At 37.4% G+C, this 121,896-nt stretch overlaps 21 protein-coding genes, 2 non-coding genes and 2 pseudogenes across 30 annotated transcripts in view; 12 read left to right on the top strand and 13 right to left on the bottom strand.

Annotated features, from left to right (window-relative positions):
• The first annotated feature begins 922 nt into the window (after positions 1-922).
• On the top strand, positions 923-4,608 carry LOC137722788 (uncharacterized). Its single transcript, XM_068461876.2, has 4 exons — positions 923-1,062; positions 1,668-2,924; positions 3,027-4,008; positions 4,190-4,608. Exons 2-4 carry the CDS (start codon positions 1,668-1,670, stop codon positions 4,441-4,443), a joined length of 2,493 nt encoding a protein of 830 aa, XP_068317977.2. The 5' UTR covers positions 923-1,062; the 3' UTR covers positions 4,444-4,608.
• Positions 4,609-5,472: 864 nt separating this feature from the next.
• LOC137722687 (protein DEHYDRATION-INDUCED 19 homolog 3) lies at positions 5,473-9,164 on the bottom strand. Its single transcript, XM_068461748.2, has 5 exons — positions 8,543-9,164; positions 7,967-8,109; positions 7,027-7,104; positions 6,393-6,646; positions 5,473-5,834 (listed from the first exon to the last, which is right to left on the bottom strand). The coding sequence occupies exons 1-5, from the start codon at positions 8,616-8,618 to the stop codon at positions 5,726-5,728; spliced, it is 660 nt and encodes a 219-aa protein (XP_068317849.1). The 5' UTR covers positions 8,619-9,164; the 3' UTR covers positions 5,473-5,725.
• A 2,209-nt stretch (positions 9,165-11,373) lies between these two features.
• On the top strand, positions 11,374-14,881 carry LOC137722588 (syntaxin-43). Its single transcript, XM_068461629.2, has 8 exons — positions 11,374-11,851; positions 12,785-13,061; positions 13,221-13,310; positions 13,579-13,656; positions 13,830-13,907; positions 13,999-14,064; positions 14,140-14,220; positions 14,324-14,881. The coding sequence occupies exons 1-8, from the start codon at positions 11,658-11,660 to the stop codon at positions 14,429-14,431; spliced, it is 972 nt and encodes a 323-aa protein (XP_068317730.1). The 5' UTR covers positions 11,374-11,657; the 3' UTR covers positions 14,432-14,881.
• A 272-nt stretch (positions 14,882-15,153) lies between these two features.
• LOC137722587 (importin subunit alpha-2) lies at positions 15,154-19,341 on the bottom strand. The gene is made up of 11 exons (XM_068461628.2): positions 18,950-19,341; positions 18,103-18,199; positions 17,919-18,010; positions 17,699-17,830; positions 17,376-17,561; positions 17,027-17,190; positions 16,865-16,943; positions 16,483-16,611; positions 16,221-16,348; positions 15,760-16,137; positions 15,154-15,669 (listed from the first exon to the last, which is right to left on the bottom strand). The coding sequence occupies exons 1-10, from the start codon at positions 19,157-19,159 to the stop codon at positions 15,762-15,764; spliced, it is 1,593 nt and encodes a 530-aa protein (XP_068317729.1). The 5' UTR covers positions 19,160-19,341; the 3' UTR covers positions 15,154-15,669; positions 15,760-15,761.
• A 4,625-nt stretch (positions 19,342-23,966) lies between these two features.
• LOC137722586 (uncharacterized) lies at positions 23,967-25,870 on the bottom strand. Its single transcript, XM_068461627.2, has 5 exons — positions 25,476-25,870; positions 25,254-25,338; positions 25,078-25,148; positions 24,895-24,951; positions 23,967-24,376 (listed from the first exon to the last, which is right to left on the bottom strand). The coding sequence occupies exons 1-5, from the start codon at positions 25,584-25,586 to the stop codon at positions 24,209-24,211; spliced, it is 492 nt and encodes a 163-aa protein (XP_068317728.2). The 5' UTR covers positions 25,587-25,870; the 3' UTR covers positions 23,967-24,208.
• Positions 25,871-27,044: 1,174 nt separating this feature from the next.
• Positions 27,045-31,376, bottom strand: LOC137722585 (calmodulin-binding protein 60 B). 2 transcript variants are annotated; one of them, XM_088692978.1, is made up of 9 exons: positions 31,141-31,376; positions 30,267-30,373; positions 30,106-30,172; positions 29,482-29,534; positions 28,854-29,347; positions 28,586-28,746; positions 28,290-28,490; positions 27,972-28,143; positions 27,045-27,759 (listed from the first exon to the last, which is right to left on the bottom strand). In XM_088692978.1, exons 2-9 carry the CDS (start codon positions 30,329-30,331, stop codon positions 27,302-27,304), a joined length of 1,671 nt encoding a protein of 556 aa, XP_088549104.1. In that variant the 5' UTR covers positions 30,332-30,373; positions 31,141-31,376; the 3' UTR covers positions 27,045-27,301. The 2 variants fall into 2 exon arrangements, with proteins under 2 accessions (XP_088549104.1, XP_088549103.1); XM_088692977.1 differs by lacking the exon at positions 31,141-31,376 and having other exon boundaries at positions 30,267-30,671.
• A 524-nt stretch (positions 31,377-31,900) lies between these two features.
• On the top strand, positions 31,901-35,474 carry LOC137723117 (Ppx-GppA phosphatase). Of its 2 annotated transcripts, XM_068462286.2 has the most exons (8): positions 31,901-33,217; positions 33,423-33,590; positions 33,686-33,727; positions 33,811-33,891; positions 33,984-34,103; positions 34,643-34,747; positions 34,842-34,994; positions 35,117-35,474. In XM_068462286.2, the coding sequence occupies exons 1-7, from the start codon at positions 32,093-32,095 to the stop codon at positions 34,890-34,892; spliced, it is 1,692 nt and encodes a 563-aa protein (XP_068318387.2). In that variant the 5' UTR covers positions 31,901-32,092; the 3' UTR covers positions 34,893-34,994; positions 35,117-35,474. The 2 variants fall into 2 exon arrangements, with proteins under 2 accessions (XP_068318387.2, XP_088549102.1); XM_088692976.1 differs by lacking the exon at positions 35,117-35,474 and having other exon boundaries at positions 33,984-34,092; positions 34,842-35,063.
• A 4,018-nt stretch (positions 35,475-39,492) lies between these two features.
• On the top strand, positions 39,493-44,574 carry LOC137722737 (uncharacterized). 3 transcript variants are annotated; one of them, XM_068461813.2, is made up of 11 exons: positions 39,493-39,898; positions 40,771-40,934; positions 41,528-42,206; positions 42,351-42,435; positions 42,583-42,670; positions 42,876-43,060; positions 43,223-43,355; positions 43,460-43,596; positions 43,711-43,785; positions 44,005-44,112; positions 44,205-44,574. In XM_068461813.2, exons 2-11 carry the CDS (start codon positions 40,790-40,792, stop codon positions 44,295-44,297), a joined length of 1,728 nt encoding a protein of 575 aa, XP_068317914.2. In that variant the 5' UTR covers positions 39,493-39,898; positions 40,771-40,789; the 3' UTR covers positions 44,298-44,574. The 3 variants fall into 3 exon arrangements, with proteins under 3 accessions (XP_068317914.2, XP_068317915.2, XP_088549101.1); XM_068461814.2 differs by having other exon boundaries at positions 39,553-39,898; positions 40,589-40,934; XM_088692975.1 differs by lacking the exon at positions 39,493-39,898 and adding an exon at positions 40,421-40,448.
• Positions 44,575-50,207: 5,633 nt separating this feature from the next.
• LOC137723225 (uncharacterized) lies at positions 50,208-54,983 on the top strand. 2 transcript variants are annotated; one of them, XM_068462387.2, is made up of 7 exons: positions 50,208-50,666; positions 50,763-50,832; positions 51,163-51,292; positions 51,407-51,462; positions 51,576-53,333; positions 53,794-53,917; positions 54,229-54,983. In XM_068462387.2, exons 3-7 carry the CDS (start codon positions 51,190-51,192, stop codon positions 54,870-54,872), a joined length of 2,685 nt encoding a protein of 894 aa, XP_068318488.2. In that variant the 5' UTR covers positions 50,208-50,666; positions 50,763-50,832; positions 51,163-51,189; the 3' UTR covers positions 54,873-54,983. The 2 variants fall into 2 exon arrangements, with proteins under 2 accessions (XP_068318488.2, XP_088549100.1); XM_088692974.1 differs by having other exon boundaries at positions 50,531-50,666; positions 51,407-51,489.
• Positions 54,984-63,961: 8,978 nt separating this feature from the next.
• LOC137723422 (uncharacterized) lies at positions 63,962-65,625 on the top strand. Its single transcript, XM_068462615.2, has one exon. The coding sequence runs from the start codon at positions 64,080-64,082 to the stop codon at positions 65,334-65,336; it is 1,257 nt and encodes a 418-aa protein (XP_068318716.1). The 5' UTR covers positions 63,962-64,079; the 3' UTR covers positions 65,337-65,625.
• A 4,782-nt stretch (positions 65,626-70,407) lies between these two features.
• On the bottom strand, positions 70,408-74,088 carry LOC137722505 (putative protein disulfide-isomerase A6). The gene is made up of 11 exons (XM_068461520.2): positions 73,701-74,088; positions 73,048-73,132; positions 72,819-72,916; positions 72,583-72,638; positions 72,312-72,429; positions 72,075-72,102; positions 71,885-71,976; positions 71,535-71,691; positions 71,332-71,456; positions 71,073-71,172; positions 70,408-70,722 (listed from the first exon to the last, which is right to left on the bottom strand). Exons 1-11 carry the CDS (start codon positions 73,853-73,855, stop codon positions 70,648-70,650), a joined length of 1,089 nt encoding a protein of 362 aa, XP_068317621.2. The 5' UTR covers positions 73,856-74,088; the 3' UTR covers positions 70,408-70,647.
• Positions 74,089-75,348: 1,260 nt separating this feature from the next.
• Positions 75,349-75,420, bottom strand: TRNAP-CGG (transfer RNA proline (anticodon CGG)). The gene has a single exon. It is a non-coding gene; the product is annotated as a tRNA-Pro (tRNA).
• Positions 75,421-75,509: 89 nt separating this feature from the next.
• On the top strand, positions 75,510-78,442 carry LOC137723358 (uncharacterized). The gene is made up of 10 exons (XM_068462531.2): positions 75,510-75,670; positions 75,830-75,910; positions 76,012-76,042; positions 76,139-76,221; positions 76,855-76,887; positions 77,382-77,460; positions 77,578-77,630; positions 77,718-77,778; positions 77,894-77,976; positions 78,138-78,442. Exons 1-10 carry the CDS (start codon positions 75,656-75,658, stop codon positions 78,225-78,227), a joined length of 609 nt encoding a protein of 202 aa, XP_068318632.1. The 5' UTR covers positions 75,510-75,655; the 3' UTR covers positions 78,228-78,442.
• A 163-nt stretch (positions 78,443-78,605) lies between these two features.
• Positions 78,606-81,766, bottom strand: LOC137722151 (uncharacterized). The gene is made up of 4 exons (XM_068461125.2): positions 79,670-81,766; positions 79,517-79,581; positions 79,189-79,414; positions 78,606-78,934 (listed from the first exon to the last, which is right to left on the bottom strand). Exons 1-4 carry the CDS (start codon positions 79,746-79,748, stop codon positions 78,804-78,806), a joined length of 501 nt encoding a protein of 166 aa, XP_068317226.1. The 5' UTR covers positions 79,749-81,766; the 3' UTR covers positions 78,606-78,803.
• Positions 81,135-81,773, bottom strand: LOC148697625 (protein AGENET DOMAIN (AGD)-CONTAINING P1-like). The gene has a single exon (XM_088692973.1). It carries the CDS (start codon positions 81,771-81,773, stop codon positions 81,135-81,137), a length of 639 nt encoding a protein of 212 aa, XP_088549099.1.
• Positions 81,774-82,924: 1,151 nt separating this feature from the next.
• LOC137722735 (small COPII coat GTPase SAR1A) lies at positions 82,925-85,368 on the bottom strand. Its single transcript, XM_068461811.2, has 3 exons — positions 85,174-85,368; positions 84,513-84,644; positions 82,925-83,452 (listed from the first exon to the last, which is right to left on the bottom strand). The coding sequence occupies exons 1-3, from the start codon at positions 85,300-85,302 to the stop codon at positions 83,132-83,134; spliced, it is 582 nt and encodes a 193-aa protein (XP_068317912.1). The 5' UTR covers positions 85,303-85,368; the 3' UTR covers positions 82,925-83,131.
• LOC137724030 (small nucleolar RNA snoR83) lies at positions 84,098-84,217 on the bottom strand. Its single transcript, XR_011067152.1, has one exon. It is a non-coding gene; the product is annotated as a small nucleolar RNA snoR83 (small nucleolar RNA).
• A 1,286-nt stretch (positions 85,369-86,654) lies between the features above and the next one.
• On the top strand, positions 86,655-87,328 carry LOC137722150 (protein AGENET DOMAIN (AGD)-CONTAINING P1-like). Its single transcript, XM_068461124.2, has one exon. The coding sequence runs from the start codon at positions 86,662-86,664 to the stop codon at positions 87,292-87,294; it is 633 nt and encodes a 210-aa protein (XP_068317225.2). The 5' UTR covers positions 86,655-86,661; the 3' UTR covers positions 87,295-87,328.
• A 2,630-nt stretch (positions 87,329-89,958) lies between these two features.
• LOC137723726 (universal stress protein A-like protein) lies at positions 89,959-91,865 on the top strand. Its single transcript, XM_068462919.2, has 4 exons — positions 89,959-90,231; positions 90,336-90,445; positions 90,534-90,652; positions 91,596-91,865. The coding sequence occupies exons 1-4, from the start codon at positions 90,054-90,056 to the stop codon at positions 91,690-91,692; spliced, it is 504 nt and encodes a 167-aa protein (XP_068319020.1). The 5' UTR covers positions 89,959-90,053; the 3' UTR covers positions 91,693-91,865.
• A 137-nt stretch (positions 91,866-92,002) lies between these two features.
• On the top strand, positions 92,003-99,014 carry LOC137722149 (protein AGENET DOMAIN (AGD)-CONTAINING P1-like). Its single transcript, XM_088691966.1, has 3 exons — positions 92,003-93,573; positions 93,668-96,886; positions 98,421-99,014. Exons 2-3 carry the CDS (start codon positions 96,293-96,295, stop codon positions 99,012-99,014), a joined length of 1,188 nt encoding a protein of 395 aa, XP_088548092.1. The 5' UTR covers positions 92,003-93,573; positions 93,668-96,292.
• Positions 99,015-100,163: 1,149 nt separating this feature from the next.
• Positions 100,164-104,493, top strand: LOC137723802 (histidine kinase CKI1). Its single transcript, XM_068462994.2, has 7 exons — positions 100,164-100,259; positions 100,342-100,436; positions 100,559-100,780; positions 101,052-101,753; positions 101,873-102,811; positions 102,885-104,015; positions 104,101-104,493. The coding sequence occupies exons 2-7, from the start codon at positions 100,368-100,370 to the stop codon at positions 104,299-104,301; spliced, it is 3,264 nt and encodes a 1,087-aa protein (XP_068319095.2). The 5' UTR covers positions 100,164-100,259; positions 100,342-100,367; the 3' UTR covers positions 104,302-104,493.
• Positions 104,494-105,121: 628 nt separating this feature from the next.
• On the bottom strand, positions 105,122-108,664 carry LOC137721764 (calreticulin). The gene is made up of 13 exons (XM_068460784.2): positions 108,474-108,664; positions 107,494-107,601; positions 107,159-107,351; positions 106,798-107,056; positions 106,649-106,705; positions 106,512-106,559; positions 106,343-106,429; positions 106,137-106,262; positions 105,954-106,049; positions 105,833-105,877; positions 105,694-105,720; positions 105,503-105,607; positions 105,122-105,385 (listed from the first exon to the last, which is right to left on the bottom strand). Exons 1-13 carry the CDS (start codon positions 108,574-108,576, stop codon positions 105,374-105,376), a joined length of 1,266 nt encoding a protein of 421 aa, XP_068316885.1. The 5' UTR covers positions 108,577-108,664; the 3' UTR covers positions 105,122-105,373.
• Positions 108,665-111,715: 3,051 nt separating this feature from the next.
• LOC137723616 (pyrophosphate-energized vacuolar membrane proton pump 1) lies at positions 111,716-116,154 on the bottom strand. Its single transcript, XM_068462815.2, has 8 exons — positions 115,453-116,154; positions 114,251-114,825; positions 113,705-114,084; positions 113,443-113,529; positions 113,006-113,336; positions 112,430-112,840; positions 112,285-112,344; positions 111,716-112,198 (listed from the first exon to the last, which is right to left on the bottom strand). Exons 1-8 carry the CDS (start codon positions 115,679-115,681, stop codon positions 111,992-111,994), a joined length of 2,280 nt encoding a protein of 759 aa, XP_068318916.1. The 5' UTR covers positions 115,682-116,154; the 3' UTR covers positions 111,716-111,991.
• A 2,537-nt stretch (positions 116,155-118,691) lies between these two features.
• On the bottom strand, positions 118,692-120,134 carry LOC137722148 (RNA pseudouridine synthase 1-like; annotated as a pseudogene). Its single transcript, XR_015961834.1, has 2 exons — positions 119,857-120,134; positions 118,692-119,429 (listed from the first exon to the last, which is right to left on the bottom strand). The product of XR_015961834.1 is annotated as an RNA pseudouridine synthase 1-like (transcript).
• A 105-nt stretch (positions 120,135-120,239) lies between these two features.
• The window catches only part of LOC137723618 (peptide chain release factor PrfB2, chloroplastic-like), a 3,067-nt pseudogene continuing 1,410 nt past the window's right edge, over positions 120,240-121,896 (top strand). Inside the window, exons 1-3 of the transcript XR_015961833.1 lie at positions 120,240-120,835; positions 121,174-121,386; positions 121,760-121,861. The product of XR_015961833.1 is annotated as a peptide chain release factor PrfB2, chloroplastic-like (transcript). The remainder of the gene's footprint in view (positions 120,836-121,173; positions 121,387-121,759; positions 121,862-121,896) is intronic.

The raw sequence follows: 121,896 nt of genomic DNA, 5'->3' as shown, positions 1-121,896 counted from the left end.
ATACAATTTAATTTAAGAGCATGTTTATTGACGTAAAATGAAAAATAATTTGATTGTCGACTTTTTGCACTTTTACCCACCCGTATAGAACACACAAAAATGCGGGTTCTGATGGTGGAGCTTACCACACATTTTGGTGGAGTTAGTTGATTTTATAGAAAATCATTTCCACGATACTAGAGAGGATTAAATATTTCGAGTTTTTTATTCATCAAATATTTGGTAAAAATCATAAAATTTGTGACATAACAGTTAAAAGGTTCGGAGTATGAGATATTCTGGAGCACTATAGAACTTTTGTATAGAAAATCCTTCTTCGCATCCCTAATTTACTTTGCTCAATCTAAGCAAGTAAAACATCTCAATGTGATATTTGGATGTGTGTTTGTCACGTCATCAACTGACAACTGATTTGATAATAATTAACATGAATCTAACACGACAACAAAATAATAATTTTGCATATGACATTGCAATATTAAAAAAATGAGATACAAACGGGAATTTTATGACATAATTTATTTTAGTTTAAAAAGGAAAATTATTATTAGTACTCTAAAAATCTCATTTTACAACCTAAACTTTCCTCAATTAAAAAAAATATATACTTATAAATAGTGTAGAATGATAATTTTAAAATGATAATAACAATTTCCTAAAAAAGTCGAAATAAATATGATCCGAAAAAGTAAGTCGTATGGTCATTTTTGGGTTAAAAGCCAATCAAATCTTTAAAATCCGTCCCACGCAGTGAATCGAAATATACCAAACGCCTACAAAATCCATCCATGTCGGTACGAATGACGGCCCCGGAAAGCGCAAGGGTAATTCCGTCATTCCAGAAATGGAAACATCTAACTGGAACTCCAACTTGCGTACGCCGTAAGAAGCAACGTTTTTTTTTTTACTCTCCCTCTCTCTCTCTCCTCTCGAGAGCATTATAAAAACAAATAACGCGAAATTCATATAAAAAAGAAAAATATAAAAACGCAAACAAAAGAAAAAAAGAAGAAAAATTTCGGACCATTTTCCATTGTTTCTGGTTCTCGCTTTCTCTCTCAGGTACCCACCACGCACACCTCTCTCTCTCTCTCTCTCTCTCTCTCCTCTCTCTTTCTCTCTCTAGAATTTTTTTTTTCTTCTGTATTTTGTGTTTGTATATGTAGGTTTTTTTACCTGTGTATTTGTATTGGAATTTGATGTAAAAAAATATATTTTATCTGGCTCTTGTTTGAATTTGAATTTCTGGGTTTTTGGGGTGGGTTGTTGTTGATATTTTTTCTTGGGATTTGATTCTTGAATTGGGGATTTGTTATCTGTTTGGATTTTTATTGGTAATTTGGATAAAGTTAGCTGAAAAAATGGAAAATAGAAGGTGGAGAGGGGAGAGATTTTTTAAATGGAGATTCTTGGTGGGTTTTTTGTTGATGGATTTTGGTGTAATTGAATAAATTTGTGGGAAAGCGAATCCTGGTTTTTTTTTTTTTTTTTTTTTTTTTTTTTATATATTTATTTTTGGTTTTAATGCCGAAAACAGCAGATCCGTGATGGGAAATAGAAAAAATATTGAGGAAATATTGTAATTTGATTTGTTTGAGCTGGATTTGGGATTCTGAAATTTGGATTAATATGTGGATTTTATGGTTTCTTTTGGGTGCAAGGAACAGATGGTAAAGGGAGGGAAGGTTAGTTCCAAGCGAAAAATCAAGACAAGGGTTCCGTCAAAGTATCAGGGTTCCGATGATTCGGATGAGGATTATGTGATTTCGGGTGAAGAAAATGAAGTTTCTGAGGATTTAGAGGAGGATTACTGTTCTTCTTTGGACGGAGATGCGTCGGAAGAGAGCTTTGTGGATGAGGAGGAAGAGGAGGATGAAGTGAAAAAGGTGAGGAAGAAAACTCGATCAAGAGCAAAAGGGGGTGCTGGTGGTTTTATTGTGGATGAGGAGGAGGAGGAGGAGGAGGAGGAGGAGGAGGAGGAAGAAGATGAAGAGGAAGTGAAACCAGTTAGGAAGGGAATTAGGTCAAAGGTCCAAAATGGTTTTTCTAGCCGGCAGAAAAATGGGGTTAAACCGTCACGAAAGAGGAGAAAGATTACATATCGTGAGGTGGAGGATCAGGATTATAATGATGAAGATGATGATGACGATGAGGAATTCACACCAGATGAAGATGAATTTTCGGACGTGGAAGAAAAACCAGTGGTGAAAAAGAAGAAAACTGATGGGAAAGTGGGCAAGCGGTGCTTGAAGAAAAAGGGTCGTCCTGTAAGAGGTGTAAAAAGGAGAAAATCTTTGGCTTCAAAGAAGCCTTTGAGAAAGAAAGGTAGAACAAGTCAGTCGAGGAGGAAGGCAAGAAGTGACGATGATATTGAAAGTGATAGCGATTTCATGGATAGTATTGTGCCCGTGAGAGTAACGAATGAGAAAAAAACGGTTAGGAAAAGGAGGAGAATGTCTATACCGTCAGATTCAGATTTTGTGTCTTCTGGAGCATCTGATTATGACTACACCATCTCCGAGGAAGAGAGAGAGCAAGTACGAGAAGCCAAGGAGTTGTGTGAAAGATTGGAAACTAATTTGCGAAGTTCATTAGTGCCTACTAGCATTCAGGAGGATACACCTGTACAACAGCCAAGAAACCCTCCTAGAAGGAAGGGTAAAGAGAAGATTGAGCAAGTGAAGGTTGAGGTTGTAAAGCAGGTCTGTGGCATTTGTCTCTCCGAGGAAGATAAAAGAAGAGTGCGGGGAACACTAGACTGTTGCACTCATTATTTTTGTTTTGCCTGCATCATGGAATGGGGAAAAGTGGAATCTCGTTGCCCTTTGTGCAAGCAGAGATTTAAGACAATTAGTAAGCCTGCAAGATGTACGACAGGAATTGATTTGAGAGAAGTGGTGATACAGGTCTCTGAGCGTGATCAGGTACCTTATCATGTTACTTGTTATGTCATGCATTATCTTGCATTCTGTTTGCTGCTTCATTTTTTTGTTTGTTTGTTCAAATGGGTTTATTTCTTTATGCAGGTCTATCAGCCGACAGAAGAAGAACTCAGGAGTTATCTTGACCCTTATGAGAATGTGATATGTACAGAATGCCACGAAGGAGGGGAAGATGGCCTCATGTTACTGTGTGATCTATGTGATTCACCTGCTCACACCTTTTGTGTTGGTCTTGGCCGAGAAGTACCTGAAGGTAATTGGTACTGTGAGGGTTGTAGACCTGTGGCTATGGGATCCTCAAGTTCACAGGCTCAGGGTCGGTTGTCTGATCAAAGAACTACAAACAACATTTTGTCTAATAGACCATCACCTACTGTACATTTTGACGAAGGAATAGACCTTAATGTGGTGTCCTCACCTCGTCCACAATTTACTCAAGGATTTCCCCCTAGATTTCCTGTTGGAGGTTTTCAAGCACCTTCCCCGGTATCTGGGGCAGGAGCACCAACTCTATCAGGGAGACGCTTAATACAGCGTCATATTCAACAACTCCTTAATTCTAATAGGACGAGTTATATGGCCAGTATAAATGAGAGGAACTCATCTGATAATTTGAGAAATGATTTCTCTCACCCTCAAGCTGCTCAGACAAGGGAAATGACAGTCCAACATACCAGGACAGACGAGATGGAGGCATCTTACCACACATTCTTTGAGGAGAGATTACAAAACAATCCTTTAGCACTAGTGCCAGATAACTTGAGTACTGATTTCTTAAATACATCAGCATCAACCCCTCAGAGAAGGCAAGCAATTGGGGATCCGACTACAACATCTGCTGATAGATCTCAAAATGGAGCATTATGGCCTGTACTTACCGGAATGAATTCAGTACCAAATTCCGGACAATTCCATCACTTCAGCGGTAGACCAAATATTAGTGGATCTGATGCTGGTGTGTCCCCTAGTACTGCTACGGAACAGGATGTTTTTCACCTAGCAAAGGAACAACTGAAAGTGATGGTCAAAAAGCACTTGGATAATTTGTCCCGAGACGTTGATCTAGGTATGCGAAGCTTTCAACTTATTTTTATACTTGTATGGAAAACTATCACATTGTTCATTTTGGACTGATCCAGACTTGAGCATTTCTACATTGAATTATGATTCTGCCCGCTTATTCTTATGAATTATGATTCTACACTGCCAATTGGAATGTTCCAACTCCTTGTATCTTTGTGTTTCAGACAAAGACACTTTCAAGGACATTGCGAGGAGATCTACGCACACTGTCTTGGCTGCGTGTGGACGTGAGCACAGAAGCTGTGAAGTAGTTCCCGTGCCTCCTCCCTCAACCTGCGCCCACGTTGAATTAACGGTGGGTGGAATGACAAGTCTGATGAGAGGCCGATGTCCATCTTGTTTCGAATCTTTTGTAGGGGAAGTTGTAAAGAGGATCTTCGATACAAAACTCCCGCAGTGGTTGAGTTTACGTCTCTAGTTATCGAGTATCCTCGTTGCAACACACGTCTTTCCCCTCCCCCGTCGATCCTGTTTTTGTTAGGAATTTTAGACCATATTTTGTTTAGCTTATTTAATCCCATTTTTACATTAATTTGTTAGATTAGGCTAATTCAAATATATGAAAATTGCTACGTATTTATCACTTTCCATTTTTGCTCATTGGCTGTTATTATTCTGTCTGTCTCTGCTATTTTTTGATGTTTTCTTAACGGTTGTTTCTTTGGCCACCCTTTGTTTTTTGTACCGGAAGTTACTTATGCATTTACTATTTGGGGGAGAATGATGCTTGTGGTAAAGGACCAGGACCACTCACATACCACCAACCAGCCTTTTCTTTGCCTTTCTTTGTCATCCGACCCAGCCCCTCCACTACACCACCTTTCGAGTACAATAGCACATGTCAGTCCCACTAATCTTTTTACAATTTGAGTCGGTTGAAAATACTTGGCTCGTTACATGTGAAACTTTTCTTTTTGGGGCTAAGTTAATATTTACGATTGCCAAAGATGCTTGTCTCTTTTTGTGTAAGGAAATGTTTATCCTTACTGACGGAATACAGTTTGACGTGTTGTGAATAAACATGTGTTAAACTGTAATTTGTAGATAACGAGTGACAAACATAGCTCTCTCTCTCTGGAGTCCTTTTTCTTCAACAACTGTATGAAATATGAATACGGGGGAACTGGCTCCATATGTCATATCCTTCAATTATGCTTCACACCCACCCATGACCATTTCCCAATTCATAAATATTTAAAGGGCCATTTGTTTTCTAGTTGGTAGGTGGGTGGAGACCGACTAATTATGTTTCTGTGATTTAGTGTGGTCACATGTTAGATATATCGGACCTCCAACTTTTCTTACCATTCACTCAAAAGGGACTTTTCGGAATAAGAACTGGGTGCGAGCGGCGAGCACACTGTCTGAACCACCTGACCTAACAAACGAAGATTCGTACAAAGTGCTAAAGGGGTTAGAGGGAGAAGCATTGAATGAAAAGAAATTATTTTCTTTTCTTTTAAAAAGAACTAAATATCGACCTGAAAATAACAGATGATGACGAGAGTTTTGTTGAGGCCTATAACTAAAGTTCACATGCCACATAATTACACTCAGATTCCTACAACAACTTATTCCACACACTCCTCGTGCTCAATAACCATTGGGAATACTCTTAGCTACAAACCAACCACAGACTGCAAAGGGGTTCGCTCTTGGTTGTGCAAACTTTCACTCCTGCAGCGGCGCCGTTGGGAAATTCATAAACCGTCGTCAAGAATGGTGGACAACAACATCCCCTGAACAAACGCGCATCTTTTCGTCTTCTCTTCCTTATCCTTGATGGACAAAGGAGGCGACTGCACGTTTCTGTGACCAAATAAACGTGTCAGACCTAAGAAGCATACCGAGAGGAAAATAATAAAATTAAAGAACCTAGACCGGGTTTCATATGCAACGGAAGGCAAAATAGCATGCTCGTTTGTAGAAATTTGACAATATCGAGCGTCAACAATAACTGTATGGAGTTTTAAGCGTTCTTTCAGCCGTGTAGTTCAGCACGATATAGTATGCACGGAAAAAGATTGAGCATGTTTTCGCATGGAGCACAAACATATGAACACAACAAGAGTTGTGTGCAGTGCCCTCTCAAGTGATTAGTCAAAGTTCCTTTTTATTTGTTTCTGCAACATATTGCAGGCGCTCATGCATGACTAGTGTATGAAATTGCAAATGCGTCCATCGCAATTCGCAACCAACACTCATATTCCTTGTCCAAACTTCTTATACATAAAATGAGATTTAGCAAGAAATCATAACTGGTTAGGCACTCAGCTTGACCAAGGGTTACAAGGTCAGAATTAGAGCAAGCTAGAGAGATAGGTTTTAGGTGTCCCATCAAAAGGAGTTTAAGATTAAATAACGTACCGTTCTGATACTCTCTTATCTGAACTTTTCTTGGCCGAGCTTGCTTCAGTTGAGAAGGGCGGCATACTAACAAAATCATCCGCCATAGGCAAAATAAATTGTGACAACAATGGATCAGGCGCTGCATTGGATGAGGAAAGTAAACAGGAAGAGCCCCCAAAAAGAGAGTGCAAATTTCCTTCCCTTAGCTCTTTCCTCAACAAAGATAGAGTTGAATGAGCTCCACTTTTCCTCGTCTTCCTCTTGCGTTGCATGTAATTACTAGTTAAGGAACTCAAGCATTGGGAGAAATCTTCAATCTAATCAATCTTTGATAAAATGTATAATAAATCTCAGGGGTACGATGAACCAAAAGAAAACTGCCTTATGAGACGTTCAATCAGAATTGTGGGGATATGGAGTATGTTTTCATGCAACAAATGGTAATGGTAAGGAGGGTAAATTACTAGTTTAAAGCATTAAGGACGCAGATCATACCATTACAATATACGTCAGATCCCCATAGGTAAGTTTTTTAGAATGAGCTGGCACGTGGAATACTGATAAATTTGCATTGAACGACAAAGTTGATTATGACAGAAAAAAGATAACACATAACATCTGCACAGATGACAGATCAACAGAAAAAGGATATCTTGAATATACTTCCATGTTGTAGGGTAATGTGCGCAACCATATCAACCCCCACCCTCATTGCACAAACCGGACATACCTGCAGATAAACAACGTTCTTTTTTAGTAAGATTAACCTCCAATAACCCATGCTCATTAAAATAAGAGAAATCTAACATCTAACAAATGCAACATCTTAGCAAGTTCATATAACTTGACCAACTACCTAATTTCCACTTCTCCCACCACCACATTACAAGCTCGTATTTCAACAAGAAAGCATTGAAATCAATTCTTCAAAGGATAAAATATCTCAGCTGTTTAAGAAGCTGGGATCGATGAGATTCTCTTGATATTCCTAAACAAATGGCTTTGAATTTAAGCATTTTGTAAGATATGATTGACTAAAGGTTGTCTTGTCAGTATTCCCTACTAAATGATGCTTGGATATGAACATACTGAGAGTTTACTCCTAATGTGAGTGAGACCAAACTATATTTGGTGTATATGTGTTTTGATATGCAAGTAATTGGACAAATATATACACGTCTTTGGCCTCACTTCTCAAGTTAGCATGTTCAATATACGCTCATCCTATTGAGAGCAAGACCTGTAAGGAACTGAGAGAAGAGAAGATTGAAGTACGAAATCATTCAAGATGAGTACTTCTGCAGGTACGAACTCGTACCAATTAGGGTTAACTTCGGATTAGATGCTCGGACTAGTAGAACATGGTTTAATGGCTTTATTGGTTTCAATACTTGCACACTGGTGTCTAGGTGATGCTTTCACATATTTCTTTATAAAACAACGTATGCAATAGATTCTCATGAAAAGTTAAATACAAACATCAAGTCGCATAATAATTTCAATCTATATACACCAAACAATTAAAAAGTACTCGCTTTCAGGATGAAACTAAGAGAAATTAGGTACTGACAGATATGAAAAAGGATTCATACCCCATTCTTCGCCTCCACCGGGTGCTCTTCATCAATGTGGCAGCACAATCCTACAATGTCAAAGTATTCGGAGCAGAACGGGCATGGAAATTCCTCCCTTATATCATCATCCCCATCAATTTCTTCAAACCCCATGAGCATATCTACATTGCACAATCCCATGTTTCAATACGTGGAAAATCCATAAAATTGCAGAACTTTAATTAATTGGGGTTTCACCATTGAAAACCCAAAATTCTGATGTCAAAAAGTCTCGAGAAAGAAATAATGACACCCAAAGTAGTTGGATTCAGCTCAACTTGGTGAAATGTTATCATCACTAACTTTATTTTCGTGGGTCATAAAAATTTGGAAAAGAAAAAGAATCAAGCTTTCTAATTTCTCTCGTCTACCACTTACCACTTATATTCTTCAGATTAAAACCAAAACCCCAAACGAAAAATGATAAAAAATAAAAAATTCAGAGCAAAAAACACAAAATCAATTTCCTTTTTGTTTCCCTACCAAAAAAGGCATTACACAAAAATCAACAAAAAATTAATGATCAAAACGGAAAAGAAATGAATGTGAGCTAACCAGATCGAGAATGAAGGGCGGATTGATAACGCCGAGAGGCAGAAGATAGACGAGCGCTCCAGGAATCACCGTCCATAGCTAGCCACCCTTTACAAATTTAAACGAAAAGGTAAGGTCTTTGGGGTGCGATTCGCCTTTGGGTCCGATCTCTCAGATTCAGAAACCCGAAGAATTGGGAATGGGATTTTATCGAAACGGACAAAAAGGAATCGGCTTTTGGGGTCGGTTGAGCTGGAGGATCCGAGGGTGACGATGGTTGAAGAAGGCGGCGACGGTGGCGACGGCGGTGATTGTGTAGAAAGAGGAAGGAGGAAGAGGAGGAGAGGAGGAAGGAAGAGGAATTTAATCTCTCCTACCAGTTTATTATCTATATCTACCTCTCTCTACGCTGTATATTTTCTGTATTTTTAGTTTTTTTTTTTATAATTTATTTGTTGGGGAGGAATAAATGGAATTTATTCCAGGTAGAAGTGTGTGGTGAATATGACAAATGGCCAATAAAATGAAATAACAGTGACACACAGAGGAGAGACAAAGAGAGAGACAAAGCCTCTCTCTCTCCTCTTTCTCTTGGTGGCTGGCACACACCGTTTTACAGCTCGTTGTTTGTTGTGACTCTCCCTCTCTGACTCAACTCAACTGCGCTTTCATAGTCACTTTCACTTTGGTAGTTTTCATGATTTGACACGTGTCCTTATACCATAGACTCACGACAAATTTAATTACGAATTTGCCTTTGAATTTCTGTGGGTTGTTCAGCGCTCAAGACTCTTTCTTTTGTGTTTATACGAAATATCTTTTTCTAATTCTTGAAGTAAAATTTAAATTTTAAATTCTAAATTTATCCTAATTTGTTTTAATTCTTGAAGCAAATATGAGTTAAAACTTAAAACTCATTTATGGGCCAAATTTAGCCTAAGATTCCCCTCTGAGTTAGTGGGGCTGGTCTACCATATATGTATATTTTTTTTATAATTTTATATTTATAAATTTATTGAATCCAACTGTTAATATCTATTTTAATAAAATCCAACGGTAAAAAAAAATATATATCTAACTATCCAAATTTAAATTCAACGGCTAAAATCATTAAAAAAAAAATCTTTTATGTATTTCATATTCTTTCATAGTATTTCACGAGTTTCATAGTGTCGGTTAGTGATTTTTCAATATTTGTCAGAATCTAAATATTTTTAGGTTAAAATGTTCATAAAATTAAATTATGATAGTCTACATAATTTTTTTCTTTTAAAAAAGTTACTTTAAGAAATAAAATTAGCTTAAATTCATTCTTAATAATCTAGAGCTAAAATTTTAACCCATAAAGGTTGGAGCAAAAAAAGTTGTTTATGGTTAAAACCTAAATTTTATGGGCCAAAAATTTTATGTTTTAACCCAAATGTTGGAGATGGTCTAAGACCTACTCCAACATTTGGAGTAAAACTCAAATTTTAGGTTCTAAACTTACCTCAACTTGCTCCAACCGTTGGGACAAATATGAGTTAAAACGCAAAACTCATTTATGGGTCAAATTTAGCCCAGGATTCTCCCCTGGGTTAGTCGAATATATATTTTTTAGTTTTATATTTATAAAGTCATTGAATCCAACTGTTAAGATCTAATTTGATGAAATCTAACGGTTAAAAAAAAAATCTAACAGTCCAAATTTATAACCAATGGCTAAAGTAATTAAAAAAAAAATTTATGTGTTTCATACTCCTTCATTGTGTTTCACGAGTTTCATAGTGTCGGTTTGTGATTTTTCAATATTTGTCAGAATCTAAATATTTTTAGGTTAAAATGTTCATAAAATTAAATTAGGATAGTTTACATAATTTTTTCTTTTGAAAAGGTTACTTCAAGAAAAAAAATTAGCCTAAATTCATTCTTTAATAATCTAGGGCTAAAGTTTTAACCCATAAAGGTTAAAACAAAAAAACTGTTTCTAGGTTAAAACCTAAATTTTATAGGCTAAACAGGTTTTAACCCAAGGATTGGAAATAGTCTAAAACTCTCATGTGCCATGCATGTGGCAACTTTTTTTTTTTTTTTTTTTTTTTTAAGTTTTTAGCTAGACTGGTACTATCTACATATCTATTTTTACTTCTCACATGCTTCTCTTAATTTTCGACCGTCAAATAGAATAAATTGAACAAGATCAATAGACAAAAATTAACAAGGGTGTGTGTGAATAAAAAGCAATGTCTGAATAGCAATACTCTTTAGTTTTTTTTTTTTTTTTTTTTTTTTTTTTTTAAAGAAAAGGTGATGTATTTAATTTCAAACCTAGACATGCTAAATAGCATAAGGGATGGAGAGGTCCTCCTCAAGAAGATCACTAATAATAATAGGAGGTTCCTCACACCAAGTACAATCATCTCCCGAATGGAGGGTAAATCTAGCAAGTCTAATAACAGACATGAAACTTTAGCAATAATTTGCATCAAGAACTTTGCATCCTCTATAATTGGTCCAACAAAAAACAAATCCATGGAAAACACATTCGATACAGAAATAACCTAAAGTGAATCACTCTTCAAAATAATGCTTGACAACCCCCTTCAGCCACAAAACCCTTTAGCTATTGACTTCATTAAATAGGCTTTCTTGTTTAAGAACCTTTTAGATATTGACTTCATTACATAAGCTTTCATGTTTAAGAACCAAAGTGAAACATCTCAAAAGTGTAGGGGATAAATATGTAAATTGAATTTGACCAAATGGAAAAAACTCTTTAATTCCTCAGGCCCAATAGGCCCAAAAATCAAAAAGCCCGCACCGGAAGAAGACACCGCGGTCGTAAACAACACCGGCGAACTTTCAAACCAACTGACGAAGAAGCCTTATAAATTCCAAATTCTCAACCAAAAAATTATAAATTCCAAATTCACCGGGGCCACGTGACTCGCCGTCCCCGCCACCCTCCTCCCCGGATCTCCGATCACGTGACCCCCGTCTCAGCCACTACCGGAAGAAGAATAACCCTTCCAATTTACCACTTCATTTCCCTCATCATTTCGCATGACAAGGCGCGAAACCAAACTACCTGATTGTCCGTTGGATCCATAGATTTTGTGATTGTCCAGTGCGAATCTGAATCAGGAGCTCCGTTTCCATGGCGACGAGGAATCGGACCTTGGTTTACAGAAAGTATAGGGATGCGTTGAAGAGCGTCCGCGCTCCCACGAGCTCCTCCGCTTCGAGCTCCGGCGCCGGTGGCGGCCCGGTCATTGAATTGGTCAGCACTTCGCTTTTGAATCCCAATCGGAATTATGCTCCGCTCAGTACTGAAGATCCCGGTAATTCAAGGTCTCTCTCTCTCTCTCTCTCTCTCTCTCTCTCTCTCTCTCTCTCTCCCCTCTCTCCTCTTCTGTGTATGTTAATGGAAATTTTCTGTTTAATTTAAGCTTTAATTGAAGTGTTTAACATTTAATGAAGTTAAAGTTTAGAGGAAAAACATAGATCAATAGCAGAAAAGAAATGAAAGGTTCAGATAGTGGAGAAAGAAGTCTTTTACTGGAAGTGTGCTGAATGCAGATTAGGTCACACTGAATTGTGATATTTAGAATCTTAGATAGCAAAATTGGAGGCTGGATTGTTGTTTATTAGATCAGAGATATTGTAGTTTAGGCATTCGATATCGGGTGAATGATCACCAGGTGCAATGCAGATGTACAATTCAGAGCTTGCAGTGATGAACTTTTAGAATTTTAGAAGCAACGGTCCACGAAGATGATTCATTGGAGAAGAGCATTACGATTTGTGGGTTTTTTGTATATGATTTTTTTTTTTTTTGAATAGTATCTACACTAAAGGGGGTGGGGGAGTGGGCTAAGCCTTACAATAGGCTTGCCATGATAATGTGGTTCAACTTCTCCTTTGGCACGAATCGAACCTAAGACCTTCACTTACAAGTGAAGAGGAATACCACTAGACCTAGTATTAAGTTGCTCGTATTTGAATTAGTTCTAATATGTTTGCAATGTGAGTCCCTGAAATGGTTTGGTTCTCTTTGGACCCTGCTATGCTAGAAGGTTACTGAAAGCCTTTTAGTCAGTTTGAGACGTTCGTAATTACTGAAATTTGTTGCAAGAAATTGGGGGATTGGTTTGGTTTCAGGGGAACATTATCCTTGGTTCTTCTTATTAGTATGCACGGAAAAAGGCAATGAATCGGGTGCAAGTATGGATTTTTTAAATTTATTTCTGTAGTGTGAAAGTCATTGTGTTTTTATTGCTGCAGTCGGGGTGCACTTACTGTTGGTCTACCGCCAGCATGGGTTGATCTTTCAGAAGAGGTAGCAGCAAACGTGCAGCGTGCACGGGTAAAAATGGCTGAGCTGACTAAGGCTCACGCAAAGGCTTTAATGCCTTCTTTTGGAGATGGTAAAGAAGATCAACATTTGATTGAGAGTCTTACGCAAGAGATAACTAATTTGATAAGGAAATCTGAGAAGAGACTACAGAAGCTTTCTGCAGCTGGGCCTTCTGAAGATTCAAATGTTAGAAAAAATGTGCAGGTAAGAATTAGAAGCCACGAAATATTTTTGGCAGCGCAGTAAGTGATTAGGTTTTCCTTAGTCTTGTTTATTCCAGAGTGTTGCACTCTTGAGTGGGCGTTATCTATAATTCAAGTAATCCCAAAGAGCAGTGCTAATGTCTGCATGTTTCTTTTGCAGCGCTCTCTTGCCACTGACCTTCAGACCCTGTCAATGGACCTTCGCAAGAAACAGTCAACTTATTTGAAGCGACTCAGGCAGCAAACAGAGGTGCGAAAAGAATTTTACCTTTTAACCATTCAAGTCAGTGGATTGTTATACATCATACCTTTGTTTCAACATTCTGTTGTTACTCTGGCTTGATAATCTAGTTCATACGTAATCTTTCCATGTACTTTTTGGAACTTGGAATCGTGTTTCCGCGTTCAGTTTGTATACCGAGGGTAACTGTGTGATCTGACATGTAATTGGAAACTAGTTAAACTTACAGTTATATATTTTCAAACATTTCTTTTGTTTCTCATTTTTGGTGATACAGGGTCAAGATGGGGATGATTTAGAGATGAACCTAAATGGAAGTACATCGAGAATGGACGGTGATGATTTGGATGACATGGTAAGCTTTCTCCAGTTCATTACCATTTTCTCAAGATCTTGTCAATCACGACAAATATGAGTACACTAAATTCCCTATACAGTGTATTTATAGTGTTGTTGAGTGATCAAATTTTAAGACATTTTTTTACCATAGATGATCGTAATATGATGATAATTCACGCATCCTGTCAGATGTTTAATGAGCGTCAGATGGCCAAGATAAAGAAAAACGAGGCATTCACAGCAGAAAGGGAAAGAGAGATCCAACAGGCAAGTGAAGATCTTTTCGTTGTTTCTAAATTGACTGGTGTTGGATCATGCTTCTTCATAATTGACTAATACTCGTTTCTCTTCCCAATAGGTTGTGGAATCTGTGAATGAGCTTGCTCAGATTATGAAGGATTTGTCAGTACTAGTGATAGACCAGGTTAGTATTCATGTCCTCTCGATACATGAATTTCATCAGAAAATCAGCCATTAACTAAATATCGTTCTTAAACAGGGAACTATTGTTGATAGGATAGACTACAACATTCAGAATGTAGCAAGTACAGTCGATGAGGGCCTCAAGCAATTGCAAAAGGTACCTTTCTTACATCAATCATCGTACTTCATCTGTATGTTTTCAGATTCTTTTCCGTGTTTGTTCTTGCGGAATATTATGTTTAACGGATGGGGGCTTACAGGCTGAGAGAACACAGAAACAAGGGGGAATGGTGATGTGTGCTACCGTACTCGTTATCATGTGCTTTGTCATGTTGGTCCTCCTAATCCTCAAGGAGATATTCTTTTGATCTACAAGCGAAAGGTCAGTTGATTCCTGATTTTGGTTTCGTTCTAATTGTCCTAACCCTCCCTTCGGACTTCTAAGCGTGCAAAGATGCCATCCGTAGCAGAAGATTCGACGAAGTTTTGGAGTGCCCTAGTTACACATACTACTTCAAGTGACTATTTGTGAATTCCTACTAATTTCTGGGTATTACTGTATTAGTAGAAAGAGGGGAGGGGGAGGGGTGATGATTCATTGGGGAAGGACCGACCCGGAACCTGTATAGAGCTTAAGATCCACGTTCTCCTTGGGGAAGGGCGTTTTCATCGAAGGATCTACGTTGATTCTTCCGGTTTTCGTTGTCCAGGATTTTGTGCTTTCATTCCCCAGAACTCGTGTGTAAGACGCGGCGTTTATTTGTTCCATTACATGTTTTTGATCATTCAATATAGCGAAATACATCGATTTTAGCTTATATGTACGGGAATGATTTATGTCGCTTTAATTCTCTCTAGTTTTATTCAATTCAAAGGCGATGAATAATCAAGGGTGTGCAAGAGGTGAAAATAGCATGCGAAGACCAGTTCCTTGAAGTCGTTAATCAAGGAATTAAGGTTGGAAGCCGATAAGAAATCGCGCTAAGTAAGGTCAGCTATGTGATTACTACTGAAAAGATCTGCATATTTTCATGCAACAGATGAATGCCCAGAAGCTAACAAACATCGTCAATTCTAACGAGAAACGAAATAAGTAAAATTTCTCCATCATATAAATGTAACCAATAGAAATGGTATACCATCCGGCAATATGATTTGACTCCGACCCAACAACAAATCTTGAACCTGAAAACAGGACGACGAAGATTCAACAACAGACAACTGTAAGCAAGAACAGAAATCCTTCGACCGTCTGACTATAAAAACAAAGTTTGGGAGTTCCAAAACACCTCCGATCAAGTAGAGACATGTGAGACCAATATATGATATGACACCTAAAACAAATGAAGACGGACAATGACCCGACCACCGGAAATAACGACTCTCCAAGAAAACAACTCCGGTTCTTTCTTTTAATGTGTTGCTGATGTCCATATGATCAAACCCATGAGAGCCTGAACCGATTTAAACCAGCTGGTTCAAACACCTGAGCCAGCTACCCCCGACAACAATGAACCCTACAACAGGACTCGAACATAACATGACGCCTGACCTGACCTGGACCGGACCCGACTTGACTGGATTATTGCCTCGCTGAGGAATGCTTCTGCAATTGATAGAATAATACAATTCTAAGCATCAATAACACCGTCCACATTCCAAACATGAAATTATGGATTTGTGAAATGTGCATCACCTCTAGCCGAAGTTGAATCCACCAGATGGGACTGTTGGAACGTCATTCCCTACAAAGTTGAACGCAGCTGGAGCAGCGTCACCTGGTGGCATTGTCTCATCATCGTCCTCCAACCAATATGTCTCAAGCATCTTTACTGCCTTCTCATAAATCTCTGTGTTGTCATGACTCTGTAGACTTTCAATTTTCTCTAACCCATCAGCATCTTCAATCGCCTGAGCATAGAGATTCACACCCCCAGTAGTCCCCAGGTTCTTCTCGGCTTCACCAACCTTCAAAATGTTCTCCAGGCCCTCTAAACAGACTGTAACAATTCTAGGATCTGGGCAGACAAGAAGATCACAGAGTGGCTTGATACACCCTTGACTAACTAGAAACCTGTCAGCGAGAAGACAAATTCAATCAGCAGATAAGAAAGCTTCATGCCTTATATAGAAAAGTTAACAAGATTCTCTTCATACTTTATCTGTTCATGAGAACCGCCAGAAGTAGCATTTGAGATCGCCCATGCAGCCTCTTTCTTTATATCAAACTCAGCATTTTGAAGCAGATTAACAAGAGGACCGATTATATTTGCCTCAACTACAGCCTGTTTAATCCAAAAAGTAATTGGTAACATCAGTACCTCGGATGGAAAACTTAACAGAAACTCTAAATCAAGTTCTAAGTTTCATGATTCCACGAATGTAAATATATAAAGAAATTAGAAAAGCTTTGCATTACCCGGATCTGATCCTTGTTTCCGGCTGTGATGTTTGAAATAGTCCAGCAAGCTTCCTTCTTGATGCTCTTTTTGTAATTGTTAGTCAAAAGGTTCAGCAGGCAAGGAAGAGCTTGATGTTGGATGATAACCTAGGAAGAAACAACAGCTCATTAATTCCAAATGCAGAAGCAGAAATGTTACAACGGCAAATGGAAAATCTGTCTGTTATTCAAGTACAACTGTTCTCTCTTTAGCTCCATTTCATTTGTCTAGAGAGCAAAGATGTTCACCATTCTCTATAGGGGCAACCAAAAATAAGGGATTATATGCTGTTCCACATATCATCTAAAAACATCTACATGGGAAAACAAGGCAACTAAAAAGCCAAAGAGCAAACAATACCTGAGTTTGCATATCATCTCCAGTAACAATATTTCCAACCGTGCGGAGAGCAGGAATGAGAACAGAAGGGGATGGGTGCCTGGAACAATGCTTAGGAAGGTCAGAATTTTCAGAACATAACAATAAGGGAAGAAATACGAACAGGGAACTGTAAGCACCCACATTAAAAGCTCAACAAGCCGGGGGCACACTCCAGATTCAATAACAGCTTGGATTTTGTCATTTGTACCATCAGAAAGATAAGAAAGAGCCCAACAAGCATCAGTCAAGACTTCTTCATCGTTTGAATGAATCAAACGCGCAAGAGCTGGAAGGGCAGGCTTAACCTGAAACAAAAATAAAAATTGAAAAACTCAAACAGCCATTCTTGGTATGGACACAACCTGAATTGACTTCCCTACAATATGACCTATGTTGCCAACATATTACAATAGACTGTACCAAAGCCATATAACACCTAAGTGACTAAGTTCAGAATCTTTCAAGTTAAACATAACTAAGAAACCTTAACCTGATCAAATGGAGGCTGTGGTTTGCCCCTGCAAAAATTTGACAGTGTCCAAGTTGCATTTCTCAGCATAGAGAGCTTTGCATTCTCATTAAGCTGCGAAAGCAATGGAAGCAAAGCCCCATTACCAAGTACAAGATCACGGCATCTAGGGGAATCACCAGCAACATTTCCCAATGCCCAAACAGCCTGCAAGTTAAAGAAGGCAAAGGAAGTGAATAAATGACGGTCAACATCTACAGTAAATAAATATAAACTAGAAAAGAGCAACAAAATAAACCTAACAACTTGGAGCAAACCCTCAACTGATCTTCCCAATGTTTTACCTGCTCACGAACATCATCACTCGGAGAACTAAGCAGTTTCACAAATATCGGAACAGCTCCATGATCAATTACCACCTTTGTATTATCAGATGTCCCAGAAGCAATGTTTGTAAGAGCCCAAGCAGCCTCAAACTGCAGAAAATTGTATGCAAAATTTTTTAGCATAGACATAAATAAGACGGTAATCAATAACTGAAACATTAACTAGCAAGTAACATACCTGAAGTTGTGGAAAATCCTCCCTCATTAGAAACTCAACAAAGCGAGGAACGACACCCGCTTGTATGACTTCCTCAATCGGAGGGCTACGTTCTAGCGTGTAGGGGAATATAACAATCAATAGGTACGCACAGTCTAATGTATGAAAGAAAGAAAAAATTGTACAGCCACAAACGTCTACTAACCAATTGAAAGCAACTTCCTAAACTGAGTTGTTGCCTCAAGCTGCAAACTGCCCTCATCACCCCAAACACCAGAAACCATGGATGGTAAATGCTCTAGCTGTATCAAAAAATATTCAACCACTATTAGTATTATCTCCAACAAGACGTCAAACCTACCAAAAGTTAAACCATAATTAACATGTTCTACAGGAACAAAAATAGGAGCATAGATTTTCCTTTCATTTGAAACTCTAGAACGTACCATAAAGTTTTTGTGTGGAATTGCATGAATCATTAATCAGCAACAAACACGACAAATAACCTCAACACAGTTCAGTAACTTCAAAATCTAAACATCTTGGAACCCTAAACAATATCTAAAACTAAGGCAAGGCTTAACTAAACAGCAACAAGTCGTGCTGCTAAAGTCTACTAAATAGAAAACACTCCATCCTCGAATGAAAAAAAACAACTACAGTAAAGCGAGTAATCAGCATGCATCTAACAACCGCTCAAAGGATTAAAACTATTTCCGCACCGATCACGAGCTCAATGATCTCATGATCGCCTACCCACAACTCCTAAGTCTGATGAACTCTCCAAAGAATCAAACCTAAAACCGACAGTTACTCGGCAATAAATTTCAATCGTATGCACTAAAATTAGCTTCCATTTCAGCTAAACGCCTGAATTAAAATTGAATGTATTTGATAAACACAGTAACCAATTAATCAATCCAAATCCAATAGAACACAAAGTGACCAAAAGCGTTCATTCATCTTAATCAGTAAAATCCCAATTTAACAAACCCTACAAATCAATTCGATCAAACCCCCAAATCAGCCAAAAATCAAACATTAGGTTTCACCTTCTTATCCAGACCGGAGGAGTGAAGACTGGAGGGAAACTGCTGAGGTTGAAGCCCCTCGCGGCGCTTCTTCTGGAGGCTCTCTTCTCTACGGTTCTTCCTGATCTCCACCATATTGTCCTCCCTCCGACGCCGTCCCTCCTCCGCGTCCACAGCCACCTTGTACCTGTTCCGGCGGACCTCCGCCCTCGCGTTCGGCCTCAACGACATCGTTTCAATTCAAATCAAGAATCGGAAACCCTAGGAGAGAGAGATAGGGTTTTAGCGAACAGAGGAGAGAGAGAGAGAGAGAGAGAGAGAGAGAGAGAGAGAGCGTGGGAGTGGGTTTGCGTTTGTGTGGTTTTTTTGAAGTGAGAGAATGATGGGGAAATAGAGACCATTTTTATAGCGTTAGTGGAAGAGTGCGAGGGTGTTGGGATTTTAGGCTCGGATCGGCACGTAATTACGGAGATTGCCACTCTGTTTGAATTTGAAGATGAGGGAAAAAGTGTTACTTTCTTTGGTCTTGGTTCGATTGTCCGATGATGGCCAATTGTGGTTTTTTACTTTCAAAACTGGACCCAAACCGGTTCATTGAGAGCTTTATTGTTTGACCCAACCCTAGTAAAGTGTCTCGAAATTGTCTGTCGGCTGGTTATTAAAGTCGATTGATCACGGATGTTACACCACGTGTTTTTATATAAGTTGTAAAAAAAATTATTTTTTAAGTTATTAACTTTTTAACACACATATCTCACCATTTGTATAATGACACGTGATGTATCATCCTATATACCGATCACAATGAAAAATTTCTCGTTAATGTGAATCAGTCGGATTGATGATGCTGGTTGATTGGCCAGTGATACGAACTGATTTATAGGTGTAAAGTCAAGTTGATCGGTTCTTGTTCGTCATGAAAGTTTTAGTGACTTTTGAGTTATTGATAAACGGCTGCACATGTCTTTTATGATTCCCTTAAACTTATTTCAAATGTACATACGCTGCGACAAGTATGAGTAAAACAATGACAGTAATATAATGCAAAAATGTATGCGCTCACTAAATTTACGTGACAGCAAAATGTAATCCAAAGTATATAGAAAAAAATTAATTATTGAAGATAATTTTAGAAACCCAAAATGAGTATGACAAACTGAGGTGTTTGACTTTCCTTGAAATTTCTTATAAGGTCAGAATTGTTTTATAGGAAAAAAGATTTAATATTTTAAAAATAATAAAAATCACTTCTTTTTTTCTTAATAGGAAGAAAAATAGACTTCATGGGCTTCTCTAAACCGAAGTTTATCGGTCCCGCCAACATGCCCAGTAAAAAAGAAGGCCCTAAAGAAGCCCATAGGATTATAAAGTAAACAGTGCGGTAATTAAACGATTGATAAACTTCGCTATTGTTAAATTTCACTATATTGTGCTTTTTTTTAATGGGAGTTTTATCGAAAAGCCAACGGTACTATTTATTTTAACGAAAAATTATATTTTTACACTAAAAGGTCAATACTGGTACTATTTACTTTACCCTTTATTTTGTCCTTATCATTAAAACTCAAAATTTTCAGGAATTTTCTTTTTTTTTAATTTCACTGTGTCGTGCTTCTCCAAAACTCTACTCAAGCTTTCAGATTTATTGTGATAGCTTTCAGACTACATGGATTGAAGCTCTAGTTATAATTTTTTTAATGATATTGTTGTGCTTGTTCTTCAAAGAAATATGAGCGTTTAGAAACGAAATTTAACTGTACACAAAACCACTCTTATGAAATTATGAGCCTAATAAATATACTTCTTCACAATGGCCTCGCACAAGATTTCCTTCTAAATTTTTTATCATTTGATTTTTTTTTTTTTAAATGTCTTTCTGTTCTTGATGAAATTTTACTGGTTGATTTATGCTCACTCTTGATATCAACTCATTCCGATTCTAAGAAAAGGTGAAGATTTGCAAAGAGCTTGTAACTCAAATAGTTAAACAGTATTACTCATGCATCTGAATTCTAGGTCGATTTCTCTTTTCCCCAGTATTGTTTGTATCAACAAAAAAGAAATGAGATATAGGACAAGTAATAAAATATGTCAGCCATAACGATTGCTCTCGAACTCGTCAAACCTAAAATCACTCAATTATAATTGGAGGAAAATATCACGAGTGAATCTAGCACCACTAGATTTTGTAGAGTCTAATAGGATCATAACATTTGAGGTTGGTGCAAATAGGGACATGATAACGAATGTAAGACACGAGTTGGGGATTGGAAGGGGGGGTCCAAGTAAAGCAACTTTGCCAAAATTAAGAGAATTGTTGATTGAAATCCAGTGTTTGTCCCACCTCTATCTCGAATCCAAACACACCAAAATACAACCACCCCACCAGATGATTCCATTTATATGGTTTTCATAGAACCAAATGCAACCTCACAACAACACCACACTTGTTCCAAACAAATACCGCTATTGGATTGAACCGTTCAAGAGACAGAGATGGGTGTTGGAGAAAGAGATTGTGTGTGTGGTTGGCTAGTGGAATAGGCTAATGGAAACCGCATGATTTAAATTGAATGATCCAAATTGCTGAATCTATGAGCTTCAGAATATAAGATCCGGAGAGGATCTTAATCTGCCTAACTACTGTGGGACTTGGAATTTTAGTCTTTTAGACAAATAAAATCCCTAGAATTTCGTCTAAAAGTAAAGATACCTTGTTGAATGATAGAATTTAGAGTAAAGTACAAAAAACTACCTCAACTATTTATGTCATGACACTTTCATACCTTATCTTTTAAAATTGACAATGTCATACCTCATCTTACGAATTTGTGCCAATGTCAGACCTCCGTCAGTTTTTCTGTTAAATGCTGACATGGGCAGAGATGGGAACCATTTTTTATTAAAAAATTAAAAAATAAAATAAAAAACAAAAAAAGAAAACAAAAAACCCATCAACCCGTGTCCCTTTTCCCCAAAAACCCAAATCCCCTTATCTGAGTTATCTCCCACCCAACCCTTTCTCTCTCCCATCTTTTTCTCTCTATCTCTCTCTCTCGCCTCTCTCTTTATTTTCTCTCCTTGCAACCTGCATCCCTAAAATCACAAAACCCAGAAATCCTTCCCACCCGTCCCCCCAACCTTCTTCTCTGATCCCACCGACGACAACCCTACCTCTGTCGTCGACTCTAGTGATGACATCCATGACCCCCAATCGCCCCCAAACCCTAACTCTAGCCACAACCTCCACAACAACATTCCCTTCTCCTCCTTGCCCTCGAAGTCTGCCCCTCCGGCGATTTGCGAGAGAAAAACAAAACAATAACAACAACAATAATCCCAATAGAAAAACTCTTCGTTTTTCCCAGAAAATTCTGATATTTTTAGAGAAAATCAGAGGAGGCGCGAGAAACAGAGAGAGAGTTATGATCTGAGAGTCGCTCTCTTTGGTCTGAGTTTCCGATAAATTGTTTATATAGGCGGGTCGGATGAGGAGGAGAGAGTGGAGGTGAAGTCCATGGTGATGGGTTATAAGAGGGCGAAACCTCTGCACAATTTCAACTTGTTGTGGTATTTGAAATGGGGGAACCAGAAGCACCTGTGGTGCTAGAAGGAGAGCTATGACGCCAGCGGGAGTGGCAGGGAAGGGTCTGGGGTTAATCGGCCATCGTCGGCTTAGAGGATTGAGAGCTCGCCGGCGGTGATGACTCGGGTGGGAATGGTTTCTGGGTTTTGGGATTTTAGGGATGCAGGTTGCAAGGAGAGAAAAGAGAGAGAGACGAGAGAGAGAGGAGAGAGAGGGTTGGGTTGGGGACTCAGAGAAGGGGATCTGGCTTTTTGGGGAGGGGGGACACGGGTTGATGGGTTTTTTTTGGTTTATTGTTTATTGTTTTTTTTGGTTATTTTTTTAATTTTTTTAATATTTAATTATTTAATTATTTTTTAATAAAAAATGGGTCCCGTTTCTGGCCACGTCAATATTTAATAGAAAAAGTAACAGAAAAACTGACGGATGTCTGAAATTGGCACAAATTCGTAAGATGAGGTATGACATTGTCAATTTTAAAAGATGAGGTATGAAAGTGTCATGACACTAATAGTTGAGGTAGTTTTTTGTACTTTACCCTAGAATTTAAATGCAACACAATCTTGCCCTATGTGTCCGTCACTCTCCTCGCATGTCCAATCCCTATCCTTGCACAATGTTGACCTATGTGTCCATCACTCACACGTCCAATCCCTATCCTCACGCGACCAACTATTATGTACGGATGCAAGGGAATGACGTTGTATACACTTGGCTCTTGTAAGCAAATTTATTTCCCTTATGTTTTTTTTTATGAACAGTAGCTTGTTTAATTATCAATCTATTTCAAATGACCTGACATAGAAAACCACAAGCTGGTGCCTTAGTGGTAAATGATGGATCCTTTGACCTAAAAACTAGAGGTCTCAGGTTCGAAACCAGCTGCTGGTGTGGAAGCTATACTTGTGGCTAGGAAAAGGCTGAAATGTCTTTGTAAGTCTTCCCGAACCCCGAAAATAATAGATAATTGTAACTTGCCACCAATTGTTTCCCCTTAAAGAAAAAATGACCTAACATGCAAGTTGACAAGTCATTTTTCACATGGATGTAAGGTCTTGATGTCAATCTTTGCGATAGCCTTATGCCCAGACGTCTGTATCGAATTCCAAACACAACATAACAAGACCAAAGAGGCAAACGTAGTAGTAAAGCCCCTTATGCGTATGGTCATACAATGTATGTTGTGCGTATGACATCGCATTGTGCGTGTGATTGGACAACCATGAGTCCAAAATGCCGCACGAAAAAAATTACTTGTCATTCTTTTGTAGATTACCTCCTTGATGAAAATGAAATGGCCATAAGGGCTTTGACAATTGTAAACGTCTAAAATCATCGCATTATTTAGTGCGTATCAAATTGTAGATTGTCAGAAGAAGAGTAATCGATAAAATTTGATCCGCATCAAAATGCATAAACAATAAATTAAATTAGAAAAAGAGACCAACAAAAGAAACAAAAGCAAATAAAAATTATTACTAAGAGCACCAACAAACAAACACGTCACCACCAACAAACTGGATTTAACCTACACCAGCCTAATCAAATCACCCCCAATCACATCTTAATCTGGGAAATTAAGGAATAAAAAATGTTCAAATTCAAGTCCAGATTGAAAACGAAAATTAAAATAAAATACAATTGGGTGAGATATTTTAAACAACACGTTACTTCACATGATCGGGTACATCGCGCTAGCAGCGAGACGTGCTGCGCTTGGCTGTGCTAGCGTTACCTCTCGAAGAGCCGACACGTTGCTTCTTGTTCGCCGTTGGATTCATGTTGCTGAAGTCGAATCCCATCATCCCATATCCACCGACCATATCGTTGAACATCCCCTGGAGATCTTCGAAAATGTTCCCCTAAAATAATCAAAATCGTAATTTTTTTTGTCAGATGATTGATTTGTTAAATTAAATATTAGATTAACGAGTTGACGGAATTCGAATTCAAGCAATGGTGCAAGGACAACACACCCCTCTTCATCACTCCACCACCCCTAGGTATAACTTGTTTGGATGTATTTTTAAAATGACTGAAAGCGTTTTTAATAAAAATATTTTCAAAATAAATCTTTAATAAAAATAAAAATAAATCTTGAAATATTACTTAAAAAGTATTTCCTGAAATACGTACATAACTATTGCTTCTTCTAAAAAAAACACTTACAGTACTTTTAAAATCCAAAAACATTTTTTCAAAAAACACATTCTAACAATTTTAAAAACATATACAAATGATCATCTTTGAGAGCCACTTGCATCAAAATTGTAATTAAACACCCCGAAATTTTTGTTTTCAATCAACTGACATTACCATAATACCCCTTGACAAATGCGTAAAGGATAGTTTATTCCTAAAATTACAACATTATCCTTACCTCGTCTTTCACATTGTTCATCATGGACAGCATTTCGTCCATGAAATCGCAAAATTCCTGCCAACAAATTCACATAAATTCAGGGACATAAAAGGAAACCAAAAAAAAGTGACGTAATTTTTTTCTTTTTCTTTTCTTTTCTTTTTACCGCGCATTCCGTACGGTGAAATATTTTTAACGCACCTGGTCTTCCTCTTCAAGGGGGTCGTAGAACCCGGCGTCGTACATTGATCGCTTCGTCTGATCTGAGAGAACTGCGGACAACCAAAACGGCATCGTTAGCGCGAAAAAAGAGCAATTCAAAGGTTACTAGGCTTTTAACTAACGACGTCGTTACGAACGAAAAGTGGCAAAGTTACCGGAGTAGGCCTCTTGGATTTGCTGAAACCGCCGGTTGGCTTCTCCCGCCGCCGTCTGGTTTCGCGCCCTATCCGGATGCCATTTCTTCAAATTAAAAAAAACCAAAAAATTCATAAAATTACCATGATTTCACAAAAATTCAGCTTTTCTAATAAAGAGAAACGACGTCGTATGGATTTGCAGAAAACAGAGAACGATGCATTTTGAGGAGGGGGAATTACCAGAGCGAGCTTGCGATAGGCGGCGCGGATATCAGAGAAGGAGGCGTCCCTGCGAATCCCAAGGACGGCGTAGTAGGAAGATCCGCCGTTGGATCCTCCTTCCTTATCCATCGCTCCACAAACCCAACAACAATAAATAATCAAAAATCGAAAAATAGAAAGTAAAATTCAAAAAAAAAAAAAAAACAGAGCCTGCGAAGGAGCTTCGAGAACAGCAAGCTTCTCTCTCAGACCATGGCGGCAAAAGGAGAATTGTGTGTGTGTGTGTGTGTGTGAGAGCCTTTCGGAGAGAGGAAGAAGAAGAGGAGGCTCTCTGCGTTTCTCTCGGTTTTTTTTAGTGGCGACTTTTGTTTGGAGACGGACAAAATATCTTGGTTACAGATACGGCGGGGAACGTTCGAGAATTTCTTTCCGTACCTGCAAACTGGCTCCGTTTGCCAGGTGGCTAGATATTTTCTTTTGGAATATTCATAAGGGCCTGAAGTTAAGTTGAATTACGGCCCTCTGCCATTGGGCTTTTTTAATAAAAACGCATAACAAATAAAGATACGATTAATTCTTAGATTTTTCGGTAATCGGTAGACGGAAGAGTACATCACGTGTTAATATGTAAATAGTGAGATATGTGTGTTAAAAAATTAATAATTTGAAAAATAAAATTTTCTACCATTCATATTAAAACACGTAATATACCATTTGTATTCCTGTCGCAATGAAAAATTTCTCGTTCAACAGACTATTTGCACATCACGTGACGTCGTTAGTCTGATTCACTTATTGTCTGTTTGCTTTTACATTTCTCTTGGGCATCTACTTGTGCTAGCATCTAAAATCCACTTACATTGATTCTATAATAAGCTATTGACATTGTGCACCACGTGGCGCTGTAGCTCGGTTTATTAATGTCTGTTTGCTTTTGCGCCTTACTTCTGCATTTACATAGTTGGCATCTTGAATTAGGAAAACATTTTTGCTTATTACCATTTAATATGATATATGCTTACTATTCTATTTATCATCATTAGATGAGTTTAAATTTTAAAATTTGTGTAGTGGATAAGCACAAATCTTAAAATTCAAACTTATCTAATGTTGATAAATAGGATGGTGAACATACACCATATAAATGATGGTGAGCAAAAATGCACTCTTGAATTAGTGTCGTCCCGCTTACTTTAACAAACTAGCATGCACCACGTGGCGTTGCAACCATCAAAGTAACAACTAAGTAAGATACATAGAAGTAGTAATTTTTATACTGTATTTCTTTTCAGAAGCCAAATTTTCATTTCGATACTAAGTACAATATATGTACAATATGATCAATTAACTGCAGGAAAGTAACATGTACAATATGATCAATATGATCAATTAACTGCAGGAAAGTAACATGTACAATATGATCAATTATTAACTGCAGGAAAGTAACATGTACAATATGATCAACCAACTGCAGGAAAGTAAAACCAGTGAATTACTTATGACTTGTTTGAAAAGTGCTTTTAGACAATTGAAATCGCTTTTAGGGAAAATGTTTTTAAACTAATCTTTAGTAAAAATGCAAGTTAATTATGAAAAAACACTTGAAGTGCACTAGTTATATACTTCTTGCAGGAGGCACTTCAAGTGCTTTTAAAATCCAAAAATATTTTTTTAAAAAGTGTTTTCAGTCGTTTAAAAGCACTTGTCAAACGAGCCCTAAGCTTAACACATCCAGGACTAGGAGAAGATTTTTACCCCTTTTACTTCTAGGTACTTGCCTTGATTATCCAGCTAGCAAATAGTAATTAACAAACTAAACCAGAGAAGATGAAACTGCATGTCTTCTAGTAGTTCAGATACACAGGAGGACGCCTTGCCATTCTTTTAGCAGCCACATCCCTCCTAACCGAAACCGACCCCTTAATGGCGGCACGAAGCTTGCGCCAGCTTGCCCTGGGTTTCCGTCTAGTCCCTGCGCTACCGAAGCAGAAGCCGCCTGCTTGTCCCCATGTTGGGTTTGTAGGGGAACAAGTTGCTGCTTGAAATTGGAAAGGGTTTTCTGTGCCTAAAAGTCCAGTTGGGACAATTGGCGCCTCAAAACCACCGAGAGGCGACCAACTGCTTTCTCCGTTGCACATAATGTAGTTAAGATCCTCCATCGAAAAGCTGCTGCTTCGGAGTTGTATTGGCTGGCTAGGTTGTTCCACAGAAACCATTAGCTGATTGCTGCTACCTTCTGCTTGGTAGGGACATGAGGTTGAAGTTGATGCATGGTTGGAACCTAGTTGTTTCGGGAGTTCATCTGTGAAAAAATACTTGGTTTTTAGTTACTTGGAAAAGCACAATAGTAAGGCAAAACATGCTATAATGTTAAGATTTCAAAGAGACGACCAACAGACAATACTAATCAACAACGATATTGTCCCTGCGTCTGGATTTTATCTTATCTGGTTTCCGATGTGGGATGTTACATTCTTCATCATATAATACCATTTACATAACGTAACATTTTACCTTGATGTGTTAACTGAAATTCACTTTGCCGCAGGTCAGGGTTTGGACAAGTGAATGAATCAGCTTGTAGAACTGGCAAAGGCTTCGAAAGGCCAAACATAGTCGAAGCATCAACGGGCTCCAAATCTCTTACATTTCGATAAGCCTGCTGCTTCAAAGCTTCCACCAGCATCTGCAAACAGGATTGGGGAGCTCATCATTTTCTTAGCACTAATGAATATTTTAAATTTTGATGATTTAATCTATCAGTCACGCATCAACTCTTTGTCTTCGGAACCAAGCAACTGACAAATGAAGGAAGATCAAGAATACGCGTACCTTCTGATGCGCGTCGAGTTCATCCAAAGAACAGAACTGGCCATTGAGTATTGCCCCTTCAAGCCCGTGGATGGAATTGAACAGGAGACTTTCGTCCTGCTCAGCTCTGTGGTAGGCATAGAACTTATGATCATCCAACTTACAGGCCATAGCATGCTGTACGATTCTTTCCCATATCTTGTTCGAGATCCCACGCAAAACCTACATTTCCGCAGCAGAAAATTAGACATACATATTAAACTACGGGTATAAACTACTCTAGGCACCCAACTTGGCAGACGAAATGATTTTCTTACATTTCGTAGCGAGGATGCATCTTTCATGTACGACTGCAGGAAGTCCTCCACGGTGCTGATTCCATTCTCGTGGAGTCTCTTATGAAGGGCACCGTCTTTTGATATCTTTTCCAGGCGCCATATTTCGTCCTTTGGGTGTGGGGGGTGGTGTTTCTTATACACTGAATCATCATTTTCTATGTCAGTTCCATTTAGTTCAATGCCAAAACAGTTCACAATTTAGGAAAGATCAAGATTAGTGAGTTAAGGATTGTCTTTATAAACTTACATTCTCCGCGGTGATCTTTAACCACAAACGGTTCACTTGTAGCTTCCCTAATCCGAACTTCACTCCGAGCTTTGGCAACAACTCGAGCTGCTAGTCTGAACTTTCGGCATCTTATCCAGCTTGAGTTGTCGGTAAACATGACATCACCGAGAGAACCAACTCCCTCTTTCAGTGTAACATGTCTGTCACCCGTCACCAATGGCCTTTTGCCTTCCCTTTCGCGCACAATGTATGTGTTGAGTTCTTTTTCGGTCCAATCGTCTTGATCATCTGACCCAAACTCACCATTCAGCACAAAAAGTTCAACCTTTAGTGAAGATAGGGGACCGGAATGGACTATAGCACCAGTACTGGCATCAACCAGTTCAATTTGAAGAGGCTCGCGGTTCTCTGCTTCCACTCTACTGCCTGTGAATATGGTAGTTGGCAGCTTGTTGATAAAACGCAACTGCAAGCCGCTTCCTCCAGATGTACTCCCACTTTCGTTTGAGGGCCTGTGACAAAATTAACAACAAATCCAATATGAATCTTACAAGAAACAATTTGTGCAGTATGAATGTAGCATCGATACGCTGCGTGTTCATCGGAATATATCAGTAATTGGAAGCTTTGGTGACTAAAAGCTAACCTTGGAGATGCCATGAAGAAGGGAAGAATATGGCCCTCCAACTCATCTCGCACCTATATACGACAAAGATACATGAACAATGAACTCAAGAGACCTCACAAAAAAAAGATTTCGAACAAATTTGCGTAACATATGCTCCTGCATAAGTTCTAAATGGCAAAAACCTCGTTTAAACGGTCAAACATATGTTTTTGTTTTCTATTACAAGAGGGCTAATGAAAAAACCTAACCTAACAGTCAATCCTAGCTTTTTTGCAGCAGTTACTTAAACCGTCGTCCTAATCGAAGGCAATAAACTTCCGAAAACAAAGCACAGTAAGCCTAATAAAACATGGTAACCATGATTACTGCAAACGGTTCAATATTTAACTTCTGAGTACAAACTAAATGATGTGTCACCAATAGGAATAAGCACGCTTATCAATGTTTACATAATAAACGAATTATCAACTTCCATATTCTTTAATTTTCAAAACTTTATCTCCAAATTTAGTTATCCTAGCATTAACCCTTAACTTCTATATTGCTGCGTAACACACAAAAACTATCACTATAAAGATTTCTTAAGTCTCAAGCTTAAGCTTAGATTCATTCGTATGGACAAGAACGGAGATTCGAACTTACTATTCTTCGAAAGAAGCGCTCCAACTCGCCATTCAGTCTGGCATCCCTCATCGCATCCCTAACAACACTGCACAACAAACATCATAAAACCCTAAAGTCGAAAAAACCAACTCAATCAACCGGAAAAGCACTAAACTTATACTCAAAACTGAACTACCTACTTGGCAAAAGTAGGTCTCCTTTTCGATTCGTCACCCTCGCCACGAAAGTGCCTGTTGAAGTTCATCACGCCCGAAAACAGCAGCTAGCAGCAAGTTGGGTTTAGTTTCTAAAAAAGCACGTAAGATTTCGAATTAAACGCAAGGAATCAACAAACTGCTCAGTGGTCCTTTAAATACAAAATCTTGGATTCACCTATCGAAGACAGAAGGTACAAGGAAGGTTCGTAGTACTAAAGACAGACACGCTATACCTTGAAAGTCAAGCTACGATTAGCTCATGCTTTAAACTAACAAAATCCCAAAATTTGGATTAAGTTATTAATACTTTTAGATTATAACAACGTTGCATTAGCTTTTATAGGATTGAACGATGACTGTCTGTAGTTTTTTTGTCTCACTTTTTATGAAAAGCAGAAAAGAACACATATTTTCAAGATTTTCAGGCGTTGGAATTTCAGATGGATAACTAATCGGACGCGTCATGATTGAAAAGTACTGAAAAATACACAGTATATTCCAAGAGATACGGGACAGAGAGTGAGAGCGCTATGTTTGTTGTGTGTGACTGGATTAAGAGAGAGAGAGAGAGAGAGAGAGAGAGAGAGACCACGTGGATAGAGACTAAACAAATTAAGAACAAAGCGTGTGAACTGTAGATGATATGAAGGGTGCTAGAAGATGCAGAAATACAAATTTTTCCATGAATACGCGTTCCCATTTCTCTGAAATTTGACCTGAACTTAAATTTCAATTTCCATGCAAAACCCAGTGGCAAGAATTACACTGATCTAATAACATGTCAATACGCTACGTTATTCAAATATATTTGACTGACTTCTCAAAACCATATCTAATAACTTGAAAATATAATTACCTGCAGGCCTGCAGCTTCCACTAAATTTAGTGTGTCACGATCTTAGCTGTCCACCTGTAAAGGGTTGACTTGTATTGTGAATATAAAGGGGTTCTCTCTCCTCGTTCCACAAATTTTTTTCTTCTTTCTCGCTACAAAGATGAAATCTTAAACGTTTAAACGGGGAAAAAAAGAGGAGAAAAATCTTTGTCCAAGTAAGAGACCGTTGAACTTGAAACTTGAAAGTTTGTTCACTTGATTGACTTGTAGTTGGTGGAGATTGCATAATGCAGGTTCTGCGAAATTTTCTGGGAATCCAATTTTCCGGGAAAATTCTAGGAACCTCTATGGAGGTGGAGCTGGAGACTTGCGATTCCCCAAGTCGTCCCCGGACCCAGGAAGATTTTTTTATCTAGTGTTCTGAGTTCTGATGCAATCAAAGCATCAATTTTGACCAACCATATTTTAATCTACATGTTTAAGCTCCTAATCACAAAATGTTACACTGATTTAATACTTGAAGAATCAAATTTATAATTAAGTTCGTCAAATATAACAACAAATATGAGTTTAATTAAGTTAGTTAGAACAATGTGATTGTACCATCTGCACTTGTTTTTAAATTTATCTTGTCATAATTAGATGAATATCGTTATTGTTTGTCAAAAAAAGAAATCAAATACGACGAAGATTAGTATAGGGTTTATCATTTAATTATCAAAATTAATCAATGTTGTTAGCCAAAACTCAAAAAAAAAAAGGATACTGAAGAAAATAAGAAAATCATATCCCACTAAATTCATGCACAAAACACATCACGTAGATGCCTTAAAAATCCCAAATCGACATAAATAGCTTTAAAAAAAGGGATTTTGCAACCAAATTAAAAAAAGGAAGAAGCTTTTCTCGATTCGTACCAGTGCGAATTTTCCCACCAAATCAAAAACCCAGATACCAATTGCTACCAACAGCAATGGCGTCTCCTACGCCGTACGCACCAACCCTTTCGACCCTCTTGGCAGCCATTGACATGGGGACCAACTCCTTCAAGCTGCTCATAGTCCGAGCATACCCAGACGGCAAATTCTTCACCGTCGATCAATTTAAAGAGCCGGTGGTTCTCGGCCGCGACACCACATCATCATCAAACCCAACCCCTTTTGTCCTCTCCCATCATTCCCACCTCCTTGCTTTCGAATCCCTAAAAAAGTTTCAGAAAATCCTGAAATCCTACAAAATCGAAAAAACCAACGTCCGTTGCGTCGCCACCTCCGCCGTGCGCGAAGCCGTGAACAAAGCCGAGTTCTTGGAACGCGTGAGGGAGGAGGTGGGTTTGGAGGTTGATGTGCTGCCGGGTGAGGAGGAAGCTCGGCTGGTTTATCTGGGTATGCTGCAGTTTCTACCGATATATGAGAAATCGGTGCTGGGTGTGGATATCGGAGGTGGGTCTACTGAGTTCGTGATTGGGAAGGAAGGAAATGTCGTTTTTGGGGCTTCGTTGAAGCTGGGGCATGTGAATTTGACCCAAAAGTTTGGGGCCAGTGAAGGGAATGCTGAAATTATGAGGCAGCATATCAGGTCGGTGATTCAGGAATTTGGGCTGGTTGAAAAGATTCAATCTTGCGGCTTTGATGTGGTTGTGGGATCTTCCGGTACGATCAAGGCCGTTGAAAAGGCGGTCCGTTTCGGGTATGCCAATATGAGCAATATGCTGCAGGTAGGCAATTTGGTTTCTTTTGGGGATGGAAAGAGGGACTGGAAGTTGAGTAGAGGAGAGGTGAAGGGTGTTGTGGGGAGTTTGTGCAGCGGAGGAGAGGCGGAGAGGATTAGGAGGGAGAAGTTCTTTGAAAGGCGGTCGGAGTTTATGGTTGCTGGGGCAGTGCTTTTGGAGGAGATATTTGAGATGATTGGAATCGAGGAGATGGAGGTTTCTGGGTATGCATTAGCAGAAGGTGTTATTGCAGAGAGTTTGGCTAAGGGTAATGAGGGTTATGATTTGAATGCCAATCGAAAATGGTCTTCGATTGCGAGGCTTGCTATGAGGTTTAATGGCAAGAAGAGGATGCAAACTGCTGCACAATGTGCTGGTATTGCTAAGGTAATCAAAGTGAATTGAATTACTTGTTTTTTATTCCTTTCTAAAGTGCTTGTGAGATAAGCAGAAGCTGGTTCTGGATAATAGAGATCAGTTGAATGTAGAACTCAGTTATTTTTTTCGTATTGTAGAGATCATTCGAATGTAGTTGGAGATGAATTGTATTGCAATATCCAGTGTTTTGACTTTTGAGTTGATGTTTTTGCAGGAAATTTTTGAAGGTTTGAGAAAATGTGACGACCTTACTAACAATCAAGTTGCTGTCTCCCTAGATGACAAGGATCTTGAATATCTTGAAGCTGCATGCTTGCTTCACAACATTGGGATTTCCGTCGGGAAAAAGGGTTACCATAAGCATTCTTATTCTATTATCATGGTAATACTGTTCTCCAATTAATAATTCAATCAATACGCATTGAGAAAGTTTTATTTGCTATTATATAATCTTGATGAGCTACATCGCTTGTGTAGAATGGCGATCATCTTCATGGTTATAGTACCGAAGAGGTCAAGGTATGTCAAGTGTTTATTTGTGTGCTATGTCATGGTGCATACTCTGTATTCTGTATAGTGATGACCAATTGGTGAATCTGCAGCTGATAGCACTACTTGCAAAACACCACCGGAAGAAATTACCAAACGTTGATCATGTTTCCTTCAAGGAGTTGCCAGAGGAGGTATCATCTTATCTAAATATATAAAATATTGCGGGAACTTTAATTGTTTGTGCCATTATGTTTATTTGTGGATACTTCTAATTTGTCATCAGGGAAAAAAGAAATTCAAATTTCTGTGTGCAATTATCCGTACTTCTGTTGCACTCCAACAACATCAACGCATAGATTTCCAGCAACTGGAATTTTCACATTTTCACGAAGGTTTTAGACTGGTATTCTCCTCTCTGGTTTTCAGTTGAACTTTTTCTCATAAAGTAGGGTTCTTCTTCTTTGCATTTGTGGAATTTCGTTATAAAACAACATGCCTGGAGCATATCCTGTTCTATAAACATAGAAGTAGTATTTGTGTTTACTCTTGCAAATAAATATACCCATATTTGTATCTGCTTCAACTTCTTGTGGCCAAGGGAGAAAATAAAACATTAGGTGCCGTTATTGGATTCTTTCAATTGATGGTATGAAGCGCAATATTGATTTAAGAAGACAATTAGACTGGTGTGAATATTGTAATGGTAGGGACATCAAGATATCAATGCGTTCTAACTATCACATCCGCTTGCTCAGTCTGTAAGCTTTTCATTGGCTTTGTAATTTTCCTTGTAAAACAGAATGTGCGGAGAAGCTGGAAAATGTGATAGAGATTTTCATCGATCATAGATTATTGACTAGCTTAAACCTTGATGCTGGTTTAACAAAACCAATTATTTCTGGAGTCTGGCTAACTGTAGCATTGATCTTGCGGTTTTTCCAGACATGCAGTGGCGTAAAAGATCAAAATTCTCCACCTGACATAGTACGGAGTTTAGCTGAGGATATTGGAGATGAACTAAGGCAGGAGCTAGCACACTTTAAAATGGTAATTTTCTTAATCTTCCATTTATATTTAAAAATTTCTTATGGAACTGCATTGTCATCAAATTAATGATATGGACTTATTTTGTTGTCTTCAGGTCTTCCACAAAGAACTGTTCATTGTCGCTCCTTCAAGTGCTTCAGGATGATCTGAGAGAGAAAGATATATGCATTAGATCAAGAACCATGCTGTCTTTAGATCCATATAATCCATAGTTCAGCCTACACAAGGGCCATGCTGTCTCTAAACCGTAAAACCTCTTAATCCTTTTGCAATTGAGATTTAAACTTGATTAGTGATATGAACAGTTTATGCTGTAGAATTTTAGTGATCCGGTAGTAAACCACAGTTTTTGATTGAGGGAATGTACAGGCATTCAAGCCATGGAGGGAGGAAGGACAGTTATGTTGCCCAAGCGGAAGGATTGCTCTTATGAACCATCGCCAATTTGCCACATAGCTCGTGGGCTGAAATTTGGTGTCGATGCAGACTCAGTTTGGTGTCGTTCAACTGAAATTTGGTGTCAACCAAGTTACCTACTAACTCATTAAGCAATCTCATGAGTCATGAGTCAGTTTTGGCTTTCTGTTGTTTCCTCAAGCACAACAGTGTGATGAAAATTTTTGAGTGAATCTTTCTGATGTTGTAGTTCTGGAGGTCATTCAGATGTGATATATGTTGGGGATTTGGAATCGGGAACCATATCAGAGATCTAAAGCTGGCTTAAATATATGATATCTGTTTCTAAGACTAAAATTTATGCATTTAGCCGTCTCGGTGGAGAAATTCTTGAGTCCGGCTATGACCCCATCCATCCACCTAGTGTCACACACAAGAGTGGGACTCTCTTATATTTTGGTCTCACATGCCCTTGTGTTGGAGACTAACTTGTATAGCACGAATACGTCACCACAATAACATCCTGTGCCAATAATACAAAAATATGTATTAGTTTTTTTTTACATGTCATTGTATTGTTGGGACGTGATGCTACCATAATAAACTAGTGCATGGGATCCCCCATAATATGATTTATCATGGGCATCGAGTACTAAGTAGGGTCACTGATGGGCAATGTCCGACATTTTAAAGGGAATAATATTTGGCTACTCAAAGAAGGAGTAGGAGTTTCTACTCAAAATTGTTCGTTGTCAATTTATAGAATTCCGTTTTTATAATTAGAACCGTTCATATTATAAATCACTCTATAAAGATTCTCTCTTCGAAAAATCAATTAAAATTAAGGTCATTTAGTCAACAAACCGTCTATATATTTGCTAAAATAGATTAATTAAACGATCTTAGTTTTAATCATTTTTTACAGAGATAATTTTTACAGTGTGATTCATAATATGAATGGTTATGATCATGTAATTCGAAATTTCGAACATGAAAATTTTTGAGTAAGAGTTTCTGCTCATCTTTAAGTAATTAAGCATTGTTCTTTTTAAGGTCCTTTGTGTTGTTCCAAAGGCCGAACGTCATTAAATAGGGAAGTGAATAGCAAACCATAGTGGGTGAAATTAATAGGAACATGCCCATCCCACCCAAGTTCCAACCCAATTTGTGACAATAATCCATGAATTGGGTGAGGACGCAATAGGAGACATCTAGACATTAGGTACCTTTCAAGCTGAGTCCATGACATAATGTGGGACTTCAAGAGTTTCAATTCGGGATACTTTTTCGTTAAAATTGTAAATTTCACATTTGAAAATGGAAGTATCGCCTAATAATTTAAATCTCTCTTATTATCAATTGATTTTAGAATGAATGTTTGCAATCTAATATGGTATCAAAACAGATTATCTATGTGTTGAACTCAACGAGTCATGTCTAACATCATTTAAACCTAACACGTAAAAAAATATTACATACATCTAGTGACGTGGAGGAGTAAGTGTTGTTCTATCCATAGACTTTTAATAATTGAGCTCCGAACCAGACGAAATCTTAAAACCAGTGATAGACAAGTTTTTCTCTTGTGTATGTTATATTCTCTCTCCAATCCCACCTAAGTTGAAGGTATTCGATCGGATTATAATCCATCCATTTGCGTCCTTGTCCTTAGGTTATGGTGGCACTTTTGTTTTCTAATCTCCAATCATGAAACAATATACAATGCAGATTGAGTAGCAGGAAGTAGGAAGTAGTAGGGTTCATCACTATACATGAAATCCTTAGCATATATATTCCTAGTGCCTTTTATCTTTTCCCAGATTAAAAATAAAAACTAAAATTTTATGAACTGGTTTGGAAGTGCTTTTTTTTTTTTTTTTGGACAAAAGATATTATCTACATTAAAAGAAAGGGGTTGGACTTAACTTTACAATGGGCTATCAATAATGTGGTTCGAATTTGCCTTTGGCGAAAATCGAATATAAGATCTCTCCCTTACAAGTGAAAAGAATATCATTATTAAGTGACAGAAGTACTTTTAAAATAACTAAGAATATTTTTTATGAAAGTCTTTTTGAAATGAATTCTTAATATAAAATGCAAGTGAATTCTAAAAGCACATAAGAAACATTTCAAGCGCTTTTAAAACTCAAAAACAATTTTATTTAAAACACTTTTAGTCAGTTAAAAAACACTTTAAACGAGCTCTTATTCATTTTGTATTGAAATTAACGTATATATGTGGATAGTGACTAAGGTAGGGTACAACCCAACAAGATCATATTCGGATCCTTTTGGTAAGGATCTTAGAAATTCGTAAATCGTGTTCATTCATCGTATATTATGCGGTTAGTTTTTGTTAAATATTATTTATATTTATTTTTAAATAAAAATATTTAAAATAATTTTTAACCTATGAACGAACAAGATTCATGAATCTCTAAAATCCTCACAAGAGAAACCGGACTTGTGCACAACAACGGATGTAAATATGGTAAAATGGAAGGAGGCAGATTCTCTGCTTTCCCACTTCTCGTGCCCTTTTGTTTTGTGTGGTCACGGTTAAGCTACGTAAGTATTTTATATTTTTTTTATAGAGATAATAAGATAAAAAATAATAATAATATAAAATATTAACGTGACTTAACTATCATCACATAAACAGAAAACTATAGAAGGACACACGAAATAAGAGGGCAGAGAATCTGCCACTAAAATGAAATCGACATGTACAAAGTGACAGGTCATGTAAAATGCATTCGTACGTGAACACTGTACATGACCTGTCAACTTGTGAAGTATGGTCCAACAACTCTTTAACGCTTGTGCCCTCATTACGATACGTGTCAGCATATGCCCTCAGAGGTCTCGGGGCCGAAAAGGTCAAAAATGGGTTGTCAATTGATTTTTTATTTTTATAGAAAAGTCAATTTGATTTTTTAGATTGAAATAAAAAAAATTGAGAATCTCTCCGCCTCCGTTGGATTTAAATTATATAGTTTTCATTAGCTCATTTTATTAGTATTTGGTAGACTACAAATGCATCGTTATGATTTGTAAAATTGAATTTTCAGAATCATCACTAAAGGCCTAATTAAAGTCATACCGTAAAAAGTATACATTCATTTGAGTAATGAATAAGGTTATATCAGTACATCATGTTATGTTAAAGTTCCGTTACACTAATCAACAACTCTAGTTGATCGTGTGAGAGTTAGCAATTGTTTTCTTGGGAATTCATAAATCATTTTACAGAGATACTTCAATGATTGTGTTGATTAAACCAACCTAAAGAAGGTACTATTTAGTATCAAAGACAATACAAATACGTGTCTTTACTTTCATGTGAGTCAAACTTGAACTCACAAAATATTTTGGGAATTGTTATTGGTAATTAAAAAAATGTCCTTTTGCACTTCAAACTTTCTATAATTAAAAAGAAAAATACACTTGTGAGAAGTGTAGAATAAAATTTTGAAGTACTAATAACAGTTATCAATATTTTAGTGAATAGAAGATTCAAAGTTCTTTCTAAGTACAAACGATAAACAATACTAACTTGTAACTTCTCTCACAATGTAGTGAACTGAAAAGAAAGATTATACCATTAGAGCAATCCACTATCTGCAAAAGATTCCAAATTCTAAACACTTGTAATTGTGTTTTAATATATACGTAAAAGTAATTATTTGGCGTCTTAAGAACCAATATCGTGATATCGAATTGTCTATGTTATAATATGGGGTGTGCTATCCACACACCCCTTTTTACTTCTCACACATCCTCTAAATTTTTGACCGTCGGATCGAATGAATTGAAGAAGATCAAATAACAGAAATCAATAAGGGATGTGTGAGAAGTTAAAAAGAATGTGTGGATATCACACCTCTATAATATTCTAACCAACCAATGTTTTATTTTCTTGGATTTTATGTTGAATATCACTTGGCTACTTATGTGTAGGAGTTCTTATTCAAAACTATTTGCTGTTGTTTCACTGAATTTCATGTTTATGATTAAAACCATTCATTTTATAAATGACTTTCTCATCTCTGCAAAAAATCAATTAAACTAAGGTCGTTTAGTTATCAAATTGTATAAAACATATGAACATATTTGGTAAAAGCATTACAAACCATCTATCGATTTAAGACAGTTGATTAACTAGACAATCTTAATTTTAATTATTTTTTTTTTTAAAAGATAACATTTACAAAGTAATTTACGATATGTGTATCAGTCATAATCACAAGTTCTAAAAATTCAACGCAACAAATTTTGAATATGAATTCTTACTCGTAGCAAAGGATTATTCTATTATATATCTAGTTTGCCAATAGTTGAAGTTTATTTGAGTCAATTCCAACCCCCACTTTATAAAATAAGCGAGGATCTAGTCCGACGCGACTACGTGACCTCTCATGCAACCCCGTCAAAAACAATTTGTAACAATCCCAAAAGTCTAAAATGCCCTTGGTTCTGATCTCGTTTCGTTCCCTGCCAAGGAGAGCAGTGCCCACCGAACCCGCCGGTGCATTTTAGCATCCGCCGCCAGCAGCTCACCCGCCTTTTAGAGAGAGAAAAGATCCGTTTTCGGAGAATAAATCCGGTGGGGCCACCCCGTACTGTATCAGTTCCTTCTGATTTTTAATTTTCTTTTAAATATTTCACCTTTTTATTTATTTATTTATTTACATTTTGGGAGGAAAAACGAGGAATCTCCGCGGCAGAGTTTGCAGAGAGATTGAAAAACCGGTAAGTTTCTCCCGGCACTGTTTGGTTGCTGGGAAAATTGAACAAAGCATAAGAAAATTCCGAGTTTAAATTTTTGTTTTTTGTTCTTTTGTTGTTAGAAAACTAAACATTTGAGCTGATTAAATTAGTTTGTATCTCTTTTATGCAAGGAAACAGAGTTTTTTTTTTGGGTTTTTTTCCTGCCCGTATATGGTCAATGCTTAATGTTTATGTTCATGATTTGTGTGGTTTTTACAAAATATAACGCATGTATGTTTAGCGCAAAACCGAGCGCAGTAGCATTCTAGGGTTCATGCAGCTGGCACCACTTGGTAGGATAAGACTTGGTTGTTGTTGTTGGTGGTGGTGGATGCTTAATGCTAGCTCAGATGCACTTTGTTGTAATTCTTTGTTGATGTTGTTCAATTTAATTGCTGTTTATCTGACTAATTTCGAGTGTTTTTCGAAGAGATATTTGGCGTTTTCTTCGATTATTTATGCCTCATGTATGAATGTATGTTTTACTGTTATTGTTCCTGATCCTTGGTGTGAGAAGTGATAGGTCTAATATGTAAGATGCCCTTCCTTACTTGTAAATGTGCATGCTTTATTGCAAAGAGATTGAATTAAACTGCATAGTTGATAGAGTGCAGACTGTTATTTCTTAACTGGGTTCGATTACTGACTATCCAACTGCTACTTCATCGCAAGGTTCGAGTACTGCCTCATTCGGTAGCATTGGATTTGTTACTTGCAATTGAATGATCCGTACTCGACTAAGGGAGGAAGTTGTTGGATCTCAGATGCTAGATTGTATCTATTGAATTGTAGCAGCGTCGAAAATGATACGTGTTCAGTAATTCACTTACTAGTTCAAATTAATTTTGGTTCAGTTTCTGAGGACCATCAGGCATGAGCTTGGAGGAAAGAGTTGACATACATAACAAGCAAGGCAAAGTTAATCAGACATCAACTATTTGCAAGCATGCTTTTTCTGACCTGAAGCATATTACTCCGTTGGTATTCATATACCTCTTGAAAGAGTGCTATTTCCATGGTAAGGGTATTTTGCTCTCGATCATTAATTTCACTGTCTTTAAGCATGATTATGTTGTGATGAGGAATTTGATCCTAGCTTGTTGTGCCTTTTGTGTTAGTGGTGTACCACACTGTGGTCAATTACTCAATCATTAATTTTCCCCAAATTAATCCTTCATGTAGTGTATTAAACCGTTTTAGTTCAAAATCATGATGCGTGTTTTAAAATTGACATTTATTCAGTCATCTAGCTGTTTAACAAAGCTTATGCCCCAAGGCATTTCCTTACAGAGGCAAGATAAAACCTGTCTTAGTATTGATAGAACCAACTGTTCACTCGTACCATCTACTCTGTCTGCCTTTCCAAATAACTTGAAAGGCATTTAGCCCTCACGAGTGAGGCATACTTCTGTTGTGTGTTTCGATTACCATTAGAGATCCAGGATGAATTTATACCAATATGCTGTAGTCCAATCCTGTAGAAGTTTACTCGTATGCTATGCTACTTGTTTTTTTTGGTTGCAAATTGAACTGAGTTTGAATATAAGATCTTGTTTTCTCAGCTTTTCTGCATGTACTGTGGAAGTAATGTTTCTTTTCTACATGTAATAGGCACATTTAAGGCAACTAAGAAGTTCCGAGTTCTTCAAGAACAGGTTCATCTAGTACTACGCAATGATCCCCAACCTGGACCAGCTACTTTTTTTATTCAGTGCCTCTATGTCTTGCCTATATTTGATTTATACTGTGAAGGGTTCAGTCATTTGATTATATCTAGTCTTCGCCGTTTCCTAAAATTGGAAACATGCTCGGGGGACTCTATGGAAGCAAAGGACCTCGCTGCTCAGTTGTTTCTCGATATTGTTGGGGGCTCTGTCAACCATGATGAGAGGATAGTTGAGAAGATACTTGAAGTTTATGATGTTCAGTTGGCAAACATTGATAAAGTAATGTGCCTAAATGCAAAGAATAATTGCAGATTTGACAATGCAAAAGAGTTTGTTGAGCAATATATATTTGGACTGATAGAGTCTCAATCATATATGGCTGCGGTTACTTTATTAGAGCACTTCTCTATCCACCAGACTGGCCAATCGTTTCTCCATCGTATGATAGAAAGCAGACAGTTGAAAGCAGCAGATAAATGGGCAACATTCATGGGAAAGCCAATGTTATGTATTCTTGTCCAGGAGTACTTTGGCAGGAACATGCTAAAAAATGCTTATGACATTATACAAAAAAACAATCTCCGACATGAATTTCCCGATGTTTACCACAAGTATAAAGAGAGGTAATTTTTTTATATTCATATTTATGCCTGGTTGTCAAATTTATTTCTTTTTTCCACTTACTTTCCCTTCAATCATTCTATTTGTTAGTCTTGAATACCTTTTCTTGCTATTTAAAATAATAAGAGTTAATCATATACTTTCAGCACTATAAAGAAACTAGCAGAAAAAGGTTGCTGGGAAGTTGCAGAAGCAAGGACAAAGAGTAATAGACAGCTTCTTGAATATTTGGTACGTAGCTTTTGGAATAGATTGCATTTCTAAAATGCATATATGTATGCATGTATGTCTGAATGTATGCTTGGTTGCATTCTTTTCATATTAAGTTAATTGTACTCTTTTGGTATTGCTAAATTTTTTTTCTTGTTACTTTTGAAGGTTTACTTAGCAATGGAAGCTGGTTACTCAGAGAAGGTTGATGAGCTATGCGACCGATACTCGCTTGAAGGTTTCTTAAATGGAAAAGGTATAACAAACGTTAATTAAACCTCGCTTATCGTTATGAAATTATTTTTCTGGAGTTAATGCAGTGAAGCTGTCAATCTTGGCAATCTAAGTTTGTTCTTTAGCACAACTAGTAGTTTTCCTTTTTCTACTATTTAAAGACAACGTATGAAGATAGCAACTCGAAGTTGTACATTTAATATAACTTGTTTATCTTTTTTATATAGTTCCTGAGGCAAGCCTTCTTGAAAATCATTATTTGCATCTCAATGAGTTGGTAGTAGAAGGTGTTGTTTGGGTTGATGAAGTTGATGCCTTGCGCGATGCAACCTCTCACTTTGAGGGATGCAAAGTTGTGGGTCTTGATTGCGAATGGAAACCGAACTATGTAAAAGGCAGCAAACCAAGCAAGGTAATAAGGCATATTGAATTTCATTCTTTGTTAGACTTCAGTTGTTTTTTCCCTACGTTTCCAAATACATGTTCACTCTGAATGATACTCTCATAGTCAGCTAACAAGTTTCCTTCCGTTTACAAATCTTTGTTTTGTTGAAGTGTTTTCTCCATGTTTCAGGTTTCCATCATGCAAATCGCATCTGAAAAAATGGTTTTCATCTTAGACTTGATCAAGTTATTCAATGACGTTCCTGACATCCTGGATGATTGCGTAACTCGCATTCTGCAATCTCCTAGGATTTTGAAACTCGGTATGAGAAATTGTAATACAGTGGATGAAATAGAGCCTCCTGACGATGTACATAAATGAAATAAACTGGAAATTAAACATGCCTGTGAATTATGCTCCTTGTAGGCTATAATTTTCAATGTGATATGAAGCAGTTGGCTCATTCGTATGGAGAGTTAGAGTGTTTCAAACACTATGAGATGTTACTGGATGTCCAGAATGTTTTCAAAGAAGCTCGCGGTGGTCTCTCTGGGCTTGCAAAGGTACCAGAAGCACAGAATTGAACACACAACAATCTTTTCTTTATGTCTCTGTCGTTCTATCTATTTGCATTCTAATGCTCATACAATGCAAATTTACTTTGTGTACTGCATCAGAAAATACTGGGAGTTGGTTTGAATAAGACAAGAAGGAATAGCAATTGGGAGCAACGACCTTTGACGCCCAATCAGGTAGTTTTTATACATATACATTTCACGTTTCTTTCCACTCCAATGACTTATGAAATTGATTTCTCCCTAACCCTCGCAAAGCGGGGAGCCTTGTTGGCTTGTGGTCGCCCTTTAGATTTCTCAACTACGGTTAAAGTTTTAGGATCTGACATGACGTGATGTTTGAGTTCGACATCCAATTGTGTAGTTCAAATAAACTTGAGGCATATTCTTGTGCAGCTAGAGTATGCAGCTATCGATGCAGCTGTTCTAGTTCACATATTTCGCCATGTTCGGAATCATTCCCAGACTGCCGAGGGGGAAAAACTCGAGTGGAAATCCTGCATCGTAAGTACAGATACTAAAACTTTTCCGATGAATTGTCATCGTGCATGAACATTTCTTCATTGAACCATTGAATGTGTTGGGTTAATATACAGGTTTCCCACATGGATAATAAGAAGACCAAAAAGGGGAGTCGAAAGCAGTCATCAGAAGCTGAGACAAAGGAAGAGCAGCAGCAACTTAGTTAGCCACGTCGCATTTTCCCTTTGCCGTTGGATTAGGATGTAAACACCTGTAAATTTTTCCATTTGGTTAAAAAAGGACGGTGTTTAACCAAGATGATGGTCTAGATTTCTAAATATTTCTGCATTTGCCTAGTTTTCAAAATTTAATCTCCCTTGGTCCATGTGGCATAGCTTGGGACAAAGCCTAAAAATTTTAGCCATAACTCATAAACAACTTTTGTCTTCTAATGGTTATGGTTAAAATTTTAGCCGAGATTATTAAAGAATATTTTTAGTATGATTTTTTTTGGTAACTTTTGAAAAAATAAATTTATGTGGACTATTCAAATTTATTTTATGAACATTTTAATCTAAAAATGTTTAAATTCGGATAAATAATGGAGAATCATGCAACTTAGGTATTTATAGAGTTTTTCGGGTGAAATTGAGTTAAATAATGTTTTTAATTGTTTTATCTGTTAGATATGTATTTGGGCTGTCAAATAATTTTTTTACTGTTAAATTTGATCTCATTTGATTATAGTCGTTAAATTATAAATAAAAATAAAAAATAGTTTAAAATATTATTGTTGGATCAACCATTAGTCATGTTATGAGCCGTTGATTAGCCAAAGAGTCGTTAGCTCTATTATGTAGTGGAAGCTTATGGGCCCAGCCATGCTTCCGTGTGGCATGTGGCGAGTTTGTTTGGGCCGTGGGGCTTCAGTCGCGCAGCCTACGTGCATTGGTTGATTCAGAACGAATTAAGCTAGACTTTATTCTTGGGAGAAATCTAACCCAAATATTTTTTTTTCCCAAAGCTTATTTTAGTGCTATGATTAAAAATAATTGGAGGGTGGGGAGGGGGGGGTGTTTAAAGCTTAAATTTTAGGAAACTTTAATGAAAAACTCCTGGTACTGTTTACTTTAACGAAAAACCAAATTTTTATACTAAAAAGTCAATCATTGTATTATTCATTTTACCCTTTATTTTGTCCTTATCGTTAAAACTCAAAATTTTCAAACCATTTTCATTAGTTTTCCTTGAATTTTAAGCTTTATCCCAAACCATTGCAAATGGTCTTACCTTTTTTTTTTTTTTTTTTTGAAAACTTGCAAAATGGTCTTACTATGTAATATGGTAAGAGACTCGTTGCTTTGCCTTCAACCAGAAAATTAAAAATCGAAAACGGCCCCCGGCGCCCTTGGGTCCATCTCCTGTTCAGTTGTGCACAAGGATACGAGCACATGATTTTTTTACCTTTTCTTATTCTGCACTCTCGTATTTATGTTTTTATATTATCTTTTGATTTATTTAATTTAAAAATCGAAAATAAACGCAGATGCAAGGTGAGAAAAAAGGCGCCCGAAAATCACTTTTCTTGTGCACACTGCATACCCTCCTAACAACGAGAAATTTTTGGGTCCGTCAAGTGGATTACATCACCCATTCGGCCACACACATAGTTGAGACCATCCTATGTATTTTGGTTTCCCTCGCCTATATGATGATGTCATCTCATATTTGAGCGTTTCTGTCATTGTGGAGATAGATTTAGAATTTTAGATGGACCAAGGACATTTTGATGGTAAAAAATGAGATTAACATGTGAGTCTGTGACATTATTAGACCGGATTACTACCGTAAAGGTCTACTCAGTCCATCTAAATTGTTCTTCTCATTGTGCGACCGCGTGGTAACGCTGGCCGGACCAATGAATTTCTCATTAACAATTCAAAACAAAGCAACGATTTTTCAACCGATTGGGAGTTTAATGTGAAGGAAGTGGGGTGTGTAAACTATTTGTATCACTGATCTTGTTTAATATAACAAATACATATTACACTCCCGGGGCAGGACAGTAATAACCTTCAACTATCTAAATTTACTTAGGTTGACATGGCACTCAGAACTGTGTACAAAACCAACCTTCGGCCAACAAAAATCCAACCCGAAATTCTTGGTGTCTCTCTCTCCTCTCTGTCTTCCACCCAACAAAGAACACCAACTAATCACTTCTTAACCACCATTTAATATGTAAAAAGGCAAAAATAAATCCTAATAATGCACATAATTAACATGTCTCGGAGTCTCTAAACTCTCTCCCTCTCCATCGCGAAAACGTTCAAAGAGAAATCTTTCCAGAACAGGAGAGAGAGAGAGAGAGAGAATATCAATGGAGGAGATTCGATACCGTTCATATGCAACTGCTGGTTGCCGGAACGACCTAGAGATGGTGAACATGAGGAGATTAAGCAAAAACCACACAATGTATATAGGGAGGCCACATTTTCATCCATCATGGGATCCAAATCCCTCTATGAAAACAGGACAACACAATGATCTTCAACTGCGCATCGGGGGGATGAAGGCGAGGACAAAGAGAGCGCCGTCGACGAAGTCAAAGTCGATGAAATTGTGGTGGAAAGATCCGGAGATTAAGAGAAGAGGCCGAGTGGCTAGGTATAAGTTGTATGGTGCTGAGGGGAAGGTGAAGAGGTCTTTGAAGAAAGGATACCGTTGGTTCAAGAGGAAATGTCTCGAGATTGTACGTACCATTTGAAATACTTTGATCGATTTGAAGACATTGAAAGCTCAAATGTCCAAGTTTCCCATTCAATTCGTGTGTATGAACGTACGAGCGTATATTCTACGTATGTGTGTACGAGGCTTTTATGATTGCAATTTGCATGCATGCATGCAAAGGAAAAGTGATCGTTGGTTCTAACTTCTGAATTTTAGAAGTTTTTTTTCTCACTTGTGGGATTTGGGAAGGTGAATGTTCCTCAAATGTTGTTTCAATTAGGTGATCTTTTTATATTTTTTTTCATTTATTCCCAAAAGAAAGAAAAAACAAAATAATGGTTCCCCATTTGAGTTTTCAACCTTCTAATTTATGACAAAAAAATATCTTCTTATATGAACATGCATGCAAGAATGCATCCAATCCTTGTGATAACTGTCTCAAGGCTTGCTCTCAAAGATAAATGCTTGCTTTCACATGATAATTGAGATAAAAGATTGGGAGAGCAAAAATTATCTCGAGTGTATATAATTTATTTTCCAAAAACAATGCTATATAATTTGACATCGGGCAAGTCAATTATTACTCTGCCAACCATTTGTCTTGTCATATCGACGTGGTTCTGTGGTCAAAAGGAAAAGGAAAAATGAATTATGATTTTGATTTTTTTTTTAAACAAAAAACCAAAGATCTATGATTAAGACCAAGATCTAAGAAACCATAAAGAATTAGTTGACAAATGGCACATGCAATCATAGCGATTAACATATTGTTTAAGTGTTGCAAAATAGCAAGCAGACCTCATTAGATTCTACTAGACTATGACATAGTAACAACCCTAAATAATGTGTTTCTTGTGGGCTCATTCTGTCTGCAAATCATTTATGTATGAGCTCTTTTAATCACTTGCAATTTGAATTATTTTCGGATTTACTGTCCAGAGTTTAAAGATCAATAAATTTAAACTTTTGATTTGTGAGAAAGTAGATTAAAGCTTTTGTATGAGGTAGGTCAGTGCAATGAGTAAATGAGGGCCATCGAATTCAATTTGAGTGGTTCCGATTGCCTAATCTTTGGACTCTGGACAATAAGATAAAAAAAATATCTCTTTCCAATCATTTGTTCTCTTTGTAGGTATCATTGTTCCAAACCAACATGCAACGTTGTATAAGTAAAACACATAATGACAGATGATATATTTAGAATGTTGTTATCTTAATATGCTCTATTTCACGTATGTTTTTTCGTAAGAATGGTTTGAAACATCGTCATCGTCCCTTCAGCGCCGGGTGTGAAGAAAGTTTCTCCCATGTGAAAGGGATTAAAGTGAGAATATCAATATCATCCTCATATGTAATGACGCCGGTGATATGAAGAGGACAAAGGAAAACAAACTTGTTTGGCCAAATGTTGTGTTTTATTATTTTTAAAAAAGGAGACTTTTTATCTATAAGAAAAGGATAGTGGACCTTTTGCATGGAATCTTAACAAGCAGCAAAAAAAAACTTCGAAGATGGCAACACCCTTAAGTTGTGAAAAGTAATGTCACCATCCAAAAAATATAAATGTAAATGTATACATATAAATACAGAGTCTTTATCCAAATGAATCTTTATTTTTTGGAAAAAATACATTGCGAGGTCAATTATACATCGAATTTCAACGATCTGAACCAGATATTTTTTTATGTTTTCGTTCATAGATCATCATTGCAAAAAATAATTAAATCTGAAACCATTTACTCATTTTATTATCATAATGAAATTTTGATATTTTTTAAAACATAGTGTTCATCGATGTGGAGTGAACCCCACAACTATGCCCCATTTTAACCAAAAAAATAGGAATCGCTTTGAATAAAGGGCTTGTACACACACACACACATAAAGGGTAATTGCATTTTACACTTCTTAAGTTTGAGGTGATTTTTAAAATGGATCATGAAGTTTTAATTTTCTAACGTTGCACTCTAAGGTTTTGAAATTGTACCAATTTACACATTTTTATCTCTTTGAACGTCTAATAAATTAAATTTATGAGTCTTTTTGTCAGTATAGTGCAAATGTAATTTAAACGTTAACTCGTATAAGAGTCTCAAGCTTAATACGTCACGTACTAAACAAATGGTACAATTTCAATACCCTTTAATGCAATATGAAAAAATTAGAACTTCATAACCTATTTTAAAAATCACCCCAAGAACTGGTAGCTACTACTTGTGTGAAGTTGTATAGTATTGTAGACCAATAATGAACCATGATTATATTTTTCCCTTTTAAAGACAAAAGAACTATGTTTTTTTCTGAATTTAAATTTTATTGGTAAAAAACATGTCATTAATGCATTTTGTTGCATTTGCCTAAGGGTTAATTATTGTAGTGTCCTTGAATGCATTGTCAAATCTCACATTACTACCAAACTTCACAATTATTTATAGAGTATGATTCTCTCTTTCGAACATTTTCTCTCTTTATATTTGAGCGGTTACGATTAAGTTAAATCAACATCACAAATAGGAAGAAAGGAAGAGGAGAGGAGATAATCCTACTCCTTTATTTGCATTGGCATGTTGACTAATATCTAATCTCACTTTACCACCTATTGTCAAAATCCTTAGAAATTTCGTCAAAATCACCAACATTGCACGCAGAAAACTATAAGGGCGAGTAGGAGCCATGCCATCCATCTTGCTAAAGTCATCGACAGACGAATGAACGGACTCGATGTTGGGAAAAAAGTAAGGAGAAATTCTTGTGTACGCGATCCATTTCTAAATGTGTGTGATCAACACGAATCCTAAGTATATAAAGTCTCATTTTTTATGAGTAGGTGATTAAAGAGAGCTAAATAAATCATTATAACTTCATAAAACGTGAAATTTGACCATAATTTATAGACCACTAAAACCCTTAAACAAGACACATTGATTCACATTCATGAAAATTTATGCGACAAAAGAAAGCAAGTCATATGATTTTCAACTCTCTAGGCAATCCCCAAAATAGGATCGAAACCGACGATTTTAATTCGAGTGAATTGAACCTTCGATTGATCTTGGCATTAAAGATAGGGCTCAAAACTATCAATTTAGGAGAATGTGTTATATGAAATGAATTTACAGTCATCAATGTTTGAAACGGATTTATTGTCTGTGGCGTTCCTTGTTAAATACTGTATTCTTATGTGCAAGTTTTTTTTTTTTCCTTTTCAAATGACAATGTATTATTGCACTGAAACAACACGGGATGGTGAGTTCTTTTCATATATGTTGATTTCTCAATTTACAGTCCACGTGGCAGGGCGGTATACGCTGTGGCACATGATCTACCTGAAAAAAAATTAAATAAAAAAAGGAGGCAGGGTGGTAGAGTGGTCCAGAAAATAAATAAGTAATAAAATAAAATAAGAAAAAGGTTGGCATTTCTCAAGCTTCACAGAACTCATCAGCCACTCAGCAGCTCTCCTTCACAGCGATGCGTTTTCTTCTTTTTTTCATCCAATTCCTTGCTCGGTGCTAAGTTCTAATGTCTCTTCTTTCTTCCATTTCAAATTCTCTCTCTCTCTCTCTCTCTCTCTCTCTCTCTCGTTTCTGCAAATTTCCCTCTGATTTCTCTCAAGTTTGACATTTTTCCCCTGTTGCATTCCCAAAGACTTTCTCTCTCTCGCTGATATTTAAAGACTGTTTTCTTTACTTTCAAAACCCAAATGATTCTGCTGCTCTACGCTTTCAGATCTTCAATCATTTCCTCCACACCCGATTGTTCTTGTTTTTCAGCACAAAATTTAGTCCAAAAATAGAAAGAAAGACCTGGCGTTTTTGTAAATGTGGGTTCTTGGGTGAAGAGAATGTGGTTCAAATTGACTGAAGGTTTACTCATTTGACTGAATGTCCTTCTGCGTATTTGAATCTTAGTTGCTGAGTTCGGAAAAAGCGTGGGATTTGAGTGATTTTCTGTGTGTACAGAAGGGAAAGAAGATAGAGGAGTGAACTTTCTAGTGTGGAAAAATGGGGTTCTGCAGATGAAGGATTTGAGGTGAGATTTTGATTGAAAAGATTATAGATTTGTGCTTTCTATTGATTTTAGAGGGTACCCATTTGCTTCTCTTCATATGTATAATTAATGGTTTAATCCGATTTGTGGTGTTGATTTGAAAAATGATGTACATTTTAAGCAAATGTTGAAACTTTAGGAGTGTAGTTTTGTTTTGTTATTTTAATTGGTCAATAAGCAATGTAGGTAAATTTTAGGTCTTAATTCATGCTGATTGGTTGGCAGTGTTGTTATATTTTGAATACCTTTGCACATTTAGTACAAATTGCCACATGGGTTCTGTTGAAGTGGTCCTTTTTGTTTGAATCCCAGGCTCCTATAGGTCTGTGGAAGACAAAAATGGAGGTTGAGAAGAAACGTTCAAAAGGGGGCTTTCTTAACTTGTTTGACTGGAATGGAAAATCTCGGAAGAAGCTCTTCTCGGCCAGTTCTGAATCATCGGGTAGTTTTCTTTTCTATTTTACTTCATTTTTTGTTGTATATCTGGCTTATTTATCTGTAAGTGGTGGTTCTTAGTTAAGCATTGTGTTTAACTTTTGGCATTTTGACTGTAAAGGATTAAAGCATGGGAAAGAATATATGGAGAGTTTCTCAAAGCCAGGGCTCTATAGGGTAGGCAAAGATCCTCTACCCTCTGATGTTAGTCATACTCTTGTTTCTTTTTCATGTGATGGAAGTATCGAGAATATGCGTTTTTACTTTTTATACTGTTGGGATATTTGCAGGTAGAGGTGGATGAGAGTGGAACTGCAACCACTTCAAGTAATAAAGGAAGTAATGACTGGAATTGTGCTTCATCAGTGACCAGTGATGAGGGATGTGGGGTTAGAGCCCCTGGTGTAGTTGCTAGATTAATGGGTCTGGATTCACTGCCTGCTTCAACTGCCCCGGAGCCATCTTCTGCCCTACTCTTTGACTCCCAGTCGCTTAAAGCATCTCAACATGAGAGGAGTGGTCGTAATTTGTGCAGTGATTTTTATGCCACCGAGTACATAAATGTGCCAAAGAAGCTGGATAGGTTTTCTTGGAATCTTGTAGAGCCTAGGACACAGGGGGTACCATGCCACCCAATTAAGAGATTTCAAACAGAAGCTTTGCCTCCAAAATCAGCCAAGTCAATTCCAGTTCCTCAACATAAGCTTTTGTCACCTGTCAAGAGTCCTGGCTTCATTCCACCAAAAAATGCGGCTTATGTAATGGAGGCAGCCTCAAAGATCATTGAGGCAAGTCCTCGACCATCTGCCAGGAGCAAAGTGTCATCTGTGGGGCCTTCTTCAATTCCCTTGAGAATTCGGGATTTGAAAGAGAAGATGGAAGCTGTGCATAAAGCATCAAGACCTGAAGGACCCAAGGAAGCTAGTGACTTGAGGTATGTGAAAGGACTGCCGAGTGACAGGCGCCAGAACGGGTCAGGTAATGTACCAGTATCCATGGCTTCTGTGGATTCAGAAAAACAACGTTACAGGGATATGAGGAATAAGGGCAAATCACCATCACTTGCAGAACAAGCAAAGGTCAATGTTCAGAGAAGGGAGGGGTCAACTTCTTCTAGTAATAAAAGTTTTATGAACCAGAAGGAACAAAATGAGGTCAAACAAAATCAGTTTTCCAAGAGCAGGTCAACTACACAAAGACCTATGCATAAGAGAACTTCCGTTGACAACACAAGAACTGCGCTCAAGCAGAATAACCAGAAGCAGAATTGTGTATCTAACAGAGAGAAAATGACTTCAAAAGGTATGGTTCCTAATCAGCCTACTAGAAGAATGCGGCCACCTGATGGCTCTAGTGGGCCAAGCAAAACTGTGAATAAGACTATTCTAAGCCCTGAAATTGGTTCCAGAAAGATGGGCTCAAGGGCAACTGCTACTGGAAAAGAGTTTTCATTATCCACAAGAAAGAATGTTTGTGGAAACTTAAGGTCTGTTCATCAGGATGTTCGCTCAGAAGAAACTGTTTCCGATGAAGCATATATTGGGGAGGATGAAAGATCAGTGAAATGTAATGTTTCAAGGAATGGGTGCACCAATTTGGGCGCAGATAATAGGAACCAAGGCATGGATGTTATTTCATTTACATTCACGTCTCCCCTGAAAAGATCATTCTCTGAATTGCAGTCACCTCAAGTCACAAGTATAAATAACAGCTATTGTATTGATTCTTTTGGTAACAATGATGAGCAGTTCTATCCAGAGAATTTCACATTATCTTCTCCTGGGTTGAACGTGATTGGTGGTGATGCTTTGAGTGTCCTTTTGGAACAAAAGCTTCAAGAACTGTCATTTAAAGTTGAGTCATCTCAGCGTAATCAATCCAGTGAAGTGACTTCTGGTAGTTCTACGTCTTGCTTGCAAGATATGGTTTCCAGTGTGGCTAGCACTACATCAAGAGGCAAGGGGTTCAAATTTGGTTTAACCAAACATAAAACTCACAGCACATACGACAATGGTTGCTTGTCAGTTGAGGTTAACCAGCAGTGGCAGGTTTGTTTCCTTTGTATATACATTTTTCCTTATGCAGATTCTGTTTTATTCTTAATGTTCTTGACTCATGATTTTTTGCTGTTGGTTTTTCCTTTTTCTTTTGTATAAACATTTTCACTCTTAGTTTGTTCTATAGGTACCTAGAATTATAGGTCTTTTCTTAAGATACCAATCCGTGCTTCAAAGTCAAGGGTCTGTGTTAAAAATAAAATTCAAATTCCACTACAGCTGGGTGAAAATATTTGAGAGATAACTTGACAAATTAAGCAATCAGCTGTACTAGTCTGTATTTGATCCATATTTGTGAAAAAGATTTAGATTTTATTGATATTTGAAATTTTGGATAAAATTCTTTCACTTTGGTCCCATTAATCTTGTCAAGAGCTGTGTTATTTTGATTCTTAGTTTACGTCATGAAGATATACTCACATGCTAATCAAATTCTCTTAAAACATTTCAGGGATCAGAAGGCGTAGAAGAGTGTATCAGTAGCATCAGAAACAGTGCAACTGGAAAAGAATTTGATCGACGTCTTAGTCCAGTTTCAGTTTTTGAACACTCATTTGAGAGTCGAAGCACCAATGGTACAACTAAACTTTTCTATATCTTCCTTTTCCAGTACATACATTCCGTAACAATTTCTTAGATCTAAGTGTCAGATTAAGAGTTTTTGCACTGTGATTAGCTTCACATTTACTCATTACTATTAAAGAATAGCCAAGAACCTAGTGGACCAGAGAAAATATTAAAAGATCTATTAGGCGTGGACGAGTTTTATGTATATGCAAGAACGTGAATTACACAGCTTTGAGAATGTCTATGCTAGTAGATAGTCTTGCAAGTAGTAAAAATTAGAAAAATGATTTAACATGCATGCTATACTCTCCATTTACAGGCAGTGACACTGAGAGATGTTCGTTGGCTCAAGTTCAAGATCAAGGTAGTTCATTCTCTTCATATGGTGTTTCAGAGTTCCTCGACTCAGCCTCTTCAGCTTCCACAGGGGATGCCAGCGGAAAGAGTACGACTATAATCTCAGGTTCCTATTATTTTAATCAAACAAACGATTGGGAACTGGAATATGTAAGATACATCCTAAGTAATGTAGATTTAGAGATGGAAGAGTTCGCATTGGGTGATGCTCAACACGTCATCACCCCCAGTCTCTTTGACCATTTGGATAATCAAGAACAAGAAGAGTATCTGAAGCTCGAGCAGAAGATCTTGTTTGACTGCGTAAACGAAACCCTGCAGTTCAGATGCAAGCAAATTTTTGTGGGAAGCCGCAAAGCGTGGGATAGATTGACCACATTGTCTCAGAGGAAGGGACGGCTAGCTGAGGAGTTGTACAAAGAGATTTTGGGTTGTAAAAACATGGTAGAACTGATTGGGGATGAGCTTGTGGACAAGGACATGAGCACTCAGCGTGGGAAATGGCTTGACTTCGAAGTCGAAGCATTTGAGGAGGGTCTGGAGATTGAGAAGGGGATACTGAATTGTCTGGTGGATGAGTTGGTGTCTGATTTTTTTAACTTCTAGTCCCTCTTTGAGTTTGCCTTGTATTAAGAACTTCTAGCCCCTCTTTAAATATTTTCTTCCAGATGATAATTTCCTCAACATTAGAATCTACTGCTAGTAAACCATTTTTCATTTCCCGTGCGAAGTCCTTGGTGTCTAGGATTGAATTCGATTAGGAGGTAGGATTTGATCTCATCGGACTAGACTGGATTGGAATGGATAACTTAAGCATTCCGGGCCTTTGGTTCGGTTTTTAGGTTTTGGGTCATGGGGTTGTAGTGAGATTAATTACTCCATATTTTCTGACGATTAGTTCTCCTGCAGGAGGGAATTAACATTTTATCCAATTCTTTATTCACTTTTGGTGATTGGATTAATCTATTCTAATCTTACAACTCTCCTCCGAAATTGTACATTGGTTCGGTGTATGACATGCACCGAAATAACCGATGGTTGAATGTGTGGTTAAAGTTCTAATAGATGAGGAACACTGGTGCTGCAAACTAGAAATCCCCTTGCTACAAACCCGATCCACCAAATGGAGAGAGATTTACGTGGAACTTCTAACGTTAAGGTAGTATTGTCCTAAACTTACCACGTGTCATGTCTTTTAACTCTCAAATTTCTCATACGACATCGCATGCTTGGTTTAAGAAATTGTCACGTTATCATCTTGGCTTCATTCACGCAATTCATTCCCCGCCAAAAGAGGTACCACACTCTTAAGTTCTTCTCCTATTGCAAGCTGCAAAATGTACAATTTTAATTGCACTAACATAGCAATGTTTTATCCAGGATGAAGCTGTGTAAAGTTACTACACGATGGATTATAAGTTTAACCGCTCAGATTCCATTCAAATCTGAATAACCAGAGATCTTGGCTTGGTGCGAAGTTTGGTTCTGGTACTAGCTTTTGCCGTGGTACCAATCTGACTTCTAGTACAGGTCTAATCAACCCTATTGGAATTGGAGGAGAAAAACTTACGTAGGGGCATTCCGTCATTTAGAGCACGTCATTTTTAGTTGGAGAGATTTCATTGTTACTAATGCATTACTTGACTAATGTTTATTGGACGGATGATGTATCATGTACTTTTTGAATATGTGACAAATATTTATTGAACATCTAATGACACTAAAACAATCTTTTGGTTGCAAGCGAAAATCTTTCGACAAACTGACAAAAGTATACAACCTTCTGTATTCTGATCTCACCTGACCCTCAGTGGTTAATACGTGAGAACTTCCATGGTCAGACAACACTAACAAAAAAATTTCTCCTACCCAAGGGCTAGGCTTCTAAACGGGTTAGTTTCTTGGCAAATGTGAGCTGAAATTATTATAAAGTAGGAGAAAATATGTTGCGTCATTGGAGAATATCCTATACGTGACAAGTGTTATAGACACAATCATGACCTACCTCACACAAAGGCAGTTGAAGACAGATCAGGGTTGTATGCCCTACGACTTCCGGTGCCCTCCCGTACCCTTCTACTTTGTGTGATCACGGTTAAGTTATGTCAACATTTTATATTTTTTTTTTATAGAGATAGTAAGACAAAAATGAATAGTAATATAAAATGTTGACGTGGTTTAATCGTGACCACACAAACTGGAAGGCACTGAAGCGCACTAGAAGTGGAAGGATAGACAATCCTTGTCCGTTGAAGACCAAGAGTAGTGGTAAACAAATGGGGCAAATTGAATAAACTTGTTCCCTTTTCTTATTTAACCACAAACAGAAATAGAGTAAATGTAAAACAGTAAAAATTGAGTGAAGGACTTTCAACCATGGCAAACCAACTGTCGACTCCTACCTTTCAAGCAATTGTATTATAACACTTGTTGTACTGATCTATGTTTCTGGTACACTAAAAAATTCTACTTTAAGTGCATTTCTTACCTCCATTCAGGGAGACAAGAGTAACTGTGTAATTCAATAGCCATAACATGTTCCTAAAACTTCATCACATTGAATTCTATAATTTTTTTCACCATTTACTTCAAAATCTAAAAGAACAACTCTTCATGTTTAGGGTTCGGCCAAAGCTATATAGGTTAAACTATGTTTAACTTAAAATACATTTAGCATATCAAATGCAACACGAGAGAAATGGTAACTTTTCTTTCCAATACGAACGATGTTGGGGGAGGAAGATTCGTACACAGGATTTCGAATGCATAAATAAATGCTCTTAGTTACTTAAACTGTAAGTCACTTATCACCGCAAATGATAACTGTAGATATTATTCGGATGAGATTTCTTACCATGGTCACTCATAAAAAGTATACAACAATACAAACACTAGTTTCCTTGTACCAAACTGTTGGTGGAATCTGCCATCCTGATAAATCATGTGCCACCAAGTGGGCCTTTTTGTGCTCCGGACAAGCTTTGATCAAAACAAAAGAGCTTATATCAAAGTATTGTTTCATTGAGGGACACCCTACCTAACTTAACCTAAGCAGAGCCACATAAAAAACCAAAAGCCATAAACTGTTATTATCTTTTGGCAACACAATTCATGGCTCTCAAAACTTTGTATTAATCAGTATAAACTGTAATCCCATATTATCGAAAGGTTACGGGTTCAAGTTTTGGAATTAACCTCTTTACAAAGTAAGGTTAAGGCTGCGTACTGCAGATGTTCTCCCGTCGCCCGGCCCTCACAATAATGAGAGTCTTGTTAGCTTGGGGTCGCCATACTAGTGTAGTTTAGCTCAATACAAGTCAAATGAACAATGTGAGAGTTGTACACCGGAGAAGTACAACAATAATCTACAGTTTAAAAGTAGTTCACTGTAATCACAACTATATCTTAATCTTTGTGGATGGGAAAAAAACCAGATTTATGATCAATAACCTAAGATTTACATTGTGCAAACAAAAGAAAAGAAAAAACAGAGCATGTGATGGTATGGCAAATTGCACATGGAGGTATCAATTGCTTTGTCTAATTTAGATTGGATTTTGCCAAAATCTATCAAAACACATATTAGCCTCAGCTTGGTGGACAAGTAAGTGGACAAGCAATGACTTCTACTTGTTTATTCTGGGTTTCTAATGTGGGCTTATAATATTTCCCATGCTAGATAAGCATGGTGACTACTTACTCTCTCTCTCTCTCTCTCTCTCTCTCTCTCTCTCTCCCTCCCTCCCTCTCCCTAGGGACGAAGTCAGAATTTTTTTCTAATAGGAGCAACCGAAAACAACTAAGAAAACCTTATTATAGTATGGTTATACGCAATATGATATTAATGATGGTTTCAAATAATGATGTATCATAATTTCAATGTTAAAAAAATGGAAAAATTAGGTTCACATCCTTCTTTTTGTTACTCTATTGATCAAAATCCTATTCATTTTGAATTTTTGATTAAGGTCATTGGGTATTAATAACATCATTAATTATTTGAATAATAAAATATTTTTATTTTTAATTATATTCCTTTAGTGTTAAAAATGTTACAATTAGTATATTTATATTTATGGCTAAATTTTTTATCATATATTTTTATTTGTAGTTTGTACCTATTTTTAATTTGCAAATATTTTTTTAATTTGTACCAATTTTCTTTTCATTTTTAATTTGTACCCATATATTAGTTTCTTTTTGTGCCCCTATTTTTTAAAGTTTTATTTGTGTTTGTACCCATGTGTATACCGTCACATGACATTGTATATTTAATCAATGATAGAAAAATTACATATGGTATATTTATGTTTTATGCCTAAACTTGTTATCATATATTTATATTTTTAGTTTGTACCCACTTTTAATTTGCAACATTTTTTTTTAATTTGTAGTGACACACCCCGATCGAGATCAGGGCATGCTGGCCGTCACTTGGAAGTGACGTAACCATGTGCACAGTGCGGAAGCTAATAAAATAAAAACCAAGTTTACACAAAGTAAGAGCATACATGTGCAAGCTTAAGTGTGAAAACAAAGTTCAGAGCACGAAGACCTAATGCAGTCCGGGAGAAAACGACACTACAAAAGCACACCCGAAGGTGGTCCTACACTGGTAATAGTCTGTCAGATATGCCGAGGAAATCCTCAGGGAAGCCACCAAAAGTGCTAGCCAACTAGAACCTGGAGGGGCGCAAAACAAAAGCGTGAGTGGGCAAAAACAAAGCTTTTCAAAAACCATTTCATAAATAAGTTCTAACCCCTCGCCGTAAAACTTGTATACTTCCCAGAAAATAGAATATATATATATATATATATATAAGTCATGCTCAGAAATATGCCATGCCAAATGCCTTGAAGTAAAATGCAAGTGCGCAGGTAAAATCACATCAATGCCGTATAATCTGTCAGCCGGAGTCACTTAACGTGACCTGTACGGCTGAATCTAAAGCTCAAATTTCCATCTCACTAACTATACCTGCACACGAGTCGGAACCACCTAAAGTGGTATGTACGACAAGCCTGGGTGTAATATAAGTACGCTCAAGTGCTACGATCACGTGAAGGCTGGACGAATAATCGCGGGTTACCTACGAGTCGGAACCACCTAAAGTGGTCTGTACGACAGGATTGTGCACCTAACTTGGATCCAAGATGAGCGTGTGGTGCGGGAGGTGAACATCACGTGAAGAACTGTGCCCTACTCTGGGCGGGAGCACTAACACCGGGGGTGCAGGTTATGAGCTCTCTATGCATCTCAAATCACTACTGAATGTAAACATAAATCATAACTCACCTGGCACTTACCTGTGCGTCCGCAGCACCAAACATATATATAAATATATGCAACTAACAATGCATAAACAAACGGCAACATTATGCATGGCATATAAACGAATAAACGTTTCATTTCACTTTCTGGAAAAAGTATAAGTATATAGGTATATACGGAAAACCAAAAGCCCACTCACTGGTATGTAGAAGGGTCGTAACCCCCTCGCCCCGAGTGACCGTGCTCGTCCTCGGGATAGGTCTCACCTATATGCGAAACAACTATAAAAACGTTAATTTTAAAACACATAACCAACCTTATGAAATAACTTCTCATACAATGCTCAAATGGGGTGTATGAATACACCAACGTGATCTACTCAACCTCAGGAACATCCCCATATTTTCAGAAAAAAATTTCACCGTCGTACGCGCCCCCACGCGCCGGCCAAGGCACGTGCCTGGCACGCTAACGACATCAGTTAATGCCGTCAGGAATATTCCGTTAACGCCGTTAGGAATATTCTGCCCAAACTGACAGAATATTCCGTCGTCTTCTCGGGCGAGGTTCCGGCGCCGTCGCCGGCGCCAGAAAATCGTAAAAACTTCAAACCTTTGTAACTTCTTCGTTTTTCAACCAAATTTCACAAAATTGGTACCAAAATGAAGCTTACAACGAGAGGAACAAATTCATACCACTTTCAAGTGCTAAAACACACGGGATCTCACCGGGAAAACATCACCAACTCCCGCCAACCTCGAAACTCACGATCCCGACGTCCAAAACCTTCAAACGAACCACCCCGAGCCTCCTAAGAACCTCACCAAGCTTCCTACAAGCTTGAAATTCCCAAAAACACAACAATTAACGTGTGCATGAACAATGACAAAAATCGGGTATCCCGAGTTCGACGTGAAAACGAAGGTATCCTTACCTGAAATGGGTATGGTTGAACTTCTACGGACCTCACGAACATGAATATGTACTTTGTGTCTTCGATCTGTGAAGATTTGGAGGGTTTCTAGGTATGTCCGTACAAATGAAGGTGAAAATGGGAGAGAGAGGGCTCGGGACAGTGGGGTGCAGGGCAAGAAAAGGTGAGGGTGTGTGTGGGGAAATGTGTGTGGTCCACAACCAGCCCAAACCAAGCTCAAAAACAACCACACAACGAAAATTCATACTAGGGGCAAAATCGTCCTTTCACACTTACGGTTTGAAAATTCCGGAACGGGCTGTCACATGTAGTATTTTCTTTTTAGTTTTATTTTGTACCCATGTATTAATTTCTTTTAGCGCCTATATTTTTAAAAATTCATTTGTACTCATAATTTTTAATCTTTTATATCTACCCTAATTTATTTATAATGTACCCATTCTTCTTTATTAATGTACCACTTTGTTATATGTGAAATGTATCAATTTTTTTGTAAAATGTACCATTTTTTTTTTAATTTGCCATTTATTATTTCTTATTTTTACATAGTTTTTATGCATTTATTCAATCAAAATGTTTGAATTTTTTTATTGTAACTGTTTCTAATAGTATTATAATAAGGAATTTTAAATTTATAGGATTATAAATCTCATAAAATATCACACAATTAATGTCAAAACTATAAAAATATTAATATTAATAGTAATATAATGAGGTGTACAAAGTCAAGGGACCTTGATGAAACTTTGAATACTATTAAGGTTTTAATCAAATAATGTTAAAGATTAGGGACCGCATCCAAAGTATCCCTAAAAAAATTTCAATATAGTAGTGGAAAATGCAAAATGATGAGAAAAATATAAGTACATGATAGGCGGGAGAGGGTTTTTTTTTGGGTTGAATAATAGAACAAGAACACTATTGCTCATATAATATTTGATATGAAGTATAAGTAGAATGAATGTATGTTGGATATTAGATACGTACATTTTCTTTAAAGATAACCCGTGTATATTATATAATTGTAGTATGCAACTAAACAAACGAATTACTTGAGTGGGGGCATCTGCCCCCAGTGAGCCTTCATTGGCTCCGTCCATGTCTCTCTCAAACCAATATTCTTATAATTTTCTTGGGTACAGGGAAATAAGAGATCCGGAGAAGATCCCTTTCCCACAAAGTATGCAGATTACAAGATTAATTAGTAATATTGTTATCTTTATTATGGATTAAACTATGGTTTTACTTAAGATAGTTTGGGGTTTTATGGATTTGGATCCTCTCCGAGTCAACTGGTCGGGATCCTCCTGACCAGTGTTAGTGGACCCTTGGATTTTTATCCAACGGCTACAAACAAGGGGGCCCTCTAAAAGTTATAATAATTGTAGCATTTGGATAAAAATTCAACGGTCCACTAACACTTGTCAGGAGGATCCCGACCAGTTGCCTCGGAGAGGATCCAAATCTGGGTTTTATAATGATTAGTTATTAATTAGAAACTTAGCCTTGGGATAGCTGCCCAAAGGTTACGATCCTATGAACTATGAAGAGAGCTATGACATTGTGCATTCTAAGAACGCTATGAACTCTTTGCTACCTTATTTTTCCGTGCGAATCATATAAATATAACATGAGATAGCAGAGATTTTCACGTTGGAAAAAGTCTTCTTATCATTTATCCCCATCAAAATCACAAGGATAAATGCAGATTATCAAAGTGTGATTTGTGGTATGAGAAATGTTTATTCTAGAAGGAGTAAAGCTAAGAAGACCAAATTTTTTAATCAAATTTTGTAAACTAAATAACGTGGATATTGATAATTGAATTATTGCTTAAGTTTTAATTAACGCATTTTTATTTTTTTATTAGTAACACATTATTTAGTCTATAAATTTAATTTAAAGTTTTGATCTCCCTGAAATTAAAGAATATGCGGAGATGGGGACAAATCCTTGATTTTTGTTTAATCCGAGTAATCAAAAAATATAGTGACATGGATTCTCTCCGGATTCAGTGGTCCTAATCCACCAAGTCCAATCATCCGGGCTGTTGAAATTTAATTCAAAAGCTAAAGTTATTATAATTTTTAAAGTGAATCTCTATTTGTAGTCGTTAGATTAAATTTTAACTATCATAATGACTGAACTTGATAGATTAGGACCACCAGATTCGAAGAGGATCCAATATAGAGAGATGCATGCATTCACTACATGTCCAAAAGGAGAGGAAGAATAATTGGAGCACTTATGCAGGACTGTTGGTGTTGGGCATGAAGAAGATGGATGGGACAATGAAGAACGCATCTCAATGACATCGTACCGCCATGGCAGAAGCGCTGCATGCAACTCCTCAAGACTATACATACATACAAGAGGGATGAGAGAGAAACACTATCCTTCTCTTCTGTGTGTGTAGGTGGAGAGAGAGTGGGGCAAATCAACCAGAATTAATAGGGAGATTAATATTTGAGGGCGATGTGCAGCCCACTTGCCTCCCTCAACGCTTTACTTTCTCATTTTCCAAAGCCGATCCCTTCTCTTCTCTCAATGTTTCGCCTTTTTCAGTCTTTTTATGTTGTAGTAATTGTTAATTGTTGTTGTTCACGGAGGCGGAGGGATTTTTTCCTATCTATTCTTATTTTGTGCGATCATAATTAAATCACGTTAATATTTTATATTGATTTTATTTTATACAGATAATAATACGAAAAAATAATAAGAATATAAAATATTGACATGGTTTAACCGTGATCGTACAAATATAGGCATAAGACGGACATTCAAACAAGATGACAGACAATCTACCTCAACACAATACATTTCTTTTCCCTCATCATACAGGATTGAGATATTACATTTTGAATTAAATGATGGGCAAATTAATCTTTTTATCGTTAATTTTAACGTGTTATTTATATTCATCAGTAAAATTATGATAAATGGACATATAATTATAGATAAAGACAATGTAAAATGGTTCCTTATGCAAAAATTTGATTTTTTTTTTTTTTATGTTTCTTATTATGCTATCAATTTTTTAATTATATTGTGTCCACGTGCTATTATGTTATTGGTGGTTATAATTGACAAGTTAAAATTAATGATAAAAATATTAATTTGCCTTAGAATTTGACAAAATCTAACGACAGAATGTTAATTGGCTTATTTTAAATAGTTCAAAATATTAATTAACAAAAAAAAAAAAAAAAATTCATGAAGTCAATTTCAACTAGAGTAATAATTTAAGGAGTCAAACCGTAGTTTATCCTATTTTCTTTGACGTTCAGCTGACGTAGACATCACTCCCAATTTTTACATAAAACAAGCTGGTTTAATGGTCCTCATCAATTAACAAAAATGATTTCTTTCTAATTTTTTAACCCAAATTAACAAGGCCAGAAAGTTGATTAGTTTAATTGTTTAAGTTAATTAATACAAATTAATGTTTTAAATAAAAAACTTAGACCTCTAGTACGGACGACGGGAGGACCGTGGCAAAAATGTAATAAATGCAATGTCAAGGGGTGAAAATTAGTACGCACTCTGCGTACTATATTTTCTGACGCTCTGCTCCTCTTTCCGCTAAACAAAGCTGCTCAGAATAATAATGGAGCTCAAAACTTCACCCGGCAATGGCACCCAACCCCCAAACCCTGAACCGAAACCCGACCCGTCAAACCCCGGTAATGCCGAAACCCAGCAAACCCAGCTCGAAAACCAGCTCTTCTTTGAAGACTACGACAGCACATGCTCCACACCTTACGTCAGCGCGCCGTCGAGCCCCGGACGGAGTGGGCCAGTCGGTGGGTTTTTCTATAGTGCTCCGGCGAGCCCAATGCACTTCGCGTTGACCACAAAGTCGAACTCTTCTTCGTTTGAGAAGAATGGCGGGAATGGCAGCGGCTCTGTTTCTATGGGTTTTGAGTTCGAGTTCTCTGCGCGGTTCGGGTCGAGCGGGTCCGGCCCGACCGGTCCGATGAGCTCGGCCGACGAGTTGTTCTTGAACGGGAAGATCCGACCCATGAAGCTCTCGACCCACCTGGAAAAGCCCCAGACTTTGGCTCCGTTGCTGGATCTCGAGCCGGAAACTGGGGAAGACGAAGCGGATCGGGTGGGGTTCGAACCCGTGAGAGGCAGAGATCTGAGGTTCCGCGACAAGTCCCTGCGGCGGAGGACGAGATCATTGTCCCCTCTGAGAAATGAACCATTCGAGTGGGGACAGAACAACGAGATTATTGAAGCTGATGAGAAAGACTGCAACTTTGCTGAAGATCCGAAAGGGACGGCGAAAAATGGGGAAGAAGACGAAGAGGGAGTGGAGGAGAGCAGCACCACAACTACTACTCCTTCGGTTTCAGCTTCGTCGTCGCGGTCGTCGTCGGTGGGGAGGAACTCGAAAAGGTGGGTTTTTTTGAAGGAGTTTCTTCACCGGAGTAAGAGTGAAGGGCGGAGCAGCAACCACAAGTTCTGGTCGTCGATTTCGTTCTCCGCCGCGAAAGAGAAGAAACCCATGAAACAGGGCGGTCAGAATGCTCAGGGCTCTGTTTCAAAAGACCCCAAATGCAGCAACCCCTTGAGCTTGGGCTCAGAAGGGCAAAAATTGAAGGGAAGTGGGAGCGGTGGTTCGGGGAAGAAGTCGGCAGCCGGAAAACCCACCAACGGGGTCGGGAAGCGGCGTCATCCGCCGTCGCTTCATGAGCTGCATTACACTGCAAACAGGGCTCAGGCTGAGGAAATGAGGAAAAAGACTTACTTGCCTTACAGGCAAGGGTTGCTCGGATGCTTAGGGTTTAGTTCAAAGGGTTATGGAGCTGCCATGAATTCTGGGTTTGCTAGGGCTTTGAATCCAGTTTCTTCAAGGTAAGGTAAAAGAAATTAAGGTCTCCAATGGCAATCTCCATGAACCTTTGATAGTTTGATGTGGTGGATTCAGAAGGAAGTGTATAGATTTTTTTTTTTTTTTTCCTTTTGAGTATTTTATGTGATCATCTGTGTAATCATTGAAGACTGGCTGGCCAGCCAATTTAGATCTCTGTTTTTCTTGTGAAAAAAGAGGAGCTGCAGCAGTCTTTCTGTATTTTCATGGGGTTTTATGATGATGAAAAATGATGGGGAAAATCTTTTATTCCCGCATCTACTTTGCCACTGTTAAATTTATTCTCTGCTGTCACTACCAGTGCCGGTATGATGGAGTCAATCAATTATTTATGATTTTATTCCATGGTTTTTCATACTTTGAACTTCTCATGGATCCTTGTTGAGAACCTCTGAGACCCAAAGATGAAGATCCATCTGCTCCATTTAAGTTGAACAATGCTTACGATGCTAAAAAATGAGTAGGAATTTTTACTTAAAACGTATTTGAATCATAGGGTTTTTTTGGTTTATAATCAAAATTATTCATATTATGAACCATTATATAAAGATTATTTCTAAACAAATAAATTGAAAATAAGGTTGTTTAGTCAATCTATTGTAGCAAATACATAGAAGGTTGATAATGCATTTATCAATTTTATCAATTTTATTAATATATTTTTATACAGTTTGATGAGTGAAAGTTATAGTTTTAATTAATTTTTTGCAAATCGATATTTATAAAGTGATTTATAATCTAAATGATTTTTACCCTAAATATGAAGTGTTATAAATAGGCTACGAACAGTTTTGAGTAGGAACTCTTGTTCATCATTTGAGTAGCCAAATATTATTCTTTAAGGATATTCTTGGTCCTCGAGATATTAATGATATGAATGTGTTTTGGTTATTCCCTTAATTACCATCATAAGAAAACATAATCCGAATATGGGAAAATTTTAATAGAAGTGCTTAATGCATATGAATCGTCGAAGTGATTCTAACCAAAAATCAAATACATTTTCAATTAGTATCTCTCTTGTCACGTGACATGTTTCGCCTTATCTTGTCTAAAGCTTTTGGTGTTACAAACAAATGCACATTCTGCATGAGATGGTGGTTGGGATGTTTGGTAGAGATGATGAGGTGACCCCAATTTGCCTTATGTGATATTGCCTGTTTTGGGACCCTAAAGAATCTACTTGTCTGATATAATTACTTGCTTTTTATGTTAATATGTTATTACACCATTAAACTATCAAGTCGGTAGATTTTATATGGAGTTTTGCTAAGGTGTAATTGAGATCTTAATTTGCAAGGGACATGGTGGCTCCTAGTCCTACACATGGTGGACATAAAAGGAGGACTTTGAGATTATGAGACATTCCCTCAACTTTTTGTGTTTAGATTCCACTCAAAACAGTCAAAATCCATCGTATTGCATCTCTTTTGGGATTCTTTTTTGCTCTTTATTTGTTATTGGAGTTTGAGATTTGAACCAAGTCTGATGGTAAGTCAACTATAATTAAGCGTTGAACTCGTTATATATGAAAGTCGTATTTGAAATTCACATTTACAAATAGAGATAAATACTATTAAATTGCAATACTAATAACTAATAAAGATGATTTTTAAACAACGGTAATTATCTAGAGGAGATTCAAATTTAAGGTGTAAAGGACCTGCACTATCTCAATAAATTGACCTAACCCACGATAAGAAATTAAATAGTAATGTTCGACCACATCATTCATAAAACACATTTCACAAAAACACAAGTACCATATGATTTGATCCTATTCAACGTCACATTAAGACCTGGTTTGGTACTGAGGTGATTCTGAAAAAAGCTGGGAGCTGTTTTTGTGTTTGGTAAACATTCAGGTTCAGCTTTTTTTCACAGTTTTGGGTGAAAAAAAGCCAAAAACAAAAAGCTGCAAAACTCAGCTTTGAAAAATCGATTTTTTTTCACATCTGTTTTACATAAAAGTTTACCAAACACTATAATACTGTTTTTTTTTTTCAAAAGCACTTTTACAAAAAAGTTTACCAAACACTCTGCTGCTTTATTTCACAGCCACTTATTCTCACAACACAGCAGAATCAACTTTTTTTTCAAAGCACAACAATGTCAAACCAGCCCTAATCCCACTCAGTGGTAATAGACAGCTCGACCGAAGTTTTTCTCTTTGCCACACATTTGCAACAAGGCTTCTTGGAAATTTTCTGGAGGAGCCACCAACAACGAGATCTGATCTGATGCCCTCAAAGTCCACTATTATGCTGGGGACATGTAATTTTTATTTATTTTATATTAGGCTGCAAAAAACAGCAGCAAAATCCCATCATCATGATGGTCCCCTCCCCTCCATTATTGTTCATGGCAAGGGCTTATTTATCCAGATATCTATTTAGGAGGGGGTTTGTCTGCCCTCTTATTTTTATACTTTTTCTATATTCTCTAGTGATATATAATTATGGTTAAACCACGTTAATATTTTATATTAATTTTTTATAAAAATAATAAAATAAAAAAATAATAGGAATATAAAATGTTGACGTGATTTAACTGTGACTACACAAACAGAAGGGCATGAAAATAGTATGAAAATGAAGGGGCAGATAATTCACCTCCAACTATTTAACCCAACAATCAATTATGACATCATAAAGTCTTGAAATCTTTTTCTTTTGGTCAACAAAGTTTTGAAATCTAACTAGTACAAAACGGAAAGATAAGAAAGGAATCATTTTCAGATTTCTTCCACCAAGTTCATCAAGTTCGTTCATTCGGACTATTGAAATTTGATTAAACAACTAAAATTATTATAACTTTTAAAAAGTCACCTATTTGTAGTTGTTGAATCAAATTTCAATGACTCGGATAAGTAAACTTGATGGATTTGATGAAATGGATCTTCAGAAAGATATATGTTTGATGGAATTGGATCCTCTCCGAGGCAATGCCTCCGGATCCTACTAACTAGACAACATGAGCCTTTAAATTTTGATTCAACGGTTACAATTAATATAATTTTAAAAGAATCCTCCTGTTTGTAGCCGTTGGATCAAAATCTAATGACGCATGTTGTCTGATCAGTAAGATTATGTTTGATAAACAACTTCACACGTATTGATCAATCACATTGCTCTCTCTCTCTCTCTGCGCATCAACTTTGTCACTTCAAAAACATCTGGTTCTTACTACAAACGGTCCCATCTCCTAATTAATTTCCATTGTTCATCATAACTGGCGGATTTAAACTTTAAATATGAGGAATCCCAATATTAACGTGACGTATATTGTCTGCCCTTCTGTTTGAGTGTTATTCTTATCATTTTCTATTTGTGCGGTTACGGTTAAGTCACGTCAATATTTTATATTTTTATTTCTTTTTGTCTTATTATCTTTATAAAAAAATCAATATAAAATGTTGACGTGGCTTAACCGTGATCGCACAAAATAAGAAAGGATGGGAAGGGCACCAAACAGGAGGGCATACAATCTGCCTCCATATTAAAGGTATAAGTTTTTAAATGGGAACAGAGAGCGAAGAGCGTAAAAAACTTTCAGTTTATTCACTCAGACATTTTGTCGAACACTTGGTGGACTTGTTGTCGTCAATCGAATCGTGTTGTGTAGATATCGGCATATGCTGAAACAATCTAATGAGTGCATTGCGATAATTTGTCATGTGTTCTCGAACCAACATGCCGAGTGCTGCTGAGATACACCTAACAAACATTACATAAAATACTTAGTAGAAGCAAACAAAAAACCCATACCAAACATTTGAAGGGTCCTTTACTTGTATATTTCCTAGACTCCAGGTGGTCCTAGGCCCCCTTGGTTTCATTGCTCATCATGTCGATATATTTGCTATTTTGCCCTAGATCCTATGGCTATTTTAACTTCTTCTACTTATCAAAGTTGTCCCATTTAGTGAAAAAAGATTTGGGTGTCACTTTAGGACATAGAGTTGCATTTGAGTTTGTATGCAAGAATACGTTGAAGAATACAAGAATCTCACATCCGACTAAGTTTAAATTGAGTATTTACCTTGTCTTGTCTACGAGGAGGTATGTTAAAGGAATATAGAATCCCACGTCAAAAGATTTGACAAAACTAAATCATTTATATTAGACCAACTAGCTAGAAATGTGCATCTACCATCTCTTTCACTTAAGTTCGAATTATCCTTGTCACGTAACTTAGAGTGGTCTACAGTATGTATCATATAGTCACGAAAAAAAAAAAAGTCATGATTTCTGCTGCCTTAGGTTCCTAAATTATTGCGAGCGCAATGATCCTTTGGTACGATGGTTTCCTCTTCTAGTTAACCTCTCCCCAACAAACAGAAAAATGAAAAGCAAGAGCTACAACATAAGATAAAGACTTCCAACAAGCCAAAGCAGTATGCAAAAGAGGTTGATGTTACTAATACTTCCAAGCTTTGGATGGGACATGACATTACCTCTTTGTTTTTATCCGCTTCCAAATAATGCCTTGCATCGCATGAACTCATTTTTCTTTCGGACCACGATTCATTCCCCTCCTAATCTCTCTCATTCTCTCCCCTTCGTTAAAGTTTATAGAGAAAGAAAGACCCAAAAAAAAAAAAAAAACTATGAGAGGAAGGAAAGGGAATGAGCATTAAGGGGGAGAGAATAGAACTCTTTGTTTCTCTATCACTCAAGAAAAGACCGAAACTTTGCGTTTTACAGTCAACTTTTGGGTCTTCAGAGATTGGGACAAGGGAGTTTTCGGAGGCTTTCGATTTCAACGGATCGAAGCAATTCCCAATTTCAACCACGCCAGATTTGAATTGCTGCGATTTGGTCGTGGGTGTGGTGTCGAGGTGGCTAGGGGGGGGGGGTGGTTATGGAGGAAAGAAGCGGACATGTTGGTGGCTCTGCGGAGGTAAAAGGGCAGGGGAAGTGGTGGTGGTGGTGGTGGTGCAGGGACCGTCCGATCAAAACCACAAATCTGACGTCCCATCGTCCAATCACCGACGAAGTATGGAAGTTCAATCACATAATAAGTTCCCAATGGTATGGTTTTAACCCAACACATAATGTTGAAGACGAAACAAAACTAATCGGGTGCATAAAAAACACTAGATTATTGTTAATAGCATGCCGGCTATCCTTCACTACTACAAATGATAAATTAAAAGCGCAAAAATGTCAAGTAAAAGATGTGTGCCGATAGTACACTGAGAAACCTATCTCTTCCCAAGATCCGGAGAAATTGGGAGACGACTTCACCAAAATTAGGTTACCGATTCCTCCCTGCGTGCTGCGTCAGAAGTGCCTCTTCATGAAGATGAAGCAAAGGTGTATAGAATGTTCTTCTTGAGAGTGAACTCATCGGCCTTTGTTGGGTTGACAGACTGCACCAACGAAAACAAAATGAAAAGGTAAGGCCAATGTAGATCAGTAACCAGCTTCGAGAGGGGTCTGAAAAGAATAAGAAAGATCGTATAGGGTTTTTTTAATTCACTTCGATTTTTCAGCATATGAATTCATTTTTCCCGTTCGAAGTTTTGGAACTTTATTGATATATAGTTCCTAGTGTTGGATTCATCAAAGTTTCATATCCAGTTTAATCTAATCCTGTGCCGCATAGTAGACAATCCTATAACATATGAAGTCTCAGTCGAATCATGTAAGCTTACCCTTTTCGCCAAACAAGGCCTATGTATCTTGCTAGTAATGGAAAGAGTATAATATAAGATCTAACCTTTTCGAGTATGCGCTCAAGCCGCTGAATTTCGTTCTTCGCATAATCAGCACCTTTCTCCAAAGACTTCTTGGCAGCTTTCAAGTAGATGTTACCGTATCTGAAATTTAAACATAACGAGAAGTTAAATTGCGAATCAGACGATCAACTGCAAAAGGACGGATCTAAAGGATCTAGCTAAGATCATCACTGAAAGATTCCAAATTCGTTTTAAGTAGGTGCAAGTATCATCTGATCAAAATAGGGAGGGTGTATTAACCTTGCAGCCGAACCCTCAAGTTTCCCAACTTCCTCTTCTATCTTGGAAAATATTGCCTTCTTCTCATCGTTGCTAGATTTCACAAACTTCTTTACTAATTCGTCCAAATTTTCAACAATGCCAGCCTACATAAAAGAAGATCATTGAGAAGCAATGGACAAGATTTTGATCAGGTGCATTCATGACGAATTGAAGGTACTGACTTTGGAAGTAAGTTGTCCTTTTGCGTCTCTGCTGGTGCCAGATTTCTCATTAATGAAATCTACAAAATCCTCCAAATCTCTGCCGCCACCATACTCTTCACCCTCCTTCTTGTTCTTTGGGAAGAATTTCAATGTGGGATATCCACTAACACCGTACCTGAATAGGGAGCCTTGTATTAGGTCCATTTATTATTATTATTTTTTATGATATGTTTTACTCCGAAAATGTTTCATCTGAGTCATTAAAATATGCTACTAATAAAAAACAAAATATAGATTCAGTAGAGTACAACACACAATACTAAAATAAGGACCAGAAGTTCGTCGATACTATTAAACCACTAACTCACTTTTCAGCTAAATCCTTGTATTTGTCAGCATCAAGATTAGCAATCACTACGCCGTCCTCCAACTTAAATGCTGAGGCAACCTTCTCATAAGTCTGGATAGAACACAAAATAAATAATCAAGATCAACTGTTGTTCAAGCACCAGACAAAGGGTTCCAATAACGGATTTGAAGGAGCAGAAATACACTTACAGGAGCAAGGGATTTGCAATGTCCACACCTTCCATGAAAAGAAAAAGGGGGAAAACAGATTTAGAGTTGCAAAAGTACCAATCAAATTCTACTGCAATTTATTGCAAACACAACAGGATGATAATTGTATAAACCCCCCTCCCTCTTGTACACCAATTTAACTTCATTGACTCAACAACCGACGATACAGAATTCAAAATTAAGCATTAAAAAGGAAAATTGAAGACATAATCTTACCATGGTGCATAGAACTCCACCAGCACATCTTTTGTTTCATCCAGGACAACCTCATTAAAGTTATCCTGTGTAAGTACCACAACATGGGATGGGTCTGCAGCAATCTTCACATTGGTCCCTGCTTGCAAAGAAGAGCTTCATGATCAATCATAAGCCTAGGATTATTACGTAAATGAATGTGTGTATTAGAATTGAACTAACTCAAACAACCAAGAAATATCAACATATTTATTCAGTTCATTTTCAATTGAATAACATTACAAAATAATACCTCCTTCCTTATTCACAAACTCAGCAAGAGCTTCAGCAGTACGGGCACCTTCATACCTAAATCATGTAAAATTCAATCAGAAAGGTAGACCAAAATTACTAATACAAACAAGGATGGTGAAAAATGTTACATCGTCTGAAATTTGGTTAGAGGGTTCGGTGGCAAGAGTATCAAATCAAAACTAAAACAAATGCTTTCATGTAAACTGAGCAGGGCATAGGGGAAAACACACTCACTTTTTGGGTTCTAGGGACCCTTTAGGAAACCATTGAATTGTGGGGTAGCCGGAAACTCCAAACTTGCCACAAACGCCCTTGTGCTCATCACAATCAATCTATTGAGAATTGGCAAATAAAGCAAAAACAGTCAATCACTGGTAGTTGTCTGCAAGACACAAATTCAATAGTATGGTAGTAACTCAATCATCAGACAGTCTAACGAGGACATCAGGAATAGAAAACCTACCTTTGCGATTAAAATCGATTTTGCTTTCTTAAAACTTGAACCTAGCTTCTCATACTCCGGTGCAAGCTTCTTACAGTGACCACACCTGCAACAGGAAGTACGAACCGTATACAATTAAAAGAAGCGAAATTAAAACTAAAGAAACATATCCACTATACGCTTCCTGAAATATGGATACGAAACAACATAACGCATTCGGAGAAACGATGTTAGTCCAATACTATTCGGACGAAAATTCAACATAGATACATTATAACTCGCATTCTGATTACCAAAAATTCCAATTCCATATGTAAGAAAAAAGTTCAAACACTTCATCTGGCCTCGATCATTTATTCACCTGTAGATCTAGAATCCTGGATTGCCTATTCGCAGATCTCCAATCAATCAGTCTCAGCATCGCCATATCCGATACAATTAACCGATTCATATCCGTGTTTGGCATCCGAAAAACTAAATTAATCGATTCAATTCAAATCATTTTCAATCCTACGCTTGAGTAAACTAATCTCACACTAATTTGCATTCATTTCGTTCACAATTAACAACAAATAAGATCATCACAAAACCTCACAAAACCTCATCAGCTAAAATTAGGGTCTTCCGAATCAAATCTCGGAACCAAACAGCTGAAATTATAAGTCTAAGAGTACCAGGGAGCGTAGAACTCGACGAGAGCGGCGCGATCTTGACCGACCTCCTTCTCGAAGTTGTCCTCCGTGAGCACAACGACGTCGTCTGCGAAGGCCGACGAGGCAAAGAGCTGGGCTAGGGCTCCGAAAGCGATCAGAGTCTTCGAGCTCGCCATCGTTTCAAACTTTCTGAAGAGAGTCGGTTGCTTTGAGGAAAGTCCAGCTGCTCCTCAGTTTTTATACCCGCCTTTGTTGAACTCGTATTTTGCATTTTTTTTTTTAAAAAAAAAAAAAAAAATTATTTCTCGACGGTCAAAAATAATTTTAAGACGTAAATTGGAAGCTACTCCACGTAATTCTCAGTGTTTACGCGAGGCGCTCTGAGTACTGGACACTGCTTTTTTTAATCTGGCAAATCATGTCTCGCCATGCGTACAAATGTAATCATCAGTCCACTGAAACAAAGACACGTGTCAAATACTATTTTAGCAAAAGTTAAACGAATTCTTACATATGAAGAACCAAATAGTTTTCCTTCGTATGCTTATTAATTTTGAGTATTTTTTTAATTTTAAATTTCAGTTTTTTTGTTTGTAAGTAAGATTTTGTTAGATTAATCACTGACAAAGTTCGAACTCATGCATGTTTGTATGCTTATTAATTTTGAATATTTTTTTAAATTCTAAAATTCAGTTTTTTTTTTTAATTATTATTTTTTTTATCAATGATGAATTTTGTTAGATTAGTCACTGATAAAATTCGAACACACGTCGTCATGCAAGACTCAAGACCTTTCCGCCATTGTAGTAAAAGACATTTATTTCAATTGACTTAACTAATCTTGCCATAAACCTTTCTTGGTTTTGATTGAGTTTTGCACAGGATGTTAGTGAAATGATTATTAAGAAACCAAACATTTCTAAATGTGACATGTATACGATGAAAATAATGCTAATTATTGTTGGATGATTATAAATAACATAGATGCATGTTTATATATCTTTTGCAATTGCAAAAGTTTAGATAGCGACATGCTCCTATGAACACCACCAATTCTACAATGCTCACAAACCAATGCGGAGAACCACTTGCACATATAGGAAGTTGAAGGCCTTCGGGTTGGTTGTGGCATATAAAGTTATCCTTTTAGTTTATGACTCCGAAGACCTAGAGACCTAACTAGAAAACGTGAACTAATGAAACCTTTGTTTTTCTCTATATTTTCCTTTTCTGAGAGCCCTCCTTATTGGAAGAATGAATGATTTGCTTGTGAAAATTCCGAAAAAAATTATTAAATAATTTGCCGTTTGATTACAATTTCACTTTTAGTTTAAAAAAAACGTGTGAACTAATGAAACCTTTGTTTTTCTCTATATTTTCCTTTTCTGAGAGCCCTCCTTATTGGAAGAATGAATGATTTGCTTGTGAAAATTCCGAAAAAAATTATTAAATAATTTGCCGTTTGATTACAATTTCACTTTTAGTTTAAAAAAAACAAAAAATAAAAACTTCATGTCAAATTTTGAAAATTCACAAAAAATATATTTTATTTTTTTTAAATTAACGGTACCAAACAAGAATAGTTCAAAAAAAGCTTAAAAAACCTGAACAAGAAAAGCGTTCACAGAGAAAGAAACAGCGGCGGAAAAAAATAGAAAGCAAAAGGAGAGGGGCGTTGCGAGAATCGAACTCACGACCTCTCGCACCCGAAGCGAGAATCATACCACTAGACCAAACGCCCAATTTGGCAATACTCTGGAAATTAACCAATTTTTTATTTAAAATCCATAAACTTTTGAATAGTATTCCTCACGCCTTTCTTCGCTTCTTCTTCCCCTTTTCTTTGAACGTTGAGGATTCGGACACTCTCTGGTTAGCCCTCTCTCCAATCTCCATCTCTCAGAGATTCCCGGAATTTCAATTGCATCCTTCAAGGACCGGACTGCAAATTAGCTCAAAGGTTGAATTCCGCAGCCATGGCCAGCAGTAATGTAAGTTCAATTTCCCAAAATCCTCACTTTCCGTCACTGAGAATTTATCAATTGGCCTAATTAGGTTAAGTTCTTGATTCCAAAAATACAAATTACATGATAAATATTTCATTTTTGTATGATTTAATTAATTCAGTAGTTGTTATTATTTTGGTATAGGCTGCCGGAGTGGATAATACTTTCAGAAGGAAATTCGATCGAGATGAGTTCTTGGAGCGAGCTCGTGAGCGCGAAAGACAGGTTTGAACCCGAAAAGTCTCGTTCTTGTTGTTGGTTTGTAAATTTGTAATATGTTTTTTAGTTTTTTTTTCCTAATCTGGGTGTTTTGCAATGTGCTTTAGGAGGAAGAGGGAGGACCGCATAAATCCAAATGTTGGTTTTGTTTAATCTTGTATTTCGGTCTCTTTGCGTTATTCGAGTTGTTTTCTTTAGTATAAACTAAAAGTATGGTTTGCTATATGTGTGTAGCGAAAGGTCCGCCAGTGCAAAGGAAGCCATTGAAGCACAGGGATTATGAAGTGGATCTCGAGTCTCGCTTGGGGAAAACACAGGTGAGCTTTTTATTGTTTGGAGTGCATATGCATTTTTCCCCGTTTGTTTGAAAGTTGAGATTTTTTTGAATTCGTGGAATACTATAAAGCCTATCATGATGCGACTACTTCTCAACCTAGGAGTTAGTTTTTAAGAAGATTCCAATGCCATGTGTAATTGGATGCATTTGATCGTCATGGTTAATCAGCATCCTCGATGTATCTGTTTTAATTGAGCATAAAGTTTTGATGTAAAATCTTCACCGTAATGCAGTATGTTCAAAAAATTATATATATACTGTCATAGTTGGTTTGGTTTTCTGATTTCATGAAAATGTTGTGGTCCTTAGAAGATTATAGATTTGGATTAAGGAAGCTTGGTAGGAGATGGGGGGTTTGTTATTCCTATGTTGCTTTACTCTGAAGAAAATTATATTGAGACGTTTGCCTCTTTCAAATGGGAATATCTCACGTCCTGCCTGCTCAGTTGAGTTGCATTAGAACCATGAATATTTTGTTGGATCCTGATGTGTCTAAATAAGATCCTTTATTGGATATTTTGTTGCTTACATCTTTGTTAATTGCTAAGCAAGTTTTACAAGTTTCTTACCACTTTTTTTTCATTAACCTTGTTATTCCCTGTATGTTTTGCAGGTTGTTACTCCGATAGCACCCTTAAGCCAGCAGGTAAATACTTATCATTGAATATTCGTAACTGAATTTTATGATTTGCATTTTAGTAACAATATTACTTTATTTTAATTAAATAAAATATGGCCAGCCATCACATTGACTATGCCCATCAAAGGCTTTGCATTTCTTATCTCTCTCTTTCCCCTCCCCCCTCCCCCTTCTCTTCCCTCCTCTTTGAAGGATATTCCCTCAGTGGTTAGGCTGTGTAGCTTTCCTACTGAATCCTTATCTAGTGTAGTCTGAATTACCGCACTTGAAGCCAAGATTTGAGTGCAATAATTAACCCCTTGGTTACGGTCTACCACTCACCTTTCTAGCATTATGTTGATATAAATTTCATTTTGTGAAAAGAACGTTAGCATATATAGTACTTTCTCTATATGGTTATGGTATCTTGTACTTGATCTGATATGATTTGTCATTTTCTAGTCTTGTCTTCTCAATATTGTTTCCCCTGCTACAATATGATTAATTCTGTTCTTTTTCAGGCTGGATACTACTGTTCGGTTTGTGAGTGTGTTGTAAAAGATTCTGCAAACTACTTGGATCATATCAATGGCAAGAAACGTATGTAACTCTATCGATATTGTTATGACATGAGTTCATCTATAGATATGTTTCTATTGTCATTACAATTATTTTCTTTTGGTTTTGTTATTCTTTGAATGTTTCTTTTCTTTATAGATCAAAGAGCTTTGGGTATGTCTATGCGGGTAGAGCGGGCATCACTCCAACAGGTGGAATTTGAAAAATAACTTTTGTTTGTGATCAAATTGGAAATTCCTTGTTAAAATCGTGACCATATTTACGTTGAATTCATGCAGGTTCAGGAGCGATTTGAAAAGCTCAAGAAGCGGAAAACTGATGGAACTTTCACAGAGCAAGGTAAGATATTGAGTTGTAGTAAATGAATCCTTCAGAGACTTTGATCACTTATTTAAGGTGCATTGTGTTCTGATTACTGATAAAAAAGTTGATCACTCTTCCTTTTCCCTCTCAGATCTTGATGAGCGGATCCTGAAGCAGCAGCAAGAAGAGGAAGAGCGGAAGCGCCAGCGTCGGGAAAGGAAGAAAGAGAAGAAGGTTGGTAGAATTGATTCACTTAATATTAATGTTTGTAAGGCAGAGATTGGAATCTTCAAATTCGGACGTTTGTTATCTGCCTTGCTATAATATTTTGCAGCTGAATTTTTTAATTTTATTTATGTCAACTGATTCTTTTAAATCTTCTTTCCTGGGTTCAGAAAGAGAAGGCAGTCGAAGAGGAAACGGAAATTGATCCCGACGTTGCAGCTATGATGGGATTTGGTGGATTTGGTTCAACCAAGAAGTGATCATTTCATGCCAGTTCAACTTTCACAGCTTTTTTTTTGTTAATCTGAGTTGTTTCTTATGTATCTGATTGTGTTCTTTAGCGACCGTATCGTACGAATTTAGGCGTTCGTTTTTGTACAAAATGTAGGTTCGTGTACCTTCAAAATGTTGGTGGAATTTGAGAAAATGGAAGAGATTTTACGCCCAGATTCATAATGCATCCGGGTTTGATTCATCTTTGTTCTGGTATGGCATTCGAAGCTTGTCAATTTTGTTTTGTTTTAATTTTACAAAGAAATTGAGAATGATTGATGATATGAATATGGCATAGCCGAGGGACGTTTGAGGTTGGTAATTCTAAAACCCGAACCGAGGCAATCACCGGTCATCTTACAAAATATCGAAAGAAAAATAACTTGTTACAAACCACAACATACAAGATCTTTCGTCGTAGGAGTAATCTATGATTGTTCATGTAACACTAGATTGCAGTACGTTATGGCAGTCGAGTATAAATGGTGTATATGGTGCGGTTTTAAGTTTAGGAGATGTGCTGGTGTCGGTCGCGCGCGTGAAGTTTTGACGTTATCACATGGTCAGTGTAGGATGAAGAGACAGAACCCGGTAACAATTAAGAACGTGAAAAAACTGACGAACTTTGGTAGCTTCTGTGCACTGCTTGTTTCACCTTGGTACTGACCAAAGGGCCCAAAACCATTGAACCTCCCTGCACAGACAAAATTTTATTATCACGAGAGATTCTCGGTCTTGTCTCTCTTAATAACAATACGTGTTTAGAGAACCCCGCTACTACTCAGTATTTTAACTTTGATCCTCAAAAATCAACCATGTCAATAAACAGAATCAAAGTCGAAAAAAGTTGATCAGACCTGAGGTTTTCTCAAGACGTGTCATAAAGACAAGACGTCCTACACAGAGCCGGACTGCTACTCATAAGTTTTTGTGATTCTTTTCGCTTACCTATTTGATTTGTGTAGCTGCAGCCAGCGCGAAGTGCACTTCTCAGCTCTGGCAGTGTTGCTCTATTGCCGAAAACGAAGTTTGAAAACATTCTATCGATGCAGTTCAGAACTTGTTGCGTCTCTTCAAAACATGGTCCATGGCAGAACGAATTAGTTGCTTCAGGAGGCACGTTAAATTCTCCACTCTCATTCAATCTGTATGCTTCATTACAACCAGCATAAATCTGATCACTCCAAATCAAAACAAAATCAGTAAGAAACAAAATCGAGGACCTAATGATGTTTGTATAACATGAAATCAAGTTATGAGCATGGTTTGCACTCACAAACTTGTTGCTGAAACATGCCAAGGCTGTCACAAACGTCTGCGCTGGGTTGTCCTCTGCGTATCCTGCAACATATTGAGACAATCGTATGAACACAATCAGCTAGGAAACAGAAAGAAAGCGCAAGAGGGCATCATGAACGCGAAGTATTACCTGAGTAGGAGCAACAAGCTGCAATGAGAAGAAGAGTAAGGCAGAAGAACTTGTGTTTTGGGAGGATAATAGAAGCCATTGTAACTTTGTAAGAGATGATTTGTATATGAAATTGATATTAGTAGTAGTGACTGGGGTATTATATGGGTTTTTGATCTTTTTAACGAGGCATGAGAGAGAGAGAGAGAGAGAGAGAGAGAGGATCTTGCCTCACAATTGGTAAACCAAAAAGGAGAGAGATTGAGGTGGTGGTTTTAGATAGTTATAGCGAGAAAATGGATGAGGAAAATGGGACTTGTAGATGAGTGAATTTGGTAAGTAAGCCACCAACTTTGTACTTGTTCTTGAGTTTTATTTTATTTTTTTATTTTATTGAGTTTTTATCAATTTGAGTGCAAGAATTGAGTACTAAATTTGTCATTAGAAAACAAATGTTTAGATTAATATTCAAAGACCATTGGGATTGCATGATGTATTAAGTCCAAGTGCCACCCCCTAGAGATGTTTTAGACGGTTGATGTACAGTTTTTTTAATAAAAAAAAATGGATACAAATTATGCATACAAACGGCATCAATATAATGCACTGGCATTGGATTTGAGTAGTAGGAGGCCCAAAGTATCTAACACATGACTTTCAAGTGTCAGAGTGAATGCTTTTAAACGGATGGAGTTGCATCAGTGAAATTATTGTTTATCCTTTGCCATAACAGAACGAGTAGAATTGCTATGGCACCCTTAAGCTTATAATAGACATAAGTCATATCATTATGTGAAAACCTGCATGTATTAGAGAGTTTCGTCAAATATATTAGCTTAATGTACCTAAAAGTGTTATCCTTGTAACAAACACACCCACCATTAAGAATAGTGTAAAGGCTATATTAATTATTAGTAAAAAGCGAAAGTCTACTACTAGTTGGAGAGATTTTTTAGTGTGTCGGAACACGAACACATACGTCATATATCATTATACAAGTGGACGGACAATTAAAGGGAAAACTTTCTTCCACTTGTATAGTCACATAGGACATACTGTCTTGTATTCCAAGCACATTGAAAAATCTTTATGCTAGCTGAAAGTATTAGTTAGCTACGCCAGGCGTTGCAAGTTTAATTTCACCCCCAAACAAATGATAAAACAAGAGCAGTTGCTAGCTAAAAGTTGAATGTTTTGGAGGAGGTAACTAGAAGTAGAAGAAAAAGGCATGTAATTAGATTTCGGACTTAATATATATACATTTGATTGGAAAATTAACCATATATCAAGTCCAATCTAAATACGAAAATCAACTATATCCTGTGATTTTTAACTTCAATATTTGATGCTGATATTCAAATTAAACCCTAAAAACTGTAACATTATTAATTAAACTCAAGAAAACTTAAAAAACATGGTCTAAACTTCTTGTTCCCGCCATCTTTCTTTTCAGATTAATCGCATAGCCTCTGAGGATTTTGATTTATTAACTTGATGTATTTAACTTTGACTGCTCGATCTTTTCATCCAAGATAACTTGCGTCATCTCTTCTGAGAAATTTGGGTTCCCATGCAAGAACCTTTCCCTGTTCTTGCCAGGAAACCACCTCCCTCTCCTCCAATCCAGATGAGGTCTCACGTGAGTAGCCGGATAAGCAACGTGATCCAACGGTGTTTCGAAGAACACAGCGTAGAAACTGCCCTTCTCCCCGGTGACAACCCCCGTCCACCACCCGTCATTGTCGTACGCATCCACCAAATCCCCGAAACCAAACTTTTCATTGTTTGCAGATGAGTCGTTCGGGCTCAACGGTAGGGTCTGGTTCGGGTGCGGAGGGCGGACGTCATGAGCCATGACGGTCTCTTTGTAGAGCGTGCGCTTGTCATCCTCCAATAGCTCCTTGTACTCGACAACGTAGTTGTCCCCCATGTTGGCTACAACCCTAGCTGCGAAGTACGATCCGATGAACCCCTCTTCCTTGCTTGACACTTCAACTTCGTTGTTGGTTTCAAACCTTCTTTCGGGGCTGAACTCATTTGGATCGTCGAGTTGCGAGCGAGAGGAGGAAGCAGGACGAGAGTCCGTTGCTTTTGTACGCCGTTGGATCGCACGGGAAGGCCCCATTGCAAATTATTTGCCAGTGAAGGAAAGGAAGTAGAAGAATGAGAGTTGGATTTGCTAGTTGCTACCAAAGAATGAGAGTTGACGAGTGCCTTGTTTGTATATATAGAGTCCTGTTCTGTTTAGAAAATTTTGGCTTTCCTATTCTGTTTAGGAATTGGAAGATTTTATACTTTTCATTTCTTAATTTTTCTAAATTATACGCTTTGATTGAAAGAAAAAGTTATTATATTTTACGGATTCAGCCCACCTCAAAAGTGTCTATACTTTTACGAATTTAGCGCACTTATAGATAGACTTATAGATAAATCGGATTAGATTAGTCTAGATTCGAGCCGTTAAGTAAAATAATCTGACCAGATAATCTGATGGATATTTAATAAGAAAATCCATATATAATTTGATAAGTTAACGAGTATCTGATATGAAAACCCGATCTGATTTCTTATACATTTTTTTTTTTTATCAATCAAATTAGCTCAATTTCATATTTGATTTGTTAACAAATTCTCGAATTCAGATCATAAAAGGATTATCAAATTGAAATCACAAATCCATATTCTATTAATTAAATCAAATTCATATTGGAATTCGGGTCAAAAAATCTATTGACACATCTACCTACAAATCTAACCCAATCATACCGCTGTAAAGCCAGAACAAATTTTAGTGTCACAGTTCTAAATTTAAGTGGTCTTATCAATGCATATAATTTTTTTTATATGGGTGTGCATCATAATCGATATGTCAATAGGTACTACTAAAATTTATCATTTATGATCATATCATAACTTGAGAAATATCTTTGGAATTTGGCAAAGTCTAGGGTTTCTTTCTTTCAATACAAGCAACATAGGATAAGAGGGTTGAACACATGAGTTTAAGTGCAGAAGTAAGTACTTTTAACCGCTTATAATTTTTATCCATACAAGTGAAATAGGGTCAAACACACAAGTTTAAAAGCAGAAGTAAATGTTCTTAACCAATTACAGCTTACAACCATCTATAGCTTTCAAAATTCACTTGTCTTTCAGGTGAAGTACGGCAGACAAAGTATTAGGTTTTTTATTTTTATTTATTTTTATTTATGTTTAAATGGGTTCGAAACTATTACAATAATTAAGAGGAAGGGAGAGTTTCAAATCCAAGACGCATGAGTAGAAACCAACACCCTATCGACTAGGATGTCGGACCGCATTTATTTACAATTGCTATAATGTCTCTAAAGAATGTGAAGTTGTTCTTTCATTTCAAGAAGCAAGAAAACAAAAAGGCAAAAATATCACCAGCAATATAAAAAAAACTCTAATTCATCGGAAACAAGACGAGTGAGAAGCCTAGTCTTTACTGTGTAGCGCCCTCTACTTAATGTACTGAGAAAGCCACTTGAAGCCATCGCCATAACCCATTTTCCGAACAATACTGCACATGAAAACCTCGAGGGGACGGACATTTGAGTCTTGCAAGTTTACTTTACCCTTGCCTGTGGTGAAGTTGTTCAGACCGAGGTGGAAGCGCAACTCTTCTTCTGAGGCAGCATATGGTATGTCGATCTTGTTTCCGAGAATAAGGAATGGAACAGTGGCCAGTGATTCATCGGAGAGAAGAGCATCCAGCTCTTTTTTTGATTCTGCAAACCTTTCCTTGTCGTAAGCATCCACCAGGTAAACCACGGCATCCACCTTTCACAACAAAGACGAAATGCATTACCAAGGACAAAACATAGAGATAACATTTCTTTTTCGGTCAAGGAAACATAGAGATAACATAGTATGAAGCAAGACAAAACCAGCATAACCAAGGATGAAACATAGTGATTACATTTCTTTTTCCCGTCAAGGAAACATAGAGATAACATAATATGCAGCAAGACAAAACCAGTATAACTTGAAATTACCCTCGTAGACTAATGAACAACACAACCATTCTTTCTTAGACAATCAACTAGACCCCAAAGATCGTTCTAGTGAACGATTCCAGATATTCTATCAAACCTATTTCACAGCTGTTACATTTCACCATGATAAACCCCAGCAATATGTATATGGTTTCCAAATAAATATACTACAATCTAAGGGGGTGCATAAACTTCTTTTAATTAATGACCTTCTTAGAGAATAACTCGTCTTGTAACATATCTAACTACATTATGCAGGTCCTACTGTGCACTTTTTCCTCCCGAATATGAGTGTTTCATAGGAGTTAAAAAACACGATAATTTCAAAACATAGCAATTGACAAGAAATGTTCATTCGCACTTCTAATAAGGGATCTGCAAGTAATCAACCCACTATTGATCTAGATAAAGAAATTGCAAAGCAAAAGATGGATGTGCAGTGAGGTACCATTAGCATACCTTTTACAGAGAAAAGGTGCTATCAGCGAACTACCATTATTTATATCTGCCTCCCATGAATCAGATAAAAACAGAAACTTTTATCTGGGATTATGGAGGCACAAACATCCAAGACAACTACGTGCACGTGGTAAGAGAAGATCATACAACAACTATTTGGGTAGGTTAAGATCAACTTTGCTTCCAATTTGACAATTCGACTAGGGGGCAGTGAAATGTTTAATTCAGCAAGGTACTTGTGAAATACAAGAACAACGATTCACGTCGTCCAAACACAAACTAGATAACTTCCATTGTAACAAAAGCTAAAACAGTTCATATATGCAGAAAACCAGTTGCCATATCACATATCAATACATCCTCTTGAATTAAATCATCAATGATACCTTGGCATAGTAATCTTTCCAAACTCGGCGAGCAATCTGATGTCCACCCAAATCAAAAGCCTTGAACTTGATTTTACCAATGCTCAACTCCTCGGATGTCGGATACTGTGTCGGTTGGTGTTGAACTAACCTCTGTAACAATGCATCAACAACAAAACCCAGAATCAGAAAACTAAATTCTACGCTAATTAAGTAATTATCAAACCAAATCAAAATTAAAATCAAAACAATTACAAGAGCAAATTGCTTTATTCCTTTCTTCTTCTTCTTCCAGATATTAAAATTTGAGTGATTCAATAGCATCTTAAACTCAATACTTCAATATTGGATTGGGAGCAGAAAATCTAATTAAAAAAAACCCATACGAATTACACAAAAGAAAAGAAAAAAGATTTTCAATTGCATAATTAACAACTACACTCTCAAACTATTCCTTCAGTCCATATTTTCTTTATCTTCACTTTCCCATCAACCAAACAGACCCCGGATTGATTAAACACCAAACAAAAACGAAAATTTCAACATAAAAAAAATACCAATCATTCCAAAACACCATTGAAGCATTGAAAATCACAAACTTCACCGAGTTCGAAAGCACCCAAAACCCACCAACAAAATTTAGAAGAAAGTCCGATTAAAACGATGAGATTGAAAGAAAAACCTCATCTTTGAGCATATGAAGCAACGTTGTTTTGCCGGCATTGTCGAGACCCAAAAACAAGATCTTGGCCTCCTTCTGCCACAGTCCGAGCGATGCAAGAACCCCATAGAACCAATCCAACAAGAACATGGTGTTTCCACCCAGAAATCGTCAGATCGAAAGCCTGCACCCAATATCAGAGAGATTGAGAAGTAGAAAAGAGTTATGTGGAACTGTTACTGGGTTAGGTCCATGGACGGCTGTGATGTGTCTCGGACGCAATTGGAAATTGTGGGCCGTTAGATTCTAAATTTCCAACTGCTGGGATATGATTTTTGTTTTATTTTCATTTTTGACGAAGTTGGTCGGTGGGGATTTATTTTTCCTTTTTATATTTATTTGTCTTTGTTTAATACATTTTGGAATAGAGTAAATTGTAATAATGGTTCCTCAATTTTAACTTAATTAGAGCAATGATCCCTTAATTAAAAATCCATTACCATTGGTCTTTCAACTTACCAAAATGTGCAACTATGATCATTTTTGTCAATTTCATTAGAACTTCCATCAAAATGAGCATGCATGTGAGGTTGAATCAAGAGGCAAATATGAAAAATCAAATAAGAAAAATTGTATTAATGATCCTTTTACTTTAATCCAATTGGAGCAATAGTCTTAACTTTAACATAATTGTAGCAATGGACATTCTAATATAACTTATTTTGACAGAATTCTAATGGGAGTTGACAAAAATGACATCAGTTCATCGTACATCATACAACCAGTTTTTGTCAGATATTCTTTATATTCAATTTTTAAATAAAAAATTATAATGATTTTTGATCACACGATATATGATAAACAGATATGATTAGAAGATCCTTATAAAAGTATCCGACGAGAATCCTCAAAAAGATCCGACGAGGATCCTCCCGGCTCGCGCGTCCACCCCTCCTGCTCACACCGAAGAGATTGGTTGAACTACAAGGTGATACAGGCGTCCAATTCATTTCAAAGATACCTGAATAAGCAGTCATTCTGAAATTTGTCTTGCTTTTGGTACTAAGGTTTCATTGGTAGGTGGGGTAGAAATACGTAAAATATAGAAACAATTTTCTTTTTATGAAAACGTAATATATAATAGGAATTGTTATTAGCATTTTAAAAATCTTATTCTACACTTCAAATTTTCTATATTAAGAAAAAAAAATACACTTATGAAAAGTGCAGAATGAAAATTTTAGAGTGCTAATAACACTTCCCTATATAATATAGAAACATGTATAGCTATCAAAGCGTCAAATTAATATAGAAACAGTGAGATATAAAAAATCTTCCAAATCCTGATCTGAATAAGAAAGCCAAAATCCTAAACCGAATAGGAACAGGAAAGCCCAAATATTCCAGACTATATATTGCCATTTGGACACCAATAGCTCTCTCATTCTTCTACTTGCCTTATCTCGCTCACAATCACCAACTCTCATTCTTCTGCTTCATTCTTCTCCAATGGAGGCATTCCGTATGGAAAGGTTTTTCGAAAGAGACAACGAGATCGAAGTGACCGGCAAGGAAAAGGGGTTTCTCGGATCTTACTACGCAGCCAGGGTCATCGCCAACATGGGAGACAATTACGTGGTGGAGTACAAGGAGCTGCTGGAGGACGACGAGCGCACGCACTGTAAAGAAACCGTGATGGCTCATGACGTCCGCCCTCCGCACCCGAACCAAACCCTACCTTCAGGCCCAAGGGACTACTCGTCTGCAAAGAAAAAGTTTGGTTTCGGCGAACAAGTGGATGCGTACGACAACGACGGCTGGTGGGTGGGGATCGTCACCGGGAAGAAAGGCGGTTTCTGCACCGTGTTTTTCGAAACAACATGGGATCACATTGCGTATCCGGTTACTCACTTGAGGCCTCATCTGGAGTGGAGGAACGGAAGGTGGTTTCCTGGAAAAAACCGAGGTCGATTCGTGGCGGAGAACTCGTATTTTTCACATGAATTGGTGGAGTGTATCTTGGACGAAAAGATTGAGCAGGAAAAGGTGAAGAAATCGGAAGTTCAACGAGATCATGAGCATCATCGCATGCAGTCCGGCTGGGAACTAAAGATCGTGCAGTCAAGAACTGTTTGGGCTTGAATTCGCATCGTCATCGACGATTTGAAGTAATCAAAAGTGGAATAAGACAATGAAAATCATCGATTAATTTCAAGTTTAATACCTTTATCTTAATTTCTTGAATGTATATATGCCACGTTTTAAATTCCATTAGTTCTGTTGTTTTGATCAAGAGGAAACTATTTCAACATATTTATTTTGCTATGGACTTGGAAAGTTCTTGACCTTTAATTTCCTTGTGTGCAATATTCTGCAAATTAATCATCTCATATTATTGAAGACACAGATTAGGCTTCTAAGATTAATTCACGATTGCGTAATACTTAACTAAGAAAGCTGCAGGATGGTTTTGCATCGAAGTTTAACCTTTAATTAGTGGTAAGTAAGGGCTCAGAAAACTCATCCAAACTCAAGAATCTAGGTACTTAAACCTCAAAGAAACAAGAAAACGCCCCTGTAAACCAGTAAGTACTTTTCAATTTAGCAATTGTAATTTTCTTTTTCTTATTAATTAAAATGTTTGAAATGGTAAAAGCCTTCGATGTTAGCTCAAGTGATTAGGAAGGTTTGATTCTATGAGTTATGTTTCAAGATATGTCAGAGTTCGATTCCCTCACCAATGTAATAAATTTTTTATTAGTATGTTATTTTTTTGTTAAATATATTGCAGGGTTGAATTTGTATATATGTAGCTAGTAACTTAGTAAAATATAGAAACATCCATTATTCTTCCACTGAATTATGAGGTTGATCATAGATATAGAAACATTAAGATACAAAGGAGTTGGGAAAAGACTCGGGCGAACTATCTAATGTTCTAAAGTCTTGGAATTCACCGGTGTTTCGGAATATACTTCATAAGAAAAAGAACTCTCACTCCACTTCCTCTTTCCACTCGCAACCATCTCCAACGGGGTCGAACTCTCGTTCTACTCCCGTTTTTCACTCGCAATCACCTCATTTGCCACACCGTACAACTAGGGTTTTCAAAAGAGACGACGAAATGAAGTGCGCAGCAAGGAGCAGGGCTTTCTCGCATCCTACCACGAAGCAACCGTGGTGTCAAACATGGGGGACAACTACGTGGTCGAATACAAGGAACTCTTAGAAGACGATGAGTTCACACCTCTCAACGAAACCGTTATGGTCAGCGAAGTCCGACCTCGACCCCCTTCCACTCCTCAAACGGTGGCGAAGCAGAAGTTCACCTTCGGCGAAGTTGTCGACGCGTATGACAACGACGGCTGGTGGGTGGGAATCGTCACCAGGAAGAGAGGGTGTTACTGCACCTTCTTTTCCGAGAGCACTTGGGATCACATGTTGCTTATCCAGTCGCTCGCTTGATGAAACAAAATCCGTATTTTTCACATGAATTGACGCAAGTTATCTTGGATGAAAAGATTGTTCAGTCAAAAGCACAACAAGGTAAACAAAATAGTCCGAAGCAACGTGGCAGATTGGAAGAAAATATCACGCAGTCAAAAGTTGTTTGTGCTTGAAAATCATCGACCATATTTTTAATTTTCTCGAGTGTTTCTTTAATTAATTTTATTTTATTTAAGAAAGTATATTAAAGTAAGATGGCATTAATTTTGTTGTTTTGTGAATAGACATAATTAATTTAATTGATAGCTCAGGAATATTGATGTGTTGAGAGGTTCCTTGATTCCATATCATCCATCTTTAGGGAGGCACCTTGCACTGCAAATTATGCTTGTTCAATAAAATAAAATATTTTTGTCATAATTTTAATTAAAATTCCTTTCTTGTTGTAGACATGGAATGTTCTTCACCATTAATTTGGTGTTTGTCTACAATTCCAATATTTAATCGTTCATGTTATTCACGACAAAGATTTTAGATTTAGGCTTCTATCATGTAGTAATTCAATCATGAGCAAAATATCTTATTAATTTCAAAAACCTAGTTACACTTTATGTTTCAAACAACGTTAAACTTAGTGGTTAAAAATATATATCTATGATAAAATCAATAAGCTACTCAAAACACTACACCGCTACCGTTAAAAGCCTAAAACACAAGAAATGTACTATAAAGACACTATACAAAAAACTTCTAAAATAACACCATTCAAACAATCATTTGAAAGTTATTTCCAATATTATCGTGTCTAATCATTTTTTTATAATGCATCTGTAACAAATTTAGTATAAGTTGAAGAGAAATTTTTTAGTACAAATTATCGACAACTTCTCCCAATAAGTATCCAACTTATGTAAAATATCCACATTACGAGAACCTGATGCATACAGCTGTCGCACCCAAGAATTTATTAAAATTAATTAGGACATAAGTACTTGCACCTCATCTTAAGCTTTATTATTCTATGATGTTGGTAACTCTTTTCATAAATAAAAAAAACAAATTTTCCAATCAAGCTCAGAATCTTTCATCATGTTTGCCCTTTCTTTTGTTTTTATATAAAAATGTGGACCAAAATATATCCTTTATGTCCGGTTAAACGAGATATTATATTTTATGGAAAATATATAAACAGCTGAAATCTTATCCAAACTCCAGAATCCAGATAATTTTCAAACCAAGACAAAAATATCAGGCCCACCGTCATAGAAAACCACTCTTCCACAAAAGCCCAAACCCACAACCCGCCAACAGAAATTATCCCACCCATCTTTTTACTATATATACCCACTCCACCACCTTTGCTTGTTCCATCAACGGAGCTCTGCCTCTATCTCCAGAAACCACTTGAAAAAATCTCAAACTGTTTTCGAATTTCGACCGTCCGATCGTTAAAGATGACTGACGTGGCAGAAAGCGAGCGGAGGATCCTCGTGGCCGTCGACGAAGGCGAGGAGAGCATGCATGCGCTGTCGTGGTGCCTGAAGAACGTTGCAGGGCAAAATTCCAAAGATACCCTTGTTCTTCTCTACGCGAAGCCCCCGCGAGCTGTGTTTACGGCTCTAGACGGCACAGGTAGGAGAGAGGCCCCTTCAGGTATTTTGTTGTGATTATTGAGGTTATTTTGGGAATAGGATATGATTCAGTGGCTTTTTTGTGTAATTTTGTTTGGAATTCAGGGTATTTGTTTTCGTCTGATATTTTGGCGGCAATGGAGAAGTACGGCGCTGATGTGGCGGACTGCGTTATGGACAAGGGCAAGAAGATGTGCAAGGACCTCCAGCCGGATGTAAGCGTCAGAATTTTGATATTGTGAGGGTAAAGTTGTCATTTTGCTTTTAGGTTTTGATCAGACGGTCGATTGTTGCCCTTTTCAGCTTAAGGTGGAGACGAAAGTAGAGAGCGGAGATCCGAGGGATGTCATTTGCCAGATGGTGGAGCGGCTTCGTGCTGACGTGTTGGTTATGGGAAGCCATGGCTATGGCGTCATCAAGAGGTGGGTCCCAACATCCATGATATAGTTTGGTTTTTTAATAATCTTAAAAATTTTACCTTTTTTCGTGCCATATAGCGATAGTTTTCAGTAAACTGATCGAACTATTTCGTAGTATTTTGATTTTCTTCTTTGCCAGTAAATGGGCCTAGCAATTTTTTACAGAACCGGTTAACTCAACACAAAAATAACAAGCTTTCGGTTGATCCTTGATGATTCGGATCGTGATTGAATCATCTGTTAAAAAACGCGTTAACGCGTTGCGTAATTAACGGTATCTCTTAAGAACTCGATAAAATATAGTCAGTAATTATTTACATAGCCCATTATTCCGACACAATAGAAATTACCTATTAACGAATTAAATCATTATTCTGTCTTATTAAGAACTTATTAAGATATGAGTCTACACGATTTTACTCTTTAAGATAACAAGTAGGGCATAAAAAAAATACGACACAACCTGTTTGTTAAGGCTATTTGTAAATAAAAAAAATTAAATTCAAAGAAAAAATTAATTCAACCTATATTATTATCTATATATATATATAAAGTGAGCATCCTAAAATGGTAAAATATTCAAAATATCATAAATTACCTTTTAAGAATTTCATAAATTACAATTGAACCAAAAGAAACTAAAGTATTTAATCATATTTTTATTTTGAATGAATTTAATATTTAAAATTATAGAAAAAACAAAAGCAAAACCTTCCACCAACGTGGGAGGTTTCACGTCTTTAATTCAATTTTTTTTAAATAATTTTTAAAAAATTATGTAAATTAAGTATTTAAATAAAAAAATATACAAAAAGGTAAATTGCCACGCCTATGCGTGTGGTGAGAGGTTAGTAACAATTTAAATTATAAGAAAATCATTTGTCTATATTATAGAAACAGATATTATGGAATTTATTTAATAAATAAAAATGTCGGGTTTTTGCAGGGCTTTTCTTGGGAGTGTGAGCAATCACTGTGCACAGAATGTCAAGTGTCCTGTCTTGATCGTGAAGAAGCCAAAAACAAATGCTGGGAGCAAATGACTTTGTTAATTAAACCTCTTTTTTATTACTTTTTACCACTTTATGTTCTTCCTTTTACCCTTTCTACTTCAAAAATGTCTTGTATTTTTACTTTGGAATTTTTGGTATGTAAATAATGTCATGCTGTTAGTATTTATTTATTAACTGAGCTAAGCAGTGAACTTTCTGTTAAATTTTTTTTTATTATTAATTAAAAAAAAAAAAACTAGTTGGTGGCTTCGTCATAACGATTTATCTTTTCGAGGTCTGAGAAACTTACAAAGGCATTTCAGTCTTTATCTAGTTACCATAGTACGATTTACTAGCTTCAGAAATCGAATCCAGAACATACCATATGAAATAGAGGCATAGAATTCGTCGTCAACCATTATTGAATTTTTTGTTGAATATTTAGATAATCCAAAACAATTGCACTTAAAGCTTTTAACACAATTAACAGGTTCCAAATTGAATTTCTGAAGGAATTGTTTTCACTAACTTCCATGACACCAAGATTAACCAAACAGAGACATTACGTGGCTGGCTTTGTCATATGGTTTTGTTAGTTGGCACCAACTCTGTAGAGAGGTCATATTTTAAGGATGGTGCTATTTCTTTGATTGGCCATACTGTTGGCAATACTTGTATTTCGGATAATGTGCTTTCTACTAGAGGAAAACAAGCTTTTGTATTTAACTGTATAAGCCTTTGTTGCGTTGAGGCTTCTCTTTGAATAAAAGTTTATGTATTAGCTAAAAAAAATAGAATACATAAATAAATTGACTTAAATATTGCTCTATCTTATGAACGGAGGAAAATTAAAAGTTACTAAAGCAGCTTTGGGCTAAATTGTAGCAATAGTTCTTGAATTTTACTCTAATTTAATTTTAGTTGCTCAACTCTCATATTAATTTATTTAGTCGGACTAATTTAACAATGTGTTGCACAATTGGTCCTTTTTATTAATACCCTTTTTTCCGTTAAATTAGAGGGTAAATTACGAACTTCAATTTAAACCTTAAAAAAAAAAAACAATAGAATGAGCTAAAAGAAACTAACAAATGCAAATGGAAATATATAAATTAATATCTAAAACTTAAAACAAAATGAAGGTTGGACCTTAGCAACTTGTAAATATTTGGCAATGCGATTTCAAAGTTGATAGGAGATTGAACTGTGGCTGGAGTTGAACAACTAACAAATAGCATATTGAACGATGAAATTTTTTTTCTTATGTATTCAATTTTCTTACACGAAATAAATCTGATTTTTTTAGTTTTTTTTTTCTTTCTCATTTCTCATTTTAAAATTCATCCTTAGTAATATGGGATGAAGTTGCTAATATATCCTAAAATTTAACAGCAAAATAGGCGACATTAGTAAAAATGACCAATGGTACAACACATTGTTAAGTTGGATGACTAAAGAAACTAATATGAGAGTTCAACAAGTAAAATTAAACTAAGGGTAAAGTTTAAGAACATTGTTGCCGGAACATTATAAATGATGTGAAACTTTCTACTCCTTTTTTTTTTGCCCTAAATTTAATTGGGTGTACCCGTGGCTTAGACCAATTTTTAGGTTATTATGTACACCGCTTTTTGTGACATCCCGTCCCGAAAATATCGGAAACGTGCTTAGGAAATGACCCTTTTACCCCTAGTTGGTTTTCGTATTATTGTTTTTGGTTACTTTGTGTGGTGTTGGCAAGCTGAGAGCCACACACACACACTGTCTCTCTCTCTCTCTCTCTCTCTGTGGGTTCCCCGAGCTCCATTCCTTCCTCTTCTCTCTGTAACGTACGGACAACACACAAAAGCACCCAAATCTTAGTAGATCGTGGAAACCAAAGACACCATTCAACTCGTGAGGTCGAGGCGAGCACAACCATACCATTTTCAGGTGAGGAATACTTCGTTTTCACGTCGTTTCAACAATGGCCGAATTGAGTACTGTTCATGCAAAATTTATACTTTGAGTTTTTGGACTTTTGAAGCTTGTAGATGTGTTGGTGAGGTTCCCAGGAGCGTCGGAGTAGCTCGTTGGACGAATTTGGACGTCGGGAAGGCCTGGTTCGAAGTTGGCCGGTTTTTGAGTTTTGAGACAGGTATGATCGCGTAACTTTTAGCCTTTAAAAGTGGTCCAACGTGATTCTACTAGTTTAGGGCTTTCTTTTGGTCCAAGAATCATAGGAATTGGTTGAGAAACGAGGGAGATTAGTGAGTTTAAACTTTTCCCAGTTTTCCGGCGACCGGAGTCCGGCGAGAGTCGATCGGAGAAGAAAGAGGAATATTCCGTTAGGTTTAACGGAATATTCCTAACGGCAGTGACGGCATCCGGTTAGATTTAACGGAATATTCCGTCAATTTGACGGAATATTCCTGACGGCGTCTGTTGACACCGTCAGTGTGCCTGGCACGTGGCCGCGCGTGGGGGGGCGCGTAGGTCTGTGCCTGTGCTGGCGCGTGGGGGCGCGTGTGGGGTCCAAAATTTTTTCTAAAAATATGGTTGTGATCCTGAGGTTGTGTAGAGCACGTGGGTATATTCATTTGTCCATTTTGAGCAATGTATGAGAAGTTATTACGAGAAACGGGTTATGTGCTTTAAAGTTAACGTTTTTATAGTTGTTTCGCATTTAGGTGACACGTACCCAGAGGACGAGCGTGCACACGCGAGACAGGGGGGCTACGACCCTTCTACATACCAGTGAGTGGGCTTTTGTTTTCCGTATATACCTATATACATATTAATTCCCAGAAATTAGTATAAATGCTTCGTTATATACCATTTCTTTTATATAATTGGTGGTTATGCATGAGTAGTGGCATATACGTTTAATTACATATTCAAATATTGCATATGTCATATATATTTATATGTTGGTGCTGTGGAGGCATAGGTAAGTGCCAGGTAAGCGTTATTTAACGATTGCATTAAATAGTGGTTAGAGATGCTTAGAGAGCTCATAACCTGCACCCCCGGTGTTAGTGCTCCCGCCCAGAGTAGGGCACAGTCCTTCACGTGATGTTCACCTCCCGCACCACACGCTCAGCTTGGATCCAAGTTAGGTGCATAGGCCTGTCGTACAGACCACATTAGGTGGTTCCGACTCGTAGGTGACCCGCGATTATTCGCACAGCCTTCACGTGATCGTAGCACTAGAGCGTATGGATATGTTACACCCAGGCCTGTCGTACAGACCACTTAGGGTGGTTCCGACTCGTGGGCAGGTTTAGATATTAAGATTGAGATTTGAGCTCTAGATGCAGCCGTACAGGTCACGTTAGGTGACTCCGGCTGCCAGATGTTATGATGTTGATATGATTTATACCTGGGCACTTACATTCATATTGAGGCTTTGGCATGGCATATCTTGAGCATGATTGGCATACCCTTGAGCATGTTGTGCATGTTTATACATACGTACATATGTTTATTTTCTGGGAAGTATACAGGTTTTACGGCGAGGGGTTAGATTGTATTTTGCTAAATGGTTTTCAAAGAGCTTTGTTTTTGCCCACTCACGCTTTTGTTTTGCGCCCCTCCAGGTTCTAGTTGCTTAGCCGTTGCGGTGGTTTCCTTTGAGGGCTCTCCGGCGTTCTGACAGACACTCCATATTGTAGGGTCGCCTTCGGGCGTACTACTGTTGTCGTTTTATTTGGACTGCTATAGACCTGCTCTGAATTTGTATCGCACTTACTAGCACTTATATTAGCACCTTGTATGCTAGTTTTGAATTATTCGTACTTTTATATTACTACTTTATTAGCTTCCGCACGTGCACATGGCTACGTCACCTTCGTGTGACGGCCAGCACGCTCCGATCTCGGTCGGGGTGTGTCACTTTTTGCATAGGTGAGTTAAACAAGCTGTTCAGGATATTTTGTGTTCGTCGTCTTTCCACACTTGTGAGTTAGATCAGTTTTTAAGATAATGCACCTGCAACCTTTTTATACACGTGATATAAGATTAGTTTTTTAAGATAAGGCAGCAGAATAGCGCCTGTCGCCTTTTTGTACACATGATCAAAAACTAGTTTTCCAAAATATTATGCCAGCCGCTTTTTTGCGCACATGAGCTATATCAGTTTTTTGAATATTAATTGTGTGCGCCGTCTTTTTCCTCCAAGTTCGATGTTTTTGCACCTATTATATAAGTTTTTAGAATATTAATTATGCGCACCACCTTTTCACCGAAGTTTGATGTTTCTTCTCGTAAATTACAGTAATTTGGAACATCGTATAGTTACCAGAAAACCAGAATAGGAAAGAGCTAGAATCCGTTCATGAGCAAAATAGGAAAAATCAAAATCCAAACCTGAGCACAACTGGAAACCAACCCTGACCTATACTGTAAATTACTACTCAAGCTTAACACAATATGCTAAATTTAATTGAGTTACTAAAAACCACATTTTATAAAAGGAAAACTCTCCAAAACTAACTTAATAGGAAATTTTAACATAAGAAGAAAGCCACTCTAACTCCTACCATATATATTTTTTGTTACACTCTCACATAAATTCTTCCACTCATGACTCGAATTATATATAAATGCACAATTTGTGAAACAAAATTCTCATCCATTTCTACTTGCTTCACTTCCATTACTAACCTTTCCAATGGATTTTACCCCAACACAAGAGGGTTTCCGAAAAGGTGATCGAGTGGAAGTGAGCAGCAGAGATTATGGGTTTATTGGCGCGTATTACGAAGCAACTGTAGTTGAAGACTTGGGGGGCAAGTATAAGGTGGAGTACTTGAGTTTGGTGGATGAGAAGGACGAGTCCCGACAACTCCAAGGGGATGTTGACGCGGATGAGCTCCGCCCTCTGCCACCTCCACCTTCAGAGCAAGAGAAAAATGAAAAGTTTGATGTCCTTGATAGGGTTGATGTGCATGACCAGGACGCTTGGTGGGTAGGCACCATAACTGAGGTTAAAACGGAGGGAGAGAAGGAGATTTACTCCGTTTACTTTGAAACTTTGGCGGACCTCTGTGATTACTCTAAGGAACAATTGAGGTTTCATAAGGACTGGATCGACGGAGCGTGGGTTGATTGCAACGACAAGAAACAAAAGCAGGTGGGTTGCAAGAAGAGAGTGTGGATTGATGACAATGTTGAAGACAGGTACAAGAAAGTGCGCATCGATGGAAAGTTGGTGGATTGCAAGGATAAGTTAAGAGTGAGCCCTGTGATTCCAACGGGAAAGCCTTGAGTACCAGTTGTTAATTTACTAATTTTCTATGTTTTTTGTTTGAGATAATTGTGTTCTAGGGTTTTAATTAGAAAATGTGTTGTTTGTTAGGATCTTCTTTCTTATTTATCTCCTGGTGTTTGATTGGGACAATTTGTGCTGTGTGAGTCCTGTGACTGGTTGTTACTTAAGTGCATTTATGAATTATGATTGTTTTCAGTATTTTTAAATTCATGTTTATTTATTTTTCAGTTTAATTTTTTTTTATTCTTCGGTTTGAAAGAGTATCCCTAATCAAAAGAATCCTGATTAAAGATCTAGTGTCCTTGTTAGTCAGTAAGAACATTTCTACTGTGGAAGGGCTTACTTAACCTAGCCTAATTTTGGCTTCTGTGCTCCACATGCACATCACTTGAGCTAACACAAAATATTGAAATAGGCCATAGCCGTAGCCATATTGGCTAGAACTAATATCCTCCTTTTATGCACATCAGTTTGAAACTTTGAATCTTCATTCTCACATCTAAATCAATTATTTAAAGTAAGAATATAGCTTATGTCCAGTATTATTCCATTGGTAATTGATAGGGTTTTGTTAAGCTTCAAATTCGAAGATTCTGAAAATTTGATTTAGAGCATATGAATCAAAGATTAGGGAATCAACAGAGCCATTTCGGAATTTACCTAATGAATGTATGAATGAAACTAACATTGTTTATACCAGGGAATTCAATCGTTACCTGATAATCATTTAGCTAAATAATTAGCATTTTACCTCTCGGAATCTTATTTTCTGGTGAATAAAACATTCCAACCGAGAGAAATTATTTCATGCTACGTAGCATTAACGGCTACGAACATTGGATGACTTGGATTGGTTTTGATTTTTGCTTTTATTGTGATCCCGTGAATCTAAGTCATCCAATGCTCATAGCATTTATGCTACGTCGCACCAAAGTGAAACCTACAATATTAAGCTAAATTATGTAAGTACTAAAATTGAGCCGAATTGTGGCGCCAGACTAATGCACTGGGGGGCTAAATTAACTGAGCGCATTGGACTACCTTTTTAAGATTCTTTTTCAGCTGCATTTTTGCATCTAAGCTCAAGTTATGTTTCCGTAAATTAGAGTAATTTAGAATAATATTTTATAAAAAAAAAAAAAAAAAAAGGTCAAATCTAATCCCAAACACAACAGGAAATTTAGCAAATGTATTGGGCCAAATTAAATTGAGTTACTAAAAAACCGAATTTTCTAAAAGAAATAGGAAAGCTCTCCAAATCCCAAACAGAGTACGAAAATCTCTCCAATTCTAAACACAAGATGAAAACCTAACCCAACCTCCTATATATATAGCCTTACATATGCTCTCATAAACAGTCCTACACTCCACATCCCTACGATTTCTGAAACAATTTCTCACTCATTGATCATTCTACTTAATTGCCTCACTAGTTGCGTTATTGATATATAATCTCTCTTTCTCTCTCTCTCTCTCTCTCTCTCTCTCTCTAATCGGTTTTCAAGAAGGTTCTAGCATGGTGAAAAAGGCTAGTTTTCCTACAAAAAAAGTTTTTCAAAAAGGTGACAAGGTGGAAGTGTGCAGCAAAGAATATGGATTTATCGGCTCTTATTATGCAGCAATCGTACTTGAAAAGTTGGGGGACAAGTACAAGGTGGTGTACAAGAACCTGGTGGAGGAGGACGAGTCCAAACCTCTAGTAGAGATTGTCACGGCGGATGAGGTCCGTCCTCGCCCTTCTCTACCTCCCCAAGAAATAGTGGATTTAGAGTTTGATGTCCTTGATAGAGTTGATGTATTTGACAACAAGGGTTGGTGGGTAGGCACCATTACTGAGAAGAGAGGGGAGGACGAATACTTCGTCTACTTTGAAACGACTGCGGATCATATTGCTTACCCTAAGAGGAAACTGAGGTTTCATAGGGACTGGATCGATGGACAGTGGCTGGTCTACAACAAGAAGAAGAGAGTTGTTTGCGTAGACGGAAAGTTGGTGGATTGCAAGAAGAGAGTCCGCGCGCAGGTTGATGAAAGAGATGTTGACTGCTACAAGAGAATGCGCATCGATGGAAACTTGGTGGATTGCAAGGACAAGTTAAGAGTCAGCATTGTACCCGTATAAACCTTGAGTGGTGCTAGTTGTTTGTTGAGTTTTAGTTTCTGTTTCTTGATTTTTAATTAGAAAGTATGTTTTTGTTCCAGTTTTCCACTCTGATTAATTTCTTGGTGTATGGTGGAAACAATTTGGGAATATTGCTATTTAAGTGCAATTTATGAGGGTTTTCAGTAATTTCCTTTCATTTTGATTTATTATTATTATTATTATTGTAGGTGATGGTAACACCGTGTGTTAGGAACTTTTGTATGAGTTTATTCAAGCAAAAGTTGACAGAAAATTATTATGCGTGACGGTAACATCACGTGTTGTTATGAGGAATTCCGACAGAGCATCATTTATACAAGTCTCATCAACCTCCTAGATTCTTGCGCTGTTATGTAGTAATTTACCTAACACATACATGATCATTCTGCTGATATTGATAATTGGAATTTTATAAATTATATAAATTGACCATATTGCTTGTATTAAAAGGAAATTACAGAGTTTTATAAACATAGCTATAAAATTACAGAGTTTTGTTAATCTTCAAAATTAACGATTCTGAGCAATTGATTATATAATCCATATGGAATTCAAATGTGGCATGTTAGCTGCATTCTCTTCATCTGTCAGCTCCCCATAGAGGAGGCTCAAATGTGACATGCTAATTGCAATCCATGCGATAATCATTAGTTATAAATGAAAAAGCTCATCTGCAAAATCGCGCCTTTGCTCAATTTGCAAACAATGTAGCAGCATTGTCAATTCTAAATCAATTTGCAAAAATTGCATTCTATGACATGGGTAATCTACAAAACCCTATGGAATATATCTTAAACATCAACTTCAGATTCTCGCTCTCTTAGTCACCTAGTGACTAAATATTTATGATCACTCGCTCTTAGATTTGATATCAAGTGAATGACTATGCTTAGCTAAACCCTTGCATTTTACTTGGCTAAACTAGTTACTAAAATTTTTGTTGAAGAATGAACATCTTCTTCTTTATTTTTATTTTCTTCCAAATATATATCCGGATTGTTTCTGTTTTGAAAAAAAAAAAACGTAAATTAAAAATAAAAATTAGAAGATAAATAGAACTATACTTTTTCCACGTTAGGCTCCTACATTTTCTCATATCTTTCAACTAATCATATCTCAAAAGTCAAAAGCACTGCAGTCTGCAGCCATTTCCACAAGTGAGTATTGTTTCAGTGACAGTAGAGATTACTGAGATCGATCGCCAAGTGCCGAGTCTTTCAAGTAGTAAGATCACCATTTTTTTCCATCTCTCTTTAGCCTTTACTTACTGTATTTTCTTCATAACTTTATTCTCGTGGAAAAGCAGATATCAAATCCAAGGTTTCCGCCACGATGAAACCGCGCCTGATGAAGTCTTGCTCAAGTGTTCTATGGCGGCCCATTTGTTTTCTCATCGTTCTGGTACTTATTGTTCAACACATTTTTATCTCTGGAAAAATAAAACTTCACCCCATCCAGCAATTTATTTCTTAATTACCCTAGTTTGATCTCCGTATTTACCAACGACGAAACTCTTGTGGCAGGGCCTTTCGTGCTACATGATCTCAATGTTGTTTAAGATGACGAAAAGAATCGAACATCGTATACTGTTCGAATCACATGAAGCACTCAACAGATTCTTTTCGAGCATCGACTCCACCTCAAAGTTGCTTACTCCATTGAATCCATCAGCAGTTAACCTGGCAAGATCTCTAACTTCGTCACTTAATGGAACCGAGCTCAATTTCACTACCATCCAAACAACGGTTAGTATACAAAGCATTTCTCATAATTTTCCATGTTCAATTTAAATAAGAACAGTAAATCATTTAAAAGAAAACTAAGGAAAATGGGCTGAAAATTTTGAGTTTTAACATAAGGACAAAATAAAGGGTAAAGTGAATAGTATCATGATTGATTTTTTAGTGTAAAAATGTGGTTTTTCGTTAAAGTGAACAGTACCAGAAGTTTTTCGTTAAAGTTCCCATCATTTAATCCATGTTGACATATCTGAATGATTTCATGTTTTGTCTCTAGGTTGCGCCAACGTTGTTTCTAGCTCTTTCGACGATTCCACATATCTCACAGGTCTCTTACATCGGATTGGATGGCCTTTTATTCTCACTTAACAACTACGCGGATCAAACTTATGCAGTCTTCTCCAATGCTTCATTTTCTTCAAATTGGTACACTCAACCCATAAATAGAGACACGGGGAAATTATATGGCGCCGCAGTTGCTTCAGATTCTAAGGTGATAGTAAATGCAAGTTGGTTCCAAGCCGCCTTAAACAGCACAAGCGGTTATTCTTGGCTTGGAAGGGGATGGGACAAAGCTCAAGGTAGCTTATTCATGAGTACTGTGGTTATGGATGGCAAAGGTGTGATTTCCCTTGGTATCCCAGCAAAATTTGTAGTTGATCATTTCGCGGCTTTAGACTTCCATGGGGGTTATTTTCACTTGGCTACTGCAGATGGGCATGTAATTGTACAATCAAAACTTCCGAAAACCCAATTTCAGATAAGCAACAACACGGTTTCGGTGCAAACGATGAGGCCAAATGGTAATATTACAAGTAATCTTGGTCACTTCCCATGTAATACTCCCGATGATGACGATGACGACAACGACAATGATGGCGGCAACGGTGACAAGTTGGGATCTTCTTACTCATGGAAACTCAAGGGAACCAAGTATAGGGCGTATTGCTCCACCCTTGAGATCATTGGAGTTCAATCGGTATGCCTTCACTCACAAAAAGATCTTTTTAAAATATGCAGAATTTTAAATTCTGAAGTCATATTTTATGCACCGTTTCAGTTTGATCCAACTTCCTTACAAGTTTCAGTTTTTTTTAGGTATATGTATTGACTTGTCCTGCCAATGGACTTGCAAACCTTGACCACAAATCGGTTGTGTTGCTTGGCATTCTGCTATTTATAATTCTTGTTTCTGTTTGCATATTCATATTCTTAATAATAAGAGCAGCAAGAAGAGAGATGATTTTATGTGCGCGGATCATAAAACAAGAAGGCGTGACACGTCAGGCAGAGCGCAAAAGTATGAACAAAACTAAAGCCTTTAGTAGAGCAAGCCATGACGTGCGTGCTTCATTAGCAGCCATCACTGGTTTAATAGAGTTGTGTCATCAAGATGCTAATCCTGACTCCGAATTAGCAGCCAACTTGGCCCAGATGGATACTTGTACAAATGACCTCCTAGGCATATTGAATTCCGTTCTTGATATAAGCAAGATTGAAGCCGGAAAAGTGCAACTTGAAATTGAAGAATTCAATCTGGCTCAGCTTCTTGAGGATGTAGTTGACATGTTCTATCCTATTGCTATCAAGAAAGGTGTTGACATCGTGCTCGATCCTTGTGATGATTCAATTGTCAAAACATGTAATGTGAGAGGCGACAGAGGAAAGCTTAAACAGATAATGTGCAACTTACTCAGCAATGCCGTGAAGTTTACATCTGAAGGTCATATCACAGTTCGTGCCATGGTTCCAAAAACTAGTTATGAAAATGAAATCATCGCTTCCAATCATAATCGCGTGCTGAATTGTTTGTCATGGCTCTTTTACAAGAGTACAGAAGACTTCAATGATTTGGATGCTCTTCATACATCTCAGAAAGATCCAAACAACACGAAGTTTGTCATTGAGGTCGATGATACAGGTGAGGGAATTCCTAGAGATAAGCGAGAATTTGTTTTCGAAAACTTTGTGCAAGTTACAGACCGGGCTACTGGAAAAGAAGGATCTGGTTTGGGACTTGGTATTGTTGAATCTTTGGTAAGTAATTTAGAACTAAGTTAGCATACTACTACATTTTCATATGCTAATGCATTACATTTTTCTGATTTAGGTGCGTCTAATGGGCGGAGAAATAAGAATTCTTGATAAAGAGAATGGTGAGAGAGGCACTTGTTTCAGCTTTGATGTTTCTCTTCTAACATGTAAACCCAAGTCTGGTGACATCGAAGAGGAATCCCGTATAATGCATAGTGATCGCTCTGCGAATGCATTTCAACCTTTTGGTATACAACTTTTGGTGCCTTCACCAAAACAAGAGGGGTCTCATGTCGTACTCTTCATAGAAGGCGATGAACGAAGAAAGATTTTGGTGAAGTACATCAGCAGGTTGAACATAAAAGTATCATATGTAAAGTATGCGAAAAATCTTCTTCCACAACTTGAGAAGATAAAGCGTAAGTTGGATATTTCCTACTTTAATTATTCAGAAAAATCCCAACAAGGTTTTCATGACCAATTAAGCACATCTGCATTCAAAAACTCGGATTCAAGAGCAAGTGATGGATCTCAAAGCACCAAGGATGAAGATGTACATACTTGTAGGAAGATCAACTCTAGAAATTCACCTGCGAGCATTGTACTCGTTGTGATTGACACCAACGGAGGTGCTTTCTCTGAGCTGTATACAACTATGGCTAGCTTCAGGAAAGACATTCATAACTCAAGATGCAAGGTTGTCTGGCTCAATAGTTCAATCACGCGTAACACACATCTGCTGCAAATGGAAGGATGCAGCCTAGCTTCTCCAAATGATTACATCATATACAAACCATTTCACGGATCACGCTTGTATAAAGTATTGGGACTATTACCCGAACTTAAGGGATGCAACTTGCCAGAACTAGAAATGAGAAAACAAGATCAAGAAGCGCAACAAATAGATCTCAAGCTCGCAACAAATGAATCAGGAAGGTCGTCGTCATTGCAACAAGTAATCATTCATAAATGTGTGGAGAAAAAAAGTGACCAGGAGCTCTTGCACGGAAGGAAAGTTCTGGTTGTTGACGATGATCGAGTAACAAGAAAGGTAATTGCTAATTCTCTTCAAAGACTCGGAGCAGTCGTTGAAGTTTTAGAGAACGGGAAAGAGGCCTTTGAACAAGTTTTTAGATCTCTAAGCGATCATAGCAAGAAGGGTCATACGAAGTCCACCCTCTACGACTACATTTTCATGGATTGTCAGGTAACATAATAAATTCACACACAATTCAAATTCGGATCATTCTTCGCCGAGGGGATATAAACTCGTATGTTTTATGTTTCTGCAGATGCCAATAATGGATGGATTCGAAGCAACAAGACTGATACGGATGGAGGAAAAACAATACGGCATTCATCTTCGAATTATCGCGTTAACATGTCATGCGACAACTGAGGAGGTTAGCAAGACTCTTGAAGCAGGGATGGATGTCCATTTAACTAAACCATTCAAGATGGACAAGTTCATGCGGGTCATCGAAATCCTTTGAGGACAATTAAAACTAGTTTTTCCATTTCTTGTTTTCGTAGGGTGTTGGGTTTTAGTTTTTTGCTGTGAATAATTTTGTGTTTCTCCGGCAAATAAGTTGATATTGTTGGTTTCCTCCGGTCGAAATCCATCTGTATATAATTATCGATCTAATTTTGAGACGATGAAGGTATATATATTGGGTGAGTTACAACTTTGATATTGGTGGTTTTGAGCAATGACTACAGCCAATGTCTTTTGAGTATTGGCAATCACCATGTGCAGCTAATTCCATCACAAAAGAAAATGGATTTTTTCTGCCAAAATGATCCCGAGATTTGCGTAACTCCCTATTTTAGTTCTTGACAATAAAAACCGAAGTGGTCCTGAATTTGTCCACCGTAAACTATTTTGATAATTTCGTAAAAATCTGTCAATATTCTTGTTAAGTAGAAGGGTTGGTTTGACAAAAATACCCTTAAAAAGATGATCACGTAGTCATTCGCATGACAATTTAATAGAGATATTAATAGATTTTTCACAAAATAACCAAAATGATTTACAATGGACTAATTCAAGGATCACTTCTATCGATTTTTATTGTAGAGATCAAAATGAAGAGTTATGTCTATTTCAGTGTTCATTTTGGCTAGCATTTTGCTGCGACAAGCCTCGCTCCTCAACAAAATGATTGTGTAACAGAACTAAAATTTGGCCGGCAAATCTAATTTGGAAAATCCGATACGCATTTTCTCGGTTCTTTCAAATCATTTTGGAAAAGTGACATGTTTCTCGGCATAGTAATAAAGAAACACGTAAATTTAACTATTTGATCGAACGAGTAAAACACAAGAACCATTTTAGCATTGAAGCGAAAATATAATGCGAAATACTGATCCAAAAGAAGAAATTCAACGACGACTTGTTTAAACTATTCTCATGTGATTATGAAAAACACAATGTCATCGTTTTTGTTCCCATGAGAGATTAAGACATCAGCAACATTCAACACTTAGAAGTATCTACTTCTATAGCTAAAAAATAAGGAGAAAAAAATGGCGCACTCGCCGAAGCTTCTCTCGATGCTTCACTTCCTACAGTTCATCCTGAAAATACAAAGCACAAGTCGCAAAGATCAGTGAATAGATTACTAGACAAGTTGCAAAGATCAGTGAATAGATTACTAGTATTAGTTGAGTAACCGCAAAAGGAAAGAAGCCTACATGTTTCTCAGACTCCTCGGCACTCTCTTCAATTGAGTCCGCTTTAGATTCCGCATCAGAGTCATCTTCAGCATCATCTATGTCGGCATCATCCTCTTCCTCAGCCTGAAAAAACACGGCAAAGCTGTTAGGGACCGCAGAAAAAGATGACACAGCTGATAAATTCTCAGGTGTCAGTTTCGTATGCTTACATCAGAGTCAACTGGATCTTTCGCTTCCTGGTAAAAGGATTAAGGTAACAAGTTAATAAGCATGAATAAAAACACGATTACTGACAGTGAAAATAATTTTGGACTACTCAAATAAACATTAGAGGAAAAAGAGTAGTACCTCCTCCTGCTTTTTCTCTGCCTCTTCAAATGCTGCCTTCTCGGCCTGAAATTAAACGTAAATCAATCAGACATGTTAAAAGAGCTATGGTAAAAGGTATATTATATCACATATCACATACATCTTTTTGTTTGCCCCATGTTTCCTCCGCCAGTTGCTTTGCATACTCCGGCTCATCAGTGATCAAGATATTGTCAAACAGGGTTCCAGATTTCACCTGGGACATTGAGCATCTTGCTTATCAGACTGTGAGAACTGAGGGAATAAAAATAGCAAACCGGGGGATGGTAACAGACAATTTTACCTGCCACAATTCAATTCCAACATACTTCAAGTTGGGGTAAACATACAGCTCAGGGTCATCCTTGAACTCTGGGTTGTCAATCAGTGGTGCCTTCCACTTTCCCTTGAAGTTGGGGTTCTTGATTTTCTGCACAGTTGCAGAGAAAAAGTGAGAGAGCGTTTAAAAGTTGTAACTCAAGCTATTATTCAAACCAGAATTCCACAAACCTTTGGCTTCCATTCACCCTTGTATTCAGGGTTGGGAATGGTTGGGGCAGTCCATTCACCATCTTCCTCATCATCCCAATCTTCCGGCTGAAACACCAAGTCACTTTAGTGATCAACAAAACTCTTGCAAGCATGTGTAATATTTTGGAAACCCAAGTTCAATCATTACCTTCTTGGCATCGGGATCAGTTATCTCCTTGGGAATATCATCATAACCCTACAAACAAACAATGAGAGTCAGTATGCTTGTACATTCAGCACATAAAAAGAATAAGCACAAATGATTAGAATATAAAAGGCGACTACCTCTGGCTTAGTATCTTCAGGGTCAGGAATGTATTCTTTGTCTTCCCAATCTTCAGGCTGCCGATATCAGATAGTTATTAGTCAACACATCAGTTATGAACTTATGATTAGTTTGTTGAAATCTCAAGAATTCAATTATAGATACATACTTTCTTGGCCTCAGGATCCTTGATTTTCTTTGGTGGCAGAAGATCCCAATCACTGTATAGGCTACCAGTTTGTTTCTCTACATTGTCGATAAGGATGCTGTAGGTAGCATCTGGGCGGAGGATAAAAGTATAAACATGAGTGAGTTGGTCAGTCTCACAGGGGACGTCCTTCTTGATCAATTTATTTGTGTCATTGTAGTTAAGGATTGCGTGAACTTTCTTGGTGCTGTATCCACAGATATCTGGCCCAAACATGATACTGCAAACCATAAAAGTTTAAATACCAAGTCAGAAACTATTGAGGTAAAGAGATTGATGCAATGAAAACAAAATAGTCAGACCAAAAGGGGATATCACTTGCCTGTATGGGGTATCACCACCGAATTTCTTCTGATCAACGTCACCACTGAGTAACTTGATATAGCCACCACCACAGTCAAGCTTCTGCTCATGTTTCACGGAAAATTGGAATACTAGTGTCTTGTCCTTGTTGCTGAATTCAGGGAACTCAGCTGAAATGGCATAAAACCTGTGGTCCTCACTTGTTTGGATACCTGTACCAAAATGTCAGAATCATAAAAAAAAAAAAAAGTCATCAGGACGATCTTCAAAGTATTAAAAATCAAGCAAGGAACACAGTGAAAAATCTGCAGATAACATAAAAACATAGAGACAGAATTGGTTATGAAGAGATACCCTTGTCATTAGCATCTCCATTCCATTTTCCAGAGGTGAAGTTCCATTCTCCGGCAAGGCCCTCATCTCTCTTCCAGTCAGATTTCACCCAACGTTTGTCCCATCCGTCTTTTAGTATTTGCCAAATAATAAAAGAAACAAGAGAAAAAGAATTAGCATAACAGAATAAGAAAAAGAATTAGCATATCACTGGAAACAGTGAAAAGTAAGGAAACAAATAAGAAGACGGGTTAAAGACCCTTTTCAATACTTGTTGAATAAGAAAACATCACTGGAAACTGTGACAAATATCACAGTACAGTATCAGGCAAAAATCTATGCCTTTTCGAGGTCCTACTAATCACACCCTGGCAAGAATGCAACATTACTAGGTGATTGACAAGTTCAACAGCTGAAAGAAGCGCCCCCTCGAGGCCATTGAGGGCTAGAGCAACACTAGAATTTCAATTTTAACGGAACGTATAGGATTTATATTAAATCCGCACCCAATTCATATAGGGTAGCTTAACCACCTTGTGAGACTAGAAACCTTCGATTTATTGATTTTCTCCATCCAATCCCCATTTTAATTGATTCTAACAAAACCCTAAACCCTACTTTGTTATTTACAAACACTTCACTTATCACATTTACCACCCACACCCACAACCAAACATTTCGATTCGAAAACATAACCAAAACCATAAATCAAGCTGAAAACTCAAAATTCAATCAGATTTCTAATAGATCCAATTGAGAACAGTAAATTCATCTCACACTAATGGTCTTCAGATAAAAATTAAACAAAAAAACAATCAGATCGAGTCGCAGACTCATAACCAACACCGATCCTCCAGAAATGACATCGGATTCAATTCAATTACCGCACACAAAACCTCTAAAACCCTAATCAATTGAAAATGCAACCAAACACCGACGATATCAAATAATCCATACACCTACAGATACACAAGGGAGAAACAGAGAGAGATGTGTATAACCTTCGAAGCGTTCTTCGAAGAAAACCTTGGCGGAGGCGATGGCGAGGAGAGAGAGAAGGACCAGGGACAGCAAGCTCGAGTTGTTTCGAACCCTAAACGCCATCGTTTTCGCCACTGAGAAAGTCTGCAGCTACGGACACTGATGGGAGAGCTCGATCCCGGCGTGCTCTTATATAAATTGGTTTTTGACTGCAGCGGTTAAACAATGGGTAGTAGCTTTGAGGTAAGAGTCAGAGCTGGAAGATGCGACCAATGGAAGGTCGCCACGTTGTCTCGGCTTGTCATTGCTATGAGGTGGCGGGATCCGATTGGGCCCTCACTGAAGTTTTGCGCTGTAGCAATTGAGTGCGCCACGTAGGTTGGAGGAGGAAGGTGTGAGTTTACGGAAATACCCCTCTATTTGGTTTTTTTGTTTTGTTTTTAAAACACAATTAATGGCATTATCCTTGAATTTAATTTAAAGGGATTTGGTCATCTAGAAGAGATTTTTTAGTGTAACCATCACACGAGGTAGTACATCACGTGTTTTTATAGAAATGGTGGGTTATGTGTATTAAAAGGTTAATAACTTAAAAATTAAAAAATTTCACCACTTACATAAAAACAAGTGGTATATCATCCGTGTTCCCGTCACAACTAAAAATTTCTCATCCTCTAGAAACATCTAATACTTAATAGGAGGAGATTAGGATTTAGGATTAGGTTCAACAAATCACTAATTCTGATTAAGTTCTTGGGATTTCATATTTAACTCTCTCTAAGTAAACTAAACCCTTTTTGGTTTGAAGGACAATACCTTGGACTGTTCAGTTTTAGTAATTTTGAAGGACAATATCAAAGTCTTACATTTCCACACTGAAATATTCAAGCCTGCATCATACATCAGAATGGAGTGCATTGGATTTGTATTTGGATGTAACATTTCTCCTAGTTATTGTGTTAGATTATGAATTAATGACGTTGGGCTCGTTTGTAATTACCTTTAAAATGGATGGAACAATGAAAATATTTTTGAAATCAATATTTAGTAATGTGAATCCTAAAAAAACACTTAAAGTGCTAGTGTTTCCTACAAAAAGCATCAGTTTATGTGTTTCTTGCAAGAAGCACTTCAAGTTCTTTTAGAACCCGAAAATATTTTCGCTAAAAACTCTTTTATCATTTTAAAAACACTTTCAAACGAACATGTTATGTATAAGATTCAACTTTGTTAATGCGGTCATGATTTGTAGTTTGAAATGTTAAAGTGTGATATCCACACATCCCATTTTACTTCTCACACACCTTTTTAATTTTTGGTCGTCGGATCGGATGAATTGAAGAAGATCAACGAACAGAAATTATCAAGGGGTGTGTGAGAAGTAAAATGGGGTGTGTGGATAGCACACCCCTAAATTTATTGATTCGTAAATGATAATTATTATGATTAGTTCTGTTCATTGTACCTTGTTACTTTTGTGATACGATTAAAGGTCAACATGTCTTAAATTCGACCAACTCTAAGAAAGAGAGAGTAAAAGTTTGGACTTGGCCAGTGATTATTAGTTTTGGTTATGTACAACCTGTTTGTGTTGCTTTTGTCTACTGTAATGTACCCGTTCTTTTACATAAGAAGACGGAAGATTTCAACTCAAGATAAATGAGTTCCAAATATTTTGCGTAATTTAATTACCCTCTTCGGCTGGAAGGGTTTACCAAATAAATATATTTCTTTGGATTAAATAAACAATTCTCTCTCAAATGGATATACCTAAGAATAATCGGTGGTGACCTTGCGTAGGACAAAAACATAGAAAAAGCCACATACCTCCATACTATAAGATAAACTAGTTGCAGGCTTAATTTTCTGAATTTTCAGTGTGAGACGGCACTCATTTTCCTCTGCTGTGCAATTCTTTGGATGCTTAGACTGCAAGTCACTCAAGCGTCTAGCCTTCTTACATGATTGGTTTTCATACCATGGTAATTGCCTTTTCTTTGATCTGCTTCTGTTTTCAACTTACCTAACTAAAGTTTTCAACCAAAAGTTTACGTTGGTCGTGTTACTTCTCTTTTCATTGTCGAGGGAGGTTGTCAGTTGATCTTGGTATTTCTCTTTTCAAAGTTGAAAGAGGTCGCAAGTTCAGGTTCCGAATTGATTCAAAATGTAGCATGTGTGGAAGTAATTACTTTTGAGTCTAACAACCTTAATTAACACTAATTAGAGTTGGTCACGGCCTAACCTTAATTGGCCCATCCTTGCAGCTCAGATGCCTTAGTAGTGATATTCCAAACTAATCATGTATTATTACGTGAGAAAAATGAAAACATTTGATAATACACATGATAAGATTGGAATATTGCTATGGTGACTCTCCAAATGAGGTTGTTCTAGGTATTTGAAATTTGATTACCTTGTGGTGTTTAATAACACAATACTTGATGAAAGCACTGGGAGTATTGGAGAAGAGATTTCTCAGGATTTCTTCCATTAAGACTATCGGATCAGTGATTTGGACCTTTGAAATTTAATCCAACGGTCCAAATTATTCTAATTTTTAAAGAGTCAAAATAGGTGGACCATTGCATGAAATTTCAAAGGTCCGGATCACTTGATCCGATGACTTTGATAGAAGAGATACAACGAGAATCCCTTTTCAGAGAATTGCACCTAAACAGATACTTTTTGGAAGGAAGATGCCATTACTGGGATCATAACCAAGTTGATACATATTTTAAGTGGGTTTGGTAGGATAGTTCCACCAAGATTTCCAGATTAAGTGAACTGGATTTTTGAAATTTTATTCAACGATTCGAAATTATTATCGTTTTGAAAAGGCTAAAACAAGTGGACCGTTGGATAAAATTTCAAAAATTCAGATCTCTTGATTGGTGGTTTTGATGGAAGAGATCCAAAGAGAATCCCTACTCGAATAACTAAACAGATACTTTTTGGAAGGAAGATGCCATTATTCGGATCGTATCCAAGTTGATACATATTTTATGTGGGTTGGTAAGATAGTGTGTCATGTCATGTACACGCTAATTTGATCTGCTTTCTCGTATAAATTAAAGTAGCTGAAATATTACTTTATTAAAGGCAAAAAGGAATTGATTGTAACAAATCCACTATCTGTTTTAGGTTAAGCAATACGTGAAGTAACTTTCAATGTAGCAGTAAAAGCAAGATGTGTACGTGGATCTACTCATCAAGTTCTTATTAAAATTGGATCCGCAAAAGAAAAAGCATTTGCTCGTATGCATTTTAAAAAATCTCCTAATTATTTCCGGATAACTAGAAAGAGATTCTTTAAACAGAAAGAGATACATGCATAACCAAGATTGTGGATATATATTGACATGCAACATAGAGTAACATGCATATATATATACACATATATGGTTCTCGTCAAATTGGGATTAACGAAGCAATAAATATATAGCTTTTACTTAACAACATGAACTACTAATTAGAGTAAGGAGCTCCATCTTGAACATATATCAACAGCGGTTAATTTGACCGTGTTACAGCTCCATTTTCAAAGCCATTTGAAGAGGAGGCCTCCATGCGCTGCAAAGAATGGAGCAAACACCAAGGACTCGACTGCCATGAGTTTGATCAGAATATTGAGTGAAGGACCTGAAGTGTCCTTGAGGGGATCTCCGATCGTATCGCCTATGACCGCCGCCTTGTGGGGCTCCGAACCCTTCGGACCTAGTGATTTAGCATGTTCTGAACCGCCGGCCTGCAGGTGCATCAGAGCAAATGGTATTGAGTTTGATGCTCGCGTTCTAGTAACTGTAACTCAATCGAGCACAGAAGTGTGCTTACCTCTATGTATTTCTTTGCATTATCCCATGCCCCGCCGGTGTTGGATGCAGAAATGGCAATCTAGGGAGGAAAACAAGAGGAAGACGTATTAGCAAACGCCGGTAAATCCAAAAGAAGACGGAGAAATTGAAAATCTACGTGTTACCTGCACGCCGGAAACAAGTGAGCCTGCAAGAATCCCAGCAAGAGTTTCAACTCCAAAGAAGGTACCGGCAACAAGCGGTGTAAGCATGACCAAGGCGCCTGGTGGGATCATCTCCCTTAGGGAAGCATCGGTAGAAATCTTGACACAAGTTGCGTAATCTGGCTTTGCTGTTCCTTCCATGAGCCCCGGAATAGTATTGAACTGCCTGCGAACCTCTTCGACCATTTTGAGTGCAGCACTTCCCACACTCTTCATTGTCATGGCCGAAAACCAGTACGGAAGCATAGCTCCCACAATCAAGCCAATGAAGACTTTCGGTGTCAACACATCAACGGTCTCTATTCCCGCCCTGCTGACATAGGCGCCAAACAATGCAAGAGAAACAAGAGCAGCTGATCCAATAGCAAAACCCTGACACATACAAGAAAACATATCAAAATCGAAATAAGGGATACAAATCATCATACCGAATACTTAGGGACCGTCTGGTAACATTTTCTAAACCGTTTCAGAAAGCGTCTTGAGAAGGTGAATTTGCATTTTCAGTATCCGAGAATGCGCCTAGGTTTGTTTTACCTTGCCAATAGCAGCAGTTGTGTTTCCTGCAGCATCCAAAGCATCTGTTCTTTCGCGTATCTTGTGGCTCATCCCGGCCATCTCTGCAATCCCACCAGCATTGTCGCTTATGGGGCCATAAGCATCAATTGCAAGACCTGTGGAGATCGTGCTGAGCATTCCCAAAGCAGCCACAGCAATTCCATACATGGCAGCCAAGCTAAAGCTAACGTAGATAGCAAACGCAATGGCAAACACAGGAATGATGACTGATTTGTAACCAAGAGCCAGCCCGAAAATCACGTTTGTTGCAGCACCAGTCCTGCATGAATCTGCCACATCCTGCACCGGACTGCAAACCGAAAAAAAGTAATAAGCATCGGAGATTTGATCAAGTGCAACATATTTCTAGCGTTATATTAATCATAATTACATAATTAGGAAATTAAAGGGCTCACCTGTAAGCATTGCTAGTGTAATACTCTGTAGTGTATCCAATAACAAGACCAGCCCACAATCCAATTGATACACAAAAGAAGAGGTACCTACAGCACACATGTAATTCACATAATTATACTAAATGTTATGGGAAAACGAATTAGTGATGAACTAATAAATCGATACACGTGTTATGAAATGGGTGAATTGATAAGACCACGTAATACAAAAACAAAGAATTACTCAGGAAAGAACAGAAATTGGGGATATAAAGAAGCATACCAGTTTTTGACAGCCTTATTGGTTCCAAAGCTGAAAAGAGTGAATTCTGAAGGCAAGGATACGAAAGTGACAGCGGCGATCCCAGCAGTCATAAAAATGGTTGAGATGAGGAGTTGACGCTTCAAGGCGGGTTCGATCTCACTGACTTTCCTGATTTCAAACAGATCGGTTGCGAAAAGGGTTGTTACCAAACAAACCACAATCCCCATTGAGCTTATGATCAAAGGATACGACATGGCGGTGTAGTCATGACCGATGCCAAAGGATGATATGGATGCAACAAACAATGCTGCACAAGAAGACTCGGCATAAGATCCAAACAGGTCAGATCCCATCCCGGCAATGTCTCCTACATTGTCACCCACATTGTCTGCAATAACCTGAGAAAGAAACACAAAATTAAAAGCGCTCATATAACTAAAAGCGCTTCTAACAATGTTTGACAAAGAAAGTATAACACTCAGTATGTCAAAAGTGATGCTCTGCATTGCGAAAATGTAAGAGAAATGAGCAAACAAACATAGTAATAAAGGAGTTGGTAATTACGGCGGGGTTTCGTGGATCATCTTCAGGGATATTTCGTTCAACTTTCCCGACAAGATCAGCACCAACATCAGCAGCTTTCGTGTATATACCTCCCCCAACTCTCCCAAAGAGTGCCATTGAAGAACCTCCAAGTCCATAACCAGTAATTGACTCATACAGTCCTTCCCAGTCATCCCCATAATACAACTTAAACAAATTGATAGTGATATACAGCACCAATAGGCCATTGGCAGCAAGAAGGAACCCCATCACAGCACCTGAGCGAAAGGCGGTAATGAAAGCCTTCCCAACACCCCTCCTTGCTTCTAGGGTTGTTCTAGCATTGGCATAAGTTGCAATCTTCATCCCGAGAAATCCAGAGAGGACGGATGTAAAGGCACCAAGCAAGAAGGCAACAGTACTAAAGAAGGCGTTGGCCAATGCCGGTTTGCACATATTGCCTGTGTTATATGTGCAGGCTTCGCTTTTAGTGCTAAAACCCTTCACTGAGCCAAGGAAGAGGAAGATTATGGTGCTAAAAACACCGACGAAGATGCTGAGGTATCTGTATTGGGTGAACAGGAAGGAGGTCGCCCCTGGAACATCATATGAACCAAAAGTCAGACTTAACAGCCCAAAAAATTGCATAAACTACAAATATGGCAAAAATGTAAACATCAACCAAAAGAATAAAGGGACTGAGGACAAATAAAGCAAAACCAAAATCAGAGAGAATAATTTACTGCCACAAAAGAGCAGCAAGAACATAATTATTCTAATATTTTCAGGTTGTCATCACTACAACAAAATGATGCTTTGACAACGAAATCTTCCGCGAGGAAAATTAAATGGGCAGCTAGAGCATCATTTTTCAGTCCTTGCAGGGAGTAATCAGTGATCATAACCACAATATGATGCTTCAGTGACAAAATCTTTCGCGAGGAAATTAACACGGCAGCTAGAACACAGTTTTGCAGTCTTTTCAGGTGTGATAATGTAATCACTACAACAGAAAGATGCTTTAGCGATGACATCTTCCGGAAAGAAAATTGGAAGGGCAGCAAGATCAAAATTTTTCATTCTTTTTAGGGTGTGACCACTGGTCACTACGACAGAATGATGCTTTAGCGACGAAATTCTAATTAGTCACAAAAGTGTTCTTTTCTAACACATGGGAAACAAGTGAATTTTGAGAGAGAGAGAGAGAGAGAGAGAGAGATCACCTATGGAAATGGCATGTTGAATCTCAGCACACTTGTTGGTAACCTCAAGAGAGTTAACACCCTCTTCTTCGTCTGCAATGAGCTTGTCCTTGAACCCATTTCGCTCACCATACACGCCAGAGACCTTCACCTTTGACACCAAAAACCATTGCAGCAAAGCAAAACCAATCCCCACAACCGCAGCCAAGGGAATCACCACCTGAGTCAGTCCCTCACTCAGCAAACCCATCTTCCAAAACGTCACACACAACAATTGGTTCCTTCAAGAATTTTCTGGGTATATCTAAGATATTATATAGCAAAGAAAAGAAGAAAAATGCTTGGTGGGTTTTGAACTGCAACCTCATAAAATCTTAAAATTATGCATGACAACTGCATTATCCAAACCCAGATGATATTTTATTGGGTTTGGATCGGGAGTCTTAGACTACACAACAATGTACTGTAGACGATGGTTTTTAATTGTATCACGTCCGCTTGTTAAATTTCTTTGAATTCTCTAGTGCACATCTAAACCGTTAAGTTTTGCAATATATGGGGTACTCGAGAAATCTCGTTGCACTGCACGGGCTTTGGAAACTGTAAAGCTATGAAGCTTGCTGGTTTGAAAGGCAGGTGCGAACTGGGGGGAGATTCTTGCATGCACCTTGGACTGAGTATAACTGGTTGTTTTGATTAACTGGTATATGTTTTGTCAGAGATGTCTTATTCTCCAAGGGCCACACTTATTTATCATCGATGAGTTGGCCAAATCAGTACCAGCTCCCGTGGATAAACACAAACTCAATAATCACTTAGTAATTCACAAAACTTTCCGTTTGTGTAGAGTACGTCTCACAAAAGCATAGAATCTCCTCAGTTTTGAATTCGTGAACGTGGTATCGCGTAAAAAATCAGACAGCTATGCTGAATATCTTCTCGTTGAAAGGAGGGAGAAAAGACTTTGAGGTGAAAGGAATAATTGAAACCAATTTTGTTCTCAAATGTTAGAGTTACCAATTTTGTTTTCAATTCTTTTACTTTATTTGCATTTCAATTAGGTTATGAAGAATTACAAAGTTTTCTAAAGGAAAAAGGATTATTTACCAACTTTTTATCTCTGCACGCAATTGATTTTAGGGGCTTTTAGATCTAGGTCCAAAAATGTAGAGTGTTTTTAGGAGTGAGTCCAGTTATCTAATTATATGTTTTTATTTCTTTTATACTCATTTTACATTTTCTAAAAATATTAAAAATCAATTAAAATCTTCTAATATTATGCATTTTCCAACTCCAAAATAATATATTTAATATCTTATAACAAAAAAACTAATATACTAACATAAATTTATCTGCAAAACATTCTACCCTAACTCAAGTAACAAATATATGAATGTATATAATACCTATACGTGAGATATGAAACCTAATTAAAAGGTAAAAAAACATAACATACCTACAAGCAAGACACATTAATCTGTGACAGGTTGATTATAAAAAAAGAATTTGTCATATAGGTAGATAAATATAATTAACCTGTGATATAGGTTGATTATTAAAATTAAAAATAAAATCTATAAATGGGGTTTAAAGTAGGAGGAAGAACGAGAAATAACAAAAAGATAAATAAAAAGAAATAAACAAAGAGATAATTGGGAATAAATTTGATTTTTATAATAAATCTTATCATTGAACAAATAATTATTGATAATTAGATAATTAAATATAACAAATTGGACTTATTTTAATAAATTGGACTATTCATACTATTGGCTCAAAAAATTGGACTTATATCAAGTTTTCCCTTGATTTTGATTTTAATGCGTAATGTGATGCTAACTTGTATTCCAAATAAATTCAAATTGCTGTCAAGAAACATTTATACAACAAAAATAAATAGTCAATTTTGAATTTTCCTCTTCCAGGCTTGAAAATATAAACAATTCTCATAGTAAATGCAAGCTAATTTAATTATCGTAGAAAATGTCTATATCAAGTCTCATATTCTTAGGAGACTGTAGGTAGTAAGTCTTCAAGAATCGGTACTTTGAACTACTTATATAAAGAATAATTAAACTTGAGTGTAAAAAGCGATAGTATTTTTGTCAGCTGACCTAATTCACGTCTGCAAAATATCAATAATTTAAGAGGAGAGCAATCTCAATATTATATGCTTAGTGGGGAGAATAGAATTCTTAATTGTATTCTAAACAACCAACACGTTTACCGCACTTGAGCCTTGAAAGTCTTTGCCTTTACAAATTATTAAAACAAAATTGATTACAATATTTGTAACCAATATCAGTCTGCCACGCATTTGATCCCTTTCAAGTAGAAATTAGTCATTTAGTATTACAGTTTAGTTGTATTTGAGGTATTAGGTTCGATTTTTGCCAAAAACGAATTTGAACTACATTATTACTAGCTTATTATGAAGTTAAGCCCATTTTCCTTCCCTTTAGTACATAAAATATCGCTCGTTCAAATAAAAAAAAAAAAAAAAAAATTAGCGGTAGGAGCTCAACTATTAAGCAGTCTAAAGCTACTAGTTTAGACTAATCTCAAACTTGATTAGGACTTTACCCTTTGTTTAATAGAATATTGATAACGATGTGGAAACAGTCATGTAAAAATGATTAATTTTTCAGCTACAAGATTGAAGATTCAATGAATTAGGATAAAGAAAAAAGATTGTAAACATTTTGGAAAATGGTATTTCCAAAGTTAAATTTGAAGTTTGCTTCCAAAAGAAAACGACATCAGAGCTTACCGGATAGACCAAGGCAAACATTAACGAGGAGTGAAACTTACAATGCAATGCTACCGTAACACGGTAACTCTGTCGCATAGGAGTTATTCTTTGTAACGAGGGAGCTATGGACGTCAATGTGCATTGGAATTTGGAGTCGGCCCAAGTGATGAGAGGGTGAAGTAACGAGTTAGGATTAAGAGACGTCAGAGAGTTCGTTTTCCCCCATTAACACACAGAAAAAAGGGACTTCAGAGCTTACACTAAGAGAGAATGGCAGAGTCATACCAAATATCCAAGTGATGAGAGAAGTTTAACAACATACACAGAAGCCGAAAAGTGCAAAATTAAATCATATGAGAAAAATTTGAGAAGAAAACATAGCACAGCAGGTTTTTCTTGTAAATTGTTACTTACAAGAGTTCATGACATTTGAAACCCAAATCCATTGTCCACGTATGATCGGACAAAGGAGCAAACGGCGAAGTAAGGAGAACGCTGCAGTGCCAACTGCAGACCTCGGCACGCTTGCCTTCGGCATCAAACCTAAAACCATTTTCCGCAGAGAATAGCAAGTAACCGTGTCGAAGCACGAAAGGATTGATCTTCTTATACCCAGACATTGAACACAAAGAACCATTGAACTAAACTAGTGTTGCAAAGCCTGGCTGGCCCAAGACGGTACAGGTGCCCGAAACATCACTGGAAGACCAGTAACAGGGTGTTCAAGAGACAAGCTCTTATGGAAATTCCAAGATACTGACAATGCGAGCGGATTTGATGTGTTCGTCCACTCCTAGGACGGGGTCTTACTAAAACCTCGTCCTTCCTTGCGTCTCCATCTACTACAGCTTTCTCTTCAACCACTACAACATTTGCTTCGTCTTTCTTAAACTCAGATGGCTCTTTGTAGCTCCCTTGTCCATTTACCGATAAAAGTTGAAACAATGTTTCCATGTCTCGGACCATTGATCCTCCTGGAAGTGTCCGGCCTACATCTGAAGCGGCATACCCTCGCCACACCCCAAACCTTGATCGGCCATGACCTGATTTAACGGTGATTCTTTCCCATTTTGGAGCCGAACCAATGCAGCGCGCAATGTATGTTTTGGAAACTTTGTGATCTGTAAATGCCCTCACAAGCTCGGCAGCTACTTTGTGTGACTTGGTTATTATCATCAGTCCACTAGTGTCGCAATCTAGTCGTTTGGCAAGATGGAGCTCAGGTGGATGGTTTGGGTCCCTGCAACTGATAACTTGGACTAAAATCAGTGTTCAAGAAAGAGTAACAAAAATCAACTTTTCCAAGGAAGCACTTTTCCGACTCACTATGTGATAGGAATCAAAACTCAAAATTTCCCGCCCATTGCAAGTAGTCAGTATCTCCCATCCAATGAACTTAGAAAGCGTTTCCTAAATTTGATTATGGCTTTTCGAATAAGCAGAAGTTGTTGCCAATTGGCTTGGAGAATCTACAACAAAACTAAACCCTGATCCCAGCTAATTTCCACTGATTACATGAATTTAAAACTCTTTAGGATTGAAGATCATATTCCTCATTGTACTGAGAAGCAGTTTTAGAATAAGCCAACTTAACGAGAAAAGCACTTCTCTAGGTTTCATCTTGGAAACAAGAAGCAGACCAGAAAAAAAAGAGAAGAGTTAACCTGGCTCACCTAACTCGGCCGAGTCACAGAGAAGCTGAGGGACCGGTTCCAACGAGCCACTGGTCCTCGTAAACTTCGCTGTTTCTCGAGAGGGAAAAGAAGCTGGATTTGGAAGAGGCGGACATGGCTCTCGCCAGCTCTATGTGCTTAGAGATGGCGGGGAGTGGCGGGGAGAGGGGCACGGGGTAATTCTGTGGGGTTTGGAGGGCATTTTGGGAACTGGGATTTACGGCGTCGGCTTGGGCTGACATGGTGACTGAGCAGCGGCTGAGGAAGACGAAGGCTTTGGGGAAAAAAGGCGACTGTATTTCAAAACGTCATCGTTTCATCTTTTCATCTTCTAGGTCAGCAGCTCCTGTATTTTTAAAACCCTCAATTGGAGTTTCTGTTAAACCTCAAAAGATTCAAACATCAGAAAAATGTCATCTTTCATGCTTAGAAGGAGAGCAAGTAGTAGTGGATCCTGGCAGCTTCTCTGCCCAAACCCAGAAGCCAAAAGCGGCTTTTTTCCATTTCTGCTTTTCTCTACTCTGTCTGAATCCCAACCCAGAAATCTATATCGACCCTCAAGCCCTCAAAATTTACCAAATCCAATTGAAAAACACAGGATTTTGGATTCTGGGGTTTCTCCATTTCCTCCAATACCTCAGAATCCCCATTTGGGTCTCTCCAAAATCACCCCTTTCCGATTAGTATCTTTATTTCGGGCTCCAAGCCTCATGCCTTAAGCTCTGGGTATGTTGCTGCGGGGGAAAATGTCACTGGGTCTGGTGTATTGGGGCTGCCAATGGTGAGAAGTTTGTATTCGGGTCGTGGCAGTTTCGGGTTGGTTTGCTTGTTTGGTACTCAGGCTGCGGTGGAGCCGTCGACCTGTGATGGGACGGTTGATAGAATCATTGCTAGTGAGTGGCCGATTCTGGGGAGTGATTGGAAGAGTCACGCTGCTGCAATTGCACAGTCCATTCATCTTATTAAGAAACGTTTGCAGGTACAATTAAAATTAAAACATTCCATTGTGTTCCTCTGTCAATAAATTCAATGTATGTTGAAAATGTGGGGATTGGCTGAGAGAAGTTTCCCTGGTGACTAATCCGTCCATTTTCTCATAAACACGTTGAATCTAGTGACTTATCGAATCCAATCCAATCCTAGACACCAAACAAGGCCATATGAGTTTATCTGGAAGCATAACTTCGTTTCTTATGTTGAGGATTCAATCATTTGTTTCTTATGTTGAGGATTCAATCATTTGGTATGGTTGATTCTCTGTTTGTATTCGAATATTTCCGCTTAGTTTTGAAGTACGTCTTCTGATTATGGTGGCAGTGGAAGAAGTTGCTGGTTAGGTTGGATATGTTATCAGCAGAGGTGAATAAGCCAGACCTGTGGAATGATCCTGTACATGCAGGGAAGATAAGCCATGAACATGGTTCACTTCTGGATAAAATGAAAGAAGTGCAGGCATTTGAGCAAGAATTGCTCGAGCATATAGACGTGGTGAAGCTTGCCCATGAAGAGAATGACGCAAAGCTGGAATCGGTGGGCCTTCAATTCTTCTCATAGGCATGTTATTTCATGGTTTTTGCCGTCTTGAATAATTAGCACCAATATGATGTTTTATTCACTGGTTATCGTAGATTCAATTTATGATGTACGCCAAATAGTGAAAAGTCCATGCTAGTATCTGTTTTTCAGTGAATAGGAAAAAAGTAACGGACATATAACATTGGTAATAGAATCAATGCAGTAACAATATACGATCTACATTGATGCAAAGAAGGATCAATTGAACTGGTCATATTTGAATCCTTTCCATAAAGTTGAATCCTTTCTTTTAAGTTATAAGGTACTTGAGAGTTGAGAACAACGTGCATTGTGCTTTTTAGTTAGTTGTACGGATTCTCATATGCAGGAATCCATGAACGCTTTGCTTAATATGAGAAGAACTTCAAAGGAGAAGGAGATTGAAGCTTTGTTAGCTGGGGAGCAGGATCCTTGCTCGTGTTACATTGAGGTCCGTTTGATATATGAATCGTGTTTTCTGCATTA

This window comes from Pyrus communis, chromosome 4, assembly GCF_041283825.1.
Source record: "Pyrus communis isolate YQ-2024b chromosome 4, ASM4128382v1, whole genome shotgun sequence".
NCBI classification, from domain to species: domain Eukaryota; kingdom Viridiplantae; phylum Streptophyta; class Magnoliopsida; order Rosales; family Rosaceae; genus Pyrus; species Pyrus communis.
The sequence above is the reverse complement of the archived record's forward strand: the minus strand, read 5'-3'. Positions and strand labels throughout refer to the sequence as shown.

Coding starts and splice junctions, on each gene's coding strand:
- LOC137722788 (XM_068461876.2), top strand. CDS start 1,668: ATGGTAAAGGGAGGGAAGGTTAGTTCCAAGCGAAAAATCAAGACAAGG. Junction 2,925..3,026: donor AGGTCTCTGAGCGTGATCAG/GTACCTTATCAT, acceptor TTCTTTATGCAG/GTCTATCAGCCGACAGAAGA. Junction 4,009..4,189: donor GTCCCGAGACGTTGATCTAG/GTATGCGAAGCT, acceptor TTTGTGTTTCAG/ACAAAGACACTTTCAAGGAC.
- LOC137722687 (XM_068461748.2), bottom strand. CDS start 8,618: ATGGACGGTGATTCCTGGAGCGCTCGTCTATCTTCTGCCTCTCGGCGT. Junction 8,110..8,542: donor CGCCCTTCATTCTCGATCTG/GTTAGCTCACAT, acceptor TGTGCAATGTAG/ATATGCTCATGGGGTTTGAA. Junction 6,647..7,026: donor AACATGGAAGTATATTCAAG/ATATCCTTTTTC, acceptor ACTAGTAATTAC/ATGCAACGCAAGAGGAAGAC.
- LOC137722588 (XM_068461629.2), top strand. CDS start 11,658: ATGGCGACGAGGAATCGGACCTTGGTTTACAGAAAGTATAGGGATGCG. Junction 11,852..12,784: donor GAAGATCCCGGTAATTCAAG/GTCTCTCTCTCT, acceptor TTATTGCTGCAG/TCGGGGTGCACTTACTGTTG. Junction 13,657..13,829: donor GTGATGATTTGGATGACATG/GTAAGCTTTCTC, acceptor GCATCCTGTCAG/ATGTTTAATGAGCGTCAGAT.
- LOC137722587 (XM_068461628.2), bottom strand. CDS start 19,159: ATGTCGTTGAGGCCGAACGCGAGGGCGGAGGTCCGCCGGAACAGGTAC. Junction 18,011..18,102: donor TAGGAAGTTGCTTTCAATTG/GTTAGTAGACGT, acceptor CCTACACGCTAG/AACGTAGCCCTCCGATTGAG. Junction 17,831..17,918: donor AGGATTTTCCACAACTTCAG/GTATGTTACTTG, acceptor AATTTTCTGCAG/TTTGAGGCTGCTTGGGCTCT.
- LOC137722586 (XM_068461627.2), bottom strand. CDS start 25,586: ATGGATAAGGAAGGAGGATCCAACGGCGGATCTTCCTACTACGCCGTC. Junction 25,339..25,475: donor CCTATCGCAAGCTCGCTCTG/GTAATTCCCCCT, acceptor TTTAATTTGAAG/AAATGGCATCCGGATAGGGC. Junction 25,149..25,253: donor AATCCAAGAGGCCTACTCCG/GTAACTTTGCCA, acceptor GGTTGTCCGCAG/TTCTCTCAGATCAGACGAAG.
- LOC137722585 (XM_088692978.1), bottom strand. CDS start 30,331: ATGAACTTCAACAGGCACTTTCGTGGCGAGGGTGACGAATCGAAAAGG. Junction 29,535..30,105: donor AGCGCTTCTTTCGAAGAATA/GTAAGTTCGAAT, acceptor TGTCGTATATAG/GTGCGAGATGAGTTGGAGGG. Junction 28,491..28,585: donor ATGCATCCTCGCTACGAAAT/GTAAGAAAATCA, acceptor GCGGAAATGTAG/GTTTTGCGTGGGATCTCGAA.
- LOC137723117 (XM_068462286.2), top strand. CDS start 32,093: ATGGCGTCTCCTACGCCGTACGCACCAACCCTTTCGACCCTCTTGGCA. Junction 34,104..34,642: donor TTCACGAAGGTTTTAGACTG/GTATTCTCCTCT, acceptor CGGTTTTTCCAG/ACATGCAGTGGCGTAAAAGA. Junction 34,748..34,841: donor AGCTAGCACACTTTAAAATG/GTAATTTTCTTA, acceptor TGTTGTCTTCAG/GTCTTCCACAAAGAACTGTT.
- LOC137722737 (XM_068461813.2), top strand. CDS start 40,790: ATGAGCTTGGAGGAAAGAGTTGACATACATAACAAGCAAGGCAAAGTT. Junction 43,061..43,222: donor AAGGCAGCAAACCAAGCAAG/GTAATAAGGCAT, acceptor TCCATGTTTCAG/GTTTCCATCATGCAAATCGC. Junction 43,786..44,004: donor GACCTTTGACGCCCAATCAG/GTAGTTTTTATA, acceptor ATTCTTGTGCAG/CTAGAGTATGCAGCTATCGA.
- LOC137723225 (XM_088692974.1), top strand. CDS start 51,190: ATGGAGGTTGAGAAGAAACGTTCAAAAGGGGGCTTTCTTAACTTGTTT. Junction 51,490..51,575: donor AAGATCCTCTACCCTCTGAT/GTTAGTCATACT, acceptor GGATATTTGCAG/GTAGAGGTGGATGAGAGTGG. Junction 53,334..53,793: donor AGGTTAACCAGCAGTGGCAG/GTTTGTTTCCTT, acceptor AAAACATTTCAG/GGATCAGAAGGCGTAGAAGA.
- LOC137723422 (XM_068462615.2), top strand. CDS start 64,080: ATGGAGCTCAAAACTTCACCCGGCAATGGCACCCAACCCCCAAACCCT.
- LOC137722505 (XM_068461520.2), bottom strand. CDS start 73,855: ATGGCGAGCTCGAAGACTCTGATCGCTTTCGGAGCCCTAGCCCAGCTC. Junction 72,917..73,047: donor AATCGATTTTAATCGCAAAG/GTAGGTTTTCTA, acceptor AATTCTCAATAG/ATTGATTGTGATGAGCACAA. Junction 72,639..72,818: donor GGGTCCCTAGAACCCAAAAA/GTGAGTGTGTTT, acceptor TACATGATTTAG/GTATGAAGGTGCCCGTACTG.
- LOC137723358 (XM_068462531.2), top strand. Junction 76,222..76,854: donor CTCGCTTGGGGAAAACACAG/GTGAGCTTTTTA, acceptor TATGTTTTGCAG/GTTGTTACTCCGATAGCACC. Junction 76,888..77,381: donor TAGCACCCTTAAGCCAGCAG/GTAAATACTTAT, acceptor GTTCTTTTTCAG/GCTGGATACTACTGTTCGGT.
- LOC137722151 (XM_068461125.2), bottom strand. CDS start 79,748: ATGGCTTCTATTATCCTCCCAAAACACAAGTTCTTCTGCCTTACTCTT. Junction 79,582..79,669: donor AGCTTGTTGCTCCTACTCAG/GTAATACTTCGC, acceptor AATATGTTGCAG/GATACGCAGAGGACAACCCA. Junction 79,415..79,516: donor CATGTTTCAGCAACAAGTTT/GTGAGTGCAAAC, acceptor TGGAGTGATCAG/ATTTATGCTGGTTGTAATGA.
- LOC148697625 (XM_088692973.1), bottom strand. CDS start 81,773: ATGGGGCCTTCCCGTGCGATCCAACGGCGTACAAAAGCAACGGACTCT.
- LOC137722735 (XM_068461811.2), bottom strand. CDS start 85,302: ATGTTCTTGTTGGATTGGTTCTATGGGGTTCTTGCATCGCTCGGACTG. Junction 84,645..85,173: donor TTCATATGCTCAAAGATGAG/GTTTTTCTTTCA, acceptor GCATTGTTACAG/AGGTTAGTTCAACACCAACC. Junction 83,453..84,512: donor GGAAAGATTACTATGCCAAG/GTATCATTGATG, acceptor TTGTTGTGAAAG/GTGGATGCCGTGGTTTACCT.
- LOC137722150 (XM_068461124.2), top strand. CDS start 86,662: ATGGAGGCATTCCGTATGGAAAGGTTTTTCGAAAGAGACAACGAGATC.
- LOC137723726 (XM_068462919.2), top strand. CDS start 90,054: ATGACTGACGTGGCAGAAAGCGAGCGGAGGATCCTCGTGGCCGTCGAC. Junction 90,446..90,533: donor GCAAGGACCTCCAGCCGGAT/GTAAGCGTCAGA, acceptor TGCCCTTTTCAG/CTTAAGGTGGAGACGAAAGT. Junction 90,653..91,595: donor GGCTATGGCGTCATCAAGAG/GTGGGTCCCAAC, acceptor GGGTTTTTGCAG/GGCTTTTCTTGGGAGTGTGA.
- LOC137722149 (XM_088691966.1), top strand. CDS start 96,293: ATGGATTTTACCCCAACACAAGAGGGTTTCCGAAAAGGTGATCGAGTG. Junction 96,887..98,420: donor TGATTCCAACGGGAAAGCCT/TGAGTACCAGTT, acceptor ATGGTGAAAAAG/GCTAGTTTTCCTACAAAAAA.
- LOC137723802 (XM_068462994.2), top strand. CDS start 100,368: ATGAAACCGCGCCTGATGAAGTCTTGCTCAAGTGTTCTATGGCGGCCC. Junction 100,437..100,558: donor TTTGTTTTCTCATCGTTCTG/GTACTTATTGTT, acceptor CTCTTGTGGCAG/GGCCTTTCGTGCTACATGAT. Junction 104,016..104,100: donor ACATTTTCATGGATTGTCAG/GTAACATAATAA, acceptor ATGTTTCTGCAG/ATGCCAATAATGGATGGATT.
- LOC137721764 (XM_068460784.2), bottom strand. CDS start 108,576: ATGGCGTTTAGGGTTCGAAACAACTCGAGCTTGCTGTCCCTGGTCCTT. Junction 105,721..105,832: donor CAGAGAAAAAGCAGGAGGAG/GTACTACTCTTT, acceptor TCCTTTTACCAG/GAAGCGAAAGATCCAGTTGA. Junction 105,608..105,693: donor AAGATCCAGTTGACTCTGAT/GTAAGCATACGA, acceptor GTGTTTTTTCAG/GCTGAGGAAGAGGATGATGC.
- LOC137723616 (XM_068462815.2), bottom strand. CDS start 115,681: ATGGGTTTGCTGAGTGAGGGACTGACTCAGGTGGTGATTCCCTTGGCT. Junction 113,530..113,704: donor AATAAGGCTGTCAAAAACTG/GTATGCTTCTTT, acceptor TGTGTGCTGTAG/GTACCTCTTCTTTTGTGTAT. Junction 112,345..112,429: donor CACTTGTTTCCGGCGTGCAG/GTAACACGTAGA, acceptor TTTCCTCCCTAG/ATTGCCATTTCTGCATCCAA.